This window comes from Anthonomus grandis, chromosome 1 (genome assembly GCF_022605725.1).
Source record: "Anthonomus grandis grandis chromosome 1, icAntGran1.3, whole genome shotgun sequence".
Classification (NCBI taxonomy): Eukaryota; Metazoa; Arthropoda; class Insecta; order Coleoptera; family Curculionidae; genus Anthonomus; species Anthonomus grandis.
In genome coordinates this window covers 18,227,989-18,372,167 of record NC_065546.1, presented here as the reverse complement: position 1 = coordinate 18,372,167, position 144,179 = coordinate 18,227,989, and the positions used below count along the sequence as shown (strand labels likewise).

Below are 144,179 nucleotides of genomic sequence, written 5' to 3'. Positions count from 1 at the left end.
CAGTGCTTTCATTTCAAAACGATTTAAATAAACAATAAAATATTCATTATTTCTAAACATTTTCGCTAACTATTTGCTTACACATTTACCGATTCATTTTTTTTGGTACCGTTGAATAGAGAATTTTACGCTGCTTACTATGATGTATCACACGATGGGGGTTCCCATTTGACATATTAAAGTGAGGTTAGCTGGAGGTGAGGAGGTGATTGACAGAACTTCAGTAAATGCATAATTAAACGTCCCCCTGTATATCTAATTTGATTTTTTTTTTTTTTTAAGAAAGTTATTAAGGGTGGATCGTTTTGAAATGAAAGCACTGTATACAACATAACAAGGGATGAAGCACTGACCCCTGGAGCACACCACAATATTTTCCAGAAAGCTGACATATTCTGTTAGATAAATATGATCTTAAATGTCAAGACTAGCTTTGCCTTTATTACATTAAAACTGACAGCATCAAATGCCTTTTTCACATCGACAAATACTGCAACTTGACAAGAAAGATATATAACTTCCTGGAAAAATAAAAAAAACGCTTTTCCTCCCTTGAAGGTTAATTAACATGAACTTTCGACTGCCTGGAAGAAATTGAAAAATACGTTGATCCGGATTTCCACTCTTACTGAGGGTTAAAGAATTATTTAGATAATTTGTTTATTCACCTTTTTATATTTTCTAGACCATTTTGACTGCTTTTTAGTTACTTTTTTGTGTTCGTGCTTTTAGGGTAAATATTCATTTTATTCCAGACATCTTAGTATTTCAATAATTTTTCTCATTTTCATGCTCTCTTTATGATCATTCTTAGTCTCATTCCAGTTTTGCAGCCAGTTTTTCAAACATTTGGGTTTTTTTTAATGTTTTCTAGGAACTTAGAGCTAATTTGTTGTTATCTTCCAGGATTTTGAAGTGATTTTTTGCCTTATTCCAGACTTTTAAGGTTTTGTTTTCCACTCATTTGAAATAATGTCATGCAGGCATTTGAATTATTCCATACATTTTTAAGTTTTTAAAAGGTATAAAGAATTATTTTAAATAGCCAGACGTAAAAATTTACATTAAAAGCTTTTTTTTATTCTCCAATACTATATTTTTAAGTCTTGAAGACCTATAAAAACCAATGATACCAGACTCTAATCCCAAAAATGTCTGAAATGAAATGAAAAGAAATTCAAAAAGCATGAGAATAACTATTAAAAATATACCTGGAACATGACGCTAAATGCCTAGAATAAAATAAAAAATCTAAAAAATATTTTTTTTTGTGCAATTCATTAAAAAAATATATATAAATTTTATGATAACTTTTTTGTGACCCACCCTGTATATGTTAAAATATTTTTAGTATGTAGATGTTTTTACAACTTTTTGCTTTATCTTATTTAGTTTTTTATATCAATTAGCCCATAAGCAAATTCAATATGTTAAACTATTTAGTAGACTTTTCTTATCTAATTCCTATAAAAATCACGTTTACTTTATATGGAAAATTATTGTATGTAAGCCCGACGTTTAAGTATTTATTTATTATCAATAATTTCACAAGAATATACAATATTGTTTAATAATAATCCTCCGATATAACTAGGGTACATGTATTTAGAAATAAATTTAAAAATTATACCTAATATGGATTTTTATTGGACTAATTTATTATAGATGCTATTTAGATATTTTTGTATTTTGTAAGATATAAAATAAAATAAAAGCTATTTTTAATATAAATATCATGAATTAAAAGGAAATGCAAAACTAGAAAATAAATAAATTTATATAAGTTCAAACTTTGTAAAAATATACCAAGAGTATAATATAATTTGTTTTAAAATCTATATTTAAAAGAAATTAAACAACCTGGTTTTTACATTTTAATTAAAAAATCAAATAACATTAATCATTTTATAGCTTTTGATACAATATCTCTAGGAATAAAATTAGAAATGTTATTACTTTCTGAAACATGATTTTTGAGTTAAAGTAGAAGTGAGTAAGGGTAGAGTTTACTTAATACATAATTGTTCGGTATTGCAGTATGCAATATTATTAATAAAAAAATTTTCTGTATTTTAACGAAAGTTTTCTAGGCTTATTTTAAAAAAAAAACCTGCTCGATAAGCCGGACGTAAGAAATTGTTACCATTTTAACCTAAAATTTAATTAGAAATAAGAATTTGTTTCAATTTTTTAAAGTTTGTATAATCCTTGACTGTGTCAGTTCTAAGAATCTTTGACACGACTAGTTGCAGTGGAATGGCTATTACGTCATCTATAATACTATCTACTTCTATATTTATAATAACTTTTGCAATTCTAAGAGTGCTTACGGTACTTTTTTTCCCAGAAGAGTTAAGTGCTCTAGCCAAAATCAGTAAAATCGAATCCGGAAGAATATGAACTAGAAAAGCCATCCTCCCTTGATTTCAAAAATAATATTTTTTTAGTTTATTAATGTTTCAGTGTATGAATAAATTACTCTTAAGTTTATGCCAGATAGCGCTTATAATTTCATAAAGGTATAGTCATGTTATTTTAAATATCATTTAGTTTTCTTTCAATATGTTACAATTTCCAAATTTTCATAAAATATTTTCTATTTTTATTGCAAATTAAGGACTTTAACAACGTTTGGAATTCGTTTTACTTAAATGAAAATAATTAATTCATTTAAATTTAGTCAACATCATTAAATAGTCAACAATATACAATATATACAGTAATTTAACAAGTTGTAAGTAACAAAAGTTTTCCTAAGCACTTAATAATTATCAAACGTTTCTATTTAAATATAAAATAATTGAATAATTTTAATTATTTTATGATTGCTATTTTGATATTAATATATCTTGAGCACGTTTAACAGTAAATCATACACGTGTATTTGTCCAGTTTTTTGGCAGCTAGTGTAATCTGCCGCATGTTTACATTTATTATAATAAATAAAATGAATATTATATATTAAAATAATATCGTGATTTTTTTATTTTTTTTTTAATTTATAAAGATTAGGTAGCATAATATTTTTAACTAATGGTTCCGAGCAATCTTTATTTTATTAACTGAACTTTCTACCGGACACACAGTAAAAGTCCAAATATTGGGCCCCGATATGGTCGGGTCAATTATTATGATTAACGTTTTAAATAATTAACTAACAACAATTGTTTTGGTAAATTACTAAAGAGAGTATTGTTAAATAATATTTATAATTTATTAAATTTTATATTAAATTTTATATATAAGGTGTCCGTCTGTTTCTGTCCAAGGAGGACAAGATCATTTTTACTCAAAAGGGTGTCCGCTTAGAATTCTTTTACGTATTCTAAAAATGTTCTAAAAATCTTCAGATTTTAAGATATTCAACATATGAATTTTTGATGTGAGCATTTAGTATCTAAATATCCATAGTTCTGGGAAGTGCTTTAATTTTCCTCTTTTTTACAATTTAGTGGTATTAGCTTCTGAGACAAAATCGAATTAATATGAACGACAAGTAGTAAAATAAGAGTCCAAAAATTGAAATTAGTGGTCTTTTCTAATTGTATACTACACTGACTTTCAAAATGCGTTTATTTTACGAGATAAATTACTTGATTTTCAATCTAAACCTCGTATTGTTGGCAGCCAAGGTGACTGTGGTACTCCTATTGATCGCTCCAATCCCGCTCCACCGATGGTTACCAGAGACTATCGAAAAGCCAATGAGGCGCTTTAGTCTGAGCAATTTTAAATCGATAAGCCAACTATGAGCAATGACGAGATATACGAACCTAGCTCATGTGAGTACTGGGCACTTCCCGATAATGTGATGTGCAGTTTTTTCCTTTTCTCAACCAACAGCACTCCAGACTGGTCGCAATACCTATGGTGGGGAAATTTATCGGAAAATTGAAAACCCAGCCACTAGCTGAATTTCATGTCTCGTTAGATGGATTAATTTACTGTGGAAATAGGCAGAAATCCCAGCTAATTTCTGTTCCAGATGTTTCAATTATAGCCTGACTCATGCCGTATATCTCCTGGGAGGGTCCTACTGCTGCTTCATTACCAGCATTACCCTAGTGGCTAGGCACCCAAGCTAAACACTATCGTTTATTCTGTAGTATGAAGACGCTTGTGTACCAGATAGTTATCCTATTTACTAATGCAGGCTTATTAGAGTCCTTACAATACTCTCTTCCTGCCATATAAGTGACAAAACCCTTATAGTCGACTATTGCAGGTGCCACTTAGTCACTCCCCATCTGAAAAAGAACTTCCTCTGCGATTTGCGAACAAATTCTAGCTTGGCCATTATCACTAGTCCGATTGTTTACTAACGACTCAAGGCTGGAAAAAAAAATTGAAAAATAATTTTTCTAAATACTTAATTTGAGTGATAAAAAGTGATGAAAAGATTCTGTTTTCATATGATTAAATGGAATTAATTAATTTATTCATGTGATCAACCCTACAAATTATGAATAATCCACAGTAACTAAAAAGAAATGAATGATTATTAACTAATAATTTACATAGTATTAAATATTAATAATTTAATTATACTTATTAATTCGTGAAAAAAAATCTAACCAACTCTGCCAATTATTGTTCACTGCATAATACCGTACAGACTCGATGGCATTTTTCCTGTTAGTCGTTTTGATAATCGCGAATAATTGAGTCACTTCCATCTTTATTGATTGCACATTAAAATATATATCTTCCTATTATCTTTTCTCATAGTTGATTTACATTGAAATATTTAATAAAATAAAATTTAATCTGTTGTTTATCAATAGAAAGTCATAAATAAAGATGTATAAATCTCTAGTATGAAACATCTGTCCGAAAACAAACGCGTGGACAAACGGTATCATCAGTTTTAAACAAAACACAGCATCACAAATTCTTTACTGATTCAAACATCAACAAAACAATAATTTGATAAGAATTAATTAATAAATTGATTGCTTATTTTATGTAAAAGTCACCATGGAATTTTTGTTATAATAATATGACACATAGTAATAAGAAAATATTGAGAATTACATGTATTATTTATGCGATCGAAGATCGTTAGCTGTTATTGTTAGTAGTATTGGCACCAAAACAATGAAACAAAATAAAGATAAGAATTACTGTGGAAAATTTGTATAATACGGAAATAGTTCTAGTATAAATTTTTCTGCAAAAGAAATATTTATGAAATTTATTATGAAATCCATTACTATTATATCAGATCATTATTTAATTATTATTATAAACCAAATTAAAAAATATATTTGATCATATGTTGGTAAATACTGAAAAGACTAATTGAAGAGAACACTTAGCTTAGTAATATCATATTCATTTGCATGGATTATCCAGACATCTGTTGTAATGCGTTCTGAATTTTATATTTTTTTGCGCATATTTTCTTTAAAGTAAATATTCCACATTGGCACAAACCTTTTGAAATAATGCCCGTACTTTTATAATTCTGTTCAACTACGAGACATTTAAGATTTGAAAGAACATAGTCTATATTTTCATTAATATCAATCTTTCATTTGCTCAGACCTTGGTGCAACTTTAATAGAAATAGTAACATAATGCCTGCTAATTTCATTTATTAAATAATCAGGGATATCATTAATAAGCACTGGAAATTCGAGAAATGAAAGGCGTAAAGCATATACAGTGTATCCAAGATAAGGATGTCTATGATGGGGATCTCGGCAGCTATAGGAGATACGAGGTTGATTAAATTAGAGAAAAGTTGCGCATTTTAGAGCCTAACAATACGCCGTTTAGAAAGTTTTAAAATTTTGAGTAGTTCCGGAGACATTCGAGAAAAACCGAAATTTGCCGATTTTGTTTTTATTTTTTTCTGGCGTTATTTAAAGAGATATGGAAAAACAAAAGACACTTTCTCATGGCGACTTTTTAAGCTCTAAAAAATAACATTGCGAGATTTTTCGTACGACGTTTCGTTTCGAAGAAACCATCATCAAATTAAAAAAATTAAAATATGGCGTGTAAAAAAAGTACACCCTGCATAAAATAGCATATTTTTTTACGATTATAATGATGTATGACACAATATGTTTCTACAATATTTAAATTGTAAAAAATTATTTTTTATTAAATTCTGATAGTTTTGATGTAGTAGGCTGTGAAATAATGACGTTGAGAAAATGTCAAAATTAAGTAAAAATTAAATGTCAAAGTAGTTTTAATTATTTGATAAATTTAGTTGACATTGTGTTTTTGAACTCTGTTTTTGCTTCTTGTTGCTAGTTTTTTTTGTTACAAAATGGAAAACTCTTTTTTACCTGAGGAAAAGTTTGATATGTTGAAATGTTATATCCTATGCTACAGCAACGCCGTTGAAGCTGGTGGTATGTATTTAAATAACTATCCAGACAGGAAACAACCTAGTACAAAAATTTTCGGACAATTGGTTTTCAATCTTAAGCAGTATGGTGCGTTTAAGAGGCCAGTATTGTCAAGAAATAAGCCCTGCAATGAAGAAAATAATGTGGTATTAGCTGTAACTGAAAATCCGAAAATATCCGTTAGAAAAATTGAAAATACCACTTGCTACGAAAAACGCTTGAAAATACGCTTGCCAAGGTTAGAAAAGTGTTACCCAAGTATTTGAACCTGGCGCGCGTGAGTGCTGGGCACTCCCCGACTACATGGTCAACGGTTTCATCCTCCTCACAGCACCATCGGCATTCCGGGTTGTCCGCAATACCGATAGTATGGAGATGGCTTCTTAAGTGCCAGTGACCGGTTAAAAGACCTGTCACTGGCCAAATTCCGCGTCTTTTTAGGCGTAGTAGATTTTTGGTGAGACAGGCAGAGGGCCCACCTATGTGCGCTTTAGCCTGTCTCATACCAGGGGACTCAGTCCATCTTCGGTGGGTCCACTTGACCAGCAGACCCTTCATTGACGCGACCGCAACGCATTTGGCGATACCAACTATGGGTTCCGGCCCCATCGGCACATTCGCGGATCCCAGTCTGGCAAGAGAGTCCGCTTCCTCATTACCTGCATGGCCTGCGTGGCCAGGTATTCAGACGAGCTGAACCCTGCAGCCAACCTATACCAGTTTTTTCAGGACTTTTATGCACTCTAGTACAAGCTTGGAGCTTACCTTTGCGGCCGTGATAGCCTTAATGACAGCTCTGCTGTCCGAGCATATTGATACGACTGTATTGCGGTGTCCGCAGCTTAGGATTTTCTGTCCGCATTTTAATACAGCGAATACTTCGGCCTGGAAGACAGTGGCGTGCTCCACCAGCGAGTATACCCTACTGGTATGTGGGATCCCACCACAAAGCCCTGATCCAGCTCTGTTATTCATTCTGGAGCCATCTGTATACCAGATGGTTCCCCTATTTAGCAATGCAGGTCTGTTGGAATGCTGCCACTCCTCTCTGCCTGCAATGTGCGTCACGAATCTCTCGCAGTACACAGTCACTACCCATGCATTCACTGCCCATCAGAAGGAGAGGACATGCCTGTATGGGCCGTGACCAAATTTTTGCGTGACCGGTCTCGCCAGCACGTAGTTCGCCGAGGACGTATAGCCTGTACGCAGTCCATATTGCCTCAAGTCATACATCGTTATAATCGTAATAAAATATGCAATTTTAGTATTAAAATACGTAATAAAATACGCTATTTTTTTACAGGGTGTACTTTTTTTACGCGCCATATAAAAAAAATAAGTTGATGATGGTTTCTTCGAAACGAAACGTCGTACGAAAAATCTCGCAATGTTATTTTTTAGAGCTTAAAAAGTGGCCATAAGGAAGTGTCTTTTGTTTTTCCATATCTCTTTAAATAACACCAGAAAAAAATAAAAAAGAAATAGGCAAATTTCGGGTTTTCTCGAATATCTCCAGAACTACTCAAAATTTTTAAACTTTCTAAACGGCGTATTATTAGGCTCTAAAATGCGCAACTTTTCTCTAAATGAATCAACCTCGTATCTCCTATAGCTGTCGAGATTCCCATGATAGACATCCTTATCTTGGAGACACTGTATATTATCATCTTAAAGTCCTCCGTTGCCTGTTCCTGGCTGAAGATTCATTTATAATATATTTTGTGCGACTGAAGTTTGGCCTGCTGCTAGTAGGCGAAATGAAAGCTGCCTTACCAACTGTACATTAAAACATGGAATGTTAAATGGTATCGTGATTCCGGCTTACTATACTTTGGTTATACACTTTATACCCCAAAATCTACAATGAATGATTGTAATAAATAGACAGTGTAAAAAATGCTGCCTTACAAAATACGTTGGAACCTTTTGTACTTCATAACACCAGTTGAGTTCTTCTTCCTAAAATCGCTCTCCGCAATGGGTGCGAGGCTGATACAAATTAACCTCCACCACTGCAAAGCAGCCACTGCGGCCTTACAAAAATGCATAGCCGACAACAATATTCAGATAGCCCTGATTCAGGAACCTTATACTTATAGGGGCCAGATAAGGGGACTAGGAAACCTCAACGGGAGACTAGTGTCAGACCCAAAAGAGGAACCTAACCTAAGAAGCTGTATCTTTATAAGAAAAGATATAGAGGCCACACCGCTGTGGGAGTTTTGTGACAGGGACACAGCGGCGGTCAAAGTACAAATCAAAACAGCGGAGAGGAGCTACGATACAATAATAGTATCAGCATACTTTTCGCACGATTAACAAGGGGAACCACCTCCGACAACAGTTCGGAGGTTGATAGACCATCAAAGATTGGAAAACCTTATAATAGGCTGTGACGCCAATGCTCACCACACTATCTGGGGAAGCACTGGAACAAACAAACGGGGCGAATCATTATTAAATTACTGTGCTGCCTCCGGTCTAAATATACTTAATGTGGGGGAGGAACCGACCTTCGTCAACATACTCCGCAGAGAAGTAATTGATCTAACCATTGGCAAGGGACGCATCTGCGACCTCGTTAAAAAATGGCATGTATCTGACGAACCAAGTTTGTCGGATCACAGGTACATAAGATTCGATCTAGAATCTATGGATACAAATCCGGAGACCTACAGGAACGCCAGGAAAACGGACTGGGACCTCTTCAATGAGATACTAGGACGCGAACTGGAAAACTGTCCAACGGAGGCAAAAGACAATGTAGAGCTCGAAGTGCTGACAGAGTCAGTCACTGAGGCTATTAAAATTGCTTTTGAAAACTCATGTCCACTAAGCAAACCGCGTCAAGCAGGGAACACCCCATGGTGGAACCAAGAATTGGGCGAGCTAAGGAAGACAGTAAGAAAGCTTTTTAACAGAGCCAAAAGAACTGGCGAGTGGAGTCTATACAGACAACACTTAACCAGGTACAATGATGCTATAAAAAGAGCAAAGAAAGAAGGGTGGAGGAAGCTATGCCGGGACCTAACAGAGACACCAGCATATGCTAGACTCCACAAGGCAATATCCAAAGGGCCACGACAAACCCTAGGCTCTTGTCTAAAACCCGATGGAGAATATACGACAACCGAGGAAGAAACGCTTGGCTTAATGCTGAACACGCACTTTCCGGGATCGAAAATTCTCCACCAACCAGAACATACCCAGGACCCAACTCCTATCATTCCGAACAGGGGCAAAAGGGAACACTGGGAACTAGCGAAAAAGGTAGTAACCTACGAGAAGGTTAAATGGGCGATAAATTCCTTCAAACCATTTAAATCTCCCGGAATGGATGGCATAATGCCAGTCATGCTACAGCGGGGTAGCGAACTGCTGCTGCCTGCACTATGTAAAATAATGCGGGCAAGTCTAGCCACGGCGCATATACCAGAGAGTTGGAGGGAAGCAAAAGTAGTATTTCTACCAAAGACGGGACGCGACTCCTATGCGAAACCTAAATCCTTCCGACCAATCTGCCTTACATCATTCCTCCTAAAAACAGAGGAAAAGCTCATAGAAAGGCATATCAGGGACAATGTATTACGGGTCAACCCTCTACATCGACACCAGTATGCCTACCAAACAGGTAAATCTTGTGAATCAGCGATTCACGAGATAACCCAGAGGGTCGAACAATCTCTGAACAACAAAGAGATCGCCCTAGGAGCTTTCTTAGATATTGAGGGAGCATTCGACAATACGTCATATGACTCAATCAACCGTGCGATAGCAGCACGAGGAATACATCCCATGATTGGCGGCTGGATAACCCAAATGCTAAATCATAGGAAAGTAGCAGCAAATCTCAACAGCACAACGGTTAAGGCCAAAGTGTGCAGGGGAACACCGCAAGGGGGCGTACTGTCACCGCTGCTGTGGAACCTTGTATCGGACAGCTTGCTGATACGACTGGAGAGGCAGCTTATCCTTGCTATAGGATATGCTGACGATATAGTCATCCTTACACGAGGGGGTAGTCAGGCTTATGTATTCGAAAAAATGCAAAGAGCCCTGACTACTGTCGAGCACTGGTGTGAGGAAGAACAACTAAGGGTAAACCCCACAAAAACTACTCTGGTTTCCTTTACCAAAAGAAGGAAACTAGAGTCCATTAGAAACATAAAATTTTATGGAGAAAATCTGCGACTTGAAGACGAGGTCAAATATCTAGGTATAACCCTGGATAAAAAACTCAGCTTCAAGAAACATGTAATCCAAGCTACAAATAAAGCCACGAAAACTCTTATGTACTGCAAGAGAATGTTCGGTAGATCATGGGGACTGTCACCAAAAATGGTACATTGGATGTACACGACAATGGTTAGACCCATCATTACATACGCAGCACCTATATGGTGGCATGCGGCAGAAAAGAGGACTGTAATACAGATACTCAACAAAACACAACGAATAGCATGTCTGGGCATAACAGGAGCGATGTCAACAACGCCGACTGCTGCCCTAGAGAACCTGATAGGACTAAGCCCGCTACACTTAGTGGTACGGGCTGAAGCTATAACGGGGGCGAAAAGACTGCTGTCAAATGGCGCAACAATCCTATCGAAAGATGGGCACAATGCCCTATTTGACAAAATACAGGACCTTGGGCGCCTGGCCCTAAGAACAGACAGAACCAAGGTCACATACCTAGACAAACCTTTTATCATCAAAGAAAAAGGGGACCACTGGACGCAGAAGCGAACAGGCTCAGGCAAAGAGGTTACTCAGTATGGCACACGGCAACCAAACGATCCAAGATCGGGGTAGCTGTGGGCATGGTGAAGGACGAACAACAGGGCAGACAACTTATGCTAAACCTGGGCCTCGAAACAACAAATTTACAGGCAAGCATAATAGGAATTCAAACCTGTGTCCAACTGATGAGAGAAGGGCTGCCAAGAGGCAAAACCTTCGCAATTTTCACAGGAGACCAGGCTGCGACACTTGCACTACAACAGTTCGAGACTAAGTCAAGGACTGTGCAAAGCTGCTGGGAGGATCTCAGGAACCTCGCCGAAGCGCAAAATAGGCCAGAGATAATCCTAGCAGAGAATATGGGCAACAATAAGGCTGCAAGAAGGGCTAACCAACTTGCAACCCAGGGAGCCAGCAACAGCCTGGTAGGCCCTGAACCAACATGTTATGTCAGCGATAAGACCTGGAAGAGGGAAATCGGCAACTGGCTAACAAACCAGAACAAATTCTACTGGGAGCAGCTGCCAAAGATGGAACAATCCAAACAACTTATAGGCAGCCCACCCTTCAAGAAGGGTGAGAACATACTGGGCCTCTCCAGACAACAACTGCGAAAGGTCGCAGGGCTACTTACAGGCCATGCACCCAGCAGGAAACACCTGCATACGCTAGGGAAATCAGTTACCTCGCTATGTAGGGGATGCAATGAGGAGGACGAAACAACTCTTCACATACTGTGCTTCTGTGAAGCATTTAATCAAATCAGGGCAACATTCCTGGGGGAAGAGAAACCCGCACCAGAGGGTATAAGAAATCTACCACTGGGCACAATCCTGGACTTCCTTGAAGCTACAGAATTGAACCTGTGGGACTAAACATATGGGACACAATAGGACTGCTTCTTAGCAGACCGCAGTGTAGGGAGCCACAAGGCACCACCCAGCGGTGGAGTTTTAGTGGGTATAGGACGAGAAAGACTCGACACTGAGTCCCACACTACTGGGGGCGGCGCCGCGTAACCAGTGTTCATAAAGAATTTCTCCACCGACCCAAAAAAAAAAAAAAAAAAAAACACCAGTTGAGATATCGTTGATTCTCTGAAGTCTTTAGGACTTTTTATAGACAAATTCTTAATATAGTACATCGATGGCTTATCCAAAAAATTGAACTCTGCATGTTTTGCACTTCGGTTTCGAGGAAATTAAACTTCGCAACGTCTAGATTCGTATAGCGCCCATTTTGAGTTGTATCAACTCCCTATCAAGAATTCAATATCAAATGCAGATTCTCATATAAAAAATAAACAGGCTTTTTCAAACATTTTTAATTGGGCAAATTTAATTGGGCCATTTAAGCTACCTGCAATTACTTAATGGCGAGGATTATTTACACTTTTTGTAACATAACTTTATTGATTTACTTGAAGATGTATCTTTAGTAAAACGTCAAAACATGTGGCTGTAATACGATAAAAATCCTCCTCACTCTGCCCGAGTCCTAGGGCAACATCCCGATACGACTTTTAATATTGGGTTGATTCGAAGGGAAGGAACCGTCCAATGGCCGCCGCACTCACCTGATCTAAACCCCATAGACTCTTTTCTAAGGGATAACAACTCATTTTCATTAATGAAAGCCAGACTGAAGTAGAATTGCGAACAAAAAATAAGACAGGGGCCAATGTTATTACCAACCATGAAAGAGTCTACCGGCGTATAAAAATTAAGTTCATCCGCCGTTACCAAAGGTATATTAACTTTGTGTAATAACTTTTAAGTTATCAACAATCGAATAATAATATATACGGTTGTTTTGATTGCAAATGATCTCCTCTATCGCTTTTTTTCGTTCAGACGCTTACTTTTAGGACACCCTCTATATTGCGAAAACAACGCACAATTATCTGCCACATTATCTTTTAATCCATATGGATAAAATCCGTATTTTCTTTTTCCACATTTCGCAAGGCTTTAAAATCACACTTGCTGGAGAGAGCATTATATGCAATAAAAAATGTTTAAATAATGTTAAAACGTTATAAATATAAATTTATTTTAACTTTTTACTTTTCTTACTTTTTTTTTTAAATATTTTCTACTAAGACTTTGTACTATATTCGTATTTAATTGTTTTCCAGTCACTTGCGGTTAAACAGGAAATTACCTTATCTTTCTACCCCACTTGTCACTTGAAATTGGAAAATTAAGGCAGTTACTTCAGGTACTACTAAGCAGGAAGTGACAGAAAATAAGTTAATATATCAAAAAACTTATATTTATATAACAAACATACTAAATTTAATCTGATTACGTCATGGCAGTTAGCAACGGAATAAGAAACAAAAATCAAATTTTTACAGTCCCCAAATAAGTTCTGTTCAAAATATATTTTTTTATGTTAAAAAGCTATAAATACATATGAGAAAAAGAAGGAAAATAATAAATAATTTAAAGAATAACAGTAATTGTTCAAAAAGTTGTTACACCTTTAAACTGGGTTTAAATATACAAGAATATAAAATACGCCATACATATCTCAGAGACATACATTTTTTCAAGGGGGTTGAAAGCGTCTTAAGCTTATAAGACAAAAAACAAAGACTTAAGAGACAAAAAAACTTTTTAAAGGTAATTAATATAAACAGCTTAATTATTTGTTGAAATTTTGTGGATTGTCTTTTTTCTCAAATAAGTGGAAAAATTTCTTAGGAAAAGGAAATTGAAGAAGTAAAAGAAACTGAAAATAATATTAAAGATAAAATCGATAGATACTAGTTCCCAATTAGAAAATAGCATCGCAGAACAAAATGGTAGCTGCTAGTTGTTGTTTTTCATATTTGTCGTTATTACTAATAATTTTTTTAGATGTCTGCTTATGACCTCTGACCTCCATCCATCTGATACCATTCTTTTTAATGACATTCAAATAACGAACGAAATAAATCGAATATTAATTATGGAAGGACCTCTTTAGCCAGGACTTAATATAATTTTAAGGACTTTACTGTTACCAATGAAAAAAAATATTAATATTGTTATCGTTATTGTATTTAACTCTTTCAATAAATGTGGTTCGTCGCTGGTTGATAAACTTTCCTACTGGAAATAAAATGATATGTTTTCCTTGTTTCCGATTTTGCATGAAAACAGATCGATTTGGACAGATCCTTATTAGGGACTTAGTAATTCTAAAAAAGCGATAGAAAAAATTAAACTACATGAAAATAATCCAAAAATCTCATCCATTATTCTCTAAGAGACCAAGATACAAAATTGACGAAAAACAAAGAAAAACACAAAGTCACGGTCTCACAACATGTAATTAAACGGGCTACACGTGTTTCGCTCTAGTTAGAGCATCATCAGGCCTTTAGAAGCCATCCACACACTTCACAGTACATAAATAAACCAGGGTTTATTTATGTACAGTACATACACGTGTAGACACGTGTAGCCCGTTTAATTACATGTTGTGAGACCGTGACTTTGTGTTTTTCTTTGTTTTTCGTCAATTTTACATGAAAATAGTCAAGTTCATAAGAATTTTAATAGTATGTATATTATAATTTAGTGTGGCCTTTTAAAAATACTATGGTTTTTACAGCTTTTTTAAACAGAATTATTGATGTACTTTTTTTAGCAAAACAAAATCTACCTTTATGAGTTCACAATGAAGCCAATTTAATTTAAGTTCTAATAAAGGCAATTCATAATAACTGTTAGATTTATTTAAAAATATGGGGTAATTTTATCTAAACATTTTATCAATGCACAAAAAATGTCAAGTATTCAAGCCGAAACAGTCATTTTGAATACTTGATATTTGAAGGGTCAAGAAGTCAGAATACATGTTCGGGATAATAGATTAACTAACCATTTTACCTTAAATATTGATTTGACTCAAGATATTTGCAAAAAAAACAAAAAAAATCTCTTTTTAAATTCAATTTATTAGCAAAAATTGATTTCCAGAAGTAAGATTTTTAATATTCTTTAAAAGGTTAATGGGATAGCAGAATCATATTTTAATACAATATTAAGAGAACTTAATTCCTTAAATATAGATATTTATTATTGTTATTGGGCTTGCACAATGTCTAGTCAGCCTAATAGGTTGTAAGCTAAAATTAAAGATTTTATGCCCGAGTACATTGCTGTGCTCATAATTGAAATTTGGCGCTTGTAGATTCTATAATTAAAATGCACAGAAATAAAAAATTTTTCTAAGCAAATTTGCGCAAGCCATAAATTTGCAAACTTTTATTTGTATGTTTTTAAAAACGTGTTTTATCAAATTATTTGCAAAAGAGTTATATTAAAAGAATAGGCTTATCGGGATACTCCGTAAGTCGGGAAGCAGAACAAGTAAAGATGGTACCTTCCGACACGTGTTTCTGCTTTTTGGTTTCTTTAAGGCCGGGTAACATAGAGAACCAACGAAATCAGTAAAGGAAAAAAACTTAAGGGATCACGAATAGGAGCAAACAACCAATTTGTGAAGTCAGCTCTATTAACTCTGGTTTTGGAGCACACTAAGGCAACATAAGCTACCTGTGTGATACAACCTTAACCCGAATCTATATAGTTTCAAAAAATTAAAGATAGTACGGGGAGTTAAAAGAATAGGTTATAAATTAGGATATATTGCCTTTATTAAGGGCGAATAATTTAGAGTCCATATTTTGAAAAATATTTCGAGTTTCTATAGAATATTTTTTTAAGCTTACAGTGCTAATGTTAAAAGAAGTTTTAGACGTTGATTAAATCATACGCTGTATCGACCATGCCTAAAGGGATATTACATCTTCTAAGTATTGAAGCAGCAGATTATGCAAAAAAATTAATAATATTGGATACCTTTAGAAACATGAAAACAAGACATATGCTAGTTTAAAATTATATAATTATGTATATAAGATTAAATTAGCATTCGGCCTGATGGTAGTTATACAGTGCATCCATAAAGTAATATATATAAATTTAATGAAAATGAAATGGATCGTTTCTGAAAAAATGCCCAAACCCGTCAATTTTAATATTGGATTTAGGGTTTTTCTACCTAGAAATTAAACATACAGGGCGACTCAAAAAATATGACGCCATCAGTATGTTTTTTAAGTGGAACTTTTTAATGCAAAATGAGAAAGAACGTATTTTTTTGACAAAGGATCTAGTACAAATGATAAGTGGTTACACAAGCAATTTTGAACGAAAAATTATGATAAAATGTAAAATTAAAGATATACCTATCTAAATTAAATGTTGGTATCGAAGAATCGAAATCTTGCGCAGGATTCGGAGATATGTCGCGTACTTAAAAGGAGGTGGTTCAGTTCTTTAATGCAACTCATCCTGATCGGTCGTCTATTAGCCAAAGATGATAAGCAGAGTTGAAGCAGAGTTTCGTGAATTCGGGCATGTTCAGGATACTCAAAAAGCTGGTTTAATAACTAAAGAAGATGAGCTTAAGGTTCTGTTAATGGTCCAAGATTATCCCAAAGCCAGAATCGCAGGCACGGTTTTTAATGTTAATTTATCGCGATTGTGCATAAAGTATTGAAAAAAGCAAAGTTCCACCCTTATAAAATATTCTTAGTTCAAGAGTTATCGGAAGAGGATTTTGATCGCCGAAATGAATTTTGTGAGCAAATGCAGCAATTATGTAATAATAACAATAATTTTGTAAAACGGATAATATTTTCTGACGAAGCAACAGGCAGAATGGTCGATACTGGACGACCGAAAGAAAATCTTCATTGGCTCACAGAATGTCATACATAATACCCTCAAAAAGTCAATGTATGGTGCGGTATAGTGGAAGGAAGAGTTTTAGGACATCACTTTTTACTCTCACGAGATGTGTGTGAGAAGTAATTGGACGTTCTCCGAAATGATCGTATCCCCGCTCTGATAACTTTGTATCCGGATTTGGAAGAACCCGACATGCACCAACATGATCTTTTTTTTCAGCAAGATGGAGCCCTGATACACTATGCTTTAGCCGTTCGCAATTATCTAGATGAAGTTTTTCCAAATCGTTGGAGAGGTAAACGAGAGTTCATTGAATGGCCCCCGAGATCGCCAGATTTAACTCGACGATTACTTTTTATGGGGATACTTAAAAAGTAAAGTGTACTGTATGTCACTAAATTAGCGAGCTTAGAAGATTTAAAAGAACAAATACGCCAGCAAATTAGAAATATTACTCCAGATCTTATTGACAACATTCAAAAAGAATTTTTTAATCGCCTTGATTTTTGTCAGGTTGTTAACGGTGCTCAATTCGAACATTTAATTTAGATACGTATTTCTTTAATTTTAATTTTATCATCATTTTTCGTTCAAAATAGCTTATGTAACCACTATTTATTTGTACAAAATCCTTTGTAGAAAAATTTGTTCTTTCTGATTCTGCATTAAAAAATTGTGGTTTCCATTTAAAAACATATTGACATTTTTATTAATTTATCCGCTACTTTACGGATGCATTATATAATATATTCTTTAGGTAGGTATTTGTTTAATTTTTGCTATTTGATAATGAAAATAGGTAAGCAAAAATCTATTTAATTTTGTTGGTAAATCGTATATACAGGGTGGCACATCGAAAACGAAACAGAGGCATTTACTAACAATTCAGTTTTTTTTGGAAAAACGCTCAGATCGGCCGACTTTGTTTTCGAGGGAAACAAAAGTTTGTACTAAAGTAAAAAATTACTTTAGTACAGCCCTCTGGGTGGGGGTGACGTCACCTCTAGAATCTTAAATGGAAATAAGGATCGAGTGGTAATATTTTAAAGATATCCAATTCCCTTTATAATGATGAAAATTCATGTACTTCAATTTGGTAGTTTTGGAGATTACTTGACATAAAGCTTAAATAAACCTAAAATACATCATCATTAGGGGAGATCAATACATTTGGCAAGAAAGTAGGTTAAAAATGAAGGATGGACTGACTCGTCAGGCAAGTAAATGTTGGTAATTACCGCCATGACTCTCCATGCAATAATAAAAATGCGTAAAGATGGTGGTCAGTGGCAATAAGTGTGTTATATCCGTTTATGTAGCCAATTGTGTTAATAATGTAACTTGTTATCTATATTATATATGAGTTTATATTATATTATATAAAAGTTTTGTTTTATAATATTATGAAGGTAAAGGAAAAAAACTAATTATTTTATAATTTAAATAAGCCCTAACTACTTGTAGCGCCGTGAGGATGACCTTTACAGACCGAAACGTCAGCAGTATTAAACTTTAAAATTGGCTGAAGGCACTCATTCACAGCTCTTTGCCATAAATCTTTTAATAATGTTGGCTGAGTAGCATAGATTTTGCTTTTAATGTCATCCTACAGAAAAAATCGAAGTCACTCCAAAGAAAGGAAATCCAAAGGTGAAAAATGTGGCGATCTTGGAGGCCATTTAATGGCACCTGTTCTATCAATCCATCAATCTGAAAACGTCTGATATAAATATTGTCGAACACATAATGCGTAATTATTATAGGTAGTTGCGCATCCTGTTGGAACAACAACCTTTTAGCAAGGAACCGCCGATCATTCTGGTCTTCTAGTAATTCCAAATACATTTGGATCAAATTTACAGGTGAGAAAAAAGGACTAACTAAATAATCGCCAAAAATACCTAGTCAAACATCTGGATAAATATCGGCAGTAATGATGATTTAGTACGCCATAGACGTACGTTTTTTTTAGGGAATAAAGGGGTGTAAGCCACCCCCAATTAGCTTCAATTTCCATTTTTCCCCAATATCTCGGCAGAGCATGGATATTTTTGAATTTTCTCAACGGCATTTAAATACGCTTCAAAGTACACAACTTTTTTTTAACTTAGGCTGTAACTTCAATAGGTACTGAGATCCCCATGCTTAGAATCCTTATCTTGGACATTTTTTTCTTGTGTTTTCATGGGTGCTACGCACCTCCAAATACTTAAAAAAAATCATAGTAATTGCTAAAAATGTTGTTCCACCTTCAAGATTTAGAAATTAAAAAAAAAAAACACCATATATCTCGAGACACATAGGTCTCCTTACTTAAAAATTGGTTTATAAAAATCCATTAGATACGATTTCTTAGAAACAGGCTCAAAAGTTATAGGTATTTTCATTTTCACGAAATTATTTTTTAAATTATACCAATATTTAAATCAAAATTGGGATCTGGAGTTTGTAGGTGTACATATTTTTAACAACTACTACGATTTTTAAATTATTTGGGGGTTGCTTACACCCCTTCATCTCCTAAAAAACGGGTGTCTTTGAGAAATATTATGTATATTGTAATATTTTATTTACACTCGAGTTTAAAAGTGTAACAAAATTCTTCAAATTACTTATTATTTTACAAACATTTGTGTTTTCATACCTATCAAATCTTTACCCCTTTTTTCCTATATGTATGTAATTATAGTTTTCCCTATACCTCTATTAACTTTATTTTAGTAATTAGATTTAATCTTTAAATATGAAAAAAAAATTGCGGGCAGAACTTCTGCCAACCAAATTATAAAGTGTTGCTCTTATTCTAGATCACCAAAATTTAGTATTTAGTTTAGGTAATTTTGTGACTAATCCTTATTCCAGATAATTACAAAACAATCGTGAATATGAAAATACAGAATATTTTAAGTAATAATCATTAGTAATATGTAATGTAAATTTACCAATTAAAATTTGTAAATTTTCCGTTCAAATACTGTAAAAATCAATAATAATTTAAAGAAAAAAAACGATGTTACCAATTTTAATAGTAAGAATTACAAAAATATATATTGTACTATTAATTAATACAATTATTAAAATTCTAAAATATGTTATGAATAATTAGTTGTTAGGCAAGTAAATTGTCACTCTCACGAGATGTGTATTAATTTGTTTATTAGTAAAAATTACAAAATATATATATTGTATTATTTAATATTTAAATGAATAAAATTTTAAAATCTATAATTGAATGATTTATACTGAATTTAAATTATTATACTTTTAAGTAATATAGAGTTACATAATTTACCAATCAGATCCTATTATATATGTTATATAATTCAAACAGGATATGATTGTTAAATTTGGTAATTCAATATTACTTAAAAATATAATAAACTTAAATTCAGATCTAAAAAATAAAATTGATAAATTTCATATATAAAACTACAATTCGATACATTGTAAAGGGATATCTTGATAGAAAAGGGGTAAGAGTGGCGAAATTTAAAAATAATATGATTTTTTTATTTTTTTTTACCGGTGTTGATTGGGCGAATTTGTTTTGTGTCCGACATAAAGAACTTTTGACTGAGAGGCTATGCGAGAATATCAAACGGTCTCGTGCAGCCGTGACTCGAGAAACAGTAAATTTATGTATGAAATTAAACAACAAAATCTTTAAATTTTATATAATTAAGTATATATTAAAAAAATAATAATATAATATTCTGGTACATATAAGGTACATTAACACTTAACCAGAATAGCGTTCTAACTATAGATTTAATTTTAAATATAGAGTGTTGAGGTTTTAAGACATCAGCTAAAACTTCTAAGGGTACGAACAGAAAACGCGCACTTTACTTCTTTTATTTAACTATATATGGGCTCTCTATAGTTAAATAAGGGTATATTATGCTTAAAAACATATATATAATTTGACATGGTATAAACAACCAACAAAAAGGCAATCTTTAGTTGATTTTTTCCTTTTAACAGGCGAGTAAGATGATTTTCCATTGCGAGTAATAATTTTAATTTTACAAAATGATTACTTTTTAATTGCACATTTTAATACCCAGCGCCATTAAGTTAAATATTTGAAAAATGCGGTAAATGGAATAAACTTTTTTTGATCTTAATCTTTTGTTAAAAGTTTAAAAAATGGACTTTAAAATCACACTGTCTCACAAAAACCTATTATTCTAATAATAATAAAACAAAATATAGGAAATATGTACCTTCTTCTTCAATAAAATTATTGTCGTAGGTACTTATACGTAAATAAAATAAATAACATTACATGGCATGTAACATGTTAACAAAAAAATGTATTTCTACATAAAAAAATATACATAGTATGCATAATAATATAACAAAGATATATTATATATTATAGGTACTTATTATGTTTTTTTATTTTTTATTGAATTCATTAGGGAAAATACCTTCTTTCGGCTATTAGATATACCTGCCTAGCTTTACTTCCCTGATCGGGGTGAAGTTTTAGAAAATATCTTTTGAGAAATTCCAATTTGGAGGGTAGTTTCTAGTTTTTTCGGGTAAACCAAGATTAGTACGAAGTACAACGCAAGAAGAACTTTTAGGGCCTCCAGAAAAGTGGTGTAGCCATCTGCCTGTATTATTTGACGTTCAACCAAAACATAAAAGCAATTTTTGTTTTCTAAAATAATAAGATAAGTATATGTTATTGTTTGATACTTCTAAGGCATAAATTATTTACCATGCTTTAAAATTATAGGCGTTAGTGGCAAATTGTCGGGATAAACATCGTTGTCGTTTAAATTTATTTGGCCCTGGAATTAAGAAAATATATTTAAAATAAAAAATAATACTACAGTTGTAATATAGGTTGGGGTCGTGTAGTTTTTAGTTTTTTTTATTTATAAAAAATGTCACTTGCCTCTGTTTGAGATCAAAAATTCAATATCTTCCTTGAAGTGCTGTATTAAATTTTTAATTAGTTGCTGTTCTATTGATACATTTTCTTCTAAATTAGCGTCTTTGGGGAGTTTAAGGCACTTTGTGATTTTGTCAGCTTTCTCATTTATTCCATTGAGTAGGTAAATATCAGCACCTGTTAATTCTTGAAAATGCCAAAAGAGAGATGGTGATGAAAATAGTAATGGCCATTCTTCTTTAGTTTCCCTGATTGTAGGAATATTATTAGGAAATTTCCTTATCTCGGAATAATCCATTAAGATTTCGGTGTATATACAAATGCTTATTATACTTTTGAATATTAATAAATTTAATCTTAATCGAGCAAATACTACATAAAAACATGATTATAATATTTACTTACCTGTATTATCACAAAAACTCAAACAAGATAGACAAAATTCACTTAACCAATGCACTAATACGCAATACTTTATCCCATAGGAGCCTGAGCCACGCTCCCTTAATAATTTTGGTGCGAGGTGTGACTAAGCAAACGGCAAACGGCGAATTAGCCTAAATTAGCTGAGTATAGGTATGGCGTATTTGGTGGCGTCTGTTAATTTACGTAGCGAATTATGTAATTTTACAAAATATATGTATTTTCCCGTTTTGTTTACGTATTCTTACCGTGTAAACTAAAATATTACTTTGTATATTGTAAAAATTACATGCAAAATAAATTTTACAAATGATATATTGTATTTTGTATGTTTTACAAAGTAAAGTTGAATATTCTTAAATTACTAAAAATTACTAAAGTTTGGGCTTCTACAGAATACAATTGGTAATTAATAATAAATTTATTTGGTATATTTCCCCCCATTTTTTTCAGTGTGTAATTATTTTCTCATTTATAGGTAACAACGAATCCAGCTTGATCATTTGTTTTATTACTAGCTTGCGCTTTTATACTAATATTTTTGTATTATATGAAAATCTATTTTCACACCAACATACTGAAAATCACTTCGTCAACTGAAAATATTTAAAGTATTTCAATTAAAATCTTTAATCCCATTATATCCATAATTTACGACCACCAGTGTCTTTAACTCCACTACCCTCCTCCACTGGCTAACATCATCATAGGGTCGATACAAACAAGAATGAAAAGGGGGAGAGAGAGGGAAATAAAGAGGAAGCCAACACGGTTACGTCGCGACGCTAGCCGTCGCTAGCATATCATGAGCAGCATTGTCAGCACGCCAGTAGACACGTGACCGTGTGGCCGTTCGCATGCTGCCGCCATCCTCGCGAAACGTCATGGCCGCCCTTCGCATCAGGTGCCCCAAAGACGACAAGAATGCCGCCCGTGGAGGCGACCCGAGTCACCCTTGAGCCGCCACCGGGCGGCATCCGCCCGCGCAGGTCCGGGTAAGTCACAAATGATATTACTGCTCACGGTGAAAATCTGATTTAATTTTTTTACTGACTTTCAATAAGATTAATAGTATGCCGCATTGGCGTAAACTGGGGCGCCAATTATGTGTTGAATATAATTGTCATTAATAAATAAGTTTATATTTTTTTTAATATAAAAATATAGGCATAGTTTTTCTACTTCTTTTTAATCTTTAGTTTTCTTTGGTGTGTGTCCTAATTGAGATTCTAAGAATAGTATCTACTCTGTTTAAAAAATTTTCAAACATTTGATTACATTTTCTATTTTAATAAAATTGAATTAATATATTTTTTATACAGGATGTCCCTAGAGCATTAAAAGACTAGAATCTTGTTTGAGTTGATCATGTCCTCAGGGGCAAAGGCGTGTTTTGTTTACAAACATTTTCACGGAATCTCTGTTGTTAAGTTTACACACATTTTCAAAAGAGTTTTCTTTCTTGTTTTTTTTTTTTAAAAGAGAAGATGGATTAATAATAAAAAGTAGAAATAGATATAACCTGTACTAAGAGTCTACTCTAAGCAAAAATAATATCTTTAAACCAAAAAAAAAAATTTACATTTTTATTCGTAAAACCGCTTCTAAGAAATTTGGAACAGCAACACCGCAAGCAAAAGCTTAGTGGTGGGCAAAGTATCAGCGTTGATTGAATAAAAGGTATATTATTATTACCTATTATTACTACTTATATTACTTCTTATTACCTATTATTACCTATCCTTATTACCTATTCTTATATTACTACTTATTACCTATTATTCAATCAACGGTATCAGTGTTTGAAACGGATTTGTGTTTACATTCGACATTTGTGAATTTCTGTGTTTTTCTTTAGTATTTGGTTAAAAAGGGAAAATGTTTCATTTGACTGTTTTTATGAACTGTTACGATAATAAAAAGTTGTGTCATTTGTGCCGCACCATGGAAAAAAGGCGATTCAAGCCGATCTTTTATAAGTAAATACCGATACTGTCATAAACTTTATATCAAGGGACAATATATATTAATAGGCTATAAACAATAAGAAATTCGAGTTTTGTCTATGGTTTTATTAACAGGGGTGATTTTATGTTTCTTTTGCTTTGGCACAAAAATGACACATCTTAAGACATTAAAAAACACGCATAAAGAGTTCAAAAATGGTAATACTGTTTATACTTAAAGCATAAGGTTATATTAATAAATATTTGTGAAGTAAATATTTAAGTATGAAGTAAAATTGTTGTTGCCCTTTTCTCTAATATGCGTTATCTACATTTATTTAACTTTGAATATTGATTTCTCTATAGAGTATATTATCATATTCTATTTTAGAAAATGCTTCACATTTTATTAAAAGGAAACAGGAGAAATTTTTTATTTGTTAAAATAAGTGAAAATTTTTTATGATAATATAAAATGTTCTTTTGCCGTTTCTACATAAGCATTTGGTATCATTGCATCTGATATGCTACAAGCAAACAAACTGCCCGTAGTTCCATGGCAATGTCATTTTAGCCTTTCAATGTTCTATGAAAATGTCCAACACAAAACAGTCTAACCTGAAAATCTTAAAAATAAATTTTATTTTTAAGATTATTTTTAATTTAACGTCAAATTTAATATTGAGGGGCACATTTATTGATAGAAATTGCGTCTCTCTGACGTTATCCCCAAGAAATATCCCAGGTAGCAAGATGACGTTAAGCGACGTCATTTTTGGGTTGCATTTAACACACAGACTTTTAGTCGTCCTGATTATTGATTTCAGATTAATCGTTCATATCTGTCATACATATTCACGTCTACTTTGAGGTTTTACATAATTAATTACATTACATAATTCTATCAATCTATTTTATCCATTTTATAAATCATTAATAAAAATAAAATTTCTTTTAAAGTAAAAGAAAATAAAAAAGAAAAGGCAATGTCGAGAATTAAACCCGAGATCACCTCCATCATATTTGCTGTACAACATACACATACTAAGGCGTCTTGGTTTGTTAATATCCAAAGGGGGTTAACTTTAAGTAATCTACCTGCTTACCAACAAATAGCTAAATTGTATCAAATAAGGTATATTATTTGATATTTTAAGAATCTAAATATCGACAAGAATTAATTTTTTTTGCTGTTGTCAGCATTTTTGTACCATATGTTTCCTCAAGAAAATTAACCAAAGAATGTTTGTTTTATTTTATTGTACTTACAAAGGGATAAATAAATAGGTATATGTTTTAAATTTAAACCAAAATGGTTTTTTTAACATTCAAGAAGTCTTCAAAAATCATTTTAAATGACCTTAAATAGTCTTTAAACGTCGTAGTACATAAATAATTGACTTCTTCCAGGCATCTTTTTCAATTCTCGTCTTTTTTAGCCTTTATTTAGTAGGTCCTAGGTAGTTCCTTAGGTCTTTATTTAGGACGTCGCAGAGACGTCTGCTAAGACACTATTTTGGATGCGAAATTTGTATTTCACTTTAAGGTCATAAGGACGACAAAATGACTCGTCATATAGACTTAAAAGTACGAAAAAGGACGTCTTTAAGACGTAATTTTGCTACCTGGGATGAGTAAACGTCGCTAAAAAAAATGCAGTTCAGCATCTAGTGAGATATTGCATTGTTAGCTCATGTTGAGATGGAACCTTATACATCTGCTCAAAAAATGTATTTTTCCTGCTCCTTGGTTTGTCATATTGGTTTTTTCCTTTCATCTGGGGTCCCCTGTGGTGTCAATATCATATTAAATATACCTTAATAGCCCCCTTGGCGAGAAGCGAGTGTGATCGAGTGTGTGCGAGAAAGACCCTCTGTTATTCTTACCTCCCTTTAAATATGTAATCCTTCAGTTTTCTATGATAGAGCTTAAATTAACTTTAAACCTATGTCTTCTAATCAGCTTATCAATAATCCTATCGTCATAAGCATTAACCCTAGAAATTATTTGAATTGCTGCTTTTTCTTTATTGAGGAAAGAAGGAGGAAATGAGACCAAACGATGTACCAAAAATGCTAACTAAACTTAAGGACTGCTTTTATGGAACTATTCTAATAAAACTTGATACCCTGAAGAATATTACCATAATAACGAATCTTCATATTTATTCTAGCAGCATTTTCAGCCTCCAAGTAACCCATAATCGCAGATATTGTTACAGCTGATAACGTTACATAATCACAATTATACTGAAGCTACCGCAGTAGCTTTCTCGTACAAGATAACCACAGCTATCTATAACTCATCACGACAAAATTAATTTTTTTTAAATTATAGAATGTTAGATCTATTTGGCCTAGCATTGCAGAGCTTAATAATTTTGTAACTGATGTATATAATAATATGGGAGTATCAGAGCCTTGGTTAAATCCAGCTATCTCATCCAATAATGTATCTTTACCCGGCTATTCATTTTATAAGAAAGATAGAGTTAACAGAGCTAGTGGTGTTGGAGTTTATGTGAGAGCCATCATTCCCTCTGAGATTGTCAACATTGAGATCGATGTAAGTTTTGAATTTATTTTTCTAAAACTAAAACTAAATGTTTCTAGTATAGCATTGATTATGATTTATCGTCCTTTTCACAAAAGGCTTTCTAAATTTTTGGAATTTTTTGTTGAATACATTCCCAACTTGCTTACTTTCTATGACTTTTCAATTATAATGGGTTACTTTAATATTGACATGCTTAAGGCATGACATGCTTTCTGCTTATTGACTGCAGAAATAATTGTCACAATAGTGGCACTATAATTTCAAATATAAGTGACCATAACTATATATCATTCTGTACTTTAGATATAAAAATCGAAGAATAAGAAAATCCGAAGCAAAAAAATATTAGTATCCGTTGTTTTAAGAATTTTAATTTAATTAATTTTCAAACTGATCTGCAAAATATTACTTGGGACCACTTATTTTACATTAAAGATATAAATGAAAAGTTTTTATTCTTTCAAAAGTTTATTTCTTATTTAACATACATGGCCCACTTCAACAAATTAGAGTTAGTAAGAAGCCAGCCCCATGGCTAACGGATAACTTAAAATTAATTCTTAATGAAAGGGATAGAGCACTTACAGGGATTATGCCCTTGCCTCTATCAGGCGAGAAAAAGCGGCGTATTGGTAAGAAACTTTGGAAAGGTTAAGCTAACTTAAATATTAAAACAAAAACCGAATCGGAACTACCAATTAAGCTAGCTGGGTCAGCCTAATACAATTAATGACTATTTCATAATCATTTTTAATAGGTCAAATGTTTGTCTTAACAAAATGAACTATTACCAAAACCATAAGTTTTGCGCAGATCACACCTTTCATTTTGCCCTGGTGGACCAGATTACTGTTTCTAAAATCATAGATAATATTAAATCCAAAGCAGCTGGAAATGATGGAATTCCCTTCATATGTTGCGTCTCTGTTTGCCTTATCTTATTAATTATTGTGCTAATAAGATAAGGCAAGCGCCACCTAGACCATAGCGCGAATCTGCCCAGTTTTCAAAATTCCTAAATTCAAAAATGTTCAAGACCTACGGCCCATAAGTCTCTTGCCTCTTGTCTCTAAAATCTTGGAAAGAATAGTAACATGGATCACCTTTGTGAGACTAATATTCTGCCAGTTCAACAATCCTGATTGAGAAAGGAACATAGCACTACTAGTGCTAGACAAAAAGTGCTTAGACAAAAAGTTGGCTGTGATTTTGGTGGCACTGGATTATTCTAAGGCATTTGACATGATTAATCACGACTTGCTTGTTACCAAGTTGGTTGTGATGACTTCGTCTTATCGTTTTTTTAAATCGTATTTATGTAGACGTTCGCAGCGAGTACGAATACAAAATGAATATTCTGAATCAAAAATAATAGTTTCCGGGGTGCCGCAGGGATCTATATTGAGGCCACTTTTGTTCCTAATGTATACCTCCGATCTACCTAACGTAGCTTTAAACTAGGACGTCTACCTGTATGCGGACGATACTCAGGTTCTCCACCTATTTAATGCACATAATGTTTAGCTTGCAACAGACTCCATCAATTTTGATTTAGAGCAGATAATGAATTTTTCCAGTGAACATAATTTGCAGATAAACTCTATTAAAACTAAAGTTCTATTGTTTGCAGGTCGCAATCAATGGTATAACATAAAAAATACACTTAATATTACGCTTAATAATACTACTCTCACTTTTTCAAATCACGTAAAAATGTTGGGTCTCATTGTTGACTTATCTCTCAGATTTAGGGATCACTGCAATATGTTATTACACAAATGCTATTTACGCTTGCGAATGCTTTATGCAAATAAAAGTATTTTAGATTACAAAACAAAAAAAAAGCTTTCTGCATCCTTGGTTATGTCTAACATTAATTATTGTATAATTGTGTATTACCCATGTCTAAATAGAATAACGCAAAATCGCTTGCAGCGTATCCAAAACACATCTTGTCGTTTTATTTGTTTTCTCAAACCATACTTCAAATGGCTAAAACTTGTGGATATATTTAAGTTGTATTTATTAGTGTTTTTGTATCGCCTATTTAAAATACGCATACATTTGTCTTTGTGTGAAAATATGATTTACAGAACTGAGGTTCATAGTCGTTATATAAGGTATAATATACTTTCAATGCCACGTCATACTACATCAATGTTTGAACGTTCTTTCACCTATCAAGCTGTGATTCTATTTAATCGTTTTAGGCCTAATTTCCATGTTACCATTTATTGTTATCAAAGATTCTATAATTTATTTAATTGCTACTTAACTGATGGAACATATGTTTTACTTTGTAGTAATTTTAATTTAAGTTTTTTAAACTGGATAGGTTAAGAGATAAAGAGTAGCTTTTGGCCAATCTTTGCATGTTTAGCCAAATACTGTCATTTGCAGGGTTTGGTAAATAAAGACGATTTATTATTATTATTATCTTCCATGTATTGATCCAATATATGTTTGAAGTTCATAAACGGTTCTGTATTTTTTATACACTTCATTCTTTGTATAATCTCAAAAATAAAAGGCGAGAGGGGTCAGGTCTGGTGACGTAAGTGACCAATGAATCAGGCCACGTGCCGCAATCCATTTATCGTTAAACAGTTTATCAAATAATATTTTTACATCATTTAATTGATGAAGAGGTGCTCGATCCTCTTGGAAATATAAATGTTGCTGTTTCTTCAAGCTTACATTATCCAAATAATCTTCCAGCGCGCCAAATATTATGTGGTCAACATATCTCAATCCAAGTGTAATTATAAAACACAGGTCCTATTAATTGACTTCTTATTAAGCGGCACCAAACGTTTATACTAAATTGATTTTGAAAAAAAGTATCTTCGGTTTGGCAAGTTACGAGTCTGAAATCCGCGGTACTTTTCTAGCTGTCATTTTTTTTTTCAGCATACAAGGAAACATTCTAACATATCGAATTTTTTTAATATTTTACGCATATTTTAGACACTTCATTAATTTAGATTTTTCAAAAACTTGGCTACTCTTATTTTATTACTTAAAATGATTTATTTGTTTTGCTCTCAAAAAGTTCAAAGCCAACTTTCCTAAATTTGGAAAAATTATTATTATCGGTTTACCTGTGTTATTTTTAGGTTTACACTATTAGTTTAAATAAACTTTCTTATTAAGAAAATTATTTTCTTTTGATTTATATAAAAATATACAGGTGTTTCCATTTAACAAAAACACCTTTTTCACATTTGCTCAAAAAAGTGTTGTTCAATTTTTTCGTTTTCAGGATTTTAATCAGTTTTAATCAGAAAAAATCCTACTGGTTTGTTAATTTACCGGACCCTGTATCTTAAATATTAACAAAGATACCAATAGTGCCGGCTCAATCGGAGGCACCCTATTTGTACTATATATACTATAAAATAGCAAAATTAATACATTTCCTAGGCTAGAGCTTGGGTCATATTGTACAAAATATACCTATAATATACAGGGTGATTCATTAATATTGCACGAAAATGAAATGCCGGTTTTTTTGGGTTAAATTATGACGTAAAGTTCCTATAAACATATGTCCGAAAGTGCTTCGTTTCCGAGATACAGGGTGTTCAAATTTTCTTAAAAAATCGATTTTTTATTAATATCTAAGAAATGCCTTTGCTGTTTGCAATGTCATTCACACCATTTCTGGATATCTTAATGATGTATCTTTTTGACATATGACAGTTGATTTGTTATTCCAGGGACGTGCCCACGGGGTAAGCGGGTTAGGTTTTTTGTACAAAAAATAGCACCTAGTAGATTTTTTGAACCTCCTGTACATTTTTTGGATGACGCAACTAAAGATGGAATTGTTTCAACTCTTGGGTGTTTTTCGTATCTCCCTCCGTTTTCGATAAAAAAATTAGTTTAATGCAAACGTTTGAAAAAACTTGAATAAACATAATAAAATGCCTACTTATCGATTTACAGGGTGAAGAATAGTAAATACGGTAATTTGGAATTTTGACATGACATTAACTGTACTACCTGTTGAAAAATAGTTTTAATTAAACTTAGGTACATTAATTAAATTCTTAGAATAAACATTAGTAAATTGATGAAGGTAATGAAAAGCTATGGACTAAGAAACGTACGCTATAAGAGTTGTTCAAAATGAGTTCCTCCAACTGCAATGCATGCGTCTGTCCTGCGACGCATTGACTGGCGAACACGTTCAAAGATCCCTGGCGTGTTTCGAATAATATCGCAATTTGCAATAATATGATTTCTTAATTCTTCAACATTTTCGATGGGGGTGGTATAAACTAATTGCTTGAGGTGGCCCCAGAGGAAAAAGTCTATTGGATTTAGATCGGGAGATCGCGCAGGCCAGGGTTGTATACCTCCACGACCTATCCAACGATTGGGATATACTCTATCTAAATACTGTCGAGCAATTAAGCTGAAATGCGCCGGAGCGCCATCATGCATGAAAAACATTTGGTACCTTAAGTCAAGCGGGACGTTTTCTAATAGTGTTGGCAACTCCTCTTGAAGAAAACGCCGATACACTTCTCCACTTAACCTTTGTTGCAAAAAGAAAGGACCAATTAAGTGGTCTTCAATGATTCCAACCCAAACATTCAGTGAAAATTGGTGTTGATGGCGACTTTCACTTATTCCATGTGGATTTTCATCTGCCCAAATGTGATTATTATGGAAATTCATTATCGAATTCCTGGAGAAATTAGCTTCGTCCGTGAAAAGTATTTTTGATAAAAAAGGAGGATTTTCTACAATGTTTTGTTGTAACCATCGACAGAAAGCCACTCTATGAGGATAGTCGTCTGGCAAAAGTGCTTGTACCCGCTGGATGTGATACGGGTACAAAAGCTGATTTTTCAGTATTCTAAACACTGTTGGCTGACTAATGTTTAAAGTGGCAGCAATCTGTCTTGTACTCGTTGAAGGATTATCCTCAATTTCGTGGAGCACTGCTTCTTCAGCTTCTGCGGTTGCAACTGTGCGGGGTCGTCCATTGTCGACTGTAAGTTTTTTAAAACTTACACTTTCTCTGAGACGTTGATGGAGGCGAGTAAACATTTGACTATGAGGAAGTACTCGGTTAGGGTATTTGTCCGCGTAAATACGCCTCGCTGCTTGTGAATTACCATTAGCAAGACCATACACAAAGTGCATATCGCACATTTCACTATAAGTGTACTCCATTTTAGACAAAAATGAGGAAATTGTCTACTTGACAGGAAAAAAACAACACCTTATCACTGAGCCACACCTAGTAATGTTAAATGAACTGGTATTTTATTTATTGCATTTTCAAAGCAACGAAAAGAATGCGACAAAAACTAAAACGATAATAGTATTTACTAAATTTTGTTTAATACGTATTTACAATTTCAACATTCCGCAGTATTTTTTAGATCAGCAGTTGTTAATGCTGTACTTGATATTCGACACTATGAATAGGTAAGTATTACATTTTAGGAAGAAAATTATTTCTTTGCTTTCGCGTGATTTAAAAGCATTTACTTGTATTTTTACAGAGGGATGCAAAAAAGCAATTCTTAATTTTTTTATCGAAAACGGAGGGAGATACGAAAAACACCCAAGAGTTGAAACAATTCCATCTTTAGTTGCGTCATCCAAAAAATGTACAGGAGGTTCAAAAAATCTACTAGGTGCTATTTTTTGTACAAAAAACCTAACCCGCTTACCCCGTGGGCACGTCCCTGGAATAACAAATCAACTGTCATATGTCAAAAAGATACATCATTAAGATATCCAGAAATGGTGTGAATGACATTGCAAACAGCAAAGGCATTTCTTAGATATTAATAAAAAATCGATTTTTTAAGAAAATTTGAACACCCTGTATCTCGGACATATGTTTATAGGAACTTTTCGTCATAATTTAACCCAAAAAAACCGGCATTTCATTTTCGTGCAATATTAATGAATCACCCTGTATAATATTATACTGGTATTCTTGTTTTTTTTTTTAAATTTTTAATTATTAATTAAAGTACTTCTTAAAATATATAATATGTAAAAATAAATTTGACTTAAAAAATCGTTATTATTATCAAAAATATTATAGATTAAATTTAACCTGTTTGATTGGTATGTTAGAAGTTAATAAGTGAATCAATTAAACTTATTTAAAAGTGATAATTCAAGCGAGTATGATAGTGATTTTTTATTTATTTATTTATATTTTTTGTCAAAATTCCAGATTTTAAGGAAAGCGACAAAACAAACCTGTATTAATTTTTATTTTTATTATATTTCTATTAATATGAAATATTAGCACTTAACAATTTATGAATATTACTATACAAACATTGGGAAACAAAGTTGTTTTCAGGCAAAGTTTTAAGGAAATTCAAAAGTACCCTTATAAAGACCTGTCTTAGACTATAAGAGTTATTTTTGCAATGATAAAACTTAGAAATAAATAAGTGTTTGCCTCAGGTCTTCTAATCTGATATTTAAATGAACATTCTGTTTGTAGATCGGAAAAATTGCGGAGGCAGCACGGACTACAGCCACCCTTGCATCCTTTGCAGCTTTTAGGTTGGCTCACTTTGGCTATTTTAACGGGAGGTGCCCTCCTTTGCCTAGTGCCGGCCTTACCTACTCATGCTCAACCGGCCGCTGCTGCTGCCGTTTCTGCTCTTCTATTGGTAAGTAAGCAAAATTATAAAGACAATTTTTAATTAAAATTTGTATGAGTAAATTGTATATTCAGTTTATTAAAAAACTATAATAATATAAAACTGAACTTAATAAAAATAAAAACAAACTAATAAAAATATTTTTATTTGCAAACCGCATCGCGACTATATTATGTTTTTTTGAGAAATAAGAATTCATATCTTTGGCTGTACGTATGGGAAAATGTTGAAATTTGCCATGGCACTTCTTAATATCCTGATCATGATGAATCTAAAGAAAAAATGTTTATTTGGGCTTTGATGAAAATATTTAATTTTTACAAGATAAACAATCCTGGCATTTTCAGTTTCTTGATACTTGTATACTAAGCGGTATCTAATTCGCATTCTTATTATCTTTGTACCATAAAAAACTTAAGTCTTATTTATATGGTTTTAAATTTAGTTGTTCAATCACATACTTAAATTTCAAGATTCCAGTAAAAGCAAAAGTACCCAAAAATGCGTTTTTCTAAAAATTCAACATTTTCATTTATAGATTAATAATGTGGAAAACACCGTATCGAGATATCAAATCCTATATGGCCACCAACAGGTACCTACATTCTTCGGGGACAGGTACAGGACAGGTCTCATAAATTCTTTAAATTTTTAAGGAAAATTGTCGGTGAAAGGTAGCATATTGCCAGAAAGTCTTTGTGCTTTCAGATTAGGCACATATCAATTAGGGCATTTATGTATTGTGGCCAGGAAAAATCAGCAAAGTTTTAAAAAAAAAATCATAGTCAAATTTGGTGACTCAAAAGCAAATAGGCACTTTTTATTTATTTAAAAATAATCGGATTCATACACGGTATTCTTCGATATTGAAAAAATTATAAAAAATATTTGTCTTTTTTAAATAATAGATTTGGGATTTGCTTAGGATGTAATTAATTAATTTTAGAAAATATTTAATTTTTAAGGTCATATGACCTCTTTTGCTTTCTTTTAATTAGTCCGATTTGTTTGAAATCTGGTATTTGAAGTTTACTTAAGAAGAATTTTTGAAGAATTTTGACAATTATTTACAAATATACTTGCTGCCTATTTCAATAAAAATAGATAACAAGTAATCGTAATGACCTTAAAGGTTACGCGAATATCATAATTTTTTTGCTATTGGTTCTATTTGGTTAAAATTTAGAATTTGGTGTGTATTTAGGATACAATGAAAGAATTTTAACAAATATTTGTTTGATCGAAATTTGGAATAAGAGTTCATTAATACAATTAATGAAGTTTACAAATTTTTGATATATTTAGTTTTGTGATCATGTGTCACCTATATTTTTTTACATTTTTGTTATTTCATTTAAATATTATACTTAGTTTTTATGCAATTTATAATATCTGATTTATATTTGACATTCGTTACATTTGAAGATTATTTCTGTTATACTTTTTCTCTTTTTACAAACTTTGAGCTACTATATGACACAATAGGAATATACCGGGTGGTGCGTCGCCGAGTGGAACATAGGAAATCCCATGTAAATTTTAAGGGGGTCAATTATTGGCTTCCCTGCACATTTTACAGAAAAAATTTAAGATAACTTTTTGAAGAGACCAATCTGGCAAACCCTCGTGCAAAGTTTCAAAAACTTTTAACAAGCGAATCATGAATTATTAAATTAAATGTAACTACAAAATTACCAAATATTCGGTTCAGGTAAAACCAAACACCAGCCACCAGCAAATAATTTGTTATAAGGCTTTGTCAAATCTGACGTACAGCTGAATACAAGAAATGTTTTTTTTTTCGTTTTATCAGTCTCACAACCATACATTCAAAGTAAGACACGTTAACATTACTTTTTTATCTAAACTTTTATTTAATATAACGATGAAGTTAAACCAATAACAATTTTTATTATCGATTATTTAAAAAATAATTTTATCATACTTAGAATTTAATTAAACCAATAGCAGTATCTGAAATATTTTCAATTTATTTTCCCATCAAACCTATCTAGTCCATTTCAACCACTGAAGCTATTGTTAGTAAATTCGAGTCCACAGACATTGCAATAGTATGGAAAAATCAAATAAAATACAATAACTTTTTTAAAAATAATAGAGAATTACATAAAAACATCAATTAATCAAATGTTCAAACAACCCCCCATTAACAGCTAAACAATATCCTAACCGATCATAAAATTCATTTCTAACGTTACTAAGTTGATATTGAGAAATTTTATTACATTCTAACGAAATAGCGTTTTGTAACTGGTTTAGATTCTCAAATTTTACACTTTTATAAATGACACTTTTTAAATGACCCCACAAAAAGGAGTCATTCGGTGAAAGATCAGGTGACCTGGCTGGCCAAAGTATCCGGTACCGTGGACCAATAATATTGCCGTTAAAAGCATTTGCCAAGCACTCTCTAACCATACGGGCATTATGAGCCGGGCAACTATCCATTTGGTACCAGGTCATTTGATCTTCCTGAACAGCTTCTTCCAAGGCGGGTCCAATTTGATTTTGAAATAAGTCCAAATAGGTTTCAGGTATTAGGTTATAGTCCATAAAAAAGAATCCAATGATATGGTGTCCGATAATTCCCACGAATACATTTGTTTTTTGGGGATATTGTGTCCGAGTATGAACAAAGCGATGTTCATTTTTAAAGCGATCTTCAATACCGGCAATTCTGAACATTTGGTTCATTGTTGAGGGTAAATGTAAATTCATCAGTAAAACAAATATTTCTTAAAAAATTCCTATCATTATTTGCTCTTTCCATCATTTCAAAACAAAATGCCATTCTTCCCTCTTCATCTCCTTCCTGCAGCTCTTGATGTTTTTCGAATCTATACGAATAATATTTGTGTTTTTTTAAAGTGCGCAATACCGGTGTATGATGTTTATTTACCTCTTGCCCAAGAACCCTCGTACTGACCATCTTATTTTCCTCCACACTCAGTAGAATATATCTCTGTTCTCTCTTTCTTCGTCTCTATTTTCGATATCCTGAGTTGAACATTTACAATTATTTATTATGGTACCTTTGGACTCGAACTTATTGACAATACGTTTAATAGTTTAAATGGACGGAATGGGCTTGGTGGGGAAATAAATTGAAAACATTTCAGATACTGCTCTAAAACTGTTTCCCGCATAAAGCCACTTAATTATTTTTAATTTTTTCGTCGATTGAATAATTCATACTTATTTTCAAATATCGACTGTCACTATTTTATTGACACTTTTCCTCACGTCAGTGACAATATTCATTTTACTGGTGCCCGTTTGGTTTTACCTGATCCGAAAATTTGCTAATTTTGCAATTACATTTAATTGAATAATTCAAGATTCGCTTATTTGAAACTTCGCACAAGGATTTGCCAGATTGGTCTCTTCAAAAAGTTATCTTACATTTTTTCTATAAAATGTACAGGGAAGCAAATAATTGACCCCCTTAAAATTTACATGGGTTGGGTTGGGTTGGGAGAGAGAATTTGTATTTTTTCTTAAGAAAGTCCATCAATACATTTAACTAACAAGATATAAACTTTCCAAACTGTTCCATGGACCAGATGTATATGAGCAAAAAGACTTGCTTTACAGAGTAAAAAAATATTTTTCTATAGTAAAATTAAATATTAATAAATAAATGTATAAATTTGAAAATTCGATATAAAATTAAAATTCAAAGAACATATACCGTTAATATACTCAACGCACAGGTCAAAAGATAAAATAATGAAACTGGAAACAAGTTAATACTAGATATCACTAAAATCATTACTGTGGAGATTTTAGCGGATTTTGATGGAGAAGCCATTATTTACAGGATACTATTCCACGGTTAAGTAAAACATTTTTTATTTGGATGCTTAATTTAAAAAGAAAGTAAATGAAAATGCTGAATGAAATAGTAATCAGTACCTTTTTTTGTTCTTAAAAGTCAGTTATTACTGGAAAATGAATCTATGTTATTTTTAATATATTGAACAGGAATAAATTGATATATATATAAGTTTTGAAAATAGTGAGATTTAAGACATTTTAAAGAAAGCATGTTTAGATCTTATGAGAAAGATTGCCTAGTTGATCGGATGTACTGGTATTGCCACTAGACAATCTTGTCATCTAGTTTGGTAGATTAGGAAATGTAGTAGTCCTACTGTACCTGTGGAATTCCATTTGTAATATAGTGCCTTCCTGAAGTGGAATGATTAAAGCAAAAAAGCAGAGCTCGAATCAAACCCACTCGTCTGGATATATATTTTAGAATACTTAAGAATTACCTTTCAGTAAAAAAAGAAGTCTTTTTCCGATTTTGTAAATATTATTTATTCAAGTGATGGTCACTTTTTAAGGTGTCAAAATCGCAGATCAGATTTCGGACATAGTCTGTAGCGATCTGCATAATATTTATATATTTTGCATCATTAAGAGGCAACGGAGCATTGTAACAACTAATTTTATTATTTAAGTTAACTTTATATTTTGAATTAAGCAGGATAAATTTCTCAAGTAACATAGGTACTTCCACTAGCAGAACTGCTACATTTGATTACATCACAAAGTTCAAAATAATATTTGAAAATATCCTGAGATGACACTAAATCTTACTATTCCATCTTGTCACTTCTCACACCTGATTTCTATTAATTGTTTGGTCTTTTTTATACTCAGGTAATGACAGCTACTGTATATATGAAATGAATTGGAATGGAATGCAGTTTCAAAACTATTACTGACTTGAATATGAATACAATAGCATTAAACTATTTTTCAATATATTAATGACTAATCTGTTTAACTATAGATTTCATTTTTATCTCTCTAGAAATATCTCTTTATAGAAAAATTCTTAGAAAATGGAAAGGCTAGAATTAGTAAACAACAACTTTGTTTGAGTTCAACATGTACACACGGGTAAGGGAGGTGTTTTGTTTACAAGCATATTCATCAATTCTCTGTTGTCAAGTTTACACGCATTTGCAGAAGAGAACATTATATTTTTTTTTTTTTTTTTTTTTTTTTTTTTAAGAAAGTTATTAAGGATGGATTGTTTTGTATATATATATATATATATATATATATATATATATATATATATATATATATATATATATATATATATATACAGTGCTTTCATTTCAAAACAATCCATCCTTAATAACTTTCTTGAAAAAAAAAAAAAAAAAAAAAAAAAAAAACGTCAAATTAGATATACAAAGGGACGTTTAATTTCGCATTTACTGAAGTTCTGTCAATCACCTCCTCACCTCCAGCTAACCTCATTTTAGTATGTCAAATGGGAATCCCATCGTGAGATACATCATAGTAAGGAGCGTAAAATTCTCTATTCAACGGTACCAAAAAATGAAATCGGTAAATGTGTAAGCAAATAGTTAATACTTTTAGTGTGGTACCTACATCATTTTAAAATTCTTACATTTTTTATAATAGATCATCAAAAAAAAAAAAACAAGCAATTTAGAAGTTAAAATGTGTGGTAACAAACAGTACATTTAGTTCAAGCAAATTATATATATATATATATATACAGTGAGAGCCGAAAGTCTCATAATTTAATAAATTCATTTAAAATTCAGGGGTATGTTCAAAAAAAAACACTCGGACACGTCGATTTTTATTTTTAACTGCGGGTTTTCTTACTATAATTTTATGTATACAGGGTGGTCAAAAAATAAGTTACGACCATCAACTTTAATTTTTGAAATGGAAATAACTATTTTTTATTCTGTATTCTTAAAGAACAGAAAATTCTAGACATATTTCATGTACAATGTCCTATACCTATCTTCATTTATTTTTGAGTTATTGACAGTTGAAGATCGGAATATTTGCACTTTTGACATGTTATAAAATCCAAACGGTTAGACATAGACAAATGCGGTTTGCACTTTTTATCAAAGCTTTTTTAAAACCATCTAGTTAGTGTCAACAGGTACTGAGAAATTGACGGTTGAATTTCTGAACATACAATAATTCATGCAACTATGTAACACCCTTACTAAGGTAACCTTGTTTTTTGTGTTTTTTCATCCATTGTTGCAATGATGTTGTCATCATTTTTTGAAGTGACAGGTCTTATCCTTGTTTATTGTAAAATTTAATATTGCCTGAAAAGATAAATAAGTTAAGTGAAACTGAGAGAATAGAAATACTATGTATAATAGAATGTGGTGATCGCATTAGGTCCCAACACCAGGTTTGTGAAATGCTTAATACTAAGTATCCTGATAAGACAATATCTCAGTCTACCGTTAGCAAACTAGAAAGAAAATTTAGGGAATTAGGTCACGTCAGAGATCGACCCAGATCGGGTCGTCCCTCAATTTCCGAGGAAAAGAAGTTAAATGTTGTTTTGTCCATTGAAGAAAATCCTCATACACCGACTAGACAGGCAGCACTAGATAACGATGTTGGAAAAACATCTTTAAGAAGGATGTTGAAAAAGGCAAAATATCATCCCTATAAATTAAAATTAATCCACGAACTTAACGAAGATGATACAGATCGTCGATTAGAGTTTTGCGAAACTATAATGAATGTCTGCCATAACGACCGTCTTTTTACTCGAATAATTTTTTCTGACGAGTCTGACGAGTTTCTGAGGCCTTCTGCCTCAATGGTACAGTGAACAGACAGAACTGCCGTTACTGGTCTTCCTCCAATCCAAATTGGGTGATTGAAGCTCATACCCAATATCCTCAATCTGTAAATGTTTGGGCCGGCATTATCAATGACAGAGTCATAGGTCCATTTTTCTTCGAAGGTACCTTAACAGGTCAACGTTATTTGGAATTCTTAAGGAACGAACTGATTTCCGCTTTATGTTTGATGTTTCCAAATGCAAATAATGCCAATATTCCAGAAGCTTCAATTTGGTTCCAGCAAGATGGCGCGCCGCCACACTTCAGCAGGGCCGTGCGCCAATATTTAAGTGAGGTATTTCCGGGTCGATGGATTGGGCGAAGGGGTCAATTGGAGTGGCCTGCTAGGTCCCCCGACTTGACTCCATTGGATTTCTTTTTGTGAGGTTATTTAAAGCATAGAGTGTATGTAAATAAACCCAACAATTTAGAAGAATTGAGAAATAATGTAAGAAATGAGTGGCAACGAATACCTCAAGAAATGATGCGCAACGTTCTGAGAGAATTCGTTGAAGAAGTTAATGGGGCTCAATTTGAACATTTAATTCGGTCTAGATTAGAATAGTTTCTTTTTGTTCAACGTTTATACAATACTTTTGATTAAATACATTAATATTTTGAATGTTTTTTTAGAAATTCAACCGTAAATTTCTCAGTACCTGTTGACACTTACTAGCTAGTGTCAACAGATGGTTTTAAAAAAGCTTCGATTAAAAGTGCAAACCGCATTTGTCTATGTCTAACCGTTTGGATTTTATAACAAAAGTTGTCAAAAGTGCAAATATGCCGATCTTCAACTGTCAATAACTCAAAAACAAATGAAGATAGGTATAGGACATGAAATATGTCTAGAATTTTCTGTTCTTTAAGAGTACAGAATGAAAAATAGGTATTTCCATTTCAAAAATTGAAGTTGATGGTCGTAACTTATTTTTTGACCACCCTGTATACATAAAATTATAGTAAGAAAACCCGCAGTTAAAAATAAAAATCGACGTGTCCGAGCGTTTTTTTTTTTGAATATACCTTTGAATTTTAAATGAATTTATTCCGGACTTTTGGCTCTCACTGTATATCATAATGTTAATTTAACTTATTGATGGTGGATTTTGGATTAAAAATAAAAAGTAGAAATAGATATATGGTATTCTAAGGGTAAAAATAACATTTTCAAAGCAAAAAAATATAAACATTCCTATTTCTAAAATCGCTTCTAAAAAATTTAAAATGGTAACACCGCAGGCAAAAGCTAATTATTTTTTGACAAACGGCTTTGTCTTTACATTCGGCATTTGTGAAGTCTGTGTTTTTTCTTTAGTTTAGTGTTTAGTATTTAAAAAAAGAAAAAGGCTGAGAGTTGAGTTCATTTCAGTGTTTTTGTGAACTGTTGCGATAGTAAAAACGTGTGTCGTTTGTGCTGCATCATGAGAAAAAGGGGATTTAAGCCGATCTTTTCACAAGTAAATACCGATATTGTCATAACATCATATCAAGGGACAACTGTCGTCATAAACGTAGAATAATATAAAAGCTTATTAAGAAATCTATAATAATAATAAAATATTTAATTTCCATTAAAATGCCTTTTATTGGGTAAGTACCTTTACTCTAACGAAGTACGCTAAAAAAACGCATAAAGAAATTATAACTGGTAACATTATAGCGGTGTTGCGATGTTGCGTTTTTCTCTAATATACGTGATCTACATTAACTTTGAATGTAGGCTTTATAGAGTGTCTTATCATATTTTATGGAAAAAAATTATGCATATTTTATTAAAGAGGAATAGTATTATTTTGCCCCTCTCAAAATAAGTGACTCATTTTTATGATATTATAAAGTGTGTTTTTTTCCATTTCTACATAAGCATTTAGCATTATTGCATCAGAGATATTGCAAGCAAACAAACTGCCTATAGTTCCACGGCAATACTAATTTTAATCTTTCAATGTTCTAAGTAAAAATTTCATGAGGATTTTCTGCAGAGTCCTATATTCCTTGCAATATCACCATATCAAATTTATTGATTTATCGTTAAAATATGCCTTAAAAATGTGTTCGCTAGCTATAGATATTTGGGAATGTGTTCCGGTTTGCAAAAGCCTGGAAGATATCCATTATTTTAGACATTCTTCAAAACTTCTGTGAAATTATCTCAAAGCTTTTCAAATTGCATTGCTAAACCATAAGATATTGACGAAGATAAGGACAAAAGTCTCTATACACTCTTTTTTGGAACTTCGATTTGCCATATGAAATCTGAAAAAAAAATCAAAACGGAAATTGGAGCCGAGCGAAATATCTATGCTTGAACACATGAAAAAAGGATGTAGTAGCGCAAATATCCCAATATGTCTCCAAAGTAAAATAACTCGATTATAGCCACGCTATTTTCCATTTTTCCTCGGGGAAATCAACTGTGTAAACGCCATGGATGTTATCCATTCCATAATTAAGGCCGCTGAACCGTGGGAAATGCTATTAACGTAAAACGGATTTTAACGATGCTCCTGGGTAACGTTTGATGAGTTACATTATTTAAAATATATTTTGTAGTTAAATGAGTATCATTAGATAACGCGGTAATTTGTGAGGGACCTAGAACATTTTTTTATTACAAGTCGAGCATTTAGATTTAATAGAATATTACATTGGTGTCGAATTCAATAATCGTTTAGTGTTAGTAGACGGCGCTAAGTGATTCTTAAATGATCAAGAACTGCTCCTAAAAATAGAATCTAATTCGAGTAGCGTCGATGATAGCAACTAAATGTACTTTTTTTAAATTTGCTTGTGATGTAAGGCCCAATATTAAAACTAATGTAAATTTATTTACGATTTGGTATATTATTTTAAGTAGTAAGAAGTAATTTGAGTAAAGCTTACCATTAACTAGAAGGCGTTTTACGCAACTTAAAGGCAGTTACTTTGGGACTTAAGAGAAAAATACTACTGGGAGCGAATCTGCAATCGTGGTATAAACTTCTGCAAATTACTATTCAAAGACCTTGGGGCTCATTTCGACATGAGGTCTCTTTCACTTCTAGATAGCCGCTTTACGATTTTAACGACTAATGAGCGAGAGACCTCATGTTAGACACTAATTTTTCACGCTCCAATTCGTCCCTTGCTCTCCCTATTATCTCCCAGACTCTTAGATGCTCTGAACAGAACACTAGACTGCTCTATTCCAATCACGGTCAAATTTCCCGGTATGCATAAGATACATCCATGCCTCCTTGCATATAAGTTAAATAACTTCCCGAAGCAATGGCGAAAAATAATCTTTGTTTGTAAACTAGGAAGAAGTGACCACACTCCTACAGACTAATTAGCTTAACCAGTTTTTTACTTAAGACAATGGAGAAGCTGGTTGATCAATACAGAAAGCACTTTAGTTGACAGACTGCTGCATGTACTTACTAGTGATGTAATCGTACAAATAAATTGAATATTTTTAGCGCACGTAATTATTGATATTTAAAATTGTGTGATATTTAAATTGTGTTATATTGATATTTAAAAAAGTGACCAACCTGGGACGAGAAATGATCGGCTACAGACAACCTTTACATGCCAAATTTAGGAGAATCTATCCACATCTCCAAGTCACCGAACAGAGAGTAGCAGACCAGTATCGGGTAATAATGCGTAATCACCTAATTCCAGAGACAAGACTCAATACCATTAAAGAAGAAATACAAGCGCAAATTAACAACGAACAAGACCCCGTTAACAATGAATCAGCTGAGGAGCAACCTGTAATAGAAAACGTATTAAATAACACCCAGGAACCTAACACTACCGAAAACACCCAAGAGGACAATTCTGAGCTATATCACGAACTATCTGCAGAAATGGCAAGTGCGATGCTCGAATTTTGCGATGCTTATTTTCAGGGCGCCTACGAAGATACAAGACCAGTAATAACCGAAAACGTGACAATCTTGGTTTTGAAAAGGCCGAAAAATAATTTTATAAAGGGCTAAATTCAAAATCAGATTACCCAGATAAGCAATACCCCACGAAAGAACAAATTCAAGATTTTTGGGCCAAACAACTTGCAACTCAAACAACATGCAATATCAACGCAAGCTGGGTTACTGAAGAGAAACAAAACAGTAATAAATATAGCCAGATGGAACATCGATTCACTATTCACTATCGCATCCACTATCGAGGAAGTCAACAAGATTATCCAAAAACTGCATAATTGGAAATCACCTGGCCCAGATGGAGTTCATGACTTTTGGCTAAAGAAACTACGGATTATGCATCCTAAACTCTCAGAATTAATAAACCACGTTATTCTTAACCCACAGGAAATGCCAGCATTCCTAACGCAAGGAGTAACCTCTCTACTGCCTAAAGACCAGAATAACACACAAGATCCGTCTAAGTACCGACCGGTAACGTGCCTACCTACTTTGTATAAAATTATCACTTCATGTTTAACACAGCATTTAACACAGCATTTATCAACACTAAGGAAAACAACATCATAGCCTGTTAAATAAAAAAAATAAAAATAAAAAAAAATAAAGAATTAATAATTATAATTAATCAATAAAAATTTATTACTTTAATATTGCTTTAATTATACTTGGATTAAATGAAATTTGAATGGAGGGATGGGGAATAACAGGAAGGAAAAAGGAGAGTAAAGATATGGGGAGTGAGGATTAGAAAGTGGGTACAAGGGAACCAATGGAAGGAGGGAGACTTACTATAGGCTATGGAGACAGCTCAGGGGATCTTCTCAAAGGGAAGCCGACTAGCACTAACCACTTTGGTAGAGTGGCGTGGATTCAACAAGATATCAATAAAATATAAGCGCCACCTGTTTTATCCCAGATGGATAAGAAAATCCCGACGACCAAGAAAACAGGAAATTACTAAATGCACTATAGGACCTATAAACCTGAAAGAAAATCTCACAAGGAAGAACAGACAGTTTTAAGTGAATCTATATTAAAAGAAAAATTAATAATCAAACTTATTATTCTAAGAACAAGTTATGTTCCCCTTCCTAAATATAGTGTTTATATCAAAACTAAAATCTTGTATTATGTTGTTTGGGGCTAAAAGTTCGCATGAGTACTTTCGAAATAGGCCTATTTATCCAGTTTACAAGATCTATACGGTCTATTTCAATAAAATAACTAACATGTACCTAGTTATTATGAAACTATTCAATACAATGGTGTGGTAGTAAAATCTAATGATGAGAGTGGTAACAATATAACTTTGAGGTTAGTATTTAATCTAATATACTACAGTAAAGCTAATGAATGTTGACAGGACTTTGGTTTACTGGTTAGGTTGTTTTACTGACTGCATGGTTCACTAAACGTCACAAACATTAATCAAACCTGGCTCCAAAAAGGGCTGCATGATTGCGGTGGGGGACCTGGGTGGATCGGTTTAACAGTGAATGTCAATGTAGATGTTGTGGACGTTATTGGAGTAGATGAGTGGATATTTCTACCTCTTATAATCGTGGATAAAGACCATGCTGGGGGATAAAAGAAAAAGCCTGAAAGTGGAAGAATACCCAGATTGAGGAATCGCCAATAGAGTAAGTAGATATAAGCATTGATGGTTAAACTTAACGGTATGCGTGAGTCTACTTATATAAAATTACATGTGTAATATGTAGATTATCAGAAACCAAGATGCCAAATCAAAATATTAGAACTTACCAATGGAATTGGCCTTTTCTCGGGAACACAAAACTGGACACTTAAACAAAGAACCTTGAAAAAGTTGGGATTTAACTACACCACTTACAATCCTGCACTATTACAGTATGGCATTTAGTATCCACAAACTAAAATACCCAAAAGGTGAGTTTTCAACTTTTCATTGGAGTAAAATCGGCAAAAATACCAAGAAACGACCTTCTTCAAAGGCTTGTTCTTCAAGACTCCTAGAGGTCAAAGATTTTCGCGCCAGAAATGGTTTTAGTAGGGATATAGGAGAATGAGCTGGGATCTTATTGGCTAGGATATGACTTCTGACATTAGTGAAATCAAAACAATTAAAAAAAATTAATGTTATGATTAATAATTTGAGTTTCATCATAAGGGTTGAAAATTATTGATATCAAAAATATAATTAATACTGAAATGATAACTGTTTATTTTATTAATTTTAGCACCAGAATAACTTAGGAATTGCCTCTTAAAGTTCTATAATCGAGCTATGCTTTCGCTAACATTTTAGATTCATTTTTTTTTCTTATTCTTTATGTATCTGACGAAAATAAACTGTAACAAGCCGCACAACAAAAAGGATGCGCTAAAGGTTCTATGGGCTGTAAAGAACAACTTAATATCGACTCTGTCATCAAGAACCAGGCATATCACAACAAGAGAAATATTTTTACTGCCTACGTCGACTATAAGAAAGCCTTCGACTCAGTACCACACGAATGGCTTATAAACATTTTAAAAGTGTATAAAGTTGATGGTAATACTTTGTCTTTTTGTAGAGAGCGCTATGACAAGTTGGAGAACAACGATCTAGCTCGAAGTACAGGGTAAAAGCGCAGTAAGTACAAACAACATTCCAATTCGAACAGGAATCTTCCAAGGGGACTCACTAAGCCCATTATGGTTCTGCCTTGCTATGAACCCTCTTTCAAACCATCTTAACTCTACCAACTATGGGTTTAGCATCCGAGATAATAACACCGAGATTGCAAAGTTAAATCACTTACTGTATATGGATGATTTAAAAATAATGGCTGCAACTAGGAACCAGCTAAACCAAATGCTGCATATAGTAGAAGAGTTCTCCAATGACATCGGCATGCAATTTGGACTAGATAAATGCCGTACTCTCAATATAATCCGAGGAAAAATTCAACCAGGAGAATATCAGATGCAGACCATCGAGGCCATGGGCGAACATGAAATTTACAAACACTAGGGGATGAAACAATCACAAACGATTGAACAACAAACAATGAAATGCGAACGGACTAACGAGTTTGTGAAAAGAGTAAGACAAGTTTTGAGAACCAATCTCAATAGCAAAAATATGTTTAAGGCACTTAACTCCTACGCATGTTCAGCTCTTAGTTATTCTTTAGGGGTAATTAATTGGAGTAGGACAGACATAGAAAGGCTACAAAGAAAAGTGAGGACCCTACTTACTAAAACGCACAACCACCACCCTTAAGTGCCACTGAAAGAACAATGCTTCCCCGCCACCTTGGAGGAAGAGGATTCGTGCAGCTACCATCATACGGACCAGGAAAAACTCCGCATCTGGATGATGAAGCCCCTTCATGGGCGGCATCCTAATGAGATCAGTCAAAATCATGTCGACACTGCTTCGTCGAACTATTGGTTGGTATCAGGCAAAATGTTTCCAGAAACCGAGGGCTTTCATTTCGCCATCCAAGATCAGGTTATACCAACAAGAAATTATCTCAAGCACATCGTCAGAGATCCGTCCGTACAAAACGACAAATGCCGGTATGGATGCCAAACATCAGAGACAATCCAACACATCACAGGAGGATGTCAGGCCTTTGCAGCGACAGAATACAAATAACGGCACGACTCAGCTGCGAAAATTTTACATCAAGAGCTGGCAATGAAGTTGGAACTTATTACAACAGAGAGGGTTCCGTATTATAAATATACTCCAGAACCCGTAGTGGAAAATGACCGATATAAGTTATATTGGGACCGCAGTGTACTTACCGATCAACATGTAAGGCATAATAGACCAGATTTTATTTTAATAGATAAAATTTCCAGGAAAACAACTCTAATTGACGTAGCCATACTGAACAACAATAATCTGCAAGAGAAACACACTGAGAAAATCGCCAAATACAGAGATCTAGAAATTCAAATCGGAAGGCAATGGAGAATGGATAATGTTCAGACCATCCCAATTGTTATATCGACAACGGGTGTAATACCAAAGAGTTTACTGGAATACCTTAAACAACTAGGAACTGGCGAACATCTATATAAGCACATGCAAAAGGCAGTATTACTGGCAACTGCTCGCAGCACCCGAAAATTTCTAGGAGATAACTCTCATTTCAGGTCACTTAAGGGCACCGAAAAGGGCCCTCACAGACCACAGAGCTTAATCCTTTTGATATCGGAGGTATCTGGGATAAGTGAATGATCCTCCCCCTCCCCCTTAGAGGAAGTGCGAGCCTTAACTGGCTGTAAATAATAATAATAATAATCTTTATTTAGCAAAAAAAGCTACATAGATAAAATAGTATAAAAAAAATTAATAAATTATATGATAATTGTTAATCGTGCTCCCATTGCATTTCTTAACAAAAATCGGTGGTATTAATTGGGTTTCATAACAAGGTCGGCTCGTGTTGGTGGTTCAAGCAAGTTGCGACACATGTTTCTAGATCGGGTTTTTATGATGACTCGAACAAACAGGGCATCTCGGTTACTTTTACTGGGAGACAGGGACCGTCCTGGTAGTTCCAATGGACAATCACCGCCTCCCGGTGGTCCAGAAATACACCGCTAAGGAGTCGATCCACGACCTAACTATGGAAGCAAGTCGAATAACTGAATAAATTACAAAATGTACAATAAAAAAAAAATCTAACATACAATACAATAAAGAGAAAAGAAGAAAAGAAAAATAATAAGTTAACAATAGGCCCTAAAATTTACTTAATGCATGCGTTCTCAATAGCCTCTTAAACTGATTAACATTTGTTGAATTCACTTAGTCATCTATATAAAATATGATTATGCGTTTGACTGGTACTACATCTATTAATTAAAATAAAATGCTCACCAGCAAATAATACAATATTAAATTTTTTACACAGCATAACCATGTCATTAACGTATAACAGAAATAACAATGGACCGAGTACAGTTCCCTAAGACACACCATATTTAACATTCACAGTTTCAGATATACAATTTTTATATTTAACTCTTTGAACTCTATTGGATAAGTTAAGTATAAATTAAACCAATTTAGGACATTATGCTTAATTCCCATATATTCTGATTTTCTTAACAATATATCCCTATCTATAGTCTCAAAGGCTCTTTTTAAAGTCCTAAAATACCGCAAGTACAAAATTACCAGAATCTATAGCCTTAAGAAAATCATCACCGATGTTAATAACAACAGATTCACATGAATGATTTTCACGAAAACCCGATTGTATCGGAACCAATATTTGATTTTTATTGCAGAATTGAATTAGCTGCTCCTTGACACACACTTCAAGCATCTTCTCATAAATTGGAACTATATTGATTGGCCGAAATCCATTATGGCACTTTGTATTTTGCAAAATTTCGAGGACTCCGGGAAGATACCATTGGTTAATGATGTGTTGATAATATCTAAAAGTCGGTCTCCAGCAACGTAAAACACATCGCAAAGAACTTTCTTAGATATCCCACTTTCACCATCCCCGACATTTTTAAGGTTTTGCAAAATATTTTTCAATTTGGTCATTGTTATTTTTTCAAATATTGTTAAGTAATTATTGGCGGCTGGAATTCTAGAATTGTGAGTGATACTCACCTGTGGTATATTTTGAATAACAGTGTTAACACTATCTACAAAGTAATATTAAACTTGTGCGCTATACTCGCCTCATCGGACACTACTTCCAAATCAAAAAAAATTTCGTCGTTGGGCACAGTTTCACTTTTCCCTGGTAACAGAATTTTTAGATGTTTCCATAGCTCTTTTGGATTTCTTCTATTTTGATCAATAGTCACCGAAAAAAAAATTTCTTTTTCAGTTTTGATCTCTCTGACTATATCATCATCTTTTTATACTCAAGTATCTTCAGTTTTATTAAAAACTGGCCTTTTATATAATATGTCTCTTTCATGCATCATATTTCTAATATTGTGAGTAATCCATTTCTTGTCTAGGAATTTCTGCTTATTAACAATTTTTGTAATGGGACACATCTTAATTAGGATTGTAGTGACATCTGAGACAAAAGTATCTGCTATTAGATTAACATCAGACATATTGTTATTCCAACGTATTTTCAACAGTGCTTCTTGTAATTTATCACTTACATAATTGTGCATGGATCTTCTATATTCAATTACATTGACCTTTGGCTTATTTTGCTGGACAAGAGTAACGGACCAAATTAAATGATCACTAATTTTTGATGTCGAATAAACCTTATGTAGTTTTATTGTTGATTACAATGTAGTCAATCAGTGTCTGACTCCTCGGAATTATTCTTGTTGGAGTCTTAATAATTTGGCTAAAACCATAGGACCTTATAATGCTTTTAATTTTGTTAGCATAAAATGAGTCTTTAAGCAGATCAATGTTAAAGTCACCCAACACTGACAATATTTGTGCCACTAAAGTCAATGATTTGGTCATCAAAAAATTCAATAAATTGAGCATCATGGTTTTGCGGTGAACGATAAATGACAGAGCACACCCATCAATTCTTCACGTAGTTCGATCTCCGACACATGGGTCTCGCTTAATAAAAATATCCTAGGTTTCCAATTATTTAGTAATATAATAATACTATACTTATTATTCAGGTAGCTCTGACAGTTTAAATAGACTATATCCGAGCTTAAAACAATATTTAAATCTAATTGCTACTTTATATACCTTTTACTTTGAATTTCCTCAATTCTCTTGTATGATTCACATTTTTTTAACATCCCATGCAACGTGATTAACATCCAAATTCAAACCATACTTTTTATTTGACACAACATAACTTTCACATTTAACTGCTTCAACATTACACTCCTTTACATCGTTGCTTCCGCTACATTTGGCACACACTTTATTTGGAGTACGTTAGTACACACTTGCACTCTTTGGTCATATGCCCATATCCACAACATTGGAAACACCTTTTTATATTATTAAACACCATGCATCGATTCCAGCCGATATAAATTTTTTTTCTTTTAATAAAGTGATCGTAGTTACTTATCACCTTTGTTCTACGCAGTATTTTAATTTTGGTTTCTGGACGTCTTTGTACATTATTTTGCTTCTCAATTTTATCTCTTCACTATTTCTTCAACACTATTTCTTCATCGGTTACAGAATGTTCGCTTTCATTAACTCCTACAACCTTTATTCTTCTCTCTAACATTTTGGGTACATCAACAATGTACTTCTCGCCCATTTTTCTCTGGATAGTGGTAAACTCCTTTTCACTTCCACATTTAAGTATCAATCCACTATTCTTAGTAGGTTTCCCCAACGACAATCCAGCACCTATGTCCGATGGATTGATCTTTTAATTTCTAATATCCTCCTTGAAATGGTTTACGTTCTTCTCAAATTTCTTTTGTTTAACGACTAATATTTTATTGTTTTTTTGAACTGCTTTCGCATAAGATCCCGCGTTTCCATTTGGTAAAACCGATGTTGTTGACTCGGTTTCCTTGAGACCAGCAATTTCAATCTTTAGGTTTCGGTGCTCCACTGACAATATATCAATCTTTTAACTTAATTCTCTTGTTTTCTCCACCAACTATTTTAATGTATTGTTGATCTCCCCAGTAAAATCAAAATCCACAAAATCATCAACACGGCTTCTTTTCCTCGTTCGTTCAGTAGGCAATTCACTTTTTGCTTCATACCTTTCACACTTACTTCCAAGTCGATTTTCGCATATGGAAACCACGCATATCAACATTTACGCATTTACCGTGGTAGTACTATTTACATTGTCCTGTACACTGGATAACAGTCTTCAGATCTTCGAATTCAGTTTTGATTTTTCGATTTCAGTTGATGGTAAACTTTTTGAAAATATTTCAGTTAGACATTCTAGAAATATCACCAAATGATGTCTTAAAAGTATCATTGGATGTTATTTCTTTGTTTCCAAATATTTCAACAGATCTTGCCATTACAATTTTAACGAGAAAGTGGGGTATAAATAAAGGACTGTAGTGCGTTATCTTTCCAACAAGTTATAAATCTTCTAAATTTCGTTTCTCAAAATAATTATTTGAATTCCATGGATAGTTTTTATTCAAAAGAGTAGAGTAGAGTCTAATAACTTAATCTCTTCCCTTGATATTTTATTTGTTAGAACTAACCAAAATGTGATAAAAATAGATTGGAACCAAACGCCAACATTCTCAGAAACATTTTTAAACTATAATTTTAATTTAATTATTTTTTTATCTTTAATTAATTATTTTTTCTAACAAAAAATTAAATTTATAAAAAGTTTGAAAAATAGAGCACTAAAATTCATCTCCTATCGTCTATCATAGATCAATCTTCTTAAGATTAAAAACTTTCTTTTAAATAATGACTATCCACATAAATTAATTATTAAAATTTTATTTCAAACTCAATCAAGTAGTTCAAAAGCAAATTAAAACCGTTGAGAACAAATTCTTTAAACTATAATATGTCAATATTCTGTCTGAAAATATGCAAGAAAACTAAATGACGATAATATTAACACGTTCTTTTTAAGAATAAAAATAATACCAAACGGTTTAAAATCAAAAACAAAGACACTAAAGGACTTGGAAAGTAATGCAACCTATAAAATTCCATGTTGTGAATTTGATCGTGTTTACATCGGTCAAACGTCAAGATATTTTAAAACTAGAAGATAGATTCATCTTCCAAGGTTGATACTTATTAAAGAAAAACTCCAGACCAGGAAAAAATCTTATAAATCCTTATACTTATTATGATTTTAGAGTAATTGATACTAACGGAGACGATGTACAATATATATAGGGTAAATAGAGGAGAGATGACGCACTTTTTTTCAAACTAGTCTGGATTTTAAAATTTAAAAAAAAACTAAAAAACAAATTCGGATTTTTGTGAAGAAAAGTATTAGTTTTTTATTAGAAAGCAAGAAATTGACAATAAGATTTAATGTTGGCAAAAATCCAAATTTATTTTTTTCTTATCTTTGCGTCATCTCACCCTATGTATATAGGAGAGATGACGCACTGCCTAAGGTGAGTTGACGCATTCTTTTTTAAGCCACACTTTTCAAATTTAATTTTTGAAATGTGTTAAAATTAGGTGTTTAAATAATTAAAAACATAACATCAATATTTTAAAGCTTTTATTGAAAAACAAATCTGTTTCAGAAAAAAGGAACGTAAGAAAAAAAACTCATTCAAACTTAAAAACAGAAAAATGTCTTATTGGCTATCTATTGGTAACCAAGAATTATCTTTTTTGGGCTGTTTTTTTCCCACACAAGTCGCAGAAATTTAGATATTTTGTGCATTCTTCGTGCATCCATCTCATACACTGAATGCACTGTATCCAGTCTTGTTTTTTTTTGGTTTTGCTGTATTCCTCTTTACAACTAACGCAGATATCAGATTCATCGTCACCACTCGTCGAATCGTCGTAGGTAACTTCATTATTACCGTCGTCAGATTCAGACTCAGATTCGCATTTTTTCTTAGCACCTTTCTTTTTTCCCTTTAACATTGAACTTTGGCCTTTTTTTGCTTTGCTTTCTGCCTTATCCTTTTTGTCTTTGATATTTTCAACAGACGTTAAAATGCTAGCCAGTTGTTTGGCTCGTTTTCTTACAGTCTCTACAGCACGTGCCACTGGTACTGGAGATATTTGGTCTAGCATTTTTCCGGGAGTAATGGTATCTGGGTTAGACCAATGAGAACAACCTGGCTGTGGCTCCGGAGAATTATGGCTTATTTTGTTTAATGTCCGTGTTATTATCGGAAACTTCCTGTGGAGCGTCTTGTAGACTTTCCTCTGTCAGGTAGGCATAGTCAGGAATAACATCCGGATTAAAAGGTGCGATACCTGTTGCTCTATTTTTTACTACATTTTTTATGTTTGCAGACTTTTCCCACGCAGAAGCAAGTAGTTGTCCAAACTGGAGCCTGGTAATGCGTCTTTCGGGATTAGCTCGTAAAAATAAATTGCAAGCATCATAATAGGAAGCTTTAAAAGACTTAAAAAATCCTCTGTCTAATGGTTGCAAGAACTGCGTGGTGTGGCTAGGTAGACAAAATAAAATAATATTATTTTTAGCAGCATACTCCAGCATTTCTACATTGCTGCAATGGGAGGAATGTCCATCAAGCAGCAATAGTACTTTTCCCTGAGGTTTCCGTGGTTTAAATTGGTCTCTAAGCCATTTAAAAAATATTTCACTATTTACATATGCTGACTTTTCTGACATGTAGACTAAAGAACCTGGCGGCATCCCATCTTCAAATTCGGGTTTTTTGTTTTTGCCTTTAAAAACACAGGTTGGTGGAATGTAGGTGCCTTCTCCGTTGCAACATACAATAAGGGAAATGATTTCTCCCTTCTCAGCAGATGCGACTGATGCTATATTTTTGGAGCCCTTTGCAGCAATAACATGTCCAGGACGCGTATTTAATTGCAAGCCTGTCTCATCTATGTTAAATATTCTCTCAGGCTCATTCATTAAACCATTTTCGGTTAATGTCTTTTCAAGAAGATTAAAGTAAGAAGCAACGTTTGTTTTTATCATTGCCAATGCACGAGCTGAGGAAACCGCTTCAGCTTTGCGTATCGCAAGTCCCTTGTTTCTTCTAAGAAAAGAATCAAGCCAGGGATATCCAGCCAAACGAGCTTCTTTATTGAACTTGTAAGGTATATTTAATTGCTCCACTAGGTTGAATGCCATAGAACGAACAAATCTTCTTGTAGGCGCAAATCCATGTTTTTGAAGCTTTTTAATGTGTGCTACTATTTTAGCTTCGTTTTCTTCTCCCAGCGTGGACGAGGGTCCCAAGTTCTTAGACTGCATGTCCCCTTTTTTACGCCGACGGCGTATAGTGGCTTCTGGAACACTGAAGGTCCGGCTTGCCTCACGAACCGCCATTTCATTCGCTTCTATGGCAGCAACTGTAGCAGCTAACTGTTCTTTTGACCATTTGCCCCTAGAAACGCTTCCTTTTCTTTTATATTGTGTAGGCATGTCTGCAAAAAAGTTAAATATAATTAATTACAGGCGAAAGGCATAACAAACCAGTTAAATTTATTATTGGTGATTGAGCAAAATATAAGGTACTGTTGGGTAATAAGGCCGGGCAGGTAATAAAGCCAAAGTTATCCCAACGGATACCTTAATATTCTGTGGTCCTAGTGGCACCATCTAGGTGTAGACAGATCTAACACAAAACAGTTGGCGCTTTGCGAGCTAGTATACATTCCTCCATTTACCTACATGCACGTGTTTAAAAATTTGGAAGTGTTTTCGTGCCCGTGTTGTAAAAAATACCTGCAAAAGGTGAGTAACATTTTTTGGTAGTTTGATTAGAGTATTGTTTGCATTATATTTTCCAAATTGTGTTGGTATATAGATTATTAGTTTCGTTTTATTTACTCTTTTTTTGTTACATCTAACCTCAAAAAGAAAATGGATGCCAGACTTGTAACAAGGCCGCGGCCTTATTACCTGCCTTACCATTAAATTTGTTTGCAGATAATAAAGCCGGCTACAAAATAATGCGTAATTTTTTGTAAATTTATCTTAATTGTTTACGCTGGCAAAAGTCTTAAAAAATAATCCCATTACTTATATATTTTTTACTTACTTATATATTTTTTTAAAGAAATTTCCCACCTTATCTCAATGCAATAAGCTCCCGGCCTTATTGCCTGCCGAAATGGTTACCTTTAAGTTTCTAGCCAGGTAATAAGGCCTATTACAAGATGGTCTAAAAGTTGTTTTTCCATGTAGGATTCCTGCGGAAGTCTTAGAAAATAGTTTTTTATACCAACGTGTCAGCAACAGTTACAGCGCGGAGCAGTTTTCTAGCTTAGGTAAGTATTATAGCTGTAGCTATAATGTTCCGGCCATATTATCTGTCTCCTACATACGCAGTAGAAAATACTTTTTTATTTTTCAGTTATGGGGAAAAAAAAATCGAGGAATACGAGCAAATTGGACCGAAGAAATGATGGAAGAGGCCCTTCAGCTATTAAGGAGTGGTCGGTCTCAAGAATGGGTGGAACAGCAATCTGGGATTCCGCGTCGTACCTTAAGGAATCACCTTAAATCCGGTTCCTCAAACAGGTCATTGGGAGCAAAACCAGTATTAAATATGGAACAGGAAACGGACTTAGAAAGGAAAATATTGAGATTTTCTAGCAGAGGCTTTCCGTTAACTTCGAGTTTTACGCCGAAGTGTTTTCAATTATTGTGAGAAAATGAGCGTTAAACATAAATTTAACCGGGAAAAAAAATTGGCGGGTAAAGAATGGTACCGTGCCTTTCTAAGACGTCATCCACAAATAGCTCAACGCAAAGCACAGCAATTAAATCCTGCCCGAGCTCAGAAATTGAATCATTTCATTGTAAATGATTATTTTGATAAATTGGATGCTCTGCTGTGTAGAACCGGATTAAAACATAGCCCCGAAAAAATTTACAACATGGATGAGAAGGGTTGCAGATTAACCCTTCATCACCAGCAGCTAGTACTAGCCCAAAAAGGTCCCAAAAGAGTGCACTTAGTGGCGCCTGAACATGCGGAAAACGTCACAGTAGTCGCTTGTGCAAATGCCCTAGGCCATGTCATACCACCTATGATTTTATTCAAAGGGCAACGTGGAAAACCTTGCTATTCTGATGGTTTACCAGCAGGCTCAGCTGTACACATGACCGCAAAGGGCAGCATGACGACTGAGATATTTATCAAATGGCTGGAGCACTTCTCACAATTTATGTCTTCCCCTCCAACAATTTAATTTTTGATGGAGCGTCAAGTCACCTAGATGAGTCCATTGCTGAAAAGGCAGAAACTTTAGGAATTGAGCTTTTATGCCTACCCAGTAATACGACTCACGAGCTCCAGCCAATGGACAAATCCGTTTTCCGGTCTTTTGAATCCCACTGGGATCAACAGCTTCTTGAATATTGGAGTCAACATCCTGATAGAAGGTTGAGTAAAGAGAGATTTTCTGATGTATTCACGCCAGTCTGGGGAAAGTGCATGACTATTAATAACATCTGCAATGGTTTTAGATCAACTGGTATCTACCCGTTCAGTAGAAACGCCATTCCTGAACATGCATTCGCCCCAAGTCTTCCAACTCATCGTGGTCAAAATATTGCAGCTGAAAATAGTGAGGAAAGTGCCATAGTAAGGGAAGAACTTTGGGATTCGGAAGATGATATTCCATTAGCAACATTATTTAAGACAACTAAGGATAATTCAACAGTACATTCCAGTACCAGCCCTGCAGATCAGTCTCAGTCTCAATCAACTCAGTCAGAAGATTTAGCTGAAAAAGGAGAAACTTCACATCAAAACTCTTTCTCTGAAGTTTTAGTTACACCTGATATGGCACCAATAAAAACCTCCAATCGAAGAAAGGCTTTGAATTATCGTGCTCAAGAGGTCAAAAGGCACATATTTAAGGATCGTAGTTCTGGTAAAAAGGTTACCAATATCTCAAAAAAGGGTTCTGTTGTGAAGAGGAAGTCCGCCAATACGCCAACTACGAGCCTTTCAGCTGTATGGATGTGTTCTGTTTGCCTGCTTGACTTTGTAGCCGATATGAGAGCATGTTCATCTTGTGGTACTTGGGTTCACGAAGAATGTGTTGGACTAACAGTTGAAGATAAAGAAGCATTTATTTGCCCTGAATGCATGCCCTGAGGAAATTTTAAAAATCGGCCTTATTACCTGCTACAAATTTTACTCCGTGGCCATATTACCTGCCTATGCTGGTAATAAGGCCAAAAGAGTTGTTTTTATTTTTTTGCATTATGAATGTTTAAAAATTCTTGTTTTCATTTTTTAGTTATGTTTTTTAAAAGAATACATGTTGATTTATCTTTTGTATCTTACTTTGTAATAAAAATATTTTTTATTTGGTTATAACAAAAATATTTTTCTTAACCCGGCCTTATTACCCAACAGTACCTTAGTTTTTTAAGTAGGAGCATTTTTAAAACCTGCGTCGACTCACCTCATCAGTAATTGCGCTAACTGACCTTACTATATAAGGAGAGTTGGTGCAATAAATTTAAAATAGCCGGTTTATAATAGCGTGGTCAATTGAGGTTAGGAATACTTAAACAGCAATAAACTATCCTAAAATAATCAAAAACCAAATATACATACGACATAACTTACCTAAAAACTATGTTGTTCCACACAATAAAAATATTTTTGGACTAACACAAATATAATTTTTGAAAAAATCACCCACTTAATTAATCGAACAGCAAAAACAAGTTATTTAAAATCTAATTGCGTGTCTAAAGGTACCCTGCCGTACGGTTAAAATAAATGCGTGTTAAGCGATACGGCAAAATGGCTTCTGCGTCATCTCACCTGATGCGCCAACTCTCCTCGAATTACCCTAAGTGTATATGCAGTTTTTTCATTTTGATATAATGTTCCTTATGTAATCTGTTGTAACTTTTTGGTTTTTAAATTTAGAAGGCTTGGAAATTATGTTGCTAGTTCTGTTTATTTAAGTTGTGATTTATGCATTAATTAATTTCATGTAAAATACTTAAATTAGACTGAAGCAGAAAACTTACTTTTAATTTTAACATTTATTATGGCTCTTACTGTGTGCGAAAATTTAACTTTTGTAACTATGCCAAAATGGAGAGGGAAATTCGGGTAGTGGTGAGAAAGTCCTTAGATGAATGGTTTGGAGGCATAACAATAGCCGAGAAAAATTACCAACTAACTAGGATTTGTTGACGATAGCAGAGAAGAAACAGAAATAGTAGAACTTCTCAGATGAATGGAACATGAAAGCAATAAAGTTGACTTAAAAATTAATTTAAAAATTACTGATAGTCGGTAGATAACTGACACTTAACACTTCACTGACTTTAGGAAGTCACTGAAGTGTGTCCTAAACCAATATGACCTAGCAGACAGTTTCAACTACTCAGGCTCTACCATAACCAGCAATGGAAACTACGAGGCAGAAATGCGAAAAATCAAAATAAGCATAATCATGGCAAAAAGCGTCATGATTCTGCTAATTTCCCAAAATATGAAAATAGGATTACTTATTTTATTTGTGTTTCTGTGTTATTTCTATTATTTACGAGTTCTGAGGTTGATCTCATAGAGACCTAAACGTTGACAAATATATACAGTGCTTTCATTTCAAAACGATCCACCCTTAATAACTTTCTTAAAAAGAATATATATTTTTATTTACGTCAAACTTTGATATTTTAAATGAATACTTTTGGTGTGGTACCTACATCATTTTAAAATTCTTACATTTTTTATAATAGATCATCAAAAAGAAAATACAAGCAATTTAGAAGTTAAAAAGTGTGGTAACAAACAGTACATTTAGTTCAAGCAAATTATTTATTTTTTTAAGTAAAGAATGTGTACCGTTATTTGCGAGAAAAAAGAGTGTCTTCAAATTTTTTGCAAAAATCTTTGCAGTCTTATAACTTTGTATGTGTATTTATTTCACTTATATTTTTTGCGAATCCTACCTAATAGGTACACACTGTAATAACACTGTAATACCTTACATTTTTAAGGCGTTTAAAAAGCAGGCGATTTATTATTATTAAAACTGTCAGTTTGACGCATGCAATTTTTCAATTTTAGTTAAAACAGTGAGTTAATAAAATGGTGTATAGGCTAGCTGAAAGAATAGAAATAATTTTCCTTTATGGAGCTCAAGATCGGTGTGCTCGCAGAACCGCGAGAGCATTTAATGAAAGGTATCAAGATAAAAACTTGAGCTATAAATACGTATTAGAATTGATACGAACTCTCACGAGATGTGTGGATCGATTTGCAATAAGAACAAATATGAAAATAGAGTTGTCGATGAAGCATGCCAAGTTGAAGTACTAGGACAATTTGCTATAGATTGCTGGCCAACTTTGTCTATACCAAAGGCCGCAAAACTAACAAATATTTCCACTGGTTCCGTACATAAAGTTTAAAAAAAAATTAGTTCTTTCCTTATAAAATTCATATTCTTCATGAACTCGGAGAAGATGATTTTGATAGGAGAATTCAATTTTGTGAAGTGATGTGCCAGCGAATTGACGACGATTCCCATTTATTGAAGAACATTTGCTTCAGTGACGAATCGACCTTTTTTTTAAATGGCCTGGTGAACAGACATAACTGTAGATACTGGGATAATGAAAATCCGCATGTTTTTCGGGAAGGCCATACCCAATATCCCCAAAAAATTAATGTTTGGGCAGGAATTTATGGGAATAAAATAATCGAGCCATTTTTTTTGGAAGAAAATTTGACTGGCAAAATTTATTTAAACCTTTTAGAAAATGCAACATACCCTTCCATCATCCAATCTATGGAAAATCAAGTCGATCAACATGGTGCTATATTATTGAATGAAAATAATACACATTTTCAGCAGGATGGAGCTCCCGCGCACTACACTTTGGTAGTTCGAGAGTGGCTTGATGAAAATTTTCGAGAAAAGTGCATTGGCAGATGTGGTGCAATTAAGTTGGGGCTACTTAAAAAGCAAAGTTTGTAAAACCCCACCTGAGAGTATTGAAAATTTAAAAAATAGAATATTTCAAGAATGCAGAGAAATTAGCGGGCAGACCCTTGCCAATGTTCGTAAGGAGTTTGAAAATAGGCTTTTTTATTGTCTTGCTAATAACGGGGCGCATTTTGAATTTAATAAAATAAATTTGTTAAACTAATTAAATTTGTTTTTCTACCCTACCGATTTACACTTTAATTGCTTCTTGGTCAATCAATTTTATTTTTTTTACAACCATTGAAGCATAATAAATGCCCTTTAAAATAATGTATCACACCATGGGGTAGCCATTTCACATACCAAAGTTTGGCGTAAATAAAATATTCATTATTTCTAGACATTTTCGCTAACTATTTGCTGACACATTTACCGATTTCATTTTTTTTGGTACCGTTGAATAGAGAATTTTACGCTCCTTACTATGATGTATCACACGATGGGGGTTCCCACTTGACATATTAAAGTGAGGTTAGCTGGAGGTGAGGAGGTGATTGACAGAACTGACAGTAAATGCATAATTAAACGTCCCCCTGTATATCTAATTTGACGTGTTTTTTTTTTTAATGTTATTAAGGGTGGATCGTTTTGAAATGAAAGCACTGTATAATTGATAGTTTGAAATAGTTTTTTGACAAATATAAGGTGAAGGTAAAAAAAGGTCTTATTTTTCCAGAAACTTCCTAATTTTTATTTTGTCACAAATTTTTTTTTACCTTCACTTTATAAACAAAACCCGAGAATATGGACATAACTCTACAAAATATATTTTTGACATATATCCAACAAAAAATAAATTAGTTACTACAAACTGAGGTCACTAGAAATAATTTACAAAAATATATATTTGGTGAAATGGAACATTTCGTCAAATATCTCTAAGGTAGTCTAGATGTTCTACGTAATTCCTATGATATTTTAGTGTTGTTAGACATATTTTTTTTTTATAATAAATTTTAATAAAAAGTTTGAATTTTCTTAGCATCACTAATTGAATTAAATAATCAGGAAGTAGAAAAAGACATTATTGAGTGTTTCAAAAAAAATTGTTTTGAATATATAAAAATAGACTGAAAGCATATTTTTAAAGTTTATATATTATGTGCTAAAAGTATGCCTTACAGTTTCTTCTGGGATTCTTTAAAGTTTCACATTTATTAAGGTTTCTATGACGATCGATTTTTAAAGGTTTCGTATCTTAAAAGTTAAGTTATAACCTTTATTAAATAAAATCGGTTAAATAATCATTCTTGAAAAATTAAGCAGAAAATTATCTTTGGAGTGTTGTCAACCATTCTGAAATTGTATAATTTTTTCGCAAATGAGTAAATTAAAACATAATTAATTCCTAAGTAATATAATGCTTTTCATGCTTTCTAATTTTATACAATCTTACGAAAAAATGTACTTAAAAAAATAAGTAATAAAAAAAAATTTCTATCAAATTATTTTTCAAGAATGAAATAATCCTTTTTCTGTACACTATGAGAACCAACACACTTGTGAGCAATTTAAAATAAATATGAGCCAATATTTTTATAGTGGCGGCCTCAGGATCGATTTTCCTGATGCAGAACGACCGAATTAATTATTAATATATATTAAAGAATATTTATTGTCAAAAAGGAAAAATAATAAGAAAAACGCCAATTCATTCATCCATACCAAAATTAATTTTTCTCCTAAATCTGGAAAAATTAATAAGTTTTGGTAATTTTTTTTGATAAAACCATTGATACAAATTCTGTATATTTATTTTTATTCTGTTGAATTAATTTTTTTCTGGAAATATTTACTATTACCCCGGATTTTCTTAAATTGTATTTTAAGTAAAATATCTCAAATTATTCGATTCTTAAATTATGTTTAAAATGAGTATTAGAACAAAAGTATGTCCTATTTCAATTTAACCAAGCCATTTTGGGGCCATCGCAATCTAATCAATAATTGCCACTTTCCTTGACTTCATTGAACATGTTTATGACATATCGGTTAACTGTTGATTAAACTTGGGATAAAAATCTACTATGGGGAATTTATTTTCTACTTTGTATTTCCCAATGAAAATAATTAGGCGTTCAACGACCCTTTTCGTGAATTTTGTAAGAAGTGCTTTAAAATTTAACTGTAAATTTCTTTGTGTGCTTTTTCTCACTTATTTAACTCGATAGTTGAGCTTTATTTGACTAAATTTAACTTAAAACATTCAATTTCATTTAAATTTACCCAGAATTACAAAGCTGTGTCTAATTTAGTATTTGGGCGAAACCGATTATTTCTGTAGTATAATACTTAAAACATAAATCAACACAAAGCATTTTTGCAACATTTGCTTAGAACATTGAAAATTTTTATACTTACAACATCTCTGATGCTATGGAGCAAAATGCTTATGCATCATAAAAATGGCAAATAGAAATGGAAAAAAAACCTTTTATAATATTAGACTTAAATAAATGTAGGTAAGAGATATTAGAGAAAAAGGCAACAACATCGCAACGTCTCTAAATTGCCTTGTTTATGCCAAAATATTACACAAGTACTGGGATTCTAAAATTACGATTCAACATGATTACTCGATTTGACTGATTCTAAATAAAATTTTCAATCGTGAGTGTCTTGCGGATTGCCTAGTTTTTAACGATTTGTCGACGACACGATTGGGTATATCGAATGCACTAAACGATATAGCTTCTTCCTTATTTAATACGTGCATAATGTGTCAGTATCCTTTTTTAAACGTATTTGTTTGATTGATTGTTTACCAATAGTCATACCAGTTTTTCATTTGTATATCAAGAAGCTTTCTTAAACACAACTAATAGATCTAATTCGACCCTATTTTCCACAACCTTCTGTTAATAATAGAGGCAGAGGAAGTAGAGTTACCATTAAATAGAAGTTTTAATATGTCAAGATATTATGCCACAAATTGTTGCCAAAGAAGCATTGGACAATATTTTAAATTTCGAATTAAATAAACTACTGCAAGTCGTTGGATCCATAAAATTACTGAAATTATTGACAATCACCTTGCTGATCAGTTCATTAATTTTCCAAATATAACAGATGAGAGACAATTAATATCCACAATTAACATTTATGGAGAGATCCAATTTCCCTGGTGTTATAGGTCCTATTGATTGCACCCATGTTGCCATATTAAAACCAAAAGTATATGAACACAACGAAAAGTTTTTGTGACTTTCCGTGAATTCAATTTTTATTTCCTAATGGGTAGTGGTGGTTTTAAACGATTTTTTGTTTATTATATATATTTTTTTTTTTATTTTATTATTTTATTATTTTTTTATTATATAAGAAATAATATAGGCATATATTTAAATTTAAAAAAACACGGAGGCGAAAAAAATAAAAAAAATAAATGAAAATTCTTAGTGTTTATCAATAGAAAGGATAATTGACGTTTTCATCTGTCATATATTAGGAAAAATAACAAAAATATACCAAAAAACCTAAATCAAATGGAATAAGACGAGTTTAGCCGACGATTGAAATTTAGAATCACCCTTCTCATCACGACTGAGTGGCTATCGAATTCGAAGTCGTGATCGTATCGAGATCAAGTGTTGATTTTAGAATCCCAGCCCTTAATCAAATCGAATAAAACGAGTTTAGCCGACGATTGAAATTTAGAATCACCCTGGTCGTCACGACTGAGTCGCGATCGAATTCGAAGTCGTGATCGTATCGAAATCGAGTCGTAATTTTAGAATCCCAGCCAAAGAATCTTTACCAATGATGTTGTCAAAAATATTTACATTATAAATATTTACTGTTGTTAAAACAAAGTTGTTATTTACTGATTTTAGTCTTTTAATCTTATAAAAACATATGTATATACTTAAAAATTAAATTAAGTTCCTTAATAACGAACTTTCACATAAGCGAACCTAGTAAATAAGACTAAAAGATCGCAAGCGCACAGTTAGTTGCACGTTAGCAAGCTGTTATCAGAGTTTGAAAATGCGTTAAAAACTAGTGAAGCAATTTCAAAGAAATTACTTAAAGCACTTAGTTTAGATGCTAAATATGTCATCGTCAAAAGACTGCAACGAGTTAAGCGACAAAACAAAATTTATTCGAGAGCGGAATTAAATCAAGGGTGAGTATATGTCTAGAAACGGAAGGCAACAGAATAACTTTCTTTTATTATTCAAGCATAATGTTTTTTTTTTTTAAATTTATATAAGTTTAAGGTAGATTATATTCATATGTAATAATGCTCATAGTTAAATATAAGAAACTAACATTGTTTTACTATTAAATTTTTAAAGATCAGGGTAATATTTTAACCATTAGGAACCGAATGTAAATCACTAGAGTTTTTAAATTCAAAGTTGAATTAAATTAAAATTTGTAAAATTGAGGACACAATATTGAAATGTTTCAGAATCAGAAGGGAGAAAACATATAATATAAAAAAAATTAAAAAATCCACGAATTCTAAAGTTAACCAATGCTTGTTAGTATAAATCGGAAAAAAAATTGCTTACAGATAAAGAAGCTTAAGTTACTAGAAGCTGAATCGAAAATAAAAAAAAAGGCATCACATAATCAGCGGGCAAATTGTTGGAGAATCTTGACATAAATTTTGTAAACGACTGGCTACAAAATATAATGGAGATAAGACTGATGCGCCTGAAAGGATGTGATGATTTAAAGGGAAGAAATATTATGGTGGGAAGCTTTTGAAAGAACAAATATCTTGGTATCAGGTACAGAAAAAAGAAAGAAGTGTTTTAAAAATGTAATGCGATTGGCGGTGAATTACAAAGTAATAAATAAAATACTTACGCTTGAAAAATCATACTACTGTTATATAGCTATCCAGTCCATCCAAAACATTTGGAACTGATCAAATTAGTCTTTATGCCTCCGAATAATAGTTCAAACAATAGCCATTAACTGAATATCATGTAGACATAGTTTCCTCTATTAATAATCTATTTCATTCTCATATTCTTAAAAGATGCCGCTGGCGGTGCCTTTCAGCGGCACCTTTGGCAAAATATAATATGGGTAGAGGCAATCATAAAGATGTTCACGAGCATTTCATTTCCGCCCTTATAATAAAAATTATTGGTTTCATTCTTTTCATTTTGATAACAAACATGTGGTAGTTGAAAACTTGGAGGATGATGCAAGTGTCGCTTCTCTGTCATCACCAGGTTAAATTGATGATGATGAGGATCAAGACGATGAAGATGAAGTATAGTGATGAAGCAAAGATGAATATATGGAATCTTCCAATTTTTTCAGTAAAAAAATACACCGCACCATATATTTGATTATCTAGCCTAACCTAGTTTTAATTTAAATGTATGTGTTACGGTTAATGTCGTAAATTTGACGTTAATGATATTTACCGAATATTATCGTTAATATAATACCCATCTTGGTTGGGCTATATCGTTATTAATGGGAAAATATTGAAAATGTCCAACGCTCTCGGATAATGTTGAAAATATATATATTTATTTGATTTTTCGTTTGTGTTCGGCCAATGTTGTTACCGACCAAGAATAGATGGGCAATATTGACATTAAATATCAAAGCTGATTAAATATCTATTTATAATGGATATCAAGGACAGGATTTTGCACCCGCCCTTGGCGCAAATGGCACCGTTTATATCCCTTTCGTCGAAATATACTTTTTTCTGATGCAGCTCATCTAAGGGAGATTTCTTTTTATCATACAGTCTCACAAAGATTTTCAAATAATATAAACTTCTCTAAACATGAGTTAAATTCAGATCTTGTAAATTTGTTCTTGAGGGTACGACTATTTGTACCTTATATGATTTCGTTTATTATTTCAGTTTTTTCACAAGAAAGTATACTTAATATGTAGTATACTTGTAGAATGTATACTGAATACTGATAAAAGCCTTTTTTAAAAGAACTAAAAGTCCGCTCTTCCGTATGCGTTAACGATAATAGAAGTTCTACCCGGACAAATATGAAAAAATATAATTTCATTCACTGTTTATCCAATTTTGCCCATGTTACTTGGATGCCTACGTTATTGCCCGGCCATTATCGTTAGTATCCGATGCTGTCAGACATATACGATAATAACCGGTCGATATCGTTAATATACCGGAAATGAACTAAAATGTATTTATTGATCATTTTTTATTTCATCATTTATATATTATATCGGTAATAGCCAATATTTTTTGACGGGCCTTGAGGTTTTTTAGATTAAATTGTAGATACTGTATTTAATACAATTCAACTTTCGGGAAAAAAAAATCTTAAAAAAGTGAATTGCAATAGTGGTATATGAAATAAAACAAGTTTATAACTTGGGTGGCTCTTGAATATTGGGTGACAAAATCGTTTCTTATTAAGAAAGTTTTTGAGGTATGGTTTTAATTATGAAATTATAGAGTATGAAACACAAAATAATTTTAATAATGTCTAAGATTTATTCCGAAAATTGTTTTTAAATATAGTGAACATTTGGTAAGGAAAGTTACAAAAAAATCCTAAACAAACGTGTAATTTAATTTAAATATAAGGTGCTCTTTGCCTTTTTTCGCTTGACCTAGTGACAAAATTATGCTTTTTTGTATAAAATACATGTTTAGAAAACTTCAACATTTCAGGGTCATTCTCTTAAGTTTCGAAATATTCATAGAATAGATTACCCAAACTTTAATTTATTAAAGTTAATACTGAACATTTTAATTTTTGCGTGTTATTAATGTCGCTTGATTAATTTTTAAATGAAATTTAATGATTTTTTTAATAGTAATGGTTATGAATAAGGTTTTGTCGAACATACCAATACTAATTTAGCTATATTTTGTTACTTCGTTAAAAAAGTTACGTCATCTTAGGAAGTGAACAATATCGAAACTAGTACTCTCTACTAGTTACATAAAAGCTATAAATGAAATTAAATTTCTGGATTTAAACATTTATGTTACTAATTGTATGTTTATTATTTTAGAAAAAATAAATAAATCTGCTCTATATCTTAGTTAGATAATACAAGATGGCATAAATTTCAATATTTTACGGCCTTTACAAATGTCTTTATAAAAGAATCTTTTTTCAACCCTTCTAAAAGGGTTAAACCAAATCCCATTTCAATTTTTTTAATGGGATGATGCTACTTGAGGCATCTCGTTAGAGAACTTTTTGAAAAAAGAAATTCATGGTCTACTTTTCTTTTTATAAAGATAATTTAACCTTGACAAAAAAAACTGTTTAGACATATGAAAATTAAAAACAAAATATCCCTACGTTAAATTCGTATTTTGTTAATCCCTATATAATATAATGTAATGGTCAAAATTATGTACTGGCCACTCTACATCATCTTCAAACAAGTGCAATAAGTCGAATTTTTATTTAATAAAAAAAGGCACAGATAAACAGTTTTTTGTGAGATAAATCAAATTAGAGAATGGCCAGATATAAGAACAATGTTCTTTGGTAAAGTAAGTACCCATTATTTATTCGTGAATATTTAATTACGATAAAATGTCGTAATTAACAGAAAGTCGCAATTATAATGATTGACCCGGATAGGAATTTAAAATGAAGTAGTGGCGCTGTTTCGAGAGACTTATCCTTGATTTGCTCTCACTGAGTCAAAGTACTGTGAGTAAAATGAAGAAGCATTTCAACATTTTGAAAAACACTTCTGCAAGGCAAGTAGCCCCCGGATTACGATGTTTCAAAATAGGGTAAACATTATAAAGTTAATAAGAAAAAGAGTATTTAATATGCGATCAATCCAAGAGCTGCTGGAGGACTATCCTGATCGTAGATTAGAAATGTGGGAAAACATGACGAATTTAGTTGATAATATTCAAATACATTTAGGTTAACATTATATCTGAAAGTATTTGATGTATTATGTTGGGTGTTATTTTCAACCGAACTTATTTTTACTATTAATCGAGAGGTATATAGGTAGATGATAAAGTCGTTTTAAAATTTAAGCCAAAATCTTATCATGTGATATTTGCAAATATCTCTCTAGTAAAATCGTTATTATGCCGAAACAAATCTAAAGTGGGTGGTCAATCATTGGAGATCGAACTACTGACCCAATATTTTTTGATAACATCTTAAATGGTAACAGATCTATGCTACAAGACCCAGAAGTATATTAAAGAAAGTTAACAGAAGATCAAAAGTGAAATTCAATTAATTACTCTGAATATTTTAAGAAGTTCAGTTTTCAAACAGAGTTTTATTATAAATATTTAATTATAATAATGTTACATATTTGTAATAAATATGTAACATGATTCTTTTTTTATAATTATTTAATTTATTTGAGTACTTATTGGAGAAATATTGGAATTTTTTTTATATTCAAGAGTTATATTCAAGTTTTGGAATATGTAAACACATCTAAATTGCTTAAACAGAACTATGCACATCACATTTTAGATGAAGGTATTTGTCTTATTATATTAATTTATATTATTTATTTATTTATTTATATTATATTAATATGTATTTTAAGAGATATTGTTTATCAGGTTAAAAAAGCAGATTGTAAAAAAGGATATTATTTTGAAAATTGGTATTGGTGTTAAAATTTTTGGATATTTTATTAATTTATAAGAATTCTAATATAAATCGTTTGTTTTCATCGTTAAAAGTATACAAAGACCTGAAACCTAACCATAAATTAAATAAAAGTAATATTTGGTTCGTTCTAATTTATACATGGAATCGATTATCTATACCTTTGAGAATTGTTAGTGGTCAGCGTGTTAACACGGAAGGTCTTTTAATTAATATTTATTTTCCTACTGGGTCACAAATATAGGAAATGATGATTAGACCTAAAGGTATAATAAATTTAATTAATAGCACTATCGTTAATTAGAAACACATACAATTAGTGGAAAGTTATAGTAATTTGAATTATAAGCTCAATATGTCTACAGCTACATAATAATAACGGCATGCCTGTTTTGCTCTGTGACTACATGCTGCTTGAACATTGTGTTAGTTTTTTGATCCTCGTTAGCCCCTGCCGGAGGAAGCTAAACCTAATCACGCTGGTAGCCACGCCATATAATGCAGTGCATCCTATCGCAATAACGTGCATTAAAAAATTTTGTATTGTGAAAGGTATTAGTTTAGTATTGTGAAAAATTCCATTTGGGAAATGAACTGAAAGGAGCAGAGGTCATTATTTTCTACTCAAGTTATTGTGGCTATTTATATAATTATATTCCTTCCAAAAGAGTTTCATTTGGCAGTATAATGTAGGAATTGATTTTCAACAGTTGTTAACAGTTTTTCGAAAAAAATGTGTACAAACGATTCTATAAGAGAATTTTTTCTATTTTTTTTTTCAAATATTTTTCCTAACAGTCTTATTAGCGAGACTAGGAATATTAAATGCCCCTCTAACCTGTATTTGGAGACAAATCTCCAAATAGAGGTTATCTTAAGTACACTATTTACAAACACCAACAGATTTACAGAAGTTGCGATAGAAAATTGTGAAATGTGCCAATTTCATCTCACCAGAAACTTTGGAATTACGAAATGGCTTTTGTGATAGGTAACTTATTGTTTAGCCATGAAGGATGTGTGTGAACCTATTGTTTAAAGAATTAATTTTTGGTTAATTTATTTTTTAGTTTTAATTTATTTTTAAAAATTTTCTACTTTTATCATATTTTATATGATATTTAACTCTTTAATTTTCATTGCGAAATTGTTTTGCAAGTAATTAAGTTATTCTTATCAAAGTCAGGTACGTCGTGTCGTAGTGTCGCGTAGTGACGTAGCTTTTGAAAAACAACGACGTACTAAGAGGTAGCGACAGTAGCGCACGAATTGCATGCCTGCGCGTTATCTTATTTCGCCTTTAAGCAGCTTTCTAATGCATAATGATCGATTCCCCAGCTGACATTTACTTATGCCTTATTTAATACACAATGCTAATGTAGGTTCGACACAAAATTTTAAAATATTGTGTCTCAGGATGTAAGTTTAATAGAAATGACATATCTGAATTAATATTTTATGTGTTTCCAAATCTAGACAAGCGAAAAGAAAAAAACATGCACAATATGAGTCCGTTGTGAAGGATACATAATATTTATATTTCACATTTAGAATGTGAAATATTTATACAGGGTGTTTCAGAACTATGGGATCAAACTTCTGGGGGTTGTTCAGTGCAACAGAAGAATCCATTTGAGTATAGGAACCCATGTCTGGAAATGCGTCACTACGCCACTACGCGTTAAAATTTATAAAAAACATTAATTACCTAAATAGGATCTGCTGCATTTATTTTTACCTTTTGTACATGATACCATAACAGCAATTGTTTAAAATCAACGCTTATCAATGTCAATTCAGAATGTCATGTTTAAAAATTTTATAGCTTACAATTTTTAAATATTTATTGCTAATGGAAAACTTTACCAATCAAGAATTGGCGGTTATGCATTTGGCATACGGAGCAACAAACTGCAATGCATGAGCAGCATCGCGGTTGTATTATGAACATTATCCTGAACGACAGCATCCTGGATACAAAAAGTTTTATGCGGTTCATCGGCGGCTCGCTGAGACAGGCATGTTTAAGACCAAGATGCATGATACTGGTGTTGCTCGAACCGTAAGAACGGTCGAATTTGAAGAAGAGGTGCTTCAGCGAGTTGCCGATGAACCATTAAATAGCACACGTGACGTCGCTAAGAATATCAATACGAGTAACTCTTCTATCTGGCGGACTACACGAGCAACAACTCCATCCTTACCACTTCCAGAAAGTTCAAGATATGACTGCAGCCGATTATCATCCTAAAGTTCAATTTTGTCGATGGCTTCTGGATCACATCTTTGCACAACCAAATTTTTTACGATATGTTTTGTGGACCGATGAAGCCTCTTTCACAAGAGACGGTATTTTTAATAGTAGGAATAGCCATGTTTGGGACGAAGAAAATCCTTATGCAATTTTTCCAAGAAAACATCAGAATCGTTGGTCTGTCAACGTATGGGCAGGCATTGTTGATCATTATTTAATTGGGCCATACCTTCTACCGGAACGGTTAACAGGACCTATTTATCTGCGTTTCTTGGAGGAAGTTCTTCCAGAACTCCTTGAAAATGTTCCACTAAACGTTAGACAGCAAATGTGGTTTCAGCATGATGGAGCGCCGGCTCACCTTGCTTGCGGTTTGGGCACTGTTGGATTGCCAGAGGTGGAACAGTTTCTTGGCCTAGAAAAACTTAAATCGGGTGGCCCCTAGAAAGGTCACCCGATTTAACGTCGCTCGATTTTTTATTGTGGGGACATGTAAAGTCTTTAGTCTACGAAACTCCAGTAGAATCAGAGCTAGACTTAATTGGACGAATAACAGCAGCATTTGAAATCATTCAAAACGAGGATCAAATTTTTAGTGTAGTCCGCCGAAATCATGTGCGGCGTTTAAATCGATGTATTGAGGTTGGAGGAAGACATTTTGAACAATTATGCATCAGATCCTATTTAGGTAATTAATATTTTTTCTAAATTTAAACGCGTCTTAGGGCCGTAGTGGCGTAGTGACACATTTCCGGACATGGGTTCCTATACTAAAATGGATTCTACTGTGCACTGAACAACCCCTAGAAGTTTGATCCCATAGTTCTGAAACACCCTGTATTTCACATTAAGAATGTGAATGAAAAGAATTGAAACTGCGACTTACAATTAAAATACTATTGCCAAATTTTATTTTAATTTGAAAAATGTTTACGTTATTGTATAAAATCGTGGATTCTGACAAGAATTTGCAGATCACTTTTTGAAGGGGGCGAAAAGAGAAACCATCTCAGAAAGCTTATAATCCAATAATTTTTCTTTGCTATCTTAGATAAAAGCGCATTTTCTGTTAAAACACTCTTAAAAAATTTTCTAAATTAGTTATGGTCAATTTTTTGCAGCAGAGCACCAACATGAAAACTGTTTAACAATGTCAAGCTTCTTTTACTGTTACTATAATCTTAGAAAAATTATAATTTTTCTAAGATTATAATTCAACTATCTTTTTGTACACTGATGATAAGTTTTCTTTCAATTAATTTTTTTTGAATATCTTCACATACTTTATGTTTTAAAACTTAAAAGTTACATGTATTCCAGAGTTAGTGAGCTTAATTCTCCCTTCATAGCATGACTTCACAGGTACTTATTCATTCCGATACTAGTGTAAGAAAATATATTCTTACTGATTACGAAATTAAGTTCCTTTATCAACAATATTATCGGCGTACATATATTTAATAATATTACTACCCTAGGAAGGAAAAAAACAATGCTCAAAATCATATAAAATTGGTTATCCAAGGCAATAAATAGTAACAAAAATCAGTTACCCTTGGAATAATATAATAGATCTATGAGAAATATATTTTTTATTTTTTCTTCTTCTATTTTCTTTATTTTTTTTGCTAACTTTCCATTTTTAAAAATATATTGACTCGAGTAAAGGCTGTATCCCATAGGTAGCTTAAGATTTCGTACTTGTAAATCCATGTTTTCTTCAAACCTGGAGGTACTAGAGCTCATTAGATAAATTGCTTGTTTGTTCCTGTTCATGGTACCTCACGGACACGACTCACACGCCACCTCTTGGAGTTAACTTATATAATATAATATTTTTTCTTGTTTTAGATTCACTTAGCTACTCACTTAGCAGCCGCCTTAATTGACCCAGCAGAGAAAGCATTACGGCTGCGTGCGTTGCTGCCAGTACCTCAACTAGATAGATCCAAGCACGCACACGTCATTGAAAGCGGAGTCTGCCATCTATGTAACATTGAAGTTACTAGTCTTAGAACCAAACATTGCAGGTTAGTTTTGGAGCTTTTTTCGTACTAATCGTATTAATCTTTATTTTTATATTGATTTGACAAGTGTTGAAAAAGTGTGTTTGTATAAGTGAGTTAAATTACTGAGTCAAATAATAATTGTAAATTTAAGTATTAGAAGCCTATAGAGTTGGGTAAGTAATTATCAACTTCCGAGCATATAACTTATATTCTCGATGGGAATGAGCTAAATCTAGTAAATACTCTAATAATAGCTAAATCGAGTAAATCTGGTCTAATCAGTATGTCATTTGGTTCAGGACCTGAAATGAGAAAAAAACGATAAATCAAATAATACAAATAATACTTTGATAGACCCTGTGTTTTAGTTACTATTAAAGTTAGAATACCGCAAGTTGACGTCAATCACATTATTTTGACGTAAGGAATCTACTGTTGTTCTATGTCCCATTACTTTCGGGAAACTCTGTATATAAATAATATAGCAAAATCTATAACTGGAAGTAAAGTTATTTTATGCATAATATACTAGGTTTCTCTTGCATGTAAAAAATCTATGAGATGTCGACTGGACAGGTTGGTAAGAGTACAAGGGTTGTGAATGACTGATTACTTACTTACTTACTGCTAACCTATTAAATCTGAATATGTCAAAAACTAAATATATGATCTTTTCTTTGAGAAGATAAGAGGGTTCTAGTAAATCAGAAATAAATAAAGGTGATGGAGATTTTTCTTGATTTAAAATTAAAAACATCTTACCTTCTAAGAATAATATGTCTGTATAATGGAATAGGACACTTTAATTCAGTCAGTCTGGGTGTATAGCCCAGTAGTGTGAGGTCATTCTGCATATGCGACGAGCGCCTTAAAGTTGCGGCCCAGAGTGTTTTTTTTCCTCTTTTGGAGTTCCTCTATTGTGCTCGAATACACCTCAGCCTAAAGGCTTATTGTGCTCACCCCAATATACATCTATACTACCCAGCCTAGCACCTCGCTGCCCTGTACTAGCCGGTACAGGTCTTTTACTACTGTGGTACCTCATGCTTTTGGGTTCAGTATGTCTCTCCCAAATATTTGTTGCCTTTTACGACACAAGGCCTCCCAAATGCAAATTACATATCACATTTTTTCTGGTTCCTTTTCGCACAATCGGCATTCAAGGTCTCCATTATTTCCTCGAATTCTGTTCAGGTGTTTTTTAACGGCCATGTGTCCCGTTCTGATACCTATCAGTGTTCTGAAATTGTTCCTCCCAAATGTAAGGAGGTCTCTAGCAATTTTTATCTAATAATTTTCTATTTTAAAGTTCATAAACGTGTTTTCTCTCTTCGGCTATCTCATTTCTGTCCAGTAGGCTTGATGTTTTCTTTTCACCTAGTCCCTGACCTCACTGCGGAGTGTGCTTTTTGGCAGTCTCGGTGTAGGTTCCGGTCCGACGAAAGTCCTTTCAACGTCGTCCTTTCAATACATTCTTGAAACTGAGACAAAGAATATTATGTAACTTTACACTAAGCGCCATATTTTCTAATAAGATACTCCTTAGAGTAAAAGAGCTTTTACATACTTCAAAAGCAAATTAAATGTTATACCTCAAGCGAATTTTTACCTGAAAATTAAAAGGCAATGACTTTCCAAACTAAATTAATTTATTTCATTAAAAATGAAAGCAGTCACGGGCCACTTCATTTTTTTAAAATTTGATTACACTATTTTTGGGATGGAAAATGGAAAGAGCACCCAGATAAACGAGAATTTGCAAATTTTTAGGATAACATAACTATGGTCGCGGCTCAAAATAATCGATTTTCTTGAAGCAATATGCGTGGACTCTAGCTCTGATGCTTATGTGAACTCGAACAATATGCTCTTAAAATATTTGTACTGAATTTTTTAACACTTTTCTTTGATTCGGTTGTTGACCCATAATTGGCTAACTTTCACCTAATTAGTTTTTCCTCGGCAGTTTTGCTAAGAAAATTTTCTAGTATTTTTTTATCGCATTGTATAAAATTGTTTTTTATTTTGTTCAGGTCATTTGCTATTTCTTTCAGATTATTGAAATTATATTCTATTTTTTATAAGCGGTTCAAATTCTTTCGGATTCCTTTCAGGCAGTTTAAGTTATTGGTCATTTCTTTCACGTTGTCTTAGTCATTCTTTTCAGGTTATTAAAGTCATATTCATATTTCTTAAAAACAGTTATTCTCCTTTTTAACTTCTTCACCTGATTGAAGTCATATACCGATTTATTCCGGTGTAATTTCTTATTTGTTATATATTACAGACCTTTCCGAAGCCATTTTATATTTCTAATTTAAGTCACTCCTTATAACCTTAAGTCTGTGAAGTCATTTTATCTAAGACTAATTCATTTAACAGAATTAGGCTCTCAACAAACATAAACTCGATTTTCCTGACTAGCCACGTCGGATTTTCCTGCCCTGCATACTTGCTTCTTGAAATAGGGCTATGCATTCACAGAGGAGTCTTAAAATATTTAATATAGTTTCAAAGGCGATATATGTGTACGATATATGTATTTAAAGGCGATATATCTGAAGCCGTTTGGTTTTAAAATAAAATGTTTAGAATCTAAAACTTTCTCTAAGGGTCGAGTTATTTTATTCCCTTGCTGTTTAGTTTTTTCAGTGTACCTTCTAGTTGTTTGGTAATTTACTCGACGCTTCGCTTCTTTTACTTTCTCTCTTTTAGTTACTCTCAACATTATTGTGCTTTTAATTCACTAAAGATACAGCCCTCTTCTTCAGAATAAGATGCAAACCTATAAGTCTTCTTAACTTTAAAGTAACTTCTTATTTTATTTCCCCATTGTTTTTTTTTATGTTTATAATTTTTAAACGGTAAGGGTACGGGGAGCTGTAACAGTATTTTTACTTCTTGGATCAAGCTCCAGTATTATTTACTATCCTCTAAACTTTCGCCCAGCTTATCACAAACTTCATATAATTTTGCTCTGCTTAACTAAGGTAAGGTAAGCTTACATTTGCTTCTTCTCAAAAAAACTGTGCTTTTCTAATCCTTGTATTTAAAGAAACCTACACAATCAACCGTAGTACTTTAAATTCATTGGTACTAATCGAATTACAAGCACCATTATCATCTACTTAGATTGCTCCATTATAAATATATACCGGGTGGTGCGTCGCCGAGCGAAACATAGGAAATCCCATGTAAATTTTAAGGCGGTCAATTATTGGTTTCCCTGTACATTTTACAGAAAAAATGTAAGATAACTTTTTGAAGAGACCAATCTGGCAAACCCTCGTATAAAGTTTCAAAAAATTTTAATAAGCGAATCTTGAATTATTCAATTAAATGTAATTGCAAAATTACCAAATTTTCGGTTCAGGTAAAACCAGACACCAGCCACCAGCAAACAATTTGTTATAAGGCTTTGTCAAATCTGACGTACAGCCGAATACAAGAAATGTTTTTTTTGGCTTAGTGGGGAAATAAACTGAAAACATTTTAGATACTGCTCTAAAACTGTTTCCCGCATAATGTCACTTAATTATGGCTATTTCTTCGTCGATTAAATAATTCATACTTGTTTTCAAATATCGACTGTCACTGATTTATTGTCGCTTTTCCTCACGTCAGTGACAATATTCATTTTACTGGTGCCCGTTTGGTTTTACCTGAACCGAAAATTTGCTAATTTTGCAATTACATTTAATTGAAAAATTCAAGATTCGCTTATTAAAATTTTTTGAAACTTGATTAGCAGTATCATAACTGACACACTAGTGTTTATTCCGACAGACTGTAAACAGATTATTGTTTTGCCGTCTAGACTATTCCACTAAAAACCGACTGGATCAGGTAGGAGTTTGCTAAAATCTCAACAAAGATTTTCAAATTCCCAAATAATTCGTCGCCTCAATTCGAAAATTGTCTCTGTTCAGAATAACGCTTAATATCAAGTATCCTCACTGGTAAATGTTAATTAAATGGCCATTTATTTTTAATGAAACTAAGCACGAGCCTACGATCCAAGGCACGCAACTAAGGAACTGAAACCATGAAGCATATATTTTGGATTGTCCTGATTTCTCGTAAATATGCGGCAGAATCCTTCCGGAATAATGAAATTTGATATTGTGCGTCAAAAATTTTTTATATTGGGTTCGGAACGGTTCTTGAGTTTAGAGAAGTGAAAGTTCTACTTCAAAAGTATTTTTTTAAATTTTACAACAAAATCTAGCAACTCTCATAGAGTCAAAATGTAAAAAAGTGGTTAGAATGGGTCTGACGACTGTATCATTTGTCAACTATTTTAACCAAGTCTTTAAATTAACATCTCTGCTTCCAGAAAGGTCCAATAACGAGTATCTCAGAATAAAATCATGTAATTGGTTTGGACGAAATTTGTAAAATCACCCCTTATACTTGGTTATAGTACTTAAACATTTTTTAGCTTGAAACTGTAGCTGATCCAAAAAAATTATTTTCAGTGCTTGTAACAAGTGTGTATCCAACTTTGACCATCATTGCAAGTGGCTGAACCATTGCGTGGGTGGGAGAAACTACGTTTCCTTTTTAATGTGCGTTAGTAGTGCGGTAGCAGCAGCCGCTTTAGTGGCTGCTTTGGCTATGGCTAACCTGGTATACCATCAGTTTGGGAGGAATGAAGAACTGGAGCCAAATGAATCTAAGGTTAGTTATTCTTAGAAAAAATAAAAAAATATATATCTTATAATCACTAATAAAAAAAAACCTGTATTTCATATCTCTGAATTTTAAGCGATTTTGTACGTTTCAAAAACAAGAAAACTTATTTTATTCGTTTGGTTTAAAAAAGGAAATTTTAAAAAAGTCAACATTAGAGTTTCCACTGTTAAAACAACAAAGCCTCGAGTGTCGTGTCTGCTTTACGAGTGCTAGACCTTTTTGTCATTTATATTTATTGCTCCGCAAAGAAAGGTGTACGTGAGCACTAACAGAAAATCGAGAAACGAAACCGTGACTAATGATAATACAAGGGTCAAGTACTATTATTATAACTGGGTAATGAGAAAAAGGGAGGTTTTATTTCATAAAATAAATTTATACGTTAGAACTATTTATTTAATTAGTCATTGTGACAACGACAAGGGCTATGGAAAATTATGGAGTTTCGTCACGCTCACAATGAGTTGAGAGACACAAAATAACACTAAATACACATTAATATCTTTTTAATATGCCACTGCTACTAGTAACGCCTGTTCTCTTGCATTGACAATTCCAGGGCAGCCTTTAAGGCAAGTTACCGAAATCGTCGGGGCCACAGCACTGTGTTTTAAAACTTGTATTACTAGTATACTTTTATCCTTATCATTTATTATTTAACCTCAACTAATTTTTAACTTATCCGTTTCCAGGTACATTGCGTTTTCCTGAATATAAACCTTGTGTGAAACATCTCGTACGTTACATGAAACTCCATTTTAACACAACTTTTAACACAAATAGTAATTAAGATATTTTAAATTCAAATATTTTTACATAAACAATAATATTGGGTATGTAAACAGACTCATGCACTCGTGCTCCATTCCTTTGACTGCCCTTTAAAAGTAAGTATGTAACTGAAATAAAAATGTAACTGATGCTTGCCGAGAGCTACCGAAAACCGGTACCTACTTAAGATGATGGTGCCGGTTTTTCCTGGAGTAATAAGACAATCGGGTTTATTTTCAGAACGGTTTCTAGAGCGCCTCAGGATTTGTGTGGTTGACGGCTCACGTGAACACAGGTAGCTTTGATTGGAGAAAGTAATTTCAGGAGTCGCAGGAGTGCGCATCAAAATAAAACTAACACTGTTAGGTATGCCCTTTAAAATGCTGTATCACACTATAGAATAGCCATTTGATATACCAAATTATAACGTCGATAAAATATTCATTATTAAAGTCCAGTGCAACGATATATTAGAATGGTCACCCGTCAAAACACCAGCATTCCACCTGCCAAACAATGTCGTCCACCTTCTACTGACATTGTTTGAGAAGTAAAATGCTGGTGTTTTGAGGGGTGACCATTCTAATATATCGTTGCACTGGACTTTACCAGACATTTCAGCTCACTATTCACTGGTACGTTAAGCTATTTAATTTTTTTTAGCACTGTTGAATAGACATTTTAATGCTGGTTATAAAGATGTGTCACACGATCAGGTTTCCTGTTTGACGTGAATCAAAGTGAGGTTAGCGCGGCGGTGAAGAGGTGATTGACAAATATAAAATTAAACGCCCCCTTGTATATCTAAATTGACGTGTTTTTTTTTAAGAAGCTATTCGTTTCGAAATGAAATTCGTTATTAAGACACTAATAACTAATATATACCGAGAGGGGACACTCTTCAAATAGTCAAAAATGCTACAGTATGTACAAAACTCTAAAAAAGTAGTTTGAAATAGGGCATCGATAGTCGGAAGTGCTTTTTTTCCATGATACAGGGTGTTGAAATTTTTCAAAAAAATTGTTTTTTTTTCCCTCTATATTAAAAACGCTTTAAACGATTTAAATGAATTTTTTAGGTTTTAAATGATAGGTAGTGAGACAACTTTTGAGGAATTGTAAAGTAATGTCTAGGGATGGACTTGCAGCACCTGCACGTTAAATTTAAAAAAAAAACAGGTACGCCACTGTTTTTTTGAAAAAATGTTTTTTAAATACTTTGTTTATTTCTAAAAAAAAACAAAAAATACAGCTCTTGTATTTTTGCGATCCGACACACCGTTTTGGTGCAAAAAAATAAAATGCATACCAGTTCTTTATTTTATTATGCTTATTCTATTATAAGTTATTATTATAGTTTTTTTATTTCATGAAAATTGTAGGCAGTTTTTGATGGTAATCTTCATAAAATAGAAAAAGAAAATACTAATAATAATAATAATAATAATAATAATAATAATAATAATAATAATAATAATAATAATATCAAAGTGTGTACATGTTTTTGATATGTTTAGTGTCGGTGCATACCTATTATCGTATTTTCACGGTATGGGAGTCTTTTTTTAGGAGATCGGATCGGAAGTCAATTTTTGCAGAAAATTGCAAATACTGTTGTCAGACAGAATATTAGAGGTCAGAGAGAACTCCAGCACGATGGCTGTCCAGCGCATTTCGCTTGTACTGTAGGGTAAGGCTTTCTTAGATTAGAACTACAACAACAGGTGGATTGGTAGAGGTGGCCCAGTTCCTTGGCCAACAAAATCACCTGATCTGGCACCTCTAGTTTTTATTTCTGGGGTGTCATGGTACAGCTTATCTACGCAACAATCTGAAGTGTAATCTGAAAAAGTATATGTTTTTAAAAATACAGTGTGGTTCTTAGAAAGGCACCTTAACGAAATTGGTTAAAAAATGTAAGCCTATGCTTTTCTTGAAACAAAAAAACAACCTAAAAAAAGAATGTAATAAATAAAGAAACTAATAATTCGAAACATAAGTAAGTTCAACTTGGGCTTCGTGACGTCTGATGTGTGACACTCGCGGGGACGACAAATCGTGGATTGCTGTATACGCTACGACAACCCTGGATTGTTCCTTATCACATCATAATGAATCCTGATTCTCTGTAAAAGTTCCTCCCGAGTATCGACAGAAGTTGAATACACCAAGGTTTTGAGATGACCCCATAGGTAAAAATCTAATGGCGTTAGAGGATGTATTCTCCTTTCTCTATCCAACTGTTTGGAAAAAACGTGATTCAGGTGGTTTCTTGCAGCAACGCTAAAATGAGGTGGGTCTCAATCATGCATTAAAATACATGTTTTGGCAACTCCAAATAAAGTTCTACATTCAATCGTACTGCTTCGATTAAATACATCGATGACTATGGCGGCATCGTTCGGGACAAAGAATTAAATATCACCTTTAAGTGCGGGTATACACGATCCATTTTCAACGGATGCAGTAGAAACGCAGTATGCATTGGTACGACAACACCTAGGTTTAAATAGGAGGCGATACACGATGCGTTAGCACCGCATCGACGGAAGGGAAATGCAACTTGCTGCGGTAGCAACGGACGACGGATGACGGGATAGTCCTATCCAACACACGTACTTAAATGTATCGCGATACCCGTTCCGGTTGTTTCGCCCGTTTTTAGTAATTTTCACCAAAAGTATTACATTAAATATCTTCTTTTAACACAGTTAACAGTTGATCAAATGATTTTTTAAACATTCTGTAATAATTGAAAAACTTATCATTATTCTGCCAAATATTTGTAATAAAATTTGTCGATTTTTTTTTCTACACCACTTTCAACATATGAATGCCTTCAATGTTTACGTTATACTAACTCTCGCAAAAGATCTTCTGCTTCAAGACCACAAATAATTATTAGCAAAGAAGATATTATCTCTCTTTAAAAGTCTCGAAGCAATTAAATTTTGGAATTTTTCCTAGCGCATATCCGTTTTCAACGAGGTATCGCGTATATCCCATGCGGTAGAACTACCGCATCCGTTGGCACCGGATCGTGTATACCCGCACTAAACCAGCATCCAAAATAAAATGTATTTGCGGTTGTTTATTTGATATTTTATGGCAGAATCAGTGGCGGCACGCGGCTTTATTGCAGTTGCAATTGCTCTTCAGGTGCACTTATAATTAGATGTATTTTGATGGTGGTTTTACTTAGATATCTGATTCAAACTTTATAATTCGTTTTACTTCTTTTGCGTTATTATGTTAGTTAATTTTGGTGTTGTTTTTGTTGTTATCGTTACTGCAATTTTTAAATTGTTTCATTAAAATGGCATTTTGACGGCCATTTTAAGTTGATGTTGCTTCTTCAAAAGCTTCGGAGTTCTTCTTCTACTCCTGATACCTATGCAAGTAATGAGCAAATCTGGGAATTTAAACATAATTAAACAAAACAAACTTCAATGTCATGACTTGTTTCTAAATATGTTCGATTGTCTTCGACGCGAAAATATGGATCACCCGGAAGCATCAATTGACGTTAATATCTTGGTCTACAATTTATCGTGTTGTTAAAGTTGGAAATATTATAGATCATTCCATAAAGCGGAAGCAGGTCAACCAACATCAGAAGTTGCGAAAAATTGACAACGCGATCAAGGACATTATTCGATGAATAGTGTATGGTTTTCATGAAGACAATTTAGTACCAACTTTGGAAATGGTAAAACACAAACTAAATGAATATCCAGACTACTGTATATCTAATAAGCTTTTGTACCTAATCATACAGTAGCTTAGAGACCCTTCGAAGTATTTTAGTGGAGTGCGGGTTTAAGCATAAAAAACTTGAGAATAGGATAATTATAATAGACTCAAGGCGTATCGTTGCACTTCATCAAGAATATTTACGCAATATTAAAAACTATCGAGAATTTAACAGAAACATAGTGTATTTAGATAAAAAGTGGTTCGATACTCGTCATTATTTTCCATGCCGATGGAGAAAATGGTTTTATTTCGAGTGCATTCGAGTGCTTTTATCAGTAAAAACATTGCAAAATCATTGGCGATTACCACCAAGATATAACATCAGAGTTATTTGAAAAATGATTCACAGATCAGCTTTTGCTAATTATTCCACCTAACTCTATTATCATAATGGACAATGCTTCTTACCATTCCCAAATATTCTATGAAAACTAAAAACATTGACATTCTAGAAAAAGTTCCCACTAAAAAAGATTTACTGCAAATTATTAAAAATTATAATTTTAAGAATAAGTACGTTATTGACAGTATTTCTGCAATTCATGGACATATTTTACTAAGACTGCCTCCCTATTATTGCGGCTTTTTGACGCAAACAGACAGACGGGGTTTGAACTGGTTTGGGAAACCATAAAAAAATGTAATCGCTCGCCTACTCTGAATGGGGAAGTAATTAAAAACATTCGCCAAGTTGTACGAGACTTTGAGACTAACATATGGAAAAATTGTTTTGAAGGCGTTATTAAAAAAGATAAAGAATATGTTACTTTGACCCCCGTGCCACCCACAGTAATTCAACCTGATATAAATTCCAGATCTGAAGAGTCAGACTTTTCTGAATAACCAGCCAGCGATGGTAAGTTTTTAATTATTTCTTATATTATTGTACAAAATAAAATTTTTGTGCAATTTTTACGCAAAATTGATTTTCGAAATTAAGCAGATACATACATATATATTTCTGGAAAAGTAGGAGTTTAAAAAATTTGGTATTATTTATTTTTAATGAGACACCCTATATTTTACATATATCAATTTTGGATTTTATGTCAAAATTCTAAGAAATTTGATGTATGATATGGCATACTTTTATTCCACTGTTTTTAAGTGATAAGTTTTTAATATTATATATTAAGCATAGTGGCGGAAAAATTTCAACATAGTGGAACAAAAATTTTCTATTTTAACTTTTTAAGACCTGTGAAATGTCTTTAATTTTAAATAATCTCGACTGTCAAAAACACTTTTTTTGAAAGAGTACAGAGAAAAAAAGATCAGAAAGAATAGTGGAATTTGTTTAGTTTTGCCATAACCTCTTAAATTCATCATTAATCTACCAATTTAAAATAATAATTGTAAAAACATCTTGAAAAACAAAAAAATATTAATATAAAATAGCTTCAGATTATATTTAGTTGTATTTCAATTTTACATTTGGGACGCCACTGACTACTACAAAACCTCCTGAAATAAAATGATTTTGCTTTTTCATTTTGGTCTGGTTAAACTATACTTGTTTATTGTGTACCATAGTAACGCTTAATGGCGCATTTAAAAAAATTGCCAATAAAAAATAAAATTCTTTTTCAGATTAAACATCTTAAAATGGAACTTCTCTGTTGTTTGAATAACTATCGCATCGCTGAAAAAAAGAACTTAACATGGTTCTTTTTAATTAAAATAAAACAGTGATTCCTTAATTTTTTTTCTCCAAAACGCTTCATTTTATCTATAAAGAACAAGAGTACCTTTTCTTTAGTTTAAGGTTCAAGCTATTCACATTTATTATTTCAGAGTCTTTGTCATACGAAGTGTTAAAAATATAAGTTTTTATTAAAAACCGATTTCCAGTGGCGTTCATAGGGAGGGCCTATAGGAATTTTTTTTATAGGAAAGTTATTTTTTTTATTATAAATATACCCATATAACCATATTATTTTTTATTTTCTACCTGAATCTGAGAGATTTTTCATATTTCCGGGACACCCTGCCTAATTTGATTAATGTCACTTTAAAACGAATGACCTCTAGATCAGAAATCTTATATTTTACTTTGATACTTTACTTCAGAATGCAAGTAGCATCCAACACAATTCTACTTTCCATAAAGCATTTATATCATAGGCAAATATCAAATCTCTATTGTATTTCAATCTAGTAATCAAATCTAAGAAAATAGCACAGGACCGTAGTGAGAGTCTTAAGGCACTTCAGATAAGACTTCAATAGCTCCAGTTATAAAACCACCCACCTTCACTCATAAAGGCATAGGTCCACGACACCCAAAACATTAAGCTTTCAATCAAGCATCACAGGAACGACGCAATCAAATGAAAAATCTGTATATACAGGATGCTTTTATCCGATTCTCATTTGTTATTAAAATTGTTGTATTTTTTGGTTCTGATAAGTATTAGGGTATTTGACGGATTTATTTTCAAATTTGTGTTAATAAAGCCGTATAAAACTCCGCACATCTATTCAAATTTACAATATGCAAATACGGTTTTTATTTACGGCGTTTGTAATAGAAATGCTACAGTTGTTATTCAATACCAAACCAGTGAAATCCGAAATAAAACATGAAAATGAAGTGAACAAATGAAAATCGACACTCAAGATATAACTCGAAGGCCCTTTTCCGTACAATTAAAAATCAAATGATATGATATACAAAACTAAATTTGAATCAGTTTATACATACCCTTAATGAAACTAAACTAGTCAGGGTTCATTAAATTATTTGCTTACAGGGGACATAAGCAATATAGGTATTTCTAATTATTAACATACTGTACGGTAATTAGCAGCCTGATCAACAAAACCTTATTTAACCAGTATGATCTCACATACCACTCAACACACAACTGCACTAAGCCCTTCTTTAAAATATGTTATACAGTCCCCTTATTTCAAAGAAAATTGATTTTTGCTGACACTCACTGAGAAGGTAGTATATTTACCTGTTTCTACAACAGAGGAAAAATAGTTAGCAATGTAATAACGGTGGCCTAGGATTCTTTACCAATGTTTAAAATGCAAATAACTTAAATACTGATGGAGTTACATGAAATAAACAAGAGTATATTTTTATTCAAAATTGAACGGCCTTTTAGATTTTCTCGTCATTTTAGCCATAACTGATTAGGCAAAAAAGATATGTTGTAATTTACCTAAGTAACAGGGTGTAACTAACGCTCTGTATAAATAATGCTAAATTCACCACAAAATTCGTATTTCTCATGTCAAAACACATAAAGTCGCCAATTTTCAAGACAATACTGCTTAAAGTCACAAAATTATTAAGAAATTCCAACTTTAAATACCCTGTATCTCGCAACATTTGTATAAGACATATTAAGCTCAATCGCCATATTTTGGTGTGTAGTATCTTCAGCTCAGAGATTGCCCATTCTTAATGAATCACCCTGTATATCATATATAAATAGCGTTGATTGAATATTTGGGACAAATGTTTTGGACTAATATTCAATCAACGTAAATAGGATATATACCTATAATAGCAAAGCGTTTCTTTTATATTAAATATTTCATTTGTGGTAATATGTAATGTTACTAATATTAATGCTCCGCCTTGTTTCCTTGGCATACAAATTAAATTTCCTACAACCTTTCAATGTTTTTTTAAGGCTTACTCTAACAAGCATTATAAGAAATATGCTTATTATTCACGTTAGTACTAATCAATCTTTGCCCAATCATAGCTTTCAACTTAAGTTACTAAAATATCCTTTAAATACATATAAGTTATGCATCGTCATAAATGAGTGTCATCATTACATTATGATCTTAGGCACTATACTAAGTTATAAAGGTCTTTATAATGTAATTTTTGTTGTCAAAAAAATAAATAATCTAGTCATATAAGTCAAACTAACCATTTTCCAATTATGTTAAATATTGAACTGTATGAAACACATACAGCAAGTAAATTTTCATTGGTCATTATGTTATATATTATAATAAAGTCTTTAATATGATAAAAAGTAAAAAGACTAGTATAAGGCTTAAATGCAGAAGAAGCCTATTACACATTCTTTTTTCAACTAGTTTTAATTTAAAAGTTTTGTAAGCCTAAAATAAAAACAAAAATTAAACAATACAATCTAATAGAATAAATAATAACCATAAGGAAAAGAAACTTAATAAAAAATCATAGTGATCAAAATAAACTTAAAATACAAGTATTAAAGAAAGTATAAATTTAATTGATCTGATTAAAAAGAAGGATTAAATTAGTTAAATAATATTCTGCCATTTTCTGATCAAATTTGACTTTTTTTACAAGAATTCTCTGTTTAAAATCTCACGAATTTTCCACGCTTTCTTTTTAAAGAGCATTTTATTAACAAGTGGTGGCGATAAGGTTTTTAAAAATGTCAATAGAGCGCTTTTTGACAAGGGTAGCCTCGAGGAGCTCAAACAAGGGGCAAAAATATATAAGAAAGTGCTTTTAATGGCCCCAAAAGACTCTCATTAACTTTAGGATCAGATTTTATTAACTTTTTTAAGGTAATGTCATCTATTTTATGATTTTTTTGTAGATAGCCTTTTACAGAAATGCGTTAAAAGTTATAATTAATTAAGTATTAATTAATAATTATAATAATAATAATAATAATAATAATTATTATTATTATTATTATTATTATTATTATTATTATTATTATTATTATGATTTTCAGTCAAAATAGCTTGCACTCCCTCAGAGGGGAACATTTACTTATCCCACATACTGAAATATCAAAGGGAATGAGCTCTGTGGGGGCCCTTACCAGGTTATCGGGCCCGTGGTGACGATCAATGGTATTGCTTCTCAGAAATGTCTTTACAATTCGGGCTGTATTTAATAGCACTACTTTCTATAGTTCCTGTATATATGTTGATTGAATCCTAATTCTTCAATGCTTCTTTCCAGGTTCTTTTCTATGACTCCTGTAGTCGACATTATAATTGGTATCGTTCTAATAATATTCATTTACCATTGCGTCTGTAGCCGTACTTCTAGGTCGCGGTACTTTAAAATTTTTTCTGAGTACCCACTTCGATAAGCAATGTTATCTTATGTTGCTTATCCACTAAAACTAAGTCAGGTATGTTACTACTCACAGTTTGATAAGTTAAAATAGTACGATCCCAATAAAGCCTAAAGTTTTCATTTCCCAGAATCCTTTCTGGAACATACTTATAATAAGGTCGCTTTTCATTCTGCAGAACTTTCAGTTTTAGAGCGAGTTCTTGACGTATAATTTTTGCTACCGCATCGTGTCTCTCTTTGTATTCCGTGTGCGCAAATATTTGGCAACCACTTGTTACGTGCTGGATTGTCTTAGATGTTTGGTATTCATATCTACATCGGTCATCTTCAATAGCTGGATCTTTTGCTATGAACTTTAGATAATTACGCGTTGGAACAACTTAATCTTGGATAGCTAAGAGTGAACCCTGTGTTTCGGGAAACATTTGTCCTCAGATCAGCCAATAGTTTGACGCACATTTGTCAACATGTTCTTTAATGAGCTCGTTAATATGTCTTCCGTGCAGAGGCTTCTGTTTCCAGTTTTGTATTTTGTCATTTGTTCTTTGATAGTTTACTATGATTTCTTAATTTTTCAGTTTAAATGGGGTAAACTCGTCTATTTGCTTTTCTGTATCGATAAATCATCTTCCTCCTATCATCGTGGTTCTCTCAAGCGCACTTCTGGGATAATGGTATTTGTACTTAGTAAGGAGGGTTTTCATTTTCCTTTGTATATTCGCATTATCGGTTCTACTCCATGTAATTACACCAAATGAGTAGCCCGTATGAGTAGGCGTATATGTAAATTACATTTCAAACAAAATTCATGCATTATTATTATTATTATTATTATTATTATTATTATTATTTATATAAAAAGCTAACCAGTACTTAAAAAAAGATACTAGACTGCTTTAAATTCACACCTAAACTTATACTTGTTTGTCATTTCGAAGATATTCAACGTACACCGAACAATATCCTTGGTAAAGTAGTCTATTTAAATAACAAAAGTCCCTTGTCGTATAAAATGCTCATAAACTCCAAAGTTTCTCGTTTTCGGAATGTAAAGGGTAAAACTTTGTTTTTGATAAAACTAGACAAACAAAACTTACTTATAAATGTTTGACCTTTAAACTATAATAGAGCAAATTAACCGACTAGACTTTCAAGATTTGCATTTTTTATAAGGCTTATTTAACCCGGTTTTTAAGGATTTACATAAAATCGATCAAGCACAATTAGGGCCAGTGCATTTTTATTTTTCAAGTAAAGATCAAATCAGTTGTGGAAACTGAACTTTAATTACCCGGGTGAGCGCTAGTTGCCTTCTTATAAGTTTTAGTTAATGTTTTATTTTAACTTATAAAGAAAAAAAGATTAGCGTATATGATTTAGATTTAATATTGCATTAACATTTTCTCAATTCTATCCGAGCCGCATGATATTAATATTCCTTGAATATATTAGGGGTATTTTAGTTTCCTGAATACAAATGTATTATAATCTGAATACATCATAAGTGTCTGCTATTATAAGAATGTTATACCGTCCCAAGCGGTTGCCTATTCGTTCGCCTTCGGCATCCTTAATGGCGGCTCTGCTGTCCGAGAAAATTGAAACGACGGTGTTGTGGTATCCAGAATATAAAATTACGTGCTTTCCCAGCGACCAAGTACTGTTCAAATTTAATGAAGAAACGACTGAGCAGTCGTTTCTTCTGGAGCCGTTGGCGTACCAAATGGTCCCTCTGTTTAGTAATGCAGGCCTATTAGATCGCTGCCGGACAGTTTGGATTTTAGGCGTGTCCACAAAAAGGAATCAAGGAAAAAAAATCATATGAATTCCTAGGTCATTCCATAGCACTAATCCATCTACTAGGAAAGTGTTCCACAAACGTGAAATCGTGGTCTTTTAAATGTAATAATACAGTTATAGCTATAAAAAATCGCCTTTATAAAAAACTAAGTGAGTTTTTTCTGTAACAAGAAATAATGTGTTGAATTCCTTATTAGTTTTTAGTTAGACTTTAGCTGTATAAGGATGCTTATATTAGGTAACTATATTAGTGTTTTTATAATGTAGTGTTATTTACCTAAATAAATGTTTTACATCAAAAATTACTAAAAGATTTTACCTTAAAAACGCATTTTCATATTTAATTTTACACAGGAAACTATGTTCACTATGTAATTTTACTATTACAGAGAAAAATATGTAAAAATCTACGTACATTTTAATTACTTAAACATTTTGCATTTCTTATTATGTTTTTATTTAATTATACATATAAAATGTAATTATACAAAATATATTATGGTAAACAAATTGCCAATGTAATGCTAATTGATTTAGGTATTTTGTCAGTGTATCTCAGTGGCTATATCCATAATATAGATAATAATTTATCTTCATAATTAGTTATTTTGTTGGATATTACCCAATTACATAACTAATAGAAGTATATTATGTCACACACGGAAAATATCAATTTAGAGAACACTATCTCACACGCTCAATTATTAAAACGTTTATTAATTACGAGATATCACCTAAATTACATTAACCCCAAAGTGTCTACTATAAAATTTACTCTCAAAGAGGATTGGTGGTAAGGTTTCTTTTCTTGATCCTTTAAGAAAAAGAAATTTACAAAATTTTGAAACTAATGGTAATCATCAAATAATGGTAAAGAGAGGAGTGGTAAAAAGATTTTTACGATCATGCAAACATTATCTGTAATGATCAAAATTTAACAACTGAAAAAGATTTTATTAAAAACGCCCTAACGCAAAGCAATTATTCAAAAGAATGATCGAAAAATTGCTTCAAAGAGTTTGATAATCCAAGTTTAAAATTATATTATCCACTTTTTGCCACAGATCCTATTTTACCACATATTCTTCGTTTTTCTGATAAAATTTTAAAAATTAATATTATACCTATTTTAAAATCTCAAAGTACATTACGCTATCTTTTAATAACAACCAAACCTTTTAATTAATGAATTAATGAATATAGATCTTACATAAAACACAATTATTTTTAAAATCCAGAAATTACACAATATATGTTTGACAGAAACTGTAGAATAAACGACGTTATTAAACCATTTTGAGCAAGCCGTAAGTCATTGTTCTGGGTCAACTTGCATTTGTGTGGTTTGTTTTTTAAACTTTTGATTGGATTTAATGCTTTTCTAGCTTTGAGAAGCCGAGGATGTGAAAGGAATAAGGATTTTTTTGTTAGGGAAAGGTAGAGTGTGGGAAGGGGAATTGTTGAGTTAGAGAAGTTTTACCTTACTCCAGAGTTTTTTTTGTTATTTTAGTATAAGCTGAATAGAGATTTGTGAGGTTCTCGTTGCTTGCCCTCTAATGAGGAATTATTTTATTTTATCGTAATTGAGATCTTTTAATTTTGCATTTTTCTTTTTAATAAATTCAGCCACTATATCCATTTATAGATCTTTGTAAATGCCGATATTGCTTAGGAACAATGGGGAGTTTACTATTACCCTTAAAGTTTTATTTTGAAATACTTGGAATCGTTTTATTAATGTTTTACTCGCTTGTGATTGAACCATATAATAATTTAGATCTAATTGCTTCTATATAAATGTGTAACTTATTTTCTATCGAGAGTTAAATTTTTCTCCTAACGTAGGGATATAGTGATACTATTATCTCGTTGCATTGCTTAATTTCTTGCCTGGCATGATATGAAAAATAATTTTGCTGTCAAAATAGATACCTAGGTATTTAACTTAGCTTTTCCAGAGGATTCTGTCATGATTAAATTTTGTAAATTTTCCAAGTCTCGTTATTTTAATTTTCAATTTTTGGGTCCATAACAGTAACCTGTCAAGGCAAGTTTGCAATTTTACGATGTTTCATAAATGTACGTATCATCAGCAAAAAATGTTAGTTTGCGCCTATTTGAGGATATCTGCCTGATACACATTATACAGTGCTTTCATTTCAAAACGATCCACCCTTAATAACTTTCTTAAAAAAAAAAAAAAAAAAAAAAAATCACGTCAAATTAGATGTACAGGGGGACGTTTAATTATGCATTTACTGAAGTTCTGTCAATCACCTCCTCACCTCCAGCTAACCTCACTTTAATATGTCAAATGGGAACAAATCAAGTGTGATACATCATAGTAAGGAGCGTAAAATTCTCTATTCAACGGTACCAAAAAAAAAATGAAATCGGTAAATGTGTAAGCAAATAGTTAGCGAAAATGTCTAGAAATAATGAATATTTTATTTACGCCAAACTTGGTATTTCAAATGGCTACCCCATGGTGTGATACATTATTTTAAAGGGTTATTCATTATATCATTCATTATGCTATCAAGCAATTAAAGTATAAATCGGTAGGGTGGAAAAACAAATTTAATTATTTTAACAAATTTATTTTATTAAATGTTCAAAATGCGCGCCGTTATTAGCAAGACAATAAAAAAGCCTATTTTCAAACTCCTTACGAACATTGGCAAGGGTCTGCCCGCTAATTTCTCTGCATTCTTGAAATATTCTATTTTTTAAACTCTCAATACTCTCAGGTGGGGTTTTATAAACTTTGCTTTCTAAGTAGCCCCAAAGAAAAAAGTCCAGTGGGGTTAGGTCCGGAGAGGCCATTCGATTGTACCACGTATGTCAATCCACTTTTCTCGAAAATTTTCATCAAGCCACTCTCAAACTACCAAAGTGTAGTGCGCGGGAGCTCCATCCTGCTGAAAATGTATATTATTTTCATTCAATAATATAGCACCATGTTGATCTACTTGATTTTCCATAGATTGGATGATGGAAGGGTATATTGCATTTTCTAAAAGGTTTAAATAAATTTCGCCAGTCAAATTTTCTTCCAAAAAAAATGGCCCTATTATTTCATTCCCATAAATTCCTGCCCAAACTAAACTTTAATTTTTTGGGGATGTTGGGTATGGCCTTCCCGAAAAGCATGCGGATTTTCATTATCCCAGTATCTATAGTTATGTCTGTTCACCAGGCCATTTAAAAAAAAGGTCGATTCGTCACTGAAGCAAATGTTCTTCAATAAATGGAGATTGTCGTCAATTCGCTGGCACATCACTTCACAAAATTGAATTTTCCTATCACAATCATCTTCTCCGAGTCATGAAGAATATGAATTTTATAAGGAAAGACAAAGTTGGATCCATAGCAAATTGTCCTAGTACTTCAACTTGGCATGCTTCATCGACAACTCTATTTTCATATTTTTTCTTATTGCAAATCGATCCCGTCTCTTCAAATTTTCGTATCAATTCTAATACGTATTTATGGCTCACGTTTTTATCTTGATACTTTCATTAAATGCTCTCGCGGTTCTACGAGCACACCGATCTTGAACTCCATAAAGGAAAATTATTTCTATTCTTTCGGCTGGCGTATATAACATTTTATTAACTCACTGTTTTAACTAAAATTGAAAAATTGCTCGCGTCAAACTGACAGTTTTATCAATAATAAATCGCCTGCTGTTTAAACGCCTTAAAAATGTAAGGTATTGCAGTGTTTTTTTGTTCCTATTAGGTAGGTTTCGCAAAAAATATAAGTGAAATAAATACACATACAAAGTATAAGACTGCAAAGATTTTTGCAAAAAATTTAAAGACACTCTTTTTTCTCGCAAATAACGGTACACATTCTTTACTGAAAAAAATAAATAATTTGCTTGAACTAAATGTACTGTTTGTTACCACACATTTTAACTTCTAAATTGCTTGTATTTTTTTGATGATCTATTATAAAAAATGTAAGAATTTTAAAATGATGTAGGTACCACACTAAAAGTATTCATTTAAAATACCAAAGTTTGGCGTAAACAAAATATTCATTATTTCTAGACATTTTCGCTAACTATTTGCTTACACATTTACCGATTTCATTTTTTTTGGTACCGTTGAATAGAGAATTTTACACTGCTTACTATGATGTATCACATGATGGGGGTTCCCATTTGACATATTAAAGTGAGGTTAGCTGGAGGTAGGGAGGTGATTGACAAAACTTCAGTAAATGCATAATTAAACATCCCCTAAGCCTGTATATCTAATATGACGTTTTTTTTTTTTAAGAAAGTTATTAAGGGTGGATCGTTTTGAAATGAAAGCACTGTATAATACTGGTGAGAGAGGCGCTCCTTGTGGTAACCCAGCTCGCGTGTTTCTATATTTGTATTCTTGTTTTTCTTTAATTATGTTTATAGCGAATTTTTTATTTTTTAAAAAGCTTTGATTTGAGTTTTTATGTATCTGACAGATAGGTCCGGTTTGTTCATTTTGTAAATAAGACCGTCGTGCCATACTCTATCCAAAGCTTTTTCGATGTCAAGCATTAACATGGCGGCCGATTCTTTGTGGTTAAAAGCATCAATTAGTGTTGTAATTGATGTTCTGTCGAGAGACCACTGTAATATGTTCGTCGTGTAGCTTAAGGGATGGTCCCAAGATGGACAAATAAAACAACCATTTTCTACCATATTCCAAATTAGACTATATTTTATTATATATTAAACGGTTACACCAATTGTTATTATTTACATATTTCCCTTATGTCATCAACCCACTTAAACTAAACATATATAGTTGCTTAATACTCCTGATAGTTTACAATACTTACACATTAACCCCACGTGCCTTATAAAATATTTAACCTACTTATATTATGTTACACCTACTGCGCGAAGGAAAAAAAAACACTTTTATACAGTGTGTTTTTTTTTGTTACTAGGGCCCTAAGAATTATATAATTTTACTCTATTTTTATGTACTTCTATCGGTTTTTTATTTACCTTTAGAACTATATTTTCAGACTTGTCTTCTATCACTTCATATGGTCCACTGTATACAGCATCCATTTTACTATTTCTTGCACTATTTTTTAACATTATCTTATTACCTATACTATATACAATTTCTTTACTATTTACATTACATTTTTCTTTTCTATTACTTTTTGATACCATTACATTATTTCTTGCGTCAATCCACGCCTGTTGTAATCTATATTTTAATTCGTATCCAATCGAATTTAACCAAATACTCCATGTTGAAAGATTTTTTGATGTTTGAATACGTACATAACTTCCTAATGACCTATGTGGCAATCGTCGCATTTTTTTACAAAAGCAATAACGTCTTTTTAAAGTCCGACCCAATAAAAATATCTTTTTTATATTATTTAGCATACGATTGATTTGTACCAGCATCTCCACCTGTTGGTAATATGTGGAAATCATCTTTATATATAAAAATTCTTGTCCTAACTGATAATCAACGTACAGCCCAAATAATAAAACCTAGAAATATGAAATTTGGGGACAACATTCCTATGGTTATGTAGGCGTCCACTAAGAAGGGATTTTTGAAATTCCATCGGGAAGCGGTTGAAACCACCCCTTATGTATCATAGCTTCAAAACTATGCATTTTTTTAAAAAACGTTGAAACACGTCATTTTTACTTAATTTTTTTACCTAATTTCCATTTTTTTGTTTTTTTAAGGGGTTAAAATCACGCTTTAAGATTTTAATATTTTGTTTTATCCTTAAATTCATTGCTTTTCAGAAAAAAAATTCAAAACACTTATTAAACTTATAGCGTTAAAAATTAACATTTTTACATATTACAGAAAGGCAAAACAAAATGTGTTGTTTACAAAGAAGTCCTTCAGTAGAACTTTTCTTTTACTTTCAAATTCCACGCGTGCAACTCCGCGGGCATTCAGGTAGTTTAAAATAATTTGCCTAGTCTCTGGATCTACAATATTTTGAACATATTTTTACCACTGATATTATTGCGATCTTTTAATAAATCGCGATTTTTAAAAAAGTTTTCTATAAATTGTGCACATTCATTATTTTTTGTTATTATTAATTCCGGAATATTATATTTCCCGCATATTGTTTTCAGATCTCTCAACGATGCACTTAGTCTCAACGCCGATCCAAAGTTTACTGAATAAAATACGTATTTTATTCAGTAAAATATAACTTTGGCCGATCGAGTAACCTGATATATGCAAATGTAAACAATATTTTCCTTGTTTATTTAAATAAGATTTTCATTCTTATAATCGTATTTTATATTTATTATTGTCTATTTCTTGGAATTTAGATTTAAAGACTGGTCGTAATATGAAAAATTCATTGGGACATTTAATTATTTCAACTAATCCAGGGTGATCAAGTTTGTCATAAGGAGAAAATTTAGATGTTTCAGCAGTTTCCGGATTACTCATTTTATTCATTTACTTGAATCATTTTATTCAAATTCGGTTTACCCATACTTCCAGCGACAAAAATCCATTGACCTAGTTCACTAGGTAAAATTACATAATAATCATTTACATCTAAGTAGAAATATTTAATAATCTCACATGTTGCTGGAATTTTTTTTGTAATAATATTTTTAGATTCTGTAGGTATCCCAACCTTCTTATTATTTACCCACAAAGAAAACAAAATTTTTTTAATAATTTATAGTTGCTGCATAAAAAAAAAATCAAATCCTAATAATCCATGTATACCTCTTTGTAATGCATTCACTAACAAAAAGTCATGACTCAGGTTTACGTTCTTTACGTGCAATTCTTTACTAGCAGAACCGAGTGCTACTAGTGACCCGGGAATGTCTTTTAGTTTTGTTTGTTTTGTATAGTCAATTCTTTCAGTATTTGGTATATATTTATGAAAAATTATACTCACTGAGGCACCTGTATCTAGTAAAAATAAATACTTACAAAGTTGGAACCATTTCACTCAAAAATATGTACAGTTTTGGGGGGCTCGCAAAATCCAATTTTGATTGGGATTTACCTCGGCACAATTTTCTATTCCCGAATCATCAGAATTTTGGATAGCATATACTTTATTATGATGCCCTCGACGAAAATTTCTTCTATTATTAAAATTTCCAGGAAAAGAATATTGTCTTGGCCCATTATTTTGGTCTCTAAAAGAAGTATTAAAATTTTGCCGAAAATTATTATTGGAGTTACTTCCTCGGAAATGTGTAGCGAAGCTCCTACCCTTACTACCATTTGATATCGATTACTGCGACTATTATAATGGAAAACCTGATGACAATCCTTTCTGACGGTAAGCTCCTCGTCTTTAACTCATCTTATAGCCTTACTTAATTTTGTATAAATATATTATATTATATATTATTATATATAAAATAAATATATTCTTTTGCTTCGATAAATGTTTTTTCATCATGTGTACTTTTGTAAAATTTTAATTTTTCACTTTCTAATTCACTTCTAATTCTATTTAATTTACTTACATAACGTTCAGTTTTACTTTTATCTTCTTTTCTCTCCTTTGGATCTTTCCCCAAATTCCTATGAAATACTCGGGTTTCCTCCAATAAATGGCGAAATTTGGTTATCGCCGACATGGACCATTTATTCCCACTAAACTGAACACTGGATTGGTTTTTTCCCCATTTTTGTTAGTTTATTTGCTACTTTAGTTCCGTAATTTTAATGCCAATAAATTCTATGCCACTGGCAGGGTCGCCATGTAATATGTTCGTCATGTCATTACATGGCGTCGCTATAGGGGATGGTCCAAAGATGGATAAATAAAACAACCATTTTCTACTGTTCCAAATTAGACTATATTTTATTATATATTAAACTGTTACACCAATTGTTATTACTTGCATATTTGCCTTATGTCATCAACCCACTTAAACTAATACATCAATACATACAGGGTGTTCATTTTAAAACTTCCCACCACGGATTTATCGAAAACCACTGTAAAAAAAACGCCGAAATACGTCAAAAGGTTTGTCAAGGGGGACAACTTTCTAACCTAAAATTACTTCACCCTCTGCCCCCCAGGGTCATCCCCTTAAAAATTTTAAATGGCAAAGGGTATCGAGTAATAACTTGTTTAAAAGGTCTTTTGAAGTCTTTTATTTTGACGTTTGATTTTTTTAAATCGGTCGATTCGTTTTCGAGAAAATTAGAAAAATCTTTGTTTATCTTAATTTGTTCAGATAGGAAACAAAAACATGAAAATATAAGTTTTTATTTCAATAAGTGTTCAAAATGTTGCCCGTATATATTAAATGCCATTGGTTAGGAATAAAACAAATGACTTCTCAGGAAAAGAAATAGAAGTTCATCATGATGTACGTCCAATAGTAGACAAACGACAGAAGAAAGTAGAACCTGAAGAAATTCACCAGGAGTATAAGGAGTCGAAAGGTATATTGGGTTTCCTTAAGTCTCCTGAAAAGAAAGAGAAAGAGGGAAGCATTGAAAAAGAAGTTTCTAAACCAGTACTTTTAGCAGAGACCATTGCTGCCATGAAGAATACCACTGACTTCCTCAAAACTGAAGTCGATATTTACCATGACGTAAGACCTTTATTACCGCTATCACCTAAAGAACAACAACCAGTCGAAGCAGTTTCTGAAAAAGAACACAAGGAGTCAAAGGGTTGGCTTGGTCTCTTTAAAAGTCCCGAGAAGAAGCAATTGTTGATGTTGATGGCCAAATCTGCAATTCGTTTATAATTTAAAATGGAAACTACCAACATAAATAGCAATTCCGAAGATTAGACGTGGAAAAAACTAAATAACAACCTGATTTTTTTTCCGCATTCTTTTCATCAACACAGATATCCTAGGCGAACTGTATTTATTGTTATAGCTGCTTAGTTATTTATAGTTGCTAAGGAAAGTAAAGAATTTATTTTGCCGTCAGTTACATTTGTGACAGTATTGGAATAGTGAAAATTTATTTGTTGAATAGAAGATTTTACTTCCAAAATAGTATACACACTAGCCGAAAGAGTGGAAATTATTCTAATTTATGGTGCTCAAAATCAATGTGCTCGGCAAACTGCCGTCACGTTTAACGCCAGACATCCGGAAAAGATAACTTCGCATATGTATGTTTTGAACCTTGTTACTAAGTTTACTGAAACTGGATCTGTTGCAAATAAAAAACGTGATCATCGGCGAATTTGGAGTTTTGTGAAAAAATGACTGAAGCGATTAATGATAATACTATTCATGTAAAGAATATCTGCTTCAGCGATGAATGCACATTTTATCTAAATGGATTTGTTAATAAGCATAACTGTAGATATTGGAGCAATGAAAATCCTCATGCATTTGTAGAAGGGCATACCCAGTACCCTCAAAAAATTAATGTATGGGCAGGCATTTTAGGAAATAAAGTGATTGGGCCATTATTTATTAACGGAAATTTAAATGGAGACATTTATTTGGATATGTTGGAAAATACCATCAATCACTGAATCCATTGAACACCAAATCGGTGATGATGGAAACCCTATACTTGATGAGGCTGAAATATATTTTCAGCAAGATGGCGCCCCTCCTCACTTTGTTCTTCCCGTTCGGCAATGGCTAGATGACGAGTTTCCAGATAGATGGATAGGGCGAAGGGGGCCTATAGAATGACCTGCTAGATCTCCTGATATAACGCCGTTAGACTTTTTTCTATGGGGTTATTTGAAATCTATTGTGTTTACTCCCCAACCTGAAAGTTTGGATGAACGCATCATCGACAGCTGCCATGATATCTCACAACATGTTTTTGAAAATGTCCGTCAGGAATTTGAACATCGCATATATCATTGTTTGGCCAAAAACTGTCAACATTTTGAACACTTATTGAAATAAAAACTGATATTTTCATGTTTTTGTTTTCTGTTTGAACAAATTAAGATAAACAAAGATTTTTCTAATTTTCTCGAAAACGAATCGACCGATTTAAAAAAATCAAACGTCAAAATAAAAGATTTCGAAAGACCTTCTAAACAAGCTATTACTTGATACCCCTTGTTATTTAAAATTTTTAAGAGGATGACCCTGGGGGGCAATGGGTGAAAGGGGGTGAAGTAATTTTAGTTTAGAAAGTTATCCCCCTTTGACAAACCTTTTGACGTATTTCGGCGTTTTTTTTAAACAATGGTTTTCGATAAATCCGTTGTGGGAAGTTTTCAAATGAACACCCTGTATAGGTGCTTAATACTTTTAATAGTTTACAATACTTACACATTAACCCCACGTGCCTTATAAAATATTTAATCTACTATATGTTACACCACTTCTGAACCCAAATTGTTCTTCCGGATTGACTTCTTTTTGATCTAGTTCGTCATGTAGTCGAGTTAGCACTAGTTTTTCATAAACTTTACCTATAACAGGTAATAAACTGATTGGCCTCTGATCATGGGCTCTTTGTAGCTTTGACCTCTTTTTGGGATACCACCACAGCCTTTTCCCATGTTTTATGCTGATAGACACCTACTGTAAATTATTGATAGGTCTAATATTATGTTATTTAGTATGGTTTTTATCATTTTATTTTTAATACTGTCATAACCTGGTGCTATTCTATTTTTTTGAAATTTAATTAGGTCTCGTGAAATGAATGCGAATTTATTTAATTAATTCTTATTTCTTTAAGGCTTGGGATAGGATTTAGAGGTGTGGTTTCAATTTGAGTTAATGTGTTTCTTATTTCATTTATTATGTTTAGGTTCAGAAATTGGTTTAAGTTGAATTGCTTTTGTAATGAGTTATTAAATATTTTTACTGTTTATCTAAGTATACTAGAGTATTTTCATCCTTGTAAATAGGTGGAAATATCGTTCTAGTTTTTCCTCTCAATACCTTTGAGACATGCCAGAACTTTTTTATCTCGCATTCTTCTGCCTAAATTATTTGATATAATTTTTCTGTCTGGGTATCTAATTTAAGCTTCTTTTTTATTCTATTTCTTGTTTTGATGTAGATTTTTGGTCCGCCTTGGAAAAACTAGATATTGGTATTTAGGAATGGGAATTTGAGTCGTGCATTTCTTGAATTCTTATAGAATCTTGCATTTTTGAGACTTCTTCAATTTCTTTGGATTTTTGTGTAGTGAAAATTGGAAGAGTTTCTAGAAAAATTTCTTTGAATATATTCCAGTTTGTCACTTTCTTAATGCAGACTATGTTTTTAGAAAAAATGTCAGATAGGAGATCACTCTTACAGGATAGGAGAGTGATCGGTACAACCAAGTTTAGCAATATTTAAAATGTCTGAATTGTCATAGTGTAAGGTGTGCAGATTCTGCTGGTGCTAGTACCTCTATAGGCTGTTCTACAATTTTTCTAGTGTTTCTGTTGCACAATGATCATTTTTACATCCCCAGGATCTGCTTTTAGCATTCCAATCTCCTGCAAAAGGACTGGAAAAATTCAATCGTATCAGGTCGTATTCAAATATTTGGACGACATGTTCTGATTTTAATGTTTGTTTTGGTCGTTCGCAGTTTGAGAGGATTATTATGTATTTGCTACTTATAAAGACTTTATAGATGTATTTTCGATAATTGGTTCGGTATTTGGTCATTGGATTAGTTGGTGATGTATATTTTTTAATAAAGATTGCTGTGCGTTCATCTAGTATATCTGGTCTATCTTGTCTATGTATTATATAGCTTAGAGTTTTTAAATTTAAAGCTGTATGGGTTCTTAAAATGATCTCTTCAGCTAGAGCAATGACAATATTTTGGTTATTTATAAACTTTGCAAACTCAATCCTCTTGGGATATAGAGGATATAGTTTCCATTCCAAGAAATAATTTTGGATTTCCCCTGGATCTTGAGCCATTTAGACAAGCAACAATTTAAGCGCTGGGTTAATGTTTCATTTTTTGGATATTTTTGCTGCTAGTGCATTTTATCAGGGTTCATTAATAGTTGCGCTATTGGGGTGTTATTATTATTATAGTCCTTATTTGCTGTATTTTTTGCTTTAGTAATTTTTTGTTCGGCAGCGCTGTTATTACCAAACGACTTGCCGTGAATGTGGTCGCCCAGAATTGATGCGAAAAGCTTTTTTTGTACTGTTCGTTGTTTTTGTTAAATTAAAAAGTTTGTATTTTTAGGGCATTTTTTAAAACTCGCTAGGTAGCTCCATCCGCAATTGCAGCACACAGCCGAGAGTTATTCGTGTGTTGGCGCTCTTTGTACCAGTGATCGCCGTTGCACATGAACATCAACATTTAAGACAACTCGGCTTTGCCCTGCAATTGCTGAGCGAGTGGCCCGATTCTTGACATCGATTACTGATACCAGAAACCTATCAGTATCTAAATTTATTTATTGATATAAATAAATGTATATGAATATAATATAAAATATATGATTATATGTAAATGAATTTATCATGTTTTTATTTTGATTTTTCTGTTTATTTTTATTTTGAGGTTTAATAAATATTATAGGTGTGAGATTGCCATATGGGTAAGAGGAATCTGATGAGTTCTGTTTCCCTACTTTAAAACAGCTTAATTCTTCTGGATGGAAACCCATAGATTCAAGTTCTTCCCTGATGTCGTTCAGATTGAAATTTTTATCAAATCCTCTTTTGTCTTCTTCGAAAAAGTAAGTATGATAATCTAACTCTGTTTTCTGTAACCCTCTACTCTTTTTGGGAAGAGTGCCAGCCCTAATTTGTTATTTTTTATTTCAAATTTTAATTTATTTTGTATTATTGCGCCAATTGTTTCTACCCAATTGTTTGGACTTCTCGATACTATTTTGGGGATATTGGTTTTTGTTTCTTGTAGATATTTGCTCGCGCTGTTTCCAGCTAAAGAGAGATGTTCGGGAGAGGTTAGGAAAAGTAGTGGTTTTTTATTTGGGTTCGAAAAGTCTGGGAACTTTCTGTTAAATTATTGTATATTTTTAAGTGATTTTTATATTATTTAAATAAAATTTAAAATGTTTTTTAATGAATTATCTTCGTTTGACAATTACGTTATTTGGGTAACTCCACTTAATTCGTTATATTTATATTTTGCTGTCAATACAAGGTATTTAGTAAACTATATATTTTGTTTCAATGCTAAAGCGTACCTTAAGGTCCCAGTTACATACAATGTATGTAACCGTCACACGGCCTTGTCCTAGACCGGGCCAACCCCCGGTGTGACATATGGTGGAGGCGCCGTCCCTTTTTCCTTTTTTTTAGCGAGACATGTTAGTTTTTTTTTTACTATACAGTTTAGACATAAAGTGGAGGCACAGTTTATTTTCTTTTCTATACAGTATGATTAAAAATTTAATTAAGATCTTTTATTTTTATTTTTGATTTGCGACATAAAGAGGAAATGACAAAATTAATAATTTAAAAAAATAATTTAGAGATATAAAATTTAATACAATAATTGCGGTCTTCGACATTAAGGTCTATTTTATTTTATTTATTTTTTTTGACATACTTCAGTAGATATATCGAATATATGTGAATATAGGTGATACTTTAAATTTAAGTTTTTTTTTTAATTCAGCGAATTTTATTATTCCATTTATTATTTATTTCATAATTTATTTATTTTTTTTTAAATAATAATAATGGGTTGCAATATTAGTAAAGAAACCGTGCAATCCAAAATTAGTCGAACAGAGCAATATATCATAAAATTATCCGGAAATTAACGAAACTTATAAATAAATTTACAAAAAATACAAATAAATGTCGTTATACTGTTAACGCTAATTAACGAAGACGGGATTGTAACCCGCAGTAAAACAAAGAATAAAGTCGAAAAACCAGGTCCCTTAGATTTTTCAAATATTTCCGAATTTAACCCCAAGCACCAAAGCTCGAGTGCTAATGTATTTGCTCCGGCAGTGTCATTAAAAAGGACGCCACCAAATTCAGCGAAAGTTTGTGGTAGCCAATTTACATTTGATTTGCCATTACACAAAACAGGTAACACAAAAAGCAGTTCTACACTAAACCAAACACCGAGATCCTCGACACCCAGACCTACACCTACAAAATCAAACGATATTTTAAATTTAAAACAATCAAACAAAATAACACATTTTCAAGAGCCAAACCCAGATTTTGACTCACAAGAAGATACGCTAGTCCAAGACATATCAACACTAAACACGACTTCAGAAGAAGTTCAATCCACGAACACAACTGTAATTCCTGTAGAAAATAACCAAATTCAAGTAACAGCACACACAAATACACCGCAACACCCTAACACTAAAATGGCAAATACAACTCTCGAAAACGCTCTAGCTGAGACAAAAAATCCAGCTACTCCGAAATTCATAACCCCACCCTTTTTCGATCCAAGCTTAGACTCGCCAATAATATTTTTATCAAAATACGAAAAAACCGCTTTAAATAATGGTTGGAATGACGCATACAAAATATCATATTTAGGTAATTTCTTAGAATCACCGGCAAATTTTTGGTATAGGGACTATTCAAGTAACGAAAGAAATAAACCCAAAACCTGGGAAGAAATTAAAGAGGACTTTATAAAGGAGTACAGTGGGGACCAACCACTAAGAAAAATAAAGTTCAGACTAAATACAAGAAAACAAGCGAACAACGAAGACATTAAAAAATATTATTATGATATAGTCTCGTTATGCCATGAAGTTGATCCAAAAATGACATTCGAAATCTTCAGGGATCATTTTGAAAAAGGCCTGCACCCATCGTACTATGAAACGTACTACCTAATGAATTCAAACGAGTTAGACCACCAACAGCTCAAAACACTAGTCCTAAAACTAAGTGAAATAAGAGAAAGAGCTTTGGTTAACCAAATGACATCACAAACGTCATTATTAAGCATAAGTGGAGAAAGGTCAGGAAGTACCAATAGTAAACCACTAGAAGGAACAAGCTACGAAAACAAAAATCAAGGGCGCTCTAGGCAAAGGGGAAGGCCACTACTATACAAACCAACACTATAATTGGAATAGCACACGGTATAATAAAAATCAAAACATAGCAATTAGACCTTATTATAATGGAAACCAGAATACAGGAAATAAGTTTTATTACAATGGAAACCAAAACGTAGGGAATAGGCCCTATTACAGAAGAAACCAAGCTTCATCATATAGAGGGTCAAGAGGGCCAAGAGGCAATACTAGACAATATAGGGGGAATCATAACCAAAATTTTAATGCAAGAAATACAAGGTACAGGGAAAGAGACAACAGCCTGCCAAGGTCACCATATAGATCAAGACAAGGCAACGGTCTCCCAAATACAAGAAGCAGTGATGGCAGACCACGCTGTACTACATGCAATCGCATTGGGCACTACTAATGCGAAAACGAAAACAGGAATGTCAGATTTTCAAGGGAGTCGTCCCCAAACGAAGCCGGACGACTCCACTAGAAAGGGCCGAAGCAGTCGTCCTATACTCAGGGGCCAAAGCGCACCAAATTTTAAGTGTTAAGGGTTTAATTAATAAGGTAAACAAAATAGATATAATTTTAGATACAGGATCGAGTCAATGTGTAGTAAACAGTACCTTAGCAAGGGAAATTGAGCCCTTTAGATTTCGAAAAAAAATTAATTGCAGCAGGTGGACAAAAAATCAGGACGCTAGGTACTTCAAGAGTCGATATTAGGATAGGAGAGCTGGCTGGACACGTAATGGCATTAGTGGTAGACAACCTTTCAAAGCCTTTAATACTGGGCACTGATTTCCTATCAAAAACACAAGCTAACATAGACCACGGTAGGGAAACAGTCACCCTAAGAAAGGGAAACATCGAGACGACAGTTAAATTCCAACATGCGAGGTGTCAGGCAGAAACGGGAGCGACGATAGAACTCGAATTGCCACTGTGTTCATTAACGAAAAAATTAGCAACAACCAGCTATAAAATAAGCGCAAAAGAAGACTACACCTTAAGACCAAATATCGAGACTTAAGTACAATTAACAACAAACTATAACCACAACACCCCGGAAGAAATATTGGGTATGGATTTTACACGAAATGACGCATTTTTAATCCCAAGAGGGATGATTTGTATTTCAACACCGCATTTTGTCGAAAACAGCTTGGTAATGAATGTCGTAACAAGGCAAGCCCACCCAATAAAAATACTTAAAGGTATGACACTGGGGTATATAGAAAACCCCTGTATGTACAACCTGGTAGACTCCTCAGTGCTCTACATAGAGAAAGACGAAAGGGAAGAAGAGCAAGTGACATTGGCCGACCACAAAATCAGCCATATCCGAGACACCCATATAAAAGCACAGCTTAAGGAACTCCTCGAAGAAATTGAGGACATATTTTCTAAATCTCCAAAGTATATGGGACAAACGGACTTGGTAGAACACGACATAGACATAGGGGATTCACAGCCGATAAAGCAAAAGGCATATAGGGTCTCCCAAAAAGAGAGAGAGATTATAGACCAACAAATTAAAGAAATGGCAAAACATAACGTGATTCGCCCTAGTCAGTCAGCATGGTCAAGCCCTGTAGTTCTCGTAAAGAAAAAATCCGGAGAAACAAGATTTTGTGTAGACTACAGAAAACTAAATGAATGCACAAAAAAAGTTAATTGGCCAATACCAAATATAGACGACATCATGACTTACTTAGGAAAAGCCAAACATTTTACTACCCTTGACATGTTCTCAGGATTCTGGCAGGTCAAAATCACAGAAAAAGCAAAACAATATACAGCATTTCAGGCACAAGGCCACGGTCTTTGGGAATTTAATTACATGAGTTTTGGACTATGTAACGCACCGGCCACGTTCCAAAAACTAGCAGACAAAGTACTTTTGCAATCTTTTTACGATGGAAAATGACTTGGTTATTTCATCATGCAATCAGGAAATCGTTACTTACACAATTTATGGGAAAATGACCTGGTATACCGAACGAATATTTTTAAGTGATTTTTATATTAATAAAATAAAATTTAAAATGTTTTTTAATGAATTATCTTCGTTTGACATTATTATTATTTTTTCATTTATTAATATTTATTATTTCATTTATTTTAAAATAAGGTGAATTTAGATTTTCTTCATTTAGTAGATTAGTATTTTTTTTCTTGACAATTAATTTTCCACTAGTTTGCGTTTATTTCAATTTTGTCAATGAGGCTTATATTTGTATTATTTACATTTTCAGTTTCCATTAGATCGTTTGTTATTTCATACTTATAATCTGATTGACACACTTTAGCAGAGTTTTCTGTTGTCTTCTACACCACCATTCTGGTCTCCTTGTTTTGCTAGGCTGACAAATCAGCATCTGCAGGAGGCGACAGCATTCTTTTTTACTTATTTTTTTCGAAACTTTTATTAAATTCATAGCACCTTTTTAAATCTCTCTTTAGTTCAATATTTTCAGTACTTACTTCTTTTAATTTATCCATTAAGTAATTCAATTTCAAAGATTTTTGTTGGTCTTCGTTTGTTGAGTTCATTCATTTTGGTTTCAAGATAAGATAATTTTTCTTTTAAGATTGAATTTTCTGATTGTAGTGAACATCTGCTTTAAGGTGGCCGATTTCTGATACTAGGTCATTATTACGAACGCAAACGGCCGCAGTTTCATTATTTTTTTCCTCCTGGGCAGATAAAAGTTAAGCATTTTTATTTTTTCATTGTTTAATTGTAGTACTGGTAAAGTTTTTTTGATTGGTCACTTGTGGTCAAAAACCTAATAAAAGTTTTTGAAATAGAAAGGATCGGAGTTTTCACCCCCGGAGTTTTTTGTTTCTTTTTTCCATTTCTCTTTTTTTTTCTTCTGACCTTTTTTGCACTGTCCAATTTATCACATTCACTTATGCCTATCGCACTATCATCTCTTGTCAATTATTTGTCTTAATTTTTGTCCACGAAACTGACCTGGAATCTGAAACCGGCCTCAGGTTTAGAGCGATTTTCCATTTTAAATCAAAATGACTTTTACTGCTTACAGATATCCGCCACTTTTTATTTATTAATTAATTATTCATTACTCGCGCTAGATGATGATGTATTCCGCTCATTTGCAGCTCGAACGCTGAATAATGATCGAATAAACTCAATAAACGAATGTTATTTATACCGAAAGATATCTTTAGAGATTAAATTATTTAAAAATTCTTAAATTCATCTCTCTTCTAAATATGTGAATAAGTCTATTTACTTCTTTTTTTCAATAATTGAGCATGTGAGATATTTACTGAGATAGTGGCGTAATACTCAACAAAGTAAGTAATTATTCAATGTCTTATTTCTTGTTAGGTAATAAAATTTTAATGTTTTGTTTATATAAGAGGAAATGTTGTACCTCATACACTAAATTAGAAGTAATTTGAAGCTGTTAAATTTAAAGCTTCAAAACCTATATTTTATATAGAATATGTTAATTCATTATTGTTTCTAAACTATTGCTGAATGGTTGAGTTTTACGTTAATTATAGCTAAGTACGCTTTTTTTTACAGGATAATCTACCACCATTAAAACTTAATCTGACCACAACTCCAGCACCATTTCACTCGTCACTGCCTTCTAGTGACGCGGCTTTTCTGGCCATAGTGGGAGCGTTGGGTCTTTTAGCTGCTATCACTGCTGGCCTTTTACTGCATCTTTGCTTCTTTCACATTTATATCTCCTTCCTGGGCTTGACCACCTATGAATATATCAGGCAACAGCGCAACGGCCCGGCGCAGATTCCAACTGCGCAGAACAGAATCGAGCAGGCGGAAGTGGAACAATATGAATTGGAAAGACCAACAGAGAGTAATGGACCAGTATTAAGACACAGGTTATAACATTTTTATAAATTATTTTACTTAAACTAAGGTAGGCAATCAACTTCTAAAATATTTGAAAACACAGTACAGTTCATTTTTTATTCAAAAAAGTTTTAGCGAAATATATTTTTTTTTTAATATTATTCATTTTTTGTAATAACGCAGATCGTCAGGAAACATACTATCAAAATTCTACCGTTATTTTTGCGTTAAATGTTCCGAACCTTGATGAAATATCTCAAGAATTTTTCTTTACAAATTTTCATGTATGTTTGGTACTGATAAAACTATTAATAAAATTAAGAGATAATGGCAGGCGCAGTTATATTAAAACTAAATCTGAATCTAAATTAACTTATTATAGATCGCTTAGAAAATTTACAAAACATGCAATAATCTGAGAAAAAATTAGTTATTTCAGTCAAATGACACAAAAGATTGGGAAAGAACTTGATTGAAAAATCATTGTATTGATCCCCTCACCAATATTGTTAACTGTTGCATTCTTAAAGGAGATATCTGGAAAGGAGCGACCCAAAAAAAGAAACAGATCTTAGACTAATAAGTATTCTGCCAGTGGTATCAAAAATAATAGAGCGATTTTTATATAATTAAATAACTCCATTTACTGATAAGTTCCAATTAATTCCCGATTGTCAGTCGGGTTTCAGGAAAAAATTTCAGCACCACTACGTGCCTTGTCAAAATTTCCGACGATATTAGATTTAACAAGGAAAAAAAGGAGCTAACCTGTCTTACTTTGTTAGATAATAGTAAAGCCTTTGACACTATAGATCACAACTTATTACTTTCCAAATTACATTATATTGGCTTTTCGAGTAATACCATTAAATTATTCCAAAGTTACCTTTTTGATCGATTTTGTTGTGTAGTTATTAAAAATAAACACAGTATTTTAAAATCAAAGTTTAACAAAATAGAAAAAGGCGTTTCTCAACGTTCAATTCTATCACCATTACTTTTTTTAATTTATGTTGCTGACATGAACAAATTACTAAATTATTCTGAAATTCTTCAGTATGCAGATCACTCTCAACTGTATTTACCATTAAACTTTAATAATATTCAACAGGCAGAACTAAATATAAATTCTGATATAAATAATATTGCTCTATATGCACAAGAACACAATTTAAAAATAAATCCCTCTAAATATCATGTAATGATCGGTCATTCAAATTATCAGATTAAAGAGCTCGTCAAAGACAATTTAAATATTAATTGGAAATGTTTTTTTTTATACCAATTACTGATGAGGTAAAAAATGTAGGAATGTTTTTGACAAAGACATCCAAATTCTCAATATGAAAGGCGAAAATAGCATATGTATCCTTTTTATGTTCAAGGTTAACAAACAAATCTCAAAAACCACCTTACATTTTTAAAAATTTCATAATCACAATACTAGGAATACACATCTATTTAAAATTCTGGGTCATCGAACAGCAAATTTTCAGAAGTCTTTGCTATATAATGCTACAACGTTATGTAATAATCTCTCAATAAATACTAAAAATATGTCAAAAAAGAATTTTATAAAATATATAAAAAAAAATTTACTAAAATCACAATAAAAAGCAAAAGTTTTTAAAATGAAAATATACACGTTTTTAAAATGCTATAATATATACATATACTTAAGAACCTATCAGTGTTCCCTTGTCTGATCAGTCTTCCCTTGTCTGTCGGGGTACCACTAAGCCAGTTTCGATCTTTTGCGCACCATACATGTGACTTTTGCTTTATGAATAATTTTTTTCCAGATATTTTTTCAGCCTTTCGTTCTGGTAAGTTTCTAAGTTTATTAAATGTTAGGTATTAGTAGTAGTAGTAGTAGGGTTGTATCACTCCTGGCATACTTAATGCCAGGTGTCAACGGTTTTAAAAATCGCGATACCATCCTTTTTGTCTTAATAAGACTACCTTTTAGTTAGAATTGTTTTTCTTTTTATAGGCAAATAAAGTATTTTGAATCTGAATTGAATATAGACCAGAAATGAATCAGTTTTTAAATATTGATGTATTTTATACATTTCTACAGGTTTAAACCTTGATTTAATATTGATATGGGAATATTTTTACAAAATAAAATAATCAAAAAATATTTTTAACAAGTTGTTGTGCTTTCTTAAGGGCCGCCTACTATTTTCTTTTTTCATATTGGTAGCCATTTTTGGTTGTAAGTTAAGTGCTAGTTGTTTTTCAATTTTTTTCCGATACATTAATAATATTCTTTCCAGAGTTTTAGGCAAGATTTTTAAACGAGAATAATTTCTTACCCAATAGTTTCATTAAAAATGTTTTTGTACCTCAAAAACTATCCAATGAACGCCAGTGGACCACGTACTCTTTCTTTTTTTTTTCGTTCGAACGGTTATGATCTAAGCTGCCATGCGTAATAAAACTATCTGTATCCTCCACTCTAGTATTTGTGGGGTTAGGGGCTCTATTTTCGGTTGTACATACTTCTCCCACGATGCATCTGGCCTAATTAGGATCTTCTAGTCTGATTGCTATCCACAGAAGTGGGAAGAGTACTGGGAACGGATTTAAAAGAAAAGAAAAAGTCAAAGAACAACCGCGTGCTGAATGGGTAAAAGATGACGCGACTCCCTTATCAAAAATGTAAATGAAAAGAAGTCAGAAAAACTTTGAGATTTTTAACATCAAAGATCAATTACATGTGTTTTTCCATAATGTCCTTCCTCTATATAAAATTGATAAGTGTAACAATCAAGTTTTGGAACAAAAATAATAGTAAATGTCAAAAAGGCACTTGGGCGCCATCGTTAAACCGTATATTGGCGCTAGCTTTAAGGCCTTATTGTTTACATTAAACTTCAAAATTATATTGCTATTTTAAATAATTACAAGTATTATATAAAAAAAAAAATTTAATAATGCACCTACGTTGAAGCTTATAATAAATACTTAATCTAACATTACATTTGGAAAATTTAGTATTTGTGTTAAGTGTACAACAAAATTTAAAGAATGGGATAGTCTCGAGTCTATTAAGTGAACTGTATAATAATGTATAAAAGAATCTAAAATAATTATATTAAAAAAGCTATCAGTAAAGCGAATTAAACTATAATTAGTGCACTTACTTGTTCACTGTAGATAGGTTGTCAAAATGGAGCCCTCAATTCAGTAGAGTTCATCACAGAAGCGTTTTAGTTAATAATATGGTAATTAACTAAAATGGTTTGGTTTAATCATATGGTAAAAGTGATGGAGCCTACGGCATGTATCGTTTTTACTACTTTACTATTATTACTCCTTCTTACTTAGATAAAATGTTTTATAATAATTAGTAAAAGTCCGCTGCGCCATCCTAAAGTCCTTTGGATTGACTTTGTGATATGCGTGTACCATCAACTATTTAAAGAATGCACTAGTTCTAAGACGACTAAATTTTAGCAAATACAAACAAATAAGGTAATTTTTCGTGTATCCAAATACCCAATATTATTAAATTATAAATACTAATATGCATACATATAAAATACATACAGAAATATATATAAATCAAAAGATTTTTGAATGATTTGCAAAGAGTTTTGGCAATATAATTAAAAGTACCTTTCCAAATTACAATTTGACAATAGACAACAGGCAAATATTTATTTTCATGGGCTTTACGGGTATCATATAATGTGAAATATCACTAAATAAATACTACAATACCACAAACCAGAAGCCCCTAAAAATAAAAAGAAACGAAAAATAAACACTAATTATAATTAGACAAAATAAAAAATATTTAACAAATAAACAAAAACTATTTTATTAAGGATCGAACGCATTTGAGTCAGGTGTTGATAAAATGTTAACCTATTTTCAGGAATATGTGCTACATCAGGCTCAGGATATATTTTTTCTTTTTTTTTTAAATGACCTTACTTAACTTCAGTTAAGTATGAAAGATCCAACGGATCACTAGAAAGGTGACAGAGGGCTCGAGAGTTAAGTGTGTCTTCAATCTGAGTAGGGGCTGTACTTTACTCCTTAAAAGTAAAGTGAGCATTTCCGATAACAATAGCAGAGTCGATGAGCCCAGGGGGATTACACATTTGAGCTAAAGTAGATAATACTTTTCTTTTTATAATAGTTGAATTAAGTGTGATATTAGCCATTGTTATTAAAAAATGGCTCTGAGTTAGATTTTAAGATAAGCCTATTATTTTATTAAAGGTAATTCAATCTTAATGTCATATTGAGTTGAATGAGAGAATTTTTCAAAAATTGTAGATTGTTAAGACTGCAGAGTTTAGCAGATTGTTTAAGTCATCACAAAGACTTTGGAGTTTAGAATATTCATTGCAGCCGGTATACATTGTAGTTAAGAGGGACAAATTTAGCATGATTAAGCATGGTGTATTCGTTAATAAACTAGGAATAATCAATTTTTAACTGTGTAGTTTTTGCAAGCCGTCTTTCTAAATTAAGGAATCTTTTCTTTGCCATGGAAAAAGAATTTCATAACTTGAGGTATTCAAGGGGGGGCCTTAAAAGGCAAATCATCTTGATAACTGCCGTTCTCTAGTACCTTAGTTGTATCCATAAAAATTTCTTTAGCTAATTGTTCTTCGGGAGTTCGGAATTTATGTTGTGAGGAATGTCTTCTATATTCCAAAATTTTGTTATTAAGGTCAGTATTTGATAATAAGGACATACAATTTGACTGAGTAATCACATCGTCTGATTTTAAAACAACACCAAGATTGACTTGCACGCTCGACTTCCGAACCGGAGTACTGACCGTGATAATCCAACCAAACATAGTTTTTTGTAAGTAAGGCAACATTTTTTTCCTAACTTAATAAGGTCATGATAGAGTACCTCAGAATAAATATCAGCTCCGATAAGAATATCTATTTCAGAGGGAACAAAATATGTCGGATCAGCTAAAACTAGGTTACCTTGTCCAGAATGTTGATAAGATTTGGATGTATTTTAATTTGAGGAAGTTGATTCGTTATTTTGTCGAGTATGGCGCAAGTAACTAAACATCTATGGGTTATATTTGTTGTCTTTAAAAATTTGAAGCGCTTATAAAAGTAACTACTTCAAATTGATTATTTTCTGACCTGTGGGAACCTTCTAGGGATCGGTGATGTCTTTAAAATTATAAACATAAACCAATTAAAAATAAATACACCTCGATGACAGAAAAAGGGTGTTGTTGGGTTCTTTCCCAACAACCAATTAATGAGCCTACTTATTCGATCCACCATGCGATCGAACTGTGGGAGTAAGTAGTTGTCGTTTTCTTGATTCCAAGGGTCTTACGGATCGGCAGATCTAATCTTTTATTAAGGCGTCGACGATAGAAGAGGTTAGTTCTTGGTTTGATACAGCTACACCTTAACCTATTTGTTGAAGTCTTCATGACCACTATCTTATTCCCTGATTCTGGTTCGGAAAATCGAGCAGCAACTTAATAGCAATTTCCCACATTGTACTGACCCATCAAGGCTTCTTCTCCCCAAATTGGTAAGAGCCATTGGCAAGAGCTTAGGACTCTCTGGATATTGGGATTCTTACCATAGGTCGACGATCGCCTTTTCGCATCAATCTTCTTTAGTTTGACGGGAGTGAACTTAGCGCCGTTTGGAGAGTGTGTTTTTACATAACTTTGCTTTTCCAATACGCCAATTTCTGGTCCTGGTAGCTACGTCCTGAATTGCCTTACCAAATGATCATAGACTTCTTATTCTTCTAGAGACATTCTTATCAGGATGGCAGCAGTATATCCTCTCAAGGCCAACGCAAGGGCAGCTGCTTTCTTCCTGGATGACCAACCATTTGCGTTTGCAAGCGGTTCGAATAACCGGTGATAAATATTCCATGCTTGTAGTGCCATCAAATTGAGGCAGTTTGAGGCGCATCAGCTCAATAGATTCCGTATAGCCAACTTCATTCTTATTGTCGATTGCTGAAGGTCTACAGCGCAGCTTATTGATAGTGTTGACGTCCAATGTTGCTATTTTGTTATGAACATCTTGGATTCTATTATTTTCCAAACAAGAAATGCGGCTTTTTCAGAGAAAAATATTGCCGGAATATTTTCTTTTAATTCCTTTTTATTTTCAAAATCGCTTCTTCAAGCCCACTTTTTAAATTGGCATTGTTTTTCAAAATCTTTTCTTCCAATCTGGCAAAACTTCCAACAATTTAGTTTCCAGGTTCGCAGAATTTTCTCGAAAATCATTTTGCAAATGTTGCACTACTTGGCCAATATCGCTTCCACCAGCAAAATCAATTATATTTTTTAATTAAGTATAAAGTCTTTTAGATATTTTTTTTTACTATGAAGAGGTGACCTATAACATGATGTGTATAGTGTTTATCAATCATAAGAAAATCTTTTTAGTCCTGGATTTCTGGAATAAAATTATAACATTCCAACAAAACAAATTCTGGTGTTATCATATATATTGGGTTAATCACTCTCCAAAAGAGTCCAGCACCACACAATAATACGTACTTACGCACGTATTAATATTAACGTACTTACCATACAATAATAATCTGATTGAACGCTATATTTAATGCGTGTGATTTGTGTAAATGTTTTATTTATAGCTTCATTATAAATAAAATAATATTCTGTATATTATGTAGACGATTTAGTTTTGTCAATTAAATTTAAGAATATGCAATGTAATCATGCGATATTGAATTGTGTCCGTTGTCCTTTAAACCTTTGTATGTAATATTGCAACATGAGCAATCAATTGGGCTTAACCGCTACAATAGAGGGATTAGAAACTAAGTATCGATAAATATAGTAATGTGTAAGGAATTTATATTATTTGAACAATTTATAGTGGGTTAACTCTGAAAATTGTATCAATTTTAGTGGTAAAAAATACTCGGACCTGTCAATTTTTGATTTTAGGGGGACAATTTTTTTTAATACTTACAACCCCTTAGTTGCAACCACCCTCAAAATCTTAAACAGTTTCTAGATCAAGTTTATCTTAAAGGTCTTTTTATTCTAGTTACAACTGCCAAGTTCGAAATTGCTAACTTGAGTTTTCGCAGTATGACAGCTTGTCAAAGATTTTGAAACAATACCATTGTTTAATACTTTTAGCGCTAGTTTTTAGAGGTTCTTGATTTACAAAACTAAAACACTCGCACCCGTCGATTTTTGATTTTAGAAGAACGATTTTTTGTTTAAATTTTTAATCCCACAACTTCAACCTTTTAGCGGGGGCAACATTTATCCTTATTTTTCAAATGGGAAGGAGTGTGTTGTGATACATGTTTTGAAAAGGTATTCAATTTCTTTACAATAGCGCTTTGTTTTTTTTTTTTTAAATTTGAGCTTTTTGATAATTTAAATTTATTTATTAGTACTTACGTATTATCTTATTAAATGTTGAAAATTTCCGCCTTTTACCTCCATACAATAGTACAGTAACTATTCAAAGTGTTCCTGGACATTGTGAAGAATATCGGGTGTTATTTGTTGGCATTCATGAATGATGCGGTTCCGTAAATATTCTAACGATTCAGGTTGAGTGGCATAAATTTTCGATTTCAGATGTCCCCACAAAAAGAAATCAAGAGAAGATAAATCGGGTGATCTCGCAGGCCATTCGATAACACCTCTTCTTCCAATCTATCTACCAGGAAACGTTTCATCCACAAAATACCGTACTGGTAATACATAATGGGGAGGAGCCCCGTCTTACTGAAATATCGCATTTTCTTCATGGTAGCGTTGGTGGTTTTCCATAATTTCAATCAGAGCTTATATAAGAGATATGGGCCATCATAAGGGTAACCCCCTCTGAATCCGTCCCTAAAATTGAGTTCACCCCATTTTGGGATGAAAAATGTCAAGAGGATCCAAAACAATGCGGACTTGCAAGTCCAAGTTTCAAAAGATTTGATGCATAACTGTAGTTAATGTTCCAAATAATCAATTTTCTTCAAGCAATTTGCACGGGCTGTAGCTCTGAGGGAGTTCATTTTAGGACACATGTTTATAGGAAAAAAAGTCTTATTTTTAATACACTCTTAAAATATTTGCACCGAATTTTGTAATACTGTGTATATCATATTTAAAACTTTTTTTCAAAAAAAGCAGTTTTATGTCTGTTCGAAATGATAACTTATCATATAGATATGATAGAGCTTTAGATAACAGTATTTTGTGATAAAAACAGAGAGCATACATTTTGTTTCTGGAATCCATGGGTAGCTACTTCAATTCAGGTAATTAATGTGATACATGTTTATATTTCCTGATTTCATAAACAAATCTGATACAAGAATTTTGTACCCTTTGAATTCTGTCTTTAGTCTCTGCATGAAGGCAAGAGCCGTAAACAGCTGCACAAAAACTGAACTGAGATCCTGTCTCAGTTCACAAAGTAGCACATAACATTTTTTTAATAAGAATTTACGAAGTATAATACAAATTAATCAAACCAGATGTATTCAAAGCAATTTATTTTTAAAAGCTTGGCAGAGCTCTTTCGGCATATAAGCCTTCAAACTCAAACCAACAAGCCACTCAAACAGACCACATAATTTCAAAACGAAATAAATATTCTTAAACAAATTTCTTATAATGACAACTATCACCTCAGCCTAATTAATATGTTAATCAAAAAATTCAAAATCGAGAATTCTAATTCTAAAATTCTCTAACAGGTTACCTCTAAAAACTATAACCGACCAGATTTTCTTGAAAATATTTATATCACCAATGAGCTCATCATAAATCCTCTTGTTTAAATATTAAAGTAAACCTCAACAGACCTTACGTTCCATTACATAGGAGACTGCACAACTAAAAAATTTTATAAGCATTGGCAAATTTTCTAATTAAAAAGATTGCTTTTACATCGTTAAATAGATAACAATTTCCTTATCCGTACAAAAATTCACTGTTGTAGTCTAATTTGTGTGACCAATTTATCACCAACTTGTACTACCGCACACCATTTATAATAATGATATCTAGACCGATCTGTCGCTACTACCACTCTGACAGGTTCGTATAACATTGATTTTAAAGTGAAGTTGACTATAGGTTAATCTATTTTAACATAGTATTTCCCGCCATGTAAGAACTACAATAAAATGTAAACAAAACACGAAGGCCACTAACGTGCTGCCCTTTTTAAATACTGTTCATCCTGTTTAGTTGTCTGTATAGTCTTTAGTGTTTTTAAATGTACTATCGTTGATTGAATAATAGTATATAATAAATATATATATAATATAATATAATAATAACCCATATTCTCAATCAACGGTACTATGGTTCATTCCATTTATGCACCTTTAGCTATAATTTTTTCTTACGCATATAACAACTCATTTTCAGTTAGCAATGATTATGGCTTATACGCCGAAAGCGCTCTTCTAAGCTTATAAAAATAAATTATTTTGAATAAATCTGGTTTAATTTGCATTTTTTTAAATTGCAACAATTAAGTAATTCAATTTTTTATTCCATAGGCTCTCTATATGTTTAATGTAACATGTTCTCGAAATCGCAACTTCTGATATGTTCGTCTCGAATAGTTAGCTGAACATTCCCCTCCATCAGTTCGCAATTTTTTTTATTACCAAAGAGCATTGCTACAAATTTTTAATAGTTTAATATCAAAGGATGCTAAGCAGATAAATTTGCAACAGTGTTAAGATCCTTACCAATTACTTCAATTGCATTTTTAACAGAGATTATCACAGGAAAAAAAAAGTAAAACTGGCAGGCATTGAGTCATAAATAATAGCGGTCCCAAGACCGATCCCTGTGGTACCCCTGATAAAACACTTCGAACAAAAGACACGTTATTTCCAAGCTTGACACTAGTGATCGTTCGGTAAAATCAGATCTAAAAAGTTTAAGAGATTCTTGACATACACCACATGAATTCAAAATTGCTATTCAAGTGAAATGATCAATAGCATCAAACGATTTACTAAAGTCTAATAGGAAGTTAGACTTAATAGGAAGGAAATTATACTATACCAATATAGTACAATTTCCATCGTTAAAAGCTCAAAAAATATAATTGTCATTTAAATGTATATTTAGCTGTTCAGCCATTATTTTTTCAGTCAAAATGGAAAGGCCGCAAAGAATGCTCACGAGTCTTAAACCAGAAAGTTCTTTTAGATCTTTGTTTTTATTTTGGAAGTTAGAATAAAAGCAAAATAGTAGTGATAATATTTACAAGATGAATAAGTTTATAGGGACAGCACCTTTCAATGAACGAGATACTATATCTTAACACCCTGTAACTCAAAAGTTAAGGAGTTTGGGACATAGCTTTATGTAAAGTGTTCTTCTTAAAATCACCAAAGGATTTTAGGAAAGACGATTTACCTATGCTTCCATACATTCATGAACGCATATTTTTAAAATATACTGTACTATTGTCACAGGATAATCACTTTTATATTGATTTCAGATATTTTTGTTTTATTCCCATATGATATAAATAAAATAAGACAGTAAAAAAACAACACTCTTTTACGGTTTCGGAAAAAAGGACAAAGAAAAACCAGCGTTGACGTTTGTTCCAGATATTTTATATTTATTGTTATCGATTTTCCAACTTATTGCAGAAGAAAAAGGATTTTTTCTTAGAAATAAGTAATGGATGTTAAACAAATAACTGATAATTTTTGATCAATTAACGATTGAACGAGTTTTTAGATTTATTTTTTGGTATGTTTAAGAAGCTTATCTTAAATTTATTACATTAAGGCAAATGGATGAATCAATGTCTAATAAAACGAAAATGTATGTACTAGACGATTTATTTAGGCCTTTCTTCATTCACGAACACAAATATTAAAAATATTACTTTTATATTGATCTAAAATATGTTTGTTTTATTCCTATATTATATAAATAAAATAAAACAGTAAAAAAAAAGTTTTTTAAAGCTGTTTAGCAAATTATCATGTTTAATTTTCCTTTCTTTTTATTTGTATCTTACTCAGTGTATCTTTGGACTAAATATATAGACTAATAGTATGTACGCCCTTAGGAGACACCGTATGTATATACGGCAGCTAATATATATAGCAGTAATATATATATATATATTATATATATATATATATCGTATATATATGGTATCGAGTACTAGCTTGTTTAAAAGGTCTTTCGAAGTCTTTTATTTTGACGTTTGATTTTTTTAAATCGGTCGATTCGATTTAGAGAAAATTAGAAAAATCTTTGTTTATCTTAATTTGTTCAGATAGAAAACAAAAACATGAAAATATCAGTTTTTATTTCAATAAGTGTTCAAAATGTTCCCCGTTTTTGGCCAAACAATGATATAGGGGATGTTCAAATTCCTGACGGACATTTTCAAAAACATGTTGTGGGATATCATGGCAGCTGTCGATGATGCGTTGACGAAGTTCATCCAAACTTTCAGGTTGGGGAGTAAACAAAATAGATTTCAAATGTCCCCATAGAAAAAAGTCTAACGGCGTTATATCAGGAGATCTAGCAGGCCATTCTATAGGCCCCCTTCGCCCTATCCATTTATCTGGAAACTCGTCGTCTGAAATATATTTTCAGCAAGACGGCGCTCCTCCTCACTATGTTCTTCCCGTTCGGCAATGGCTAGAACCTGAAAGTTTGGATGAACTTCGTCAACGCATCATCGACAGCTGCCATGATATCTTACAAAATGTTTTTGAAAATGTCCGTCAGGGATTTGAACATAATTAACGTAATTAATAACGCTATAATAAACACTGGTTTGGTTTTGTAACGACTGAATGCAACTGATATGCAGATTTTCTGGTGGCATAATTTCCCTCTACGGATAAAGTTTCTAGAGATTTCACATGCTCTGGAAAGTTGAAAAAACTTTCTGATTGATTTATATTTTTCGGACCATCTCGTCTCACACAATCGTGATAGGTTTGTAGCATAGTAGACGTGTAGTCGATTCTCTGAAAAACGCTATAACATCCTTTACAGTGGCAACACTATTTATAATTTCTGGCACTGCATTAGCATCATTTACAACAAGGTTGAGTTTGTGACTTAAACAATATGAATATAAAGCACGAGGATATTTTTTTCCTCCAAATTGGCTTGTACGCCACCCTCTTTCCCTGCCATTTTAGAACAGCCATGGAATCCAAACCCTACGCAATCTTCGGTTGGGAGGTTAGAACTAATCAAGAAATTGTCAATTGTTTCGGCAATTGCTTAAGCATTTTGTGCTTTTATCTTAACGAACCCTACAAATTCTTCTCTGATTTTCCTTTTGCTTTCGTCGTAGAATCGCACGCCTATTGACAGCTGTTCTTTCCCAGCTACGTCTGCTGTTTCATCAGCTAAGACTGCGTAAGCCATGGTCTTCTGAACCTCACTTATTATATTCTCCTTAATAACTTCGCCACATAAATTTATCAATTCGTTTTGTATTTTTGGCGTATGTGTAAACTGCATTGCGACGGCCTTTTTCCAGGTGGCTCTTTAATTTGTCGTCCTCTGAATTGATTCTCAACATTAATAAATCTAATAAAACACCCTCATCTGTTTGTTTTCCCCTAAGAGGCACATCATGTGTACCGCAAAATACTATACAAGAAATAATTGATGACAATATTTGTTTTCATCGATTGCTTTTTGGTGTCCACTTTGCAGTTGGATGTCCACAGGAACATTTTCAAGAAAATATTCTGCAGCATTTGTCGCTGTTGAAAAGTTGGTGGAAAGTTGGTCCTTGCATGCTTTCGGCAGTTTTCATGCATTTTGAACTTTATATATGGCGTGACCATAAATGATTTCTCTCACAGTGCTGATGGGCGGAGGGAACAAAACACAATGCTTACAAACAGCACATTTTAGTCGCTTGGAATATACTAGCCATGGTGCATCACTTTCCAAATCGTAGTTTCTGGACGGGATCCAAGGATTCTTTTTTTTCTTCTTTTGCGTGTTGTCCCTAAAAAATTAATACACAAAATTACTCTTACGATGTTTAGGCATAGGACGAAATATGGAAAAAAATCAAGATACCTATAATAAAATCACATTGAAATATCATTTACTTCGGACTTAATCAAAGACTTTATTCATATTAGGTTTTGTTTTGTTTTGACTAACCTCTTTCCTGATATCCATTTTACAGAGTAATATTTCCAGTATCCAGCTATTGCGCAGTAAACTAAATTAAATCTCGTGTCGCCGCAACTAAACTATAAGACACTATGGCGCATGAAATATTCGTTCGTATTAAACTCCGAACTGAATTGTATTCGTTGTCTCGTCGAGCTGAATTGCCTTACTCTGCCTTAAAATTCCGCTTATATATTCAAATATTCCTGCTCCCGAAATACTCGACTCTCGACTCTATTTCCGCCCTTGTCTCATACTTGCTATCAATGCCTTTCCTTTCCAGCTAGAACGTTCTTTGTTCAATAAAAAAAAAATCACTAAGATGTCGCTATTGATCGTATAAATTGATGCTATTTCAGATTTATCTTATTCTCTTTACTGGAAAAAAGACTGTCGTCCGTAATAGCGCTAGATGTTTTTTTCTCCCAAATATGTTTGGCTTTAATCTTAGATGGCTCTGATTGTCTTGTCGGGAGAGGAAACTACAAGATGCGAGGGTTTCACGGGAGATTTAAATTATATTGAGGCGCTAACAGTATATTATATCGAATGTTATAGAATATTTAATTATAGATAAAAAAATATAAAATCAAAATATCTGACTGAAAAGATATTTTGCTTCTAACACTTCTTTTTGCGCAGAGTAGGTACCACGTTTTTAATTCCCACTTGCCAGGCAAATTGACGTTTATTTTATCTTTAGGCAACTAATAACAAAAAGAGCTGGTACAGTATAAGAGCAACTAACACAACAATTTAGAGAGTATGAAAATAGAATTCCTAACCTAGAAGAGGAATTCCATGTCTTAAAGCCAGAGAGAAAAAGAACTGAGCAGACTGTCTCAAAGTGAGCTTAGGGCCGTGACTTGTCGGGCAACATAGGGAATGGTGTTGGGACCACGGCTTTTGACCATCTACAGAAATAATGCCTTTTTCTGCAAAAAGAACAAGGCATGATAATAAGTTTTGCAGATGATGCTGCAATTTGTTTACAAGGGTAGCAACTGGAATGAAGTAAAAATAAAGCTGAAAAGGATTTATCTGTTATATTTAAATGGTTTCAAGATAACGCTTTGCAAAAATAAAATAAAGTTTGCAACGTTTTCTTCGTATACAGTAACGTAACCTACCCAACTTTTGTTTCTGAACATCACCGACAACGTGATTATCTCTCGAAGTGACTTAAATACCTAGGAATAATATTATAAATAAATACAAGGAATAATATCCAGCATTTGAAATGGGATGAACAAATAAAACACGTAATTTCAAAAACTAAATATTAATTACACGGTTCTCCTATCTTTAATTTCACCTTAAGATAATTAAAAACTCTCTGTTATGGATTACTACAGTCTCAGATTAACTATGGAATTGTAGACTGGGGTGGTGTAAGCGATTGCTACTTAAATAATCTGAAAGTAATTCAAAAACGAATTTTAAAATAATTTTACAGGGACAAAATTTACCCCAGCATTCTTTTATACGAAGAAGCAAATGTTTTTGATGTAGAACAACTCTGCTTTAAACAAAAAAAAAAATCTACTTAACCTGACACACGAAAAAAACTAGATTTATGAACAACCGTATAATGGTCCCGGCTTATAAGACGAATATTTAGCATAGATCAAGTGAGTACCTTGCCCCAAATTTGTATAATTTTTTGTCATAGGAGTTAAGAAATAACATTTCGTAAATTGTTTAGAAGTAAATTTAAAAAATTGTTATTACGAATGGTGCCATTATAAATAGTTCGTATACATAAAGAATTATTCTACACAAATGGATAAAACATAATACTGTCAATAAAAATATATGTAATATAAGTAACCCTTTCTTATACCTCCCAAACATAAGTTACTTATACTTCTGTGTAATTTATTTATTTGTAATTAAGAGAAAGTGTATACTACATAAAATGGGTCTGTTATAAATTTTTTACTACTGCATTAAATAAAAAAACGAGATAAAACTTATCGGTTGGTTTCCTTACTGCTTATTTTGAAAAAATTTTATGTTGACGTCCAAGCAAAATTAATACAAAATCAAAATTTTAGACCTGCTAGCCTCGATTGCGAAGAAAGAACAAGAACCACGTTTTTCAGCTGCTCTGTCTTGGAAGAAAGTTTTTCCAACTGCAACCCAGAGCCCACCCCCACCCCGCCAACCACTCCTCAGGACTGCCAAATGTGTGTCTTAACCAATAATTCCGTAAGTTACTCGAACAAATTAAATTAAACAAATAAAATCAATTCCTTTAGATTATGTTTAAGCAATATGCTCTAGTCTTATATAAAATGCATATCCTAGGATTCCCTTTGAGTCTAATATGTATGTGGCAAGCAACGTGTAACCCGGTTTATTATGCCATACGGCAGGCTGTTAAGCGCCTTTATCCTTTATACAATATAGTGTATGACCTATTTAAACTGAATTTTAAAGAACTGATATTTGTGTCAGGTGGCACCTTCTGACATAAAAATCCCTCCAAAGAAGATGCGAAAGAAATGGAATTGCTGTGTGTCAGTGCCTGACAGTCCGGATGATCCGCACAGTCCTCCTGAACCCCGCTGTTTGCTATCCCTTTGCAAACACAAAGCGAAGAGCAAAAAACTACCGCCAGGTTTGGAAGGAAGAAGTCACAGGACTCACGGGTATTGGTCCAGTGCCAAGTTGAGGTTACTTTTTAGAGTTTTAGGTACGTTTTTAACAAATATATTGTGAAAAATTTGTAATATACAGTGCATCCGTAAAGTAGCGGATAAATTCAATAAAAATGAAATGGATCGTTTCTGAAAAAAATGCCTGGAACCGTCGATTTTAATATCGGGTTTAGGGTTTTTCTACATGGAAATTAAATACAGGATGACTCAAAAAAAAGATATGACGTCATCAATATGTTTTTAAATGGAAACCACCATTTTTTAACGCAGAATCAAAAAGAACGCATTTTTTTATAAAGGATATGGTACAAATGAATAATAATAAGCCATTTTGAAAAAAAATTATAATAAAATGTAAGATTAAAAGAATTCCTATCTCAATTAAATGTTGGTATTTTGGTTTTTTTAGTTGTTGTCAGTGTCAAAAAGTGAATGTATTTTGGTGCAAATATTTGAAGTATTTTTACATTTGCAAATGGTGTTTATCTTTTTGAGAGGCAATCAAAAAAGTCATCAGTCAGTGTCATCCTGCGTTTTATTACTAACTACACTTTATTACCTAGTGTTATTGTATGAAATATGACAACATTAACCGAGCGTAAAATAATCGAAATATTGTGCATGATTGGTTTGGGAGATATGTCGCGTACTCAAAAGGAAGTGGTTCAGTTGTTTAATGCAACTCATCCTGATCGGTCGCCTATTAGTCAAAGCATCGTAATCAGAGTTGAAGCAAGGTTTCGTGAATTCGGGCATGTTCGTGATAATTAAAAAGCTGGTCGGGGTTCAATAACTGAAGAGGATGAGCTTAACGTTCTATTAACGGTCCAAGATAATCGCAAAGCCAGAATCACAGGCCCGACTTCTAATGTTAATTTATTGCGATCTACTGTGCATAAAGTATTGAAAAAGCAAAGTTCCACCCTTATAAAATATTCTTACTTCAAGAGCTATCGGAAGATGATTTTGATCGCCGAAATGAATTTTGTGAGCAAATGCAGCAATTATGTAATGATAACAATAATTTTGTAAAACGGATATTTTCTGATGAAGCAACGTTTACTCTAAACAACCATGTAAAAAGATAGAATTATCGATACTGAGCGACCGAAAACCCTCGTTGGTTCACAGCATGTCCAAATCGTTGGATAGGTAGATGAGGGTTCACTAAATGGCCACCCAGATCGCCAGACTTAACTCCCTTCGATTACTTTTTATGAGGATACTTAAAAAGTAAAGTATATGTCACTAAACGAGCGAGTTTACAAGATTTAAAAAAACAAATACGTAAGGAAGTTAGAAATATTATTCCCAATGTCATTGAAAACGTTCAAAAAGAATTTTTAAATTGCTTTGGTTATTGTCAGATTGTTAACGGTGCTCAAATTCGAACATTTAATTTCGATAGCTATTTGTTTAATTACATTGTATCATATCCTTTGTAGAAAATGCGTTTTTTTCTAAATTTACATTAAAAAATGGTGGTTTCTACTTAAAAAACATATTGATGACGCCATACCTTTTTTTAAGTCACCCTGTATATTTAATTTCCACGTAGAAAAACCGCTAAATCAAATATTAAAATCGACAGGTTCGGACATTTTTTTTTGTGTTTTCAGTGTTTTAAATATCAAGAGCTGAACAAATCTTACTGCTGGAATACTCTTACATTTACTTTAATTTACCATTATACATTTAGTCACTTAGTTCAACCATAACCCTTACCTTAATTTTTAGTTCAAAATGGCGCATGATTTATTAAAAAATATTTAGTGTGAGTTTCAAGCTAGTTTAAAACGGTGTATTTTTTAACAGAGTTATTCCGTTGCCATAATTTCTTTATACAGGGTGTTACAAAATTCAAGAAAAAATACAAGCGACAAAAATTTTGGCTTTTTTCGTGTCTAACTAGATTGTGTTGCTAGATTTTTAATTTTTTATCGAAAATATAAGATAGGGGCCATGAGAAGGGCAAGCTTCCCTCAATGATCCTCTAAAATTTGACTTAGAGCATTTTTGAGACCTAAAATGAAAACAGCACCAAAAAAACGAGGACATGCAAATTTTCAGAAGATTTGAGGCATAACTGTAGTTATGGTTTCAAATAATGTTAATGATTCCAAGAAACTACGCTTAAAATATTTGTACCGAATTTTATAACACCCTACATTTGGTGTCAGAAGTAAAGAAAATGTGCCCAAGCGTTTAGCCAGAAGCCAGTGCAAGATGAAAACTGAGAAATTAGTGGAGTTACTGTTGAAAAAAAGAAGAAGAAACAATTGACATGCAAAGAAGCAAGAAGAAGAAGAGTGAGACAAGAAATAACGAGAGTAAGAACGAGTTTAAAACCCAAATTAGTAAAGCCTTTCATAATAATCGATGAATGATTCAGAGAATATAGATTTCCAACACAGTAACTTTAGCTTACAAGAGTATGATATGATAATAAGTATTATTTAAATGGCACTAGAAGGGAAAACGAGTAATGAACATCAGAATAACACCAAATCACAAATTCCATCAGTATTCCTTTTTAATTTTATCAAGTTTCCTTGTTACATACTTTATTACTCCTTGGTGCTAAGTTAAGTTATTGTTTTTTCTTTTTTTTTGGAATCCTTAATATGACATTCATAAAAATAACTTTGATAAAACGCTACATATATCTTAGGGATATAAGTAAGAGTTCCAATGGAAAATCTGAATTATACAGTTTTGGACGAATAAACTTATCCTGAACATACTGGAGCTAATAAGAAAATGTTCGTATTGTCTGCTAAAAAGAAAATGATATATTTTTTGTGTATAAGGTTGAATTGCTATCGATATATCAAGGCTTATTCCAAACAACACCTGTAGCAGTATAAATAGTTTTGTTGCTACAGATTATGAGTCTTCCGACGAAGACAAAAGTTGTGCAATATTGTCTTTACTCAAAAAAGGTAGCATTAAAGAATTTTATAAAATAAATATAATCTTTAAAAGCTAACTAAAATAACTGCAAATGTTTTTTCTCTCTTTCTAATTTTATTTCCTAAATTATAACAAACAAATTAAGTTAAAATTATTCTCCTCTAGGTAATTTGGGTCAACAAAAACGTAGGAATCACTCTCAAGCGCAGTCCAACCAAGGACAAGCGACCAAGTCCAACCAGGTGGTACCCCATTCGGCAGGCAACGGTACCACTGGCAACCCTCCCGTCCCTATCCAGACTGTAAGTAATCTAGTACCAGTGCCCTGTTATCCAGACGTAACAAGGCGAGCAAATGCTTTGCCAAGTTTAACTGCCCCACCCAGACGGTAAGAAATGTTTATACAATAAATTAATTTCTAATACTAATTCTATATTTTAGACGCTTAATAAGCGAAATAGAGCTGGCAAACGCTTTGACTCTGCTGCAGCAACAACAACGTTGTGGCGCAAATGGAGGGCGGCGACCATCTGCGCGTCGCCGCCGACGCAGCGTCGTCCATCGACCCAAGACGCCTGCGCTGTCGCCGATTCGCGAGAGCGGGCTCAGCAATCCTGCCTCGCCGTCTCGCCAACCATGCGCCATCGCTAGCACTTGTACGAGATCGAGTTAATAATATGTTTATGCTAATTTGAATTTGTAACTGTTGTGACTGTATGACTATTTAAGGAAGAAAGGAAATCTGGGAGTCTAAATATTTAAAACATATATCTATAAACCCAATACTGATAGCAACCCATAAGCAGTCTGAAAAAATTTTGAAGCCAAGAAAGCGAGAAGGCAATATAATCCTTAAGGTAAATTTGGCATAAGTCTATCTTACAATAAAAACTTATAACTGCCTATGAATGATAAGTTTTCATTGATATTGTGATATCCGGTTAGCTAATCATGCTCTTTATTCATTACCTTCAAAACAAGGATTATTGCTGGCTATTATTATTGCGAAAGCCCTGGGCAATTAACGATAAGAACGTTTTAAGCCTACTCAGATCGCCCGTTTTTACTGTAACATAGACTGATGGCCCTCTAATCTCTCTAGGTTGACATCAATTTTCTCGTGGTGTTACCAGTTTTATATGTCGGTACATATTTATATGATTTAAATATAACACGACTAGTAATTTATTGATATCAGAACGAAATTAACTTTTTGCTTTTTAGCCAAAAAAAAAGAGGAAGACAAATTTGATTCCAAATACAAAGGTTAAAGTGACTGCCGCCACTCAATTATATTCGTTACAGAAAAAAAGGATTTATTTAAATAGTTCCATCTTAAGTTTGGCACCTTTTTTGTACGAAATGCCCATTTGTTCATAATAAAACCCTATTCAAAAATTACTTGTGGTATGTACTATGTCCGGGACTACTTAGCGCTATTAGGCTACTTATCAGTGCTAAAAAATTTGCAACTACGCTCAAATCAGCAATAGTTGTTACTTTTTTATAGTTTTTATTATAGATTTTGTATGGAAATATCAACTAAGTAATTAATATATAAAGAATGTTGCACAATAAGATGTTGATTCTTAAGTCTAGTAACTTTAAGCTACTAGACTTAGAAACTCTCTTTTATAAGAACTAATATTCATATGGACGAAATGATAAAAAAATTGTACGCTATTTTTTAGAGATTTCATTTTTAAGATTGTGATTCATTTTTCAGATTGTAATTTATTATTTAGTAAAGATAAGTAAATTAATAAATCGGATACACTGCAGCTTTTGATTTAGGGGAAATGCTTATTTAAACGTATCTTCTTAAAATGATCCTAGGAACAACACCTTATTTTAAAACACTCTATATAATGAGTAAGTGACCTATAATATACAAAAAACATTTATATCAAATTCACACATTTTGAGTGATCCTTAAGGACGTATCTTATACAAATAAAAATTACCGAGACAACTGTGGGTATTTAAACCTGATTTTTGTTGTTCCTTTTTAAATTTTTGAACAAAAAAATAGCTTGGAATTATCAAACTTTTTGTTACATCTCATTCGAAAACTACTTTCCAGTTTTACTATAGGGTTATTAGATCAAAAAAAAATTGCCATTATAAAACATGTAGGAATAAAGAATATTGATAAAATTAATGCGGAACAAAACTTATCTTTTCCGTAATAAATATGTAATTTTATTCCTGTTTGCTGTTGTCTAAAGAGCGTAGGGCATTAATCCCTTTTATACGAAATATCTAAAAAAAATTATTTCTAAAAATTAAAAATGATGACTCTTGTTACGATGTTAAGCTAGTGTGAAACCTCTATCCTAGCATACTATACAGGGTGTTTTACTAAGTGATCGCGGCTGTATCCCGAAAACTATCAATATGACATCATTGGATTTTTTTTTTTAATCAGGAAAGTAGCCGGGAGAAAATCTGAAAATTTTTTTAAGTTCGAAATTTGGCGAATAGCTTAAAATACATTTTTTACCATAATTAAAAACTCTGGAATATTTGTTATTATAATACCAAAAATAATTTTATTGTTCAGACAGTTCCCGAGATATAGCCGCGATCCACGCTTAGTGAAACACCCTGTATAAACTAATGATATTTAAGCACATAAATACAGGGTGTTTAAAAATTGTAAACTATATGCAATAAGTAATTTTAAACGTGCTGTATTATGGTAGCGATCAAGAAGTTTTATGTTCGACAAATGATTACATCTCATTTCTGATTTTTGAAGTACAAATAAAGATATCCTGTAGACTAGAGATCTGCGTGACGAAGCTAAATGAAATATAATTTTATAACTCATGAAATATAAGAAAAAAAACCTTAAAATAAATAATATTTTCCTAATAAAGTGACAAAAACTATTTTAATATAAAAATGTGTCCATCTTTTACATGTAATGCTTTAACTATGGTGCTCGTTCGATGTAAATATAAAAATGTTTTATTAAATAGTTAAAACTTTGAGTTGCAATTTATATAAGAACTGGCGATAGATATCTTATTTTGCTTTGAAAAGTGTTATATTATCCATGACATCTCAGTCAAATGGAATAATGTTACCAAATAATCTTATATTTAATGTATAAAAAATATATGATTTATATGGACTTAAATACTAAGGTTATTATATTTGCCTAAGGCAATCTATGTGAATGTTATATTTATATATTTAAAATAACTACCCAATTTATTTAATTAAAAGATTCTTTTTACACTAAAAAGATGTTTGGTATGCTATTGTCTATATAATAATACAGCAATATATTGTCGTTATATTTATAAACAATAAGTGTTTTATTTTTGATTACCGGGAAATATTAACAAAACATCGATTTCCACATTCAAATGCGCATTAAAATGTACCTATAATATTTTATACAGGGTGATTTTTAAGTTGATACTTTTTTTTAACTGTGTATAGAACTCGGTAAAATATTTTTTTTTTCAAATAACTATTAAAACCGAAAAATAAAAAAAATGCATTGCCAAAATTTTATAAAATGAGTCCAATACGGTCCTCTCTAATTTAAATAAGTTGTTCAAAGTTGTCACCATTAACTTCAACACAACGATTTGCTCTACGTAACCACTGTTCCGTAACGGCACGTAATAGAGAAATCGGTTTTTGTCTAACTGTTGCCGCAGCGTGCTCAATACGTGGTATTAGTTCTTCTTGTGTGTCGATAGGCGTCTTGAAAACTAAACTTTTCATATACCCCCACAAAAAAAAGTCACATGGATTTAGGTCTGGCGACCTTGGTGGCCATGCAACTGGTCCATTTCGGCCAATCCACCGATTTGGGTAACTTATATCCAAAAATTCGCTCACTTCTCGTCTAAAATGGGGAAGTGCTCCATCCTGCCGAAGCCACATAGCTTGCCTGATATTCAGTGGCACGTCTTCTAACAGAACAGGCAGATTATTTTGCAAAAAGTCCAAATAAACATCGCCCGTCAAACGGTCTGGTAAGATAAATGGTCCAACAAGTATCCCATTCACAATTGCTGCCCACACATTAGCAGAAAAGCGGTGTTGCAAATTGGTTCTGCGAATTGCATGGGGATTATCAACAGACCAAACATGCGTATTTCGAAAATTGTTGAAATTGACACTCTCCATAAATAAGCAACATATCCACAAGTTCATTGTTTTCATAACGATGTGTGTGATTTTTAGGATTTGCAAATTTAAAATTAACAACAATAAACCAAAAGTGTCTAAGACTAACTTATCGGTACAATGCGTGATCGATAATACAAAAATTCGAGCAAAAACTAAACATAAACAGACGATGAAAAACAAACCCATATTCACTTTTTTTTATTCTGTATGTCCCTTGTTTTTAAGTGTATCGAAAGAAGCTATTTGAAAAAAAATTATATTTTACCGAGTTCTATACACAGTTAAAAAAAGAAGTATCAACTTAAAAATCACCCTGTATAGATATTCTATAGATATTCCAGGAATGTTTAAGTTTTCTGAATATATACAGGATGCGTCAGCAAGAGGTACAGCAAAGATAGTATCTAAACCATACGAGATAGAGCACAAATATTTATAGCAAAGTTGTAGCACTTCTAAACATCTACAAACTAAAAATTGTCTTACATATACCTACAGGTTAGGTCACAAAAAAGTTCATAATCTTCATCTTACATCATTTTTTTTTCAAACCGAACGGCATAAAGGGGGCCTTATTTCAAAAAATATTTAGGCATAAAGAGAGCTTTACTTTGATATAACATTTAAAAAATTTCCTACAAATTCAACCTAGACTTACAAAATTGGTATCACAGTCTAAGATATCTTTTAACGACTGGCAGTGTAATTTTTTTTTTATTACAAAGTGTTAAAAAATTTTTAATTTACACTCGGTATATTTGTATGTTATTAAATTTAGTTTAATAAATTAAATATATTGTATTCAATATGACCTCACAAATTTTATGCCCTAACATTAATTTTTTTTGAAAATGAGTCAACAACCTTTCTCAACATAATTGCCGTAACTGTTTCAAAAATCTGCCGAATTTTGATTTCCATATTTTCACTTTCGGTAGGAGTCGTTTAGTATATTTTCCTTTACATATCCTTACAAGAAAAAATCCAGTTTGGTCAAATCGGGAGACCTTGCTTGCCAAGGTACCGGTCCACCTCTATGTACCCATCAATAATCAAGATTCTAATTTTAAAACATTCTAACACCTTGACTATAGTGAGCTAGAGCCCCATCATGCTTAAAGCAGGTACCTTCCCAAAAATGGACGAGGAACGCTTGTAAAAGAATATTTAAATCATTTTGTAAGAAGTTAAGATATATTTTACCTGTAAGATGCCCATTAAAAAATTACGGTTCAATAACGTTACAAACCAATAAACACTATCTGTTGCTGATTAATTTCTCTAGTAAGAAATGGAAAAGTAGGTTCGTCTAACAAAGGCACCAGATCAAAAAATTCAGGCTGATACATCTTATTTTGCGCCCACTGAAAAATCCTGTGGTTCTAATTCTTGTAATAATTGGTTATTGAGGTGTCGAGTACTTTTTTGAGACCCTTAATTAAAATTACTGTTCTCTTCATTTAATGTCTTTAGTAACTGGCTTCACCCCTTCATGTTTTTCATACATTATCAGTTTTTTCGAATCTGTCCTTTATATTTAAAAACACTTGGAATCGGGGATGTCTTCTTTCAGAATACAGTTGACCATAAATTCTAGACGCTAAAAGAATATTTCTTTCAGCAGCTCCCAGGGCATACACGAGCATCATATCAATAAGTTCCTTATGTGAAAATTTCATCATGAATAATTAAAATAAAAAATCTATATGAATATTTATAATAGATCGATTAATTAGAAGAGAAAAACAGCCTTAGAAGTTAAGAAATTTTTAGATAAAAAAGATGTATCTAAATTATTATATTGGAGTCAAACTGATTATAAAATAATTCTTGACTTCTTATCATTTTCTATTCGATTTATTTAACTTTAAAAGTTGTGCATCGGCATTTAGTTACTGCAAGAAATACTTCGTTCTCTACAAATATATACAGAGTGATTCATGAAGAATGGGCATACTACACACGAAAATATGGCCATTGAGCTTATTATGTCTTATACAAATGTTGCAGGTTTACCAGATACAGGGTATTTAAAGTTGGAATTTTAATTTAAAATTTCTTAATAATTTTGTGATTTTAAGCAGTATCGTCTTGAAAATTGGTGACTTTATGTGTTTTGACATGAAAAAAAAACAATTTTGTAGTGAATTTAGCATTATTTATAAAAGGCGTTAGTTACACCCTATTACCTTGGTAAATTAAAACATATCTTTTTGCCTAATCAGTTATGGCTAAAACGACTAGAAAATCTAAAAGGCAGTTCAATTTTGAATAAAAAAGGTACTCTTGTTTATTTCATGTAACTCTATCAGTTTTTAAGTTATTTGCATTTTAAACATTCATCGTAAAAAATCCTAAGCCACCGTTATTACATTGGCTTAATAGGAAATTATATCAGTAACAATTTTAAAAGAAAACTTCAAAGTAAATGCTCAAAATGCCCACCTTCCACTTCAATACACTTTGTACGGCGTCTCCTTAAAGATCTTTGAATATTAAATAACATGTATCGATTATTTTTGATATAAGTAGTCTAGTAAACGTCGCCTCATCGGTTAAAAGAAGGTCATTAAGAAATTTTTTGTTTTCGGATTGTTTATCTAGCTGAGCTGAAATTGAGGAAACTATAGGCAAACTGGTAAATCTTGAGGTAGCAAATTTTGGACAGGAATATAGTGATATGGACGGAGATTCTCTTTCTTTAAAATTCTCCAGATAGACGATTGGCTTGTTCCTATTTCCGTACTTCACCGCCGAGTACTGAGATCTGGATTTTCCGAAATATGAGCTAAAACCTCTTCTTCATCATCGAGGTTGATATTTTTGGAGCACCATTTAAGGTTTTGGGACAAAAACATCCTGTTTCGTCTAGGCGGGTATAAATACGTCTGAATGGTTTGCAATTGTTGTCTTCGAGTTGGGTATAATACTAAATACCTTCTGGCTGCACCAAGTCCTATATAATTTGACTGAGCAAAAAACGCAAACCATATCACGCTTTTCACTGTTGGAATATTTATTATGACGTGGCATTTTCTTATTTTAGAATTTTTACTACAAATAATACACTCTTACTTAGTGACTGTCATATAATTTCTTTACACGAAAAAGTGCTGACACAATCCTACTTGAAAAAAAATGCAAAGAAGATAAAAATAATTTGAAAACTGATATTTACATGAAATAAACAAGAGTACCTTTTTTATTCAAAATTGAATTGCCTTTTAGATCTTTTAATCGTTTTAGCCATAACTGATTAGACAAAAAAGATATGTTGTAATTTACCTAAGTAGCAAAGTATAACTAACGCCCTGTATAAATAATGCTAAATTCACCACAAATATCAAAATTTTCATGTCAAAGCACATAAAGTCGCCAATTTTCAAGACGTACTGCTTAAAATCGCAAAATTATTATGAATGTTCAAATTAAAATTTCATCTTTAAATACCCTGTATCTCGTAAATCTGCAACATTTGTATAAGACAGGTTAAGCTCAATCGCCATATTTTGGTGGGTAGTATCTCTAGTTCAGAGATTGTCCATTCTTAATGAATCACCCTGTATATGACAAATTGTCCCAAAACAGAAAACTATATGTGCATTTTTCACACTTAGTTCATGTTAAAATACCCAATGGTTGCATTTTTTTATTTTGTAACCTATAATTTTTAGTTCCCTGGATGTGGCACTCAAAATCACAAAACTCCACTAAGCACAACTCTTTATTTTATTCTCGATGTAATTTTCAGCAAGAGATTAAAACTAAACTAAAACTACAAGTGACCTAAGAATATGGAAAAATGAAACATGGCTGAACAAAGTTTAAACACAAACTAAATATACAATTTACAATTACTATACAGGATTGAATCTTTATTCCTATTAGGAAAGTTTTTTTGATTTTTTAATATTGCAAAACTTTCGTATGCATCAATCTTTGTTCTTTAAATCTAACATTAATGGATCCAGTGGCGGCGGCTGCCAGGGAGCATAGGAGCATGAACCCCTACTATTTATTTAAAAAAATAAAAATAAAATGTAAAATTAAAAGCTCCCCTCGTAAACTACATATTTAACCTCCCATCCAAGCCTAAACTGGCAGCCGGATCCGCATGCAGAGAGATTTATCGGAAAATAATTTTGAGTATTTCCACAAAATAATGAGTGGATGGTACCTAAACTTTACGTTCACAGGAAGTCACGTGAAGCCGGTGTTCAACAGATCACAGAGTAGATGTGTTGTTGACATGCTAAGGGGCAGCATCCTGCATTTGCTGCAGCTCAAAGTGTTTGCAACCTTTTGGCGTTCAGCAGTATTGTTGGTGTTAAATGTAAATAATATTAACAATGAATACTATTAAATATATATTTTATAAAATAGGCCACCGTCCTTTAAAGAAAAGTTAAAATTAAAAACTAGGTCGTCTTAACCACAATTTACAAATAAAATCAACGGTAAATCAAATGTTCGGAAAAAATATACAAGAGAGTAAAGATGGTAAAATAATGTCAGCGTCAAATGTACTTATAAATAATTTAACTTCAGGTCATTTTAATTTCCTTTTAGAAGCCCTCCATCAGATAACTCCACAAGTCGAAATATTTATTGATTAAAAATAATAAAAATATGCAGATAGTATATAAGTATGTAATAAATTTTGAAAAACACATACAGGAAATTCGAAATTATATTTTATAGTATTTATTATTTTAACAAGATAACAATGAAATGTATAATAAACAATCAAATAGTGATCAAATGCATAAACCACAACCTATTGAATTGCCTGAATATAATAGATAAATTTCAAAATAATTCCATAGAAAGACAATATTTTAGAGTTTGATAATCTAAAATATATATCTAACAATCTATCGTTCTTCTCTTATCTTATATCGTATTTTCTCTCTATCGTATTCTAAACGTATTATCTTGACCACTCTCCCTGTAAAACTCTTATTTTAATTAAACCTAATTATAAAACAAACATAACTGCAAACAGTTCTACAGTAGCGAATTTGATGTTTACCTGTTTTTGGACTATATTCCCGATAATTGTCCAAAATGGAATATCTAACAAATAAGCAGCTATCAGCTTTACTAACCCAAAATATGCAGTCTATGAAAGCTGAAATAATACAGGATTGGCACCAAACTAAACGAAAATATACAAGCTTTTAAAAAACTCGATAAGGAGAATAAAGCAGTCAGAGACAAAGTTCATCAATTAGAATATCAGACTCGTTCCAAAAACCTCGTCCTGTTTGGCATTAAGGAAACTATTCATGAAGATATTAATTAAGTTTTTAATGAACTCTGCCGCTTGTTCCATGTTAAAAGCGGCGCATAAACTAAAAAACACTGAGTATGCGATCTCAGATGACCTAAAGATCTACTTGATTTAACGAAAAAGCTCCTATTTTATAAGTCTGCCAAAAACCAAGGGTACTCCGTTAAGTTGAAAAAGGACTGTCTAATAATTGATAATAAAACATGGCGCCTGGAAGATCTGCAAAAGCTTGTTCCACAAAATCCTGAACCATCTGAATCAAGCCCTGACCTACCACCAATCAACGTTCAACAACGTTTATCTAAGGGAAAAACGTCAGTTCCTGAAACGAAAACTACAAACACCAGATACAACTTTCGTTCAAAAAACTAAAACAACCCAACATATTCGAGAATAACACTTCATCACGCTATTATGAAAATGTGCACGGCTTAAATTTCAAAATCGATACATTCTTTTCTTCAATAAGCGATTGGGAGTACGACATTGGCGCATTAAAAGAAACATGGCTAGATGGGGAGGTCGAGAGTTCCATAGAACAATATAATAAGGGGAAAGTTCTGAATTATTTCCAGCGAAATACGAAGTACGCCGAAAAGATCGAAGTTTAGTTCAATTTATCGGGTGGAGACGGCATCCTTCTGGCTGTCAAAAACCCAATAGTGTGCTAAACAATAGACACCTGTCATATCTCTAATAGTTTTTCTTATATAGATTTTATTCTGTGTAAATGTTTACTTTGTTATAAACCACTGTTTGTGCTTGTATTATATATACCTCTAAAAATAACCGATGAAAAGTTTGAAAGATTCTTTGATATGCTATTACAATTAGCTATGCACATCGGCAATTTCGATGTGCCCAATAATTATGTAAGTAATCAAGGCCGGCGGGCTAGAAAGAGCACCTATGTTAATTAATTTTTTGTAATTTTTTGAGTTAAAGCACTATGTTAACTTAATCTAATAGGCTGTTAGATTTGGTGTGTTGTAGTGCTGAATGTAGAGTCAGCCAAGATGAATTACCAATTCTCGCTCATTGAGATTTAGGTACACAAATATATATTATTTTTTAGGGTTAATAATTGAAGACCTTGGTGCAAGAATCAGGCAAGTCCCTGGCATATAGTGAAAGATATAAAGGCAAAAGACTTGCCCGTTTAACCGATTTGGATCAAGAAACAGGCAAGTCCTGGACTTGCCTGTTTCTTGATTATTGCATCACATTTTGCATCTCATTGCTTGCGTGAGAATGTGACACAGCTGGAACCGCCGCGCCGCTTTAGTATGCTTTTGGCACAGAATAAACGATCTCACAGAAGCGAAGGCTTGCGTCGGCTCCTTTGATATCCGTGAACCAGTTTTTTATAAGCCCAACTGACAGATGCACCCGGCGCAAATACACTGAGATATCTCGTAAAGTTGTAGTAAATGCATACACCGAACGAAGTCCTTTTATTTTTAAAATCGAAATGGTTATATTCATATAATACGGGAGCAAACTACAAAATTTAGTTACATTTCAAATGGGATTGTTTTGATACACGATAGAGGTGTAGGTTAGTATACTTTTAATTTGTTTTGGAATGGAATTTTTGTGTTTTTTTGTGGAAAGTTGTTCTATTATAATGGTAAATAATATTTGCCTTTAGTAAGGCACTAGCTGAGAAAAAGTCTGCTATTTGTGTGATGTAAATATGTTAACAATATACATATACATATGTACATAGGTAGATATTATTAAATTACATTTTAGCTGGAAGGTTTATACGCAGGTATGTTTTCTCGTATGTTTTAAACACAACACACTTGAGGAGCAGACTTGCAAAATGCATTTTGTCCAAATTTTTCATATTTGAGATAGAGATGGCGTTGCATTCCTATGATGAAATACCAACTTTTTATGAACATTTAGACAGTCAAACTGCATTAAATCCCCGTGTTATTAGGTGGTAAATTTCGCCCAGACTAACAAACTGATTTAAGTCCAGTCACGTTGTACTTTCAAAGCGCATTTTGTCCGTAAACGTGGACAAAACGCATTTCGATGGAGATTTTGTTCATTTTAGCGATCCACGTGTTAGAGCTCGGTGTTGTTTACAAGCTTTTTATAAAACTAGAATAAAAGTATTGTTTTCGAAAAAAATGGAAGGGTTAGAAGGGGAGCATATTGTTGGTGATAGTGTTGATAGGGGCAGTAGGAAAAGACAAAGAAATATAATAAGCCGTGAGAGAAAAAAGCAAATAAGGTAATTTATAAGGTTAGATTTTATAAATTAAGTTAATATTTTTTATTTAATCGCTAAGGTAGTCAAATTTGGATATCAATCTCGACAATTTTGACGTAGTTTGTGATCATAAAAATGCTAATTTTGATTGCCAAGAATTATTAAAACAAGCTCTGCTAGAGATTCGCCAAACGTTTTTTGAGCACCCTGACAAAATTAAGCAGGATAACTTACTTGCTAGCTACATGGATATTAAGGAGCCATAAAGAAAACGACATCGAAAAGAAAATGGAAAGCCGCATAATTTTTCCGTTAATTATTTCGTTTTAAGTTTGGTCATCTAATATGTATTTTAAAATATAACTAAGTTCAAATTCCTTTTAGGTGTTTCTTAAAGGTACTAAGAAACAAATTTGCCAGAAACTCTTTCGGGCTCTGTTCAGCGTTTCCCAAAGGCGAATAAACACAATTTCTAAAAAAATTTAAATTGGTTTAACCCTTACTGAAAAAAGAGGAGGAGATAGAAAGTCTCACAAGTTTGCAAATAAATTTAATGAGGTAAAAAAATGTATAAGCAATCTTAAAGGCAAAGAAAGCCACTACGGCCGTGCCAAATCAAGAAGAATTTACTTATCTGCCGAATACAGTATTGCCAAACTTTGGAAAATCTATAATCACAATGTGTCGGCTGATAAAAAAGTAAATTATAAATACTTTAGTAGAGTTTTCAATAATCACTTTAATATAGGCTTTGGTAGCCCGGCTACGGATGTATGTAATGTTTGTGTTCGAACTGCAACACAAATCTGTAATGCCAGAAATATTATTGACAAAAACGAACTGCAGACCAAACTAAAACTTCATAGGTTAAAAAATATTAGGGCTAAAAATATAATATAGGTTAAAATTTCAAGGTTAGAGCATCCCAGTTCCACAAAATAATGAAGGAAGAACTACCTAGCTTAGTGTCTTTTTGTTTTGATTTGCAGCAAGTGCAGGTTCTTCCAAAAGTTCCCATACAAGATGCTTTTTATGCACAGCAACTTTCAATTTACTTTTTTTGCATTACAGCCACTAATTGTAAAAATCCAGTTTTTTATTCATGGATGGAACACCAAGCTGGTAGAGGGGCCACAGAAATTTCATCAGCAGTACTTGATTTTTTAAAAAGAACTAATTTTGCCCCTAACGTAGACACTCTTCGGCTCTTTTCTGATGGATGCGGGGGGCAAAATAAAAACAGCTTTATCATCCACATGCTTATGTTATGGCTGCACAGCTTTGCTCCAGAAACAATTAAGAAGATAGAGGTTATCTTCCCAGTCCGAGGACACTCTTGCCTTCCAGCAGACAGAATTTGTGGAAGGGTGGAAAAGATCCTAAAGCGACACGCGGTCATAAAAACACCTGAAAAATATTGTGAACTTTACAAACAAGTAGGAGAAATTAGACAACTTGGAACGAATTGGTCATTGGTTAATATAAAAAAAGCTTCAGTCTCTTTAAAGAAAGTAATAGGAATTAGCTTAAGTAAGAGAATAATCATTAAAAGAGGTACGGTCTCAAAAGTGGTGGTAAAATCTGAATCTTTATATCGGACGGATGATCCAGCAAAAAAATTCCAAACTTTGCTAAAACCCAAAAAGCGCTTGGATCAAATCGTTCTTTCTGAAGTACGGCTTGGACATGAAATAAAACAGAAAAAACTTGATAGTTTAAAAAAATTACTTGTTACGTTATCTGGTGACAAATGGTACGACACAGACCCTGAGTTAAGATGGATGGCTGAAATATTTGAAAATCTTGCTGTAAGCCATAATGAAGATCAAGAGTACGAAGATGGTGAAGAAGCTTACGAATGCGCTGAAACTGATGAAAATAACTTCATTTAAAATTTAAAAAAAAACAAGATATATTGTTTTTTTGTTTTGTTGACATGTCTAATAATTTTGTTTTGTTTCATGTTTATGTTTGAATAGAATACTTTTTCATTTAAGACAGTTTATTCATTTTGTAAAATTATAATGACATTCAAATTGCATTTTGTCCACTATAGATAATCAAAATGCATTTTGTCCACCAATTTTTTGTATTTTTTCAAGTTGTTTTTTCACTTTCTTGTACAGAAACTCGTAATCGAGGTCCATACACTCAATGCCATTATATGATGACATAATTTTTTTTTCTTTCATTTAGTTTTTGTATAGTAGTTTTTTGCGTTTTCTGAAAATTGGTAAAAATGGACAAAATGCAATTTGCATGTCTGCTCCTCATTTAAGAGTAGGTATCATCGGCTTTTATATATATATATATAAAAAGATATATGTATGTATTATTATATACATATGTAGGTGCCACACATACGTCCATATTTTATAAAGGTATTATACGTTGTATAGTCGCCGTCCATTATGACAGTCTGGAACAAAATATAAGGTTTTTAAGGGTTTTACTACTACTATATTATGCACTTGCATGGGTAAACCAGTCCATAAAAAGACAGATAATTGAAAATTAAAGTCATTATTCTTTATCACACAAAAATACTGTATACTTAAATCAACCTTAATATTTTTATCTATGTACAATGTTATGTACCTGCACGTATGTACACATACATAGATACATATGGTTTAGGCATATACATATATGTTTATTAAATTAAATAATTTTTATTCTGTATTTATTTGCATGGCACGTCAAATTAATTAGGGAATATTCTGAACTTTTCAAAGCTTTTAAACAACCATAATAATAATGAATAATACATAATAATGTAACTTTTGTATACCTACTTTAATGAAAATAAAAACGGCAAATTACAAAATATCGCAAATATAGACACTAACGCTCGTACTAACACACTAATTATGACCCGATACACCACGTGGGCGACGACACTTGTACCCGTTAGAATGGGGGTAAATGGGAGGAGCCTGAACGAAAAACCGGTTCGGTAAAAACGGCTAGCCTTCGCTTCTGTGAGATCGTATATTCTGTGCTTTTGGCTTGTTCCACAGAATAGCCCCCAAATTGGGGGCTATTCTGTGGCTCGTTCATCGTTATAATTATGTTATAATTATATACAATCGAAGTCAACTAAGGATTACCACGAAGAAATGAACGCTGATGTTTTTGAAGATTATTTTTCCGAAATGATCAAGTCAATTCCCGAAAATTCAATTATTGTTATGGACAATGCCAGCTACCATTCAAGATTAATAGAAAAATTACCATCATCCTGCTGGTGAAAAGGGGAAATAAAAAACTGGCTTACCGAAAAAGAAATACCTTTTGGAGATGACGCGGTAAAAGCAGAGCTTCTGACAATAGTTACAGAAAATAAATCAAAATATAAAAGACACGTTATTGACGAAATGGCAAAACAACACAATATAACTGTACTTCGTTTGCCACCTCACCATTGTGAATTAAATCCTATAGAGTTAATTTGGGCTCAAGTAAAAGAATTTGTGGCTAGAAATAATAAAACCTTTAAATTGAAAGATGTGAGAGAACTTCTGAAAGCAGTGGTGGACCCTTGATAATCTTCTAGAAGAAACTGTCGAACCCTTAGTTATAACAATGAGAATGTTTTATTCGGATGAAAGCGATGAGAGTAATGAAATGTATGATTTATAAATTGATTTTTTTTGTATATTTCGTAAATATTTTTATTGTAATATATGTAAATATGGTTAATAAATTAAAAGATTCTTATATTTATGTACATTTCTTGTAAATGACAAGATATGTTTGAAGAGTTGCATTTTTTATTGGTTGGTATTAAAAAAATGAAATTTTACAACAATTTTTTAAACATTTAAAAAACAATCAAATTGCGGTATTAATCAAATTTTTATATTTCATTTTATTTGCCATAGTTTTATAATGAAGCTTTTCCGCTTTTAAGAAATGTTTCTTGTTAATTTAATAAATATAGGTTATACCTACCAACCATACTTTTTCTAAAAATCTGTATCTAATAGATAATAGATAAAATCCAACATTATTTATAAATTTTTCATAACAGATAATTATTTAACTTAAAAATTAAAATCAATATCCATAGTCAACACTGGCAACCCGTTTGTCATAAAAATGAACTCGAAACCATTGTTCCGAATTTAACGACCTATTGTATATGAGACCATACAGGACTTGTCCACTTAAAATTGGTAAAAACAGCCTGGTTTATCATTTTGTTACATGTAGAAAAATGGAAGACTCGCCCTATATTTATGCTACTTCTGCATAAATAATGAGGCACTGTGCTCTCACCAAAAAGGAAATAGAGTATAGTTAATTTATTGTTACCACAAAAGGCAGAAAATGTTAAAAAAGATCGAAAACGTCCAAGGCGTGAACATAAATGGGCCAGAAATGTTCGTAAAATTTCAAGGGCTAGTGGAGATGAATACGTAAATACTGCTAAAAAAAGTCGTGCCGAAAAGAGTGGTCGGAAGTGATTGTATTTGTCCACAACGGTGCTTCTTAAATATTTCAGCAAACCAGGCAATCGGTTTTAGAAACTTTTAATAAACTAGCAGATAAGAGAAACAAGACTTATATTTAGCGGGGCTAATCTCGTCAAAACTGATAGCCCGTAAACGTCCAAGGACCGGTGAAAGAACGCAAAGATCTGTTTCTGATACATATAAGGTAGGTAAAACTGAAAAATTTAAATAGATTTTACGATATTAAGGTTTATCAAACATTTTTTATATTTTTATGTATATACAGTAAATTTAGAACCTCTTTGGATACATGTTTCCATACTCTCCATAATATTGCTCACACTATACAAATACTAAAGAACTAACTCGTTCATTTTTTTTGCAGATACGGGTGGGCTCCAAAGAATATCAAGTGTGCAGAAAAGCTTTTATGGCCATTCATGGCATCACCAAACATCGAGTGGACCGATTAGCTTCTCGTTTAACGAGAAACATAACACCGTCAGCTGATAAGAGAGAAAAGCACGAAAATCGTCTTAATAAAATACCCTGTCAATTAAAAACGCAAATAGATAACCACATAAAAAGTTTCCCCAGAAGAAGTTTTCACTACAGCCGAGAAAAAAATGATGGGAAGTACTACTTACCTTCAGATTTGAATATTTCAAAGATGCATATGATGTATCTAAGAAGATATGAGCCAGCTGTTTATCAATGTCTTGCCAGCGGCGAACAATGTCAACCAGAGGTCACATATGACTTTTACTACCGCCTCTTTACATCGAACTATACTATAAGCTTTGGTATGCCCCGGTCCGACATATGCCAAACCTGCGATCGCTTAGTTAACCAAATAGCTGGGGAGGCTAATAATAAAAACGAAGTAGCTTTGCAAACTGAGAAGACCGTCCCTTTAAGTAAGGCAGAAGTATTTTACACAAATCTTAAACAAAAAAGTGCACTTGCCAAGGATAATCCTAATGTGGAGACGTTATGCTTTGACTACCAACAAAATTTGCCACTTCCGCATATACCAGCCGGAAATGTATTCTATAAAAGGCTA

The 144,179-nt window shown here is 32.5% G+C and overlaps 1 protein-coding gene and 1 long non-coding RNA gene across 2 annotated transcripts; one reads left to right on the top strand and one right to left on the bottom strand.

Annotated features, from left to right (window-relative positions):
- The first annotated feature begins 22,967 nt into the window (after window positions 1-22,967).
- LOC126735468 (palmitoyltransferase ZDHHC11) lies at window positions 22,968-130,182 on the top strand. The gene is made up of 9 exons (XM_050439462.1): window positions 22,968-23,182; window positions 33,180-33,351; window positions 73,215-73,393; window positions 77,851-78,052; window positions 107,944-108,266; window positions 123,466-123,619; window positions 123,869-124,106; window positions 127,150-127,372; window positions 127,426-130,182. The coding sequence occupies exons 1-9, from the start codon at window positions 23,112-23,114 to the stop codon at window positions 127,655-127,657; spliced, it is 1,794 nt and encodes a 597-aa protein (XP_050295419.1). The 5' UTR covers window positions 22,968-23,111; the 3' UTR covers window positions 127,658-130,182.
- LOC126735567 (uncharacterized) lies at window positions 35,318-36,559 on the bottom strand. The gene is made up of 2 exons (XR_007660452.1): window positions 36,263-36,559; window positions 35,318-36,200 (listed from the first exon to the last, which is right to left on the bottom strand). It is a non-coding gene; the product is annotated as an uncharacterized LOC126735567 (long non-coding RNA).
- Window positions 130,183-144,179: the final 13,997 nt, after the last annotated feature.

Bases quoted from the DNA above. Each gene is read 5' to 3' on its own strand.
- LOC126735468 (XM_050439462.1), top strand. From the start codon at position 23,112: ATGCCGCCCGTGGAGGCGACCCGAGTCACCCTTGAGCCGCCACCGGGC. The intron at 23,183-33,179 runs GTAAGTCACAAA...TTCTGTTTGTAG, and splicing joins ATCCGCCCGCGCAGGTCCGG to ATCGGAAAAATTGCGGAGGC. The intron at 108,267-123,465 runs GTTATAACATTT...TCAAAATTTTAG, and splicing joins GGACCAGTATTAAGACACAG to ACCTGCTAGCCTCGATTGCG.